Here is a 143,201-nt window from a genome sequence, read left to right on the forward strand (position 1 = left end):
AAAATTGCCATTGTAAAGTGAACAAACCTGCCCGAGTGCATTTTCAGGTGTTCCGTTTTACATCCCATTACCTTTACACTTTGCAACATATCAAGCTCGGCCATTGCGAGCAAGTAGGATGGTGTTACAAGTGAGATGTATTTGTGTCGTGTTTGTGATGAGGTTCAGGTGTGTGTGGTTAGTTTTCGGAGTCTGGTGTGCCTGTGACAGATCAGATCAGGGGGGGATCATGGTCTCATTGGCGGTTAAGTCGTGGGTGGGTGAAAACTGCCTGAAAAGAGCGTCTGGGATCTAGAGACCAGAGTTTGCCAGGCACAGGAAGCGGAGACCAAACCGGCAGGTGTGCCGCCTGGACGACTCTATGTGCCTCAAGCGGTCAGGAGCGACGTCATGGAGTGGGGCCACTCGTCACCCATCTCTGGACATCCTGGCACCAGGCACACCCTTCAGTTCGTCCAACGCGCCTTCTGGTGGCCCCCCATGACCCAGGACATCGAAGAGTTCGTTCAGGCGTGCCCAGTGTGCGCCAGGGCCAAGACCACCAACCAGCCGACGCCTGGAGAGCTCCAACCACTCCCGGTTCCTCGCCGGCCCTGGACACACATTGCTGTCGACTTCATCACGGGCCTGCCGTTCTTCAGAAGGAAAGACGACCATTATGACCATCGTGGATCGGTTCTACAAAGCTGTGCATCTGGTGGCTCTCTTCGGACTCAGCTAAAGACCGTCAGCTAAAGACACAGCTGAGCTGATTCTAGAGCACATAGTCCGCTTGCATGGGTTCCCAAAAGACATCGTCTTGGACCGGGGGCCCCAGTTCAATGCCCGGTTCTGGAAGGCCTTCTGCCGTCTGATCAATTCCACCTGCAGTCTGTCATCAGGATACCACCCTCAAACTAACGGTCAGACCGAGCGGATCAACCAACAACTGGAGCGCTATCTAAGATGTTTTGTCGCCGATCGTCAGCGCTCCTGGGCCCGCTATCTCTTATGGGCTGAGCTATCTCATAACCTTCATGTATCTTCCGCCACAAATCTCAGCCCATTCGAGGTATGCCACGGTTTCCAGCCTTCGATGTTTGAACATCAAGAACCGGAGGTTGACGTACCGTTCTCAGGTGTCGGCGGCTGTGGAGACAAGCCAATCAAGCCACCCGAAGGGCCAACCACCGCTGCGCTACCCAACATCGCCGCCGAATTTGCATCTCCACACAGAGTCAAAGAAATTATCACCCAGATTCATCGGTCCATACCGCATCACACTCCGCATCAAACCTTTCACCTACTGGCTCCAGCTGCCTGCGGCGCTTCGATTCCATCCGTTTTTCCACACGTCTCAGCTGAAACCCTTCACCAATTCTCCTATGGTTCCACCCTCCCCCCCGCTCCTCCTCCCCGAATCATTGACGGTGCTCCTGCTTACACCGTACGTCGGTTCCTCGATTCGTGCCCTAGGGGCCGGGGCACCCAATACCTGGTAGACTGGGAAGGCTACGGTCCCGAGGAGCGATCTTGGATTCTGGGCCGGTTTATTCTCGACCCAGAACTTATCAGGGACTACAGTCGTCGGGTATCCTCCACCCCAGTACCGTCGGGAGTCGGTCCTGGACAGGGGGGTACCGTCACACACACCCGCTTTGCGACCGGCACTAGGACCCGGAAGTAGTATGGTCGCAAAACAGGAAGCATAAAAGGAGACAAGATGGCGCTTCACATCACTCAGTCATTGAGTTGGCCCGATGTCGGTTCAGATCGCCTGTCTGCCATTTTGTGAGTACTCACTTTCTTGGGTCTACTTTCTGATTCAAGTGTGTGTTTATAGGACGCGGGTTAAATTTGTGTTTTTCCCTTGCTCCCCTTTCGTGAGAGTCCTTAGACTAAATCGCGTGGTTAATCCTGCCTACTCGCTTGCTTCCGCGTTTGGGTTTACCATCCACGCTACAAAGGGCTAACCGCTAAGTGCTAAGTCTTCTGATCATCCCGGTTAGTTCGTGACAAGCTCCAAGATTTGAAGAACTTGCACTTGGGCAATGCGCCATTCATTCCCGCCTTGATAATCAGCAGTATTTTCTTTTTATATTTAACTAAGAAAACCTACTACAGAGTCTCTAAGGGGAGTCACTAAGTCTCTACTTATAAGATAAATAATTTTCTAACGTATTGAGAAAATTCATTAGTTTGTGCATTCTATTTGAAGCTTCTGAACTGTCGGATGTTTTTTTTAGTGTGACAGGGCTTTAGATGGAGCATATCTATGCTAAAACAATTTAATGACTCGTCCTGAAGATATAAAGCTTTATTATTGGGTTTAAATAAAGCAGATTTACCACAGCAGAAAATAAAATATGCTATGTCATAACCGAAGCAAGCATCACGATTATGCCTCGTTTCGTTCTAGGTGTTGCTTGGCAACGGACTACGCACCTATTCGGGAATGTGGAAATGTGGAAGTAATGTGTGGCCACTCAATGAGAACTAAACCAAAGATTTCGGTACCTACACTGGGTGTAACATCTGCATAGTTACACTAAACAGCTGAACAACTTCACTTTTCCGTTCTTCATCTGAGAAAAAAAGCTGTATTTTGTTTAAAATAGAATTTTTATAACAGTACAAGAACATAACAGTTTGGTCTGTGCAGTTAGTGCCCTTGTAGAGAATAAATAAATGAATAACACATTCCAATCCCCTCTTAAAAGAGTGACATAGTCTATTGTTTGTTTTAATGATTTAGCTGAAACTAATTAACACTAACCTAAACCATTGATCATTTGAAACTAATTCTCTCTCTCTCTCTCTCTCTCTCTCTATATATATATATATATATACACTCAGCAAACAAACCCTTTTTCAGGACTGTAAAAATCCAAATAACTTTACAGATCTTCATTTTAATGGGTTTAAACAATGTTTTCCATGCATGTTCAATTAACCATAATCAATTAATTAACATGCACCTGTGGAATGGTCGTTAAGACACCTTAACAGCTTACAGAAAGTAGGCATTTAAGGTCACAGTTCTAAAAACGCAGGACACTAGAGACTTGTCTACCGACTGTGAAAAACACCCAAAGAAAGATGCCCAGGGTCCCTGCTCATCTGCGTGAACGTGCATTAGGCATGCTGCAGGGAGGCATGAGGACTGCTGATGTGGCTAGGGCAATAAATTGCCATGTCCGCACTGTGAGACGCCTAAGAAAGCACTACAGGGAGACAGAAAGGACAACTGATTTTCCTCGCAGTGGAAGACCACGTGTAACAACACCTGCACAGGATCGGTACATCCGAATATCACACCTGTGTGACAGGTACAGGGTGGCCACAACAACTGCCTGAGTCACACTAGGAACACACAATCCCTCCAGCAGTGCTCAAACTGTCCGCAATAGGCAGTCCATAAGGAGGAGATGCACTGCAGTACTTCAAGCAGCTGGTGGCCAGACCAGATACTTTTGATTTTGAGCCTCCCTTCATTCAGGAACACATTGTGAAACATTTTTAGTTTATTTCTTATGGTGTTGACTCTTTTATTGTTTATACAAATATTTACACATTAAGTTTTTACACAACAGTTGAAAGTCAGAGGATGTTTTTTTTTTGCTAAGTATATATATATATATATATATATATATATATATATATATACACAGTTTAGTTTAGCACACAAAAAACAGAAAAGTCCTTCCTGGTAAATCAACTGCATATGTAGTTCATTTACAGTAATTCATAAAAAATGAATATACATTGTATAGTACAAGGTAAACACGAGAAAGATTACAAAATGAAAAAAAAACAGTGTTTACTTTATAAACAGCTTAGTATACTGTGCCCCTGCTGCCTTTGCCGTTTTCTGGTGTGCACATAGCTCCTTTACCTCCTGCTTATGGTCACATTCATGCACTGTTTAAATATAATATGTGCAAATAACAAGCCTAGTTGTGATCACAACCCCCTCCTAACGACCGTGCCAGGTGGAGACGGAGTTTCAGGTAAATTTCAGGTAAAAAAGATCTTTCATGATAAGTGTGTTTGCACTTTAAATATACAGTAAACAATAAACACTGCCTTTTGCAAAGTAAAAGTGAGTGCCGTTGATCAAAAGGTTGATAAACGCGCAGATTTATCGATAAAACTGCAGACATACTCCCCATGAAATGCAACAAACAAATATATCTATTCGCTGAATACAACGCGACAACACGCTCCGAGCTGAATACCCGCAGACCCTCCAATTACTGTAATCCCTCTCTTCACCTTTCTTTCACGATTGGTGTAAAGTTATCAAACCGGTTTCGCTGATGGGGGTATTGGCTGTATTGGGGGTTTTAAAACAAAATAAGAAGACCGAGATGACGTCTCTATTTCGCCAGCAAAACATTAAATAAATTGAAAATAAAATGTTAGATGGTACCAATTAAATCAGGCTTTATAGTTGGATTTGATCATTTTAGTATAATTCATACATTTACTGAATATATTCAGATTTTGTAAAATAAAAATGCCTCCTTCCATTTATCCGCATCACCTTTCTTTCCTCATTTTAATCTGTGTATTTAAGTGAAATATAGTTTGCATAAAGGTCTTAATATTCATTTTTATTCATGGACAGGTGTATTATGTTTGATCTGCATTATTGCATTATGTTTCAAGACATGCTTTATTTACCTTAGTTAAATTTACACCTTACAGCGTAAACACACTGAAATCTAATGCCATGAAAAGAAAACAAATCATATGATCATATGATCAATGAAAAATAAAAGCTTAGAGATGACCATTTTGTCATCTTTTTGTGTTTATTGGATTAAATTAAATTATTTCTGATATGTACATATGTTACAATAATGGTCGTTAAGGAATTTTGTTTCTCCATTCGAACTATTTATTTATTTATTTATTTATTTACATACAGTAAAGGCGTTTAAAAATGACCAAGTTCAGTAAGCTTTATTCTCTAGACAACAGGACAATGAGGTCTGCTGGAAGTGCCAGTTGTTGACCTAAACCTTGCATGTGAACAGAGTGCTAAGCATGGGGGTGGTGCTAAGCAACAAGTTTGGTATCAAGTTCTGGGTGGCCGCTGATGTTGAAACAAAATACATGTTGAATGCAATTCCCTATCTAGGGAAAGACGACAGTAGTGCGGCTGGTCAGCGGTTATCAGACACCGTTGTAATGCGTATTGTGGAGCCTTTCCTGGGTAAAGGAAGAACTATAACGCTCACGATTTACCAGGCAAAACGAAAGAAAAATGTATGCTTTCTGAGCACAATGCATCAGGCAGTTTTAACTGATAATGGCTAAAAATAATGCCTGAAACAATTTCCTACTACACCAGCATTATAGTTGGCGTTGATGTTATAGATGAAATAGCGCATCTGTATTCAGTAAAGAGAGTAAAGAGAGGCACCCGGCGCTGGCCTGTGGCTGTGTTTTACAACCTCATAGACCTGGCGGCAATTAATGCACATATTGTATATAAGCAGAGACGTTTAAAGGGGCGTGTGCTCAAAGTTTAAAAAGATAAAACAGGCTAAATAGCAACAACTCACATTTAATCTAATATGGAATTGCATTATACTGTATGACTGTCATCAGGTGGGGACACATGCCTTACGAGGCATGTCTGAAATATTTGTTATATTATTAGTAATCATTTTTAAAAATCTATACACATAAACACACAAACATGCACATGCAGTGCTTATTAAATGTTAAAACTGTAAAATTAGCATTATATCTTATTTGAAATATAAATCTAATATCATCTGTTACTTAATATATTTTCTTTAAAAACTGTTTTTTAAAATATCATAAATATAATAATCCATAATTATGTGAATATCCATATTAGATCATTTTAAGTGAAATAATAGCCCTCCAGAAAAGTAGGGAAAAGTCCTGTAACTTACTTTAAAACAAAACATGTTTCCTAAAACAAGAAAAGGACACTTAAGGCATCCTGGAGGAAAGGGGCAGGTGCTCAAGGCTTCCATCTGGCTACTCTACTATATACAGTAGGCCTAAATGGTGGAGTGTTGCAGAGCTGTTCTTCTGGAAGGAAAACAGTTCAACCTAACAACACGCATTACATAACAATACACAGTCCAACCTAACAACATCTATTCTGTCTTGAAAATAATAAAAATGAGAATAAACAATGAAAAACATAAATAAATACTAATAAGCAATAACCAATAATCACCAGACCAGGCAGTAAGACCATAATGACCAGGCATTAAGCAAATTCCTGTTCTTGGCAAAAAAAAAAAAAACCAGGAACAGAATTTAAGCCTTTTTTTTCACTTTTTTTGTAATAAAGTTTTCAATCCAACTTTAATTGGAACATTGGGAATCTTGTTTGAAGTTGTTCATTTCTTCATAGGTTTTTAGTCAAGGATATTTCACAGCAATGTTTAAATTTGTGAGAGAGAATATTCCACTGTTATAGCACAATAGTCTAAATATTTTTTTTGTTTTTTATTTTGGGATTCTACTGTAATGCTATCATTACAGCTATTGCATCATACCTGTATTATACTGTGTCACCGTTCTACAGGCTATTTTATAAATATTGTAATCTTGAGTTTGTGTTAACACTATTGAAAATGTGTGTTCAAAGGAATTTATTTAAAAAATGTTAAGTATCAGGGTTTTTGTGTTATTGCTTTATTTGAAGGTGTTTGATCTTTAATTTAGGAAAAATCTGTTCTGTGTTTCCCTGCTAAATGTCTAATGTTTTTGCTTTATTAAAGGTGTTTAATTGTAATAATTTTGGAAAATGTAAATGTAAAATTGCTGCTACACGTCTAGTGCTGTTTTAATGAATGTGTTAAATCGTATCAATTTTGGGAAAAATCTGTAAAATAATGGTGTTTCATTGCTAAACATATAGTGCTGTTGCTCTATTGAAGGTCTTCAATCATATAAATTTAGCAAAAATCTGTAAAATAATAGTGTTTTACTGCTAAACATATAGTGCTGTTGCTTTATTGAAGGTCTTCAATCGTATAAATTTAGCAAAAATCTGTAAAATAATGGTGTTTCACTGCTAAACTTTTGCTGATCGTTTAATGAAGGTGTTTAATCATATAAATTTAGGAAAAATCTGTAAAATAACTGCTTTTCTCTTTAAAAGATTAAATAATTTTTGTAAATTTAATGTTTTTGAGCATAATATGAACTAGAGTATTTTACCTTAATTTTACGGTTTTTGTTTCGCAGCCATTGCTGCCAGTCATTTGACCGTTTTTTTTTTTTTAAGTTTTTTTTTTGTTTGTTTTTACTGCACTGTAAAAACAAACAAAAATAAAACGTAAAAAAAAAACGGTGAATTGTGAAAGCTGTTGTGTGCTGGTTTTCGGGCCGATAAGTAATATCTCTGTCTTGTCTGAATTTAGTAAAAACGTTATTGTGATCCAGTCTTTTATTTCCTGGACACACTCAGTTAATCTAGACAACTTGGGTATTTCGTCTTGTTTTGTTGAGGTATGTAATTGGGTATCATCAGCATAACAATGGAAACTAATCCCATGTCTTCTAATAATGTTACCCAAGAGAAGCATGTATATTGAGAACAGCAGAGGTCCTAAAACTGACCCTTGTGGGACCCCATATTTCACTGGCACTACACAAGACGGTTCTTCATTCAGATCTACAAAATGGTATCGATCAGACAGGTATGCTCTAAACCATTTTAATGCCTGCCCCTGAACACCTATATGATTTTGTAGGCGATCTATGAGAATATTATGATCTATAGTGTCAAATGCAGCACTAAGATCAAGTAAGACTAGCATTAAGATGCAGCCTTGGTCTGAAGCTAAAAACAAGTCGTTTGCAATCTTAACTAGTGCAGTTTTAATACTATGATGGGGCCTAAAACCTGGCGGAAATTCTTCAAGGATGTTGTTTTCCTGCAAGAATGTGCATATTTGAGCTGATACTACTTTTTCTAATATTTTTTATATAAACGAAAGGTTTGAAATCGGTCTGTAATTTGTTATTTCATTCGCCAAATTAGATTTTTTAAGAAGCGGATTAGATTTTTTTGGACACGAACGAGGAGCTTTTCAACTGGAAAAAACTGTTAGAAATAAGCTTACATTAATTTGCGCCTGTAAATTGTTTTTATTTAAATATAGTCGTTTTTGTTACTTTTGTGCAGTAGATAAATAATATAGTATTTGTTTTCAATAAATTAATTTTAAGATAATTCCATTTTGCGGGAGTCCTGCGATTAATTTTATTCTCCGGCAACCCGCAAATACATGAGGTTCTATCTTACCACCCGCACCCGCATTCACCCATCAAATCTTGTCCCGCGCCGCACTCCGTGCGCTGGGTCCCGCGTTACTTCTGCGGGGGTGCAAGTCTCAAATGACAAGTTCTGGGTTGACTTGAATGCTACTCATACATAAAAAATATAGGGTGCAAATTTAACACTACCCATGTTACTTCAACACTGGGGATTTTACTGTGTAGTTGTGAGTTGTTTTAAATTCTCCTGGATACGTCCGGATCGGGAAACTTAGATTCAATAAAACATGTTGCAAAACACCCATTTTATCTTGAGATGTCAAAAATGGAACTCAAGGCCAGGAAAGGGGAATGCAACCACGGGGGGCGCAATCCAGTGTCTTCTTGTGCCAGTCCCAAGTCTGGATAAATGCAGAGGGTTGTGTCCGACGTAAAACATTTGACAAATCAATGATGCGAATCACGAATATAATTGCCATACCGGATCGGTCGTGGCCCAGGTTAACAACGACTGCCACTGGTGTTGTTGACCTACAGGGTGCTGGTGGAAATTGGGCTACTGTTGGTCGAAGAAAGAAAGGATGAAGGCGTGTTCGAAAGCAGAGAGAGAAGAGGAAAGGCAAGAGTTTAGGAGTGATGGTAGGGACTTTGAATGTTGGGACCATGACAGGGAAGGGAAGAGAGTTAGTTGATATAATGCAGAGAAGGAAAGTGGATATACTGTGTGTCCAGGACACAGTGTGGAAAGGTAGCAAGGCTAGAAGCTTAGGATCAGGGTTCAAATTGTTTTACCATGGTGTGGATAGGAAAAGAAATGGAGTAGGAGTTATTCTGAAAGAGAAGTTTGTAAGGAATGTTCTAGAGGTGAAGAGAGTATCAGATAGGGTGATGAGTCTGAAGCTGGAAATTGACGGGATAATGTTCAATGTTGTTAGTGGTTATGCCCCACAGGTAGGATGTGAGTTAAAGGAGAAGGAGAAATTCTGGAGTGAGTTAGATGAAGTGATGCAGAGCATCCCCAGAGGTGAAAGAGTGGTGATTGGTGCAGACTTCAATGGACATGTTGGGGAAGGGAACAGAGGTGATGAAAATGTGATGGGCAGGTTTGGTCTTCAGGACAGGAATGTAGAATGACAGATGGTGGTGGACTTTGCAAAGAGGATGGAAATGGCAGTAGTAAATACTTTCTTCCAGAAGAGGCAGGAACATAGGGTTACATATAAGAGTGGAGGCAGAAGCACTCAGGTCGACTACATCTTGTGTCGACGTTGTAACCTGAAAGAGATCAGTGACTGCAAAGTGTTGGTAGGGGAGAGTGTAGCCAGACAACACAGAATGGTGGTGTGTAAAATAACCCTGGTGGTGAGGAAGGTGAAGAGGACGAAGGCAGAGCAGAGGACAAAGTTGTGGAAGCGATGGGAAGAGAGTAGGAAGGAGTACTTTAAGGAGTTGATGAATGAGGAAAACGAAAGAGAACAAAGAGTAGAAGAGGTGGCTGTTGTGGAACAGGAAGTAGCAAACAGAAGTGAGGTGAAAAGGGCGTTGAAGAGGATGAAGAGTGGAAAGGCTGTTGGTCCTGATGACATACCTGTGGAGGTATGGAAGTGCTTAAGAGAGGTGGCAGTAGAGTTCCTGAAAAGTTTGTTTAACAAGATCTTGGAGAGTGAGAGGATTCCAGAGGAATGGAGGAGAAGTGTATTGGTGCCAATTTTTAAGAACAAGGGAGATGTGCAAAGCTGTGGCAATTATAGAGGTATAAAGTTAATGAGCCAGACAATGAAGCTGTGGGAAAGAGTAGTGGCAGTATTTGCTTTGAGGATGCTGGCGGAGAAGTACAGAGAAGGTAACAGGGAGTTGCATTGTGTCTTTTTAGATTTAGAGAAAGCGTATGACGGTGGCAAGAGAGGAGCTGTGGTATTGTATGAGAAGGTCTGGAGTGGCAGAGAAGTATGTTAGAGTGGTGCAGGACATGTATGAGAGCTGTAAGACAGTGGTAAGATGTGCTGTAGGTGTGACAGAAGAGTTCAAGGTGGAGGTGGGTCTGCATCAAGGATCGGCTCTAAGCCACTTTTAGTTTGCTCTGGTGATGGACAGGATGACAGATGAGGTAAGACAGGAGTCCCCATGGACTATGATGTTTGCAGATGACATTGTGCTCTGTAGCGAGAGCAGGGAAAAGGTGGAGGAAAATTTGGAGAGGTGGAGGTATGCTCTGGAAAGAGGAATAAAGTTAGCCGCAGCAAGACGGAATACATGTGTATTCCAGGAGGATCGGTGAGGCTACAGGGAGCAGAGGTAAAGAAGTTGCAGGATTTTAAGTACGTAGGGTCAACGGTCCAGAGCAACGGAGAGTGTTCAAAGGAGGTGAAGAGGCGGGTACAGGCAGGTTGGAATGGGTGGAGAAAAGTGTCAGGTGTGTTGTGCGATAAAAGAGTATCAGCGAGAATGAAAGGAAAGGTGTACAGGACAGTGGTGAGACCAGCAATGCTCTACGGCTTAGAGACAGTGGCGCTGAAGAAAAGACAGGAAGCAGAGTTGGAGGTAGCAGAGCTGAAGATGTTGTGGTTCTCTTTGGGAGTGACAAGGATGGATAGGGTCAAGAATGAGTTGGACAACCCACGTTAGATGTTTTGAAGATAAAGTCAGAGAGGCCAGTTTGAGGTGGTTTGGACATGTTCAGAGGAGAGATTGTGAATATATCGGTAGAAGGATGCTGAGGTTGGAACTGCCAGGCAGGAGGTCTAGAGGAAGACCAAAGAGGAGATTTATGGATGCAGTGAGAGAGGACATGAAGTTAGTTGGTGTGAGAGAAGAGGATGCAGAGGATAGGGTTAGATGGAGGCAAATGATTCGCTGTGGCGACCCCTGAAAGAGAACAGCCAAAAGACAAAGAAGAAGGCCAGGAAAGGAGAAACAATCGAAGAAAAACACAATCAAGGTCATAAGCATCATGTGAGATTGAGTAAAGACACTTAAAAGGATCAAGTTGAAATTAAATAAATCTTAATTATGGTGTGTTTGTGTGTATATACAGCTAAGCCATCAGAGCAGACTAAGGCTCAAAGAAACACTTAAAGCAACTTATATTTTGCTCATAAGGACTGGGAAGCAATAATTACAACATCTAGATCTGACTGAATATATATTTTAATACCTATTTTATCATTTTTGTTTAAATGTCGTTAAAAATATAAATCTCACCCAAGGAAAATGTATAAAGGTAATTGCAAATGCTCATGACTTAGGATGTTAGCAAGAATGGTTATAAAGTTCGATAAATATTAATCTTTCATTAATTGTTTTTTTTTTCATCTTTAGGTGATGTCTGTGCCAATAATGGTGATTGTACTGTAATTTAATTAATAGAAATTAAGATTTTCAAACACCTTTTCTTTAGTTTTGTGTTTTATAATGTTTTTTTTCTATCTTAACATAGACATTCAGCTTTCAAACATTTATATACTATAAACATAATGCCTACAAAAAGCCGGAGAGAAGTCAACCCAGTTCACAAACACACATATTTGAATATTTTATATTCTTAGCATTTTGGTTTCATTCACATGATTTTCATTTTTTTTAACTCTAAGCAATAATATAAACAAGAATATTTTTTTCATTATGAAAAGAAAGTAGTTTACTTTAATGATTTATGAAAGCTACAGAAAAGTTAAATTTGCATAAAATGTCGACATTTAAAATAATGACTTCTTTTCACAAATGTCTTATATTAAAATGTGTACATGTTGTCTCACTATTTATTCAGTTTTACTTATTTATTATTTTATCATTTTAAAAGATATATCTTAGCATGCTCTGCGATGAATTGGCACCCTGTCCAGGGTGTAACCCGCCTCGTGCCCTAAGCCTCTTGAGACAGGTGCTCACATGGAATGTTTGATGTCTTTATGCTGTGTTTAACGTGGTAACCAACGTGGTTTAACGGTAATCAACAGGTATAACCCCTTTCTGTAGATAAAGGTATGTAAGAGTTTGCAAGATGTGGGATGTTTGGTATTAAATAAAAGCTTGTTGTATTCAAAGACTATTGATGTCTATGAAAAGTTCGTCATATAAACCAGACTCATGTTAGCCCTCTGAGGTCGTCTTTTTTTTGCTTATTAGTGCAAAAGACACTAAGAATATTCTATTAATTTTGGTCACACAAATAAGTGTTATACTTATATTTATTATAATTCACTGAGATATTGAATTAAAATATAGATGACCTTGAATTTTTTTATAGAAGGCAATCTACTGTATGTTTACCAGCGGTTCTGAAGCCTAGTTTTTTAAAACTTGCTTGTAATTTTAAGGAACATACATTCACGTTTAATGAAGTATGAGACAAATAACATTGAAACCTAGTGGGAAAAATAAAACTTTGACTGCAATCAGATACTTAAACCAAAGCAACTTTAACTTTAAAGTTACTTACATTCACGTGTCATAAATATTCAAAATACCTTTTAAGTGTTTGCCTGCAAATTGTCTTGTGAACCTAAACAGCTCCAACTTTCGTACATTAGTTATTTTGTTTAAAAATGCATTGAAAAACCGCTTTCATCCTCCTGGGTGGTCAGCCTTTCAGATGTGAAGTAGGCAGTCCTATCATGGCTCTGGTGTACTGCGAAAACTTTCTACTATCCCATCAGTGAATGCTGGGATACGTGTGTTAGTAAAAAATTGGGATTGTATAGAGAAATAAAGGGAGTTTTAGCTCTTCAGTTAGATAAATTTGGATATTATTATTATTATTATTATTATTATTATTATAAACTGCCTTCCAGTGTTAACAGAAAGGTTATATATAAAACCAATGACCTACTATCAATATTGCAAAATGGTGTCCAACAAAAAACAAACTGGTATAAAATGATATACGGTTGAAAAATATTATGTTCTGTAAATACATATTTAATTAAGAGCAATTTCTATACAAATATTTGTTCACATTTAAATAATGAGCAGAAGTTCTATTTGTAAAGTAACCGTGTTTTGGGTGCTACCTAGCTACATAATTACTATTCATGTGATGATTCATGGCGGCACAGCGGGATAGTAGTTGACCACAAGTTCTCAATGGGATTAAGGTCTGGAGAGATTTTTATAGCCATGGACCCAAAATTTTTGTTTTATTCCCCAAGCCACCATCATGCTGAAAAAGACATAGTTTGTCACCCAACTGTTCTTGGATGGCTTGGAGAAGTTGCTCTTGGAGGATGTAGCAGCAGCAAGATGCAAAGAAAACAAATATTGTTTTGGAAAGTGAGGAAAAAAGTTACACTACAGTATTCCATATAGCTATACTAAGTATATAATATGTTGTTCACATACCATCTAAATATCATAATGTCATATTGCAACATATAATTTAATGTTAAGCGACACATGACTGTATATCCGAATCTACAGTCCTGAGTACTATGCAAAAGCCTTGACCCACCCCTCTTTTTTATCCATTTATAATACCTTAAATGAAGTAGATTAGATTAAAGAAAAGGGGGAAAAATTATGACAAAAAGTGTAAAAAGTAAAAAGTGCCTAAAGATAAAATAAAAAAATTGGTTGTTTAACGTCATTTTTCCTCTCGTCTGTTCCGACCGCTCAGCATTCAGCATCACCGGTATCCTAATCACCAGACTGATCATCTGTCATTCTCTCTGGTTCATGCCTTACGTTAGAAGTTTTTTCTTTTCTTGAATGATTCAAAGGTTACTGTGTGGCTTAACAAACTAAAACATTTAGTACAAATAAAAGACTAGTCTTTGTTGGAAAAAAATGTTGTGTAGTTTTAGTTTTAACAAATAAGACAATATTTGCAGGCAAGTTGCCAGTCTACAGGTTTGGCAAAATGTATTTCTTTTTGTCACGGCATGTCAGTTCACGCCCATGCCTGAAGCAAAGCGATGATCACATTCACACTCCTGCTTCATATCCATCCCATCAGACCTGTTTTCAATCTCTAATCATCACAGCTCCCTATTTAACACGATTCCAGACAACAGGTTCTCCGCCAGATTATTCTGTGCTACTAATGCCCAGTATTCCAGCGTTCTTGTCTATTTTGACTTTCCAAATCTCAACCATTTAGAGTCACAGTAGTGCACGCTCTAGACGCACGCCAGCTCCACACTTCCGCATTCTCGCCGCGGAGCTCATTCAGAGTCACAGTAGCACTCGCTCTGCATTTGGATCCATCACCCCCACGTGCCCCCCTGACACTTTGACTCTTTTAAAATAACATTTATTATTATTATTATTTACACATGTAAAGCAGTTATGTTGGCAGATATTAAAAGTGGATGGTTTGAATTTCTTTGCTTGACATTTTCTGATAACTCAGTAAAATGTTTTACAGTGTCATTAAAAGAGCCCCATTCTGAATTAAATCTAAATAAAAATTTAAGATGGGTTTAACATGAGGAAACTTATCATGCAAAACTGTCACCAATGGAAAAATGTAAATGTCAATTAAACCTTAAAACTAGTTGTGTCGACTTTAACAGTAACATCTGGACATGACAGGAGATCAGTTATTTATATAGATCTGGTGGAATTTTGACCTGCTCTTCTTTGCTTTAATTCAGCCACAGTGGAAGTCAGGTTCTTGAATAGGCCACTCCACAACTTCCATTGTGAGCCTTTTAGAGGTTGACTTTGTCTTGTACTTTGGCTTGTTTTCTTTCTCAATAAACCAGCTGTGTTTCAGCAGAAACTCACAGACTGATTACTGTATATCAGAAAATAAAGAAAAAACATTAACACTTTTTTCATAGAATAACAGCTGAAATGTAGTTCAAAAGCAACTTAGTAGTAGTTTGCTTTGACACTGTGTATTTTAACCAGGGCTGGACTGGGACCAAAAAAACGCCCTGGCCACCATGATTATTTAAACAATATGCTGAGGCATATGACACATCAAAAGATATATGTGCTCACTGTTTTGTTTCAAACATTAAACCACAGTAACCTGCATGGAAGCGAATAACCTTGATAAAAAAAATATTCTTAATTATTATTATTGTTATTATACAGTCTTATATTAGCAATTCTCTCTCTTTCTCTTTCCCTCTGTCACTCTCTCTCTCTCTCTCTCACACACACACACACACACACACACATGTGAGTGACCTCCAACCTAGCAAGAATGAAGTTCGGCACAAAACTCATAGTCTACTATTAAATGTTATTAAGTCTGACTGCAATAATTTGAGCATTTGCACAGTGTTAGCCTACAAATCCTCCGGATAGCTTACTATTTAGTGAAGATGTAGGCTACACTTAACATTTTTTATTGTTAAAATCATTCTGCCTGTGTGTAGGCCTACGTGTGTCTACCTAGAAATCCGATAGTCAGCCATGTCATTTATATAGCTCTGGGGGTTTATTTGTTGTACTGCGGGAAGATTGACAACAATTTCGATCAATCAATACAGACGTAAGACCACTCGTTAATTTGATGTGGATGGCAATCAATTAGCCTAGCCTAATTCGAAGATGGTAGCAGCTAGGTAGGCTAGTGGTGCAGGTTTTGACAAACACTTAAATGCACAAGTGACACACACACACACACACACCACAAAAAGCCCTCTGTCTTCCCTACATAAATGTCTCTCCCTTCACTCTGCCAACATTTCGGCTACTTCTTACCGGACCCGTAGCTATTCTGAAGCCTTCCTCAATCTGTCCCTGCTGGGTCACGTCTCTCACCACCTCCTCTTCTGAATTAATTTTAATAGCTACTTCTTCTTCATCTGTTCAACTAACATTGACGTTACTCTGTTGTACACTCCCTTGTGCCGCTCTGGCAGCCTGAGCACTCTGGACTGCCTCTGCACTGTTGCTAGATGTTGATGGCCCTACACCAGCAGCTGTAATTGAATGTGTGGTGGTGGCAAACATTTCTGTGATTTTCGCACATTTTGCTGCCTCCACTTGTAGGCTTTTGCGTCTTTTCTCCTGCAGCTCCTCTGCACCTCGCTTGCTCTTTTCTCTCTTTTTCTGGTTTATCCATTGTTATAGACGGACTTATCTCAAACTCCGGTTGAACTCTAATTAGCAGATTTTGTCAAGGAGAGATGAGGGCTGGCCAGGAGGGAGGCAGGGCGTGGCCTGAGATTTCATAGGACTAGCTCAATGTCCTTTAAGACAGTCAACCAATGGGCCGCGATTCTTGTCTCAGATACTCTACCATCGCGGTAATAAATAAATTGGCCTAAACAACTTTGGCCTAAAAATTATGACTGACAGCCCCAGGCCAAAAATGTGCGTCGGCCCATCGGGCATTGCCCGGTATGCCCTATGGTCAGACCAGGCCTGATTTTAACCCACATAAAGAAGCATTAAGGGCTTGACATCTGTTAAAACTATTTGTCTATAAACTAAATCTATTGTTGGCACAGGATAAATGAAACTTTCTTCCCTTATATTTTATTTTCAACTGTGCTTTTTAGTAACTCTGTGCTTACTAGAAACCACAGAGTCCTGACAAAAAAGAAACAGAAGTAAAAAACCAGTGTGGTCCTCTTATGATGGTGTTTATCCACCCCAAGGTTTGATGTATTGTGTGTTCTGAGATGCCGCACCATTTGGAGTGATCAGCAGTTACAGAAATACTTACATCAGTTCATCTGGCACCACCAATCATGCCAAAGTTCAAATCAGTAGAATAAAAATCTTCCCCCATTATAATGGTTGATTTAAATGTTACCTGAAGCTGCTACTATCCATATTGCACTGCTGCCACATGATAGGCTGATTTAAATGAATTAATTGAAAGGGAGAAGTTCATAAAAAGTGTGTTAACATCTCCTTACAAAACATAGTTTAGTTCATACTGTAAATTCAGATTGTAGAACAGGACATGGTGAAAATAAATGGATGTAGCGAATAATTATTCACATACGTCATGGCTCCTAAACAAAGCAAAAATCAGTACTAGAGATGACAGCATCAAGGGGCAAAGATGCATTGTTTTGGAAATGAAAAGGAGTGTGAACTGTAGCCCAATGTTGTTTTGTTAAGTTTATTGAAAGTGCTCTGAAGATGCGGACTAAATAAATATGACCTCAGCTGAGGGTCCTCCTGCATCCAGAGTCTATCTTCATACCTTCTCATGCAGGGATTCTGCATTTATGTATACACTTTTGCTGCTGTGCCAAATACATTAACTGAATTACAGTACTGTATGTATTTATGTATAAGGTATCTTGTCAATGCAAATATAATACACAATACATTAATTATGGTCAAAACAGGAACATACAGGGACATGACGGGAAAGCAAGGCCAAAACTTACCTCTGCTGCAAAGAAGTTGTTTATTTAGAGTTACCAACTTTAAAAAAAACATCAATTAACAAACAGCACCTCAGATTTGAGCCATTATGAAGGCTTTAAATTATAATAAGGAGAATATCAGACGTATTCATCAAAGCAGAGGCATCTCAGTATCTGCTATATATATATCTCAGTATATATACAGTACAGTATATATCCGAATGTTATCTCATCTGACACAAAGCAGCATCTGTGACACTAAGAAGCAGGAATCTTAACTCAATCGGAGTGCACCTGGAGCCACACCAAGTCCAGTTAACCTCGACTACAAAGGTGTAAATCAGCAATCCATAAACAAAGTAGATAGTTTTACATCTTTGAGCTACCAAGCTACCCATTAATCTGCTCTCCAAAAACTCTCAACTCTTTAACGAAACTCAGTGCCAGAACTTCAAAGTCTTGCAGTGAAGAAACCTTCAGGAGAAGTTCCAAAATGCCGCCATTGGCACCAACCTGACCAAGCAACCAACACGTCACCAAAGGGCTTCCCCAAAAGAGTTATCCCAACAACAGCGCATTAACCAATCACCCGGATGAGAACGTAATGCAAGTAAACAAACAAAGCTTCATACTTTGCTGAAAATTGGTGCTCTCTTTAAAACTACCAGGATTTTTTTTTTTTTCATTTTGAATTATTCGCTGTATTACAAAACATTTTTTAAATTAAAATTAACACAGAGCTGCAAGCTGTTTAAATGTTGTCCTTGATTTTTGGGATTTAAATACAATAATAATTTTCATATCAGTATTGCAGCCTCCATTGCATGTGCTCATCATGAACATAAGCAAAACTGGCCTTTTAATCAAATTTTTTTTCTAAGCCAGAATGGTTATACAGCATACATCTTTATTAGAAAAATAAGAAAAATTTGGAGCACAATTTGTACTAATTAATAATTTTTTTTTATATTGGTATGATCTAAATTGCAGATACCGTGGAACCCTGGATTGTGAGTATAATTCGTTCTGGAAGTATGCTTGTATATTAAAACACTCATATATCAAAGCGAATTTCCCCCATAAAAAATAAGGAAACTTGTTTTTTCATTCTTATTATTTGCTCCACAACCCCCAAAAAAGTAAATATTCAAAAATAGTTTATTTAAAATATAAGTTGAAAATAAAACAAATTAACCTTACCTTTACCTTAGAAAAAAGTTAAAATTAATCCTGACAGATTAACGAAAGTGTTTCTATTAGTGTTTGTGCGTTGTGTATGTGTGTGCATGTGTGTGAGGCTAAAGTAAGACGAGAAAAGGAATGAAAGCATACTGGACCTGACACTTTAAAAAAATATACATGGCGATCTAAAAGCTACAAGCCTGAAATGTAAGCTGACTCTCTTCTCTTTATCACAATACACAATTTATTTCTATACTGGACTCAGTAGGAGTAAATCAGTGTGTAGTAGGACCCACTCATTTACTCCTACTGAGTCCAGTATGGACATAAATGCTCTGCGCAAAGGGGCTTCTGGATTCTCAAAATAAATATTAAAATCTCCAGCAATTAACAATTTGTCTACAGAAACAACTAGGTTTGAGAGGAAATCTGCAAATTTACAAAGAAATTCAGAATACGGCCCTGGCCCATTGTTCGTGTTCTTTTTTACATACTGTAACTTTACACTGCGTTCCAAATTATTATGCAAATTAGATGTAAGTGTCATAAACATTAAATGTTTGGTTTTTAAATTAAACTCATGGATGGTGTTGTGTCTCAGAGCTCTTTGGATCACTAAAATGAATCTCAGACACCTGTGATAATTAGTTTGCCAGATAAGCCCAATTAAAGGAAAAGTACTGAAGAAGGTTGTTCCACATTATTAAGCAGGCCACAGGTTTCAAGCAATATGGGAAAGAAAAAGGATCTCTCTGCTGCCGAAAAAGCGTCAAATATTGCAACACCTTGGACAAGGTATGAAAACATTTAATATTTCACGAAAACTCATCGTACTGTGAAGACATTTGTGGCTGATTCAGAGCACAGACGGGTTTGTGCAGATAAAGGCGGAATAAGGAAAGTTTCTGCCAGACAAATTCATCAGATTAAAAGAGCAGCTGCTAAAATGGCATTACAAAGCAGCAAACAGGTATTTGAAGGTGCTGTTGCCTCTGCAGTCCCATGAACCTCAAGGTGTAGGATCCTTCAGAGGCTTGCAGTTGTGCATAAACCTACTATTCGGCCACCCCTAATCAATGATCACAAGCAGAAACGGTTGCAGTGGGCCCAGACATACAGTCTTGTTTACTGATGAGTGTGGTGTCACCCTGTATGGTCCAGATAAATGGAGTGGTGGATGGTTGTGGATGGCCACCATGTCCCAACAAGGCTGCGACGTCAACAAGAAGGTGCCGGAGGTATGTTTTTGGCCAGAATCATGGGGAGAGAGCTGGTAGGCCCCTGTAGGGTCCCTGAAGGTGTGAAAATGCCCTCAGCAAAGTATACTGACCGACCACTTTCTTCCATGGTAAAAAAAAGAAGAACCGTGCCTTCTGTAGCAAAATCATCTTACGCATGACATGCACCATCTCGTGCTGCAAAGTATACCTCTGGGTCATTGGCTGCTATGGGCATAAAAGATAAGAAACTTATGGTGTGGCCACCATCCTCTACTGACCTCAACCCCATTAAGAACCTTTGGAGCATCCTCAAGCAAAAGATCTATGAGGGTGGGAAGCAGTTCACATCAAAACAGCAGCTCTGGGAGGCTATTGTGACATCCTGCAAAGAATTTTAAGCGGAAAAACTGTCCAAAAACTCAGAAGTTCAATGGATGCAAGAATTGTGAAGGTGGTATCAAAGAAGGGGTCCTATGTTAAGATGTAACATGCCCTGTTAGGATGTTTTTAAATTAAATAGTTTTGATTTCAGTAAATATGACCTCATAATGCTGCAAATTCAACAAAAGCAGTTCTTTACAACCTATAAAATGTTCTAACTCTGTTGTGCATAATAATTTGAAACAGTACGTTTTCAGTTTTTTATTTTTAAAATAAATATTGTTATCATTAGTAGGTTTGTTCAATAAAATTTAAATTATTCCGTAATGGTTGATGACTTGAAAATTATACTAACTGTCATTTGCATTGACTAATTATGAAAATCAGAGATCAGAGAAAGATATCATTTGCGTAATAATTTGTAACGCAGTGTAAACTGTACACAGTACTGTAACATCACAATGGTATTCCTTACTACCCATTTTTGTATGGTACAGTTACATACTCTAATACTGTATGATACAGAATCGTGTGACACATACAGTAATAAGAGTATAAACTTAAAGATATACCTGTTCTCCAGTCGGAATGTCCTTATTATCGATGCTACTGTGTACCGACTGAAGTTAGGTTGGACTCTTTGCCCAGCCTTTCTTATGTCCTCTTCCACGTCCGACTCCTCTCTCTCTCTTTGTCCTCCGCTCATTCTGACTCTTGTTGCCTCCATGTTTGGATAGTTCTCAAAATGTCTTACTAGGGCCTATTTGTGGTCCTAAAGCTTAACTGATTGGTGTTCTGTTTTTTGTAAAAGTGCTTTTAGGTGTGTATGTGAGTGACCACAATTGCCAGGTGAGCATTGCTTTGTGTGCAGCAGTGTTTTCCCAATGATAACAGGTAATTTTGGTATTAAACAAGGTGTCTAATGTAAGAAAAGGTGTGTAGTGTTTTGCAATGTTTTCTACAAATTTGTGAAAAAAAGTGCAAACTTGAAAATGTGTTTAAGCTATGGTTAACCTGTGTTTAACGCTGTGCTACAAGAAGTTTAAGCCTTTGGTCTAAGCATTCGTTTTTAGTGTGTAAGTGATTGGCAAAAAATTTAAAGTAATGTTTGTGTTTTAATTTTTGGGGTATTGTTTTTTTATTGAAAAACAATCAGTTGAACCAATTACATCAATGAGCTAAAATAGGAGACAGTAGATGTAAAATAGATGAAAAGTTAAACGCTTAAAGTCAAAGCTGAAGATAAAGTCGACGCTAGAGAAATATAATTGATTGAGCCCACAACCAATCCTATTTTAGCTGACTTAAATATTTGAATTACAAGTTGAGCCAACTTAAGATATTCAACTGGGTGCAACTAAAAAGCAATGTAAAATATTTAGTTTGGCCAGCAAACTACTCTAAAAGTTGAGTAAACTTAAAAAAGCTGTGCAACTTGTTACTAAACTTTTTCACATTGAGGTGGCTTTTTTTTTTTTTACAGTATACAGTAAACTATATATATAGTTATTAGGTTTAAATAAAGAAGTCCGAGCTGAGTTTTAAGCTAAGACAATAAGAGTTAATTCTTGTTGTTTCCGCCGCACGTTGATACACTTACAAATGTATTTCCGGTCCGATCGCTCAGAAAACCACACACACACAGGCATGATGTCTGAAGATCTCTGTTTATTCTCAGCAAAGAGAGCACATTTAAACAGTGCTATGTCCCGAACCTCAAAACAACCAGTCATTAACGTGTCAGTCATAGAGGAACCCGGAGACAGACAGGAGACAGGAAATACATTTGCATTCTCCTGATTAAACAAAAGGGTTCTAGCAGACAAGAGCTATTTGCACGTATACTCGTCTGGGTACAGAATATAGAAGGTGTTACCACAAAAGGCATAAGAAAGCACAGTGAGGTGTCTGGTCTCAAGGCACAGGAATCTTCTTATTGTCTTACAATATTATAAAACAGTACATGTACAATATCGAAATGGGAAAAAATTACACATTGATATGGGAAATGGCATGATTAATATTCTTTCACTCGAGAGGCTGATTGTGAGCCGTTAAAATATCTGCCCGATAAAAGTTTTATAACCTGTTACTTTGACTGCCGTTAACGGAGCAGGTGTAACGGGCGCTGTGGGTGGATGCTGCCCCGCCTCAACCTCCCGTCTGGTGAAAAGAAATCGAGACCATGTGACTCATATTTCCGGCGCCAAAATACGGAAAGGCCAAGCTGAATGTAAAACTCAGCTATTCATAATTCTACTCAGTAATTCTCTCCATGCCTGTTTAACATCATCCGAGTATTATCTTTCCGCGTAAGCGTCTTTTTCTTGTTTTATTTTTTAGCGGTTGGTCTTTAGGCGCATTACTGAACCTGGTTGAAATGAATCAGTATTACACGGTCAAGGATCAAGCTTTTAGGAGGATTGCTGCCACCTGCTGGACCAAATCGGCAACGCTGAAGAGTCAAGCTTTGCGAGATCTCGCAAACTTAAAAAAAAAAAAAAACATTTCAAACATTTTCAAACATTTAAAAAAAAAAAAATCCAAAAAAAGCTTTTTTTTTTTTATTATTGGCTGGCATTTTTTTTTCCTCCAAAGTTATTTTTTTTTCACCCATGTCCCTTTAGGGGCTCCGTAGTTTAGCGTTGTTTAGTCACGTTATTTTGGTTTAAGCTATTTCTTGTATTTTTAATCACACTTAAAATATAGATGGTTATATGCGCATGTAAGTATCATGAATTTTAATTGAATCTATCTCTGTATTTTTTCACAGCAGTTTGTGAGTGAAGTGTCCTGTCTGCATCTGACTTCAGGAGTTTCCTGACCAACCGCATCTAACAGTCATATTTAAAAGTCATAACGTACAGTTATAAAGTACAAAACACAGAGGCTAGGCTAGGGGACACTCAAAGGCTAAACACACAGGGAAACTAGGGAGGCTGATGACACAGAAATTAGAGACTAAAAGGGGCTATGGCTAGAAGCATGACAGGTAGCTCAACATGGGTTTTAGCTAACCAAGCTCCTAGACAAACACACACCTAGCTACTTACCTAACTAGCTAAACACACAAGGAAACAGGATGACACAAACAACAATACTTACAGACACATTAAACACACCACATTGACAAGACTGAGTCAGCTCCACAAACTTAGACACACACAGAACATTTACAGTTAACATTGCCAACATGAGAGCCAAACCCAACAAAACAAAAACAAACAAAAAGCCCACATACATGACAGTAGTCCAACTAACAATGCTCGACCCAGTTTCTTCTTCGACTGTGTTTATTGGCGTTTGGCAAACCAACTTATAGGTGCATTAACGCCACCGACTGGACTGGAGTGTGGACAGGATACATGCTTATAGGATTCATTACCAACACGAGCAGGAGCCCAAATAAATTGAATTGATATACCCATAAGCTTTATAAACAATTTATGGAAGATTTCATTAATTATATCCATCCTAAAAGATGATCTGCCAGATTTTATGCTTTCCAATGCTGAGTATACGGTGGCCCTGAAGTGCAAAACAAATTAACAAAACTGAAAACAAAATAACAAAACCCAAAACAAAATAACAAATTCAAAACCAAATTAACAAAACGGAAAACTAAATAACTAATATCTGACTGGCCGAGAAGTGCAATACAAATTAACAAAACAGAAAACAAATTAAAAACCAAATAGCAAAACCCAAAATAATTTTTTTTTTTTTTGGGGGGGGGGGGGGTTGTTTTTGGTTTTGTTAATTTGTTTTCCGTTTTGTTAATTTGTATTGCACTTCTCGGCCAATCCGATACAAACCGGAAAAGGTAGGTATAGATTGCGAATGAAATGCTTACCACTGATTGGACAAGACATCTGTCACTCAAGATATACAGGAAGTACTGTAGTAGCAGTAAATTTGTGTGTGTATGAATGTGCAAACGTTATTGTGGTTTCAAATATGGCGTACGTACGGTGGCCCTGAAGTCAGTTTTGTAAATTTTTTTGCACTTCACGACCATCATAGTTTAAAGTAAAGCAGAACACACAAGAAACAAAGATAAAGAAACAAGTTACTACTTCCTGTTTATCTGTATCAATATATATTAATATATATTATCAATATATATCAATATATATTATCAATATATATCAATATCAATATATATTGAACTATCAGATGCAATAACTACGTTATTCATTCGCTTTTCTTCTGTCCACTGCAGGGCCATTAAAATTGCCAATAGTTCTGTTGCATAACCTGATAAATGATCGGAAAGTCTTTTCTTAATGTAGGAATCATCCATTGAAATATACACGGCATATCCTGTGTTTGGGTCTTTTGATCCATCCGTAAATAGAAATACTGACTCTTGGAAATGCTTCTTAATATAATTCCGCACTATATATCATACTGGAAGTTGTTTGGATTGATTCTTTATTTCCTGTTGTATACTGAGGTGAACGGTTGGTAAAGGGAATAACCAGGGAGAGATGGTGGATATTAAGACTGTATTGCTGTACTGTACTTGATTTATTCCTATATTCCTCGCCTTTGCGTCACCTATCCACCCAAAACTCTTAAAATTTGCTACATTACTGTATGTTCCCAACAGTCTGTCAATACACTTTTGACAGGATGTGAAACACTTTGTCCCTGGATATTAACCCAATATGCCAACATTAACTTCATTCGTCTTATACCTAAAGGCATTTCTCCCATCTCCACCTGCATAGATGATACCGACGATGATTTACAGTTTTTTCTGATGGCTTAAATCCTAACTGTGATTCTTATAGCACAATTTCTAAAACTATTAATACTTATAGCAAAACCACTCACTGAGTTTGCAAAACTAAAAGCACAAACACTGCTTTGCACTTAGTTTGCAGATTTTGTAACACACACTTTGCAAAACCGTAGGCACAATTCACTGCACAACACTCTTTTTGCAGAACTTTAAACACAACTCACTGCTTACACTCAAATTACCAAATTTCCAACACACTCCTAGCAAAATTATACACATGTATGGCTATCATTAACACTATTTTGCCAACTGTCTGGCACACTTTCACATGTAAAAACTGTTTTAGATAATTAGTTTACTTTGCAATTAGCCTAAGCACTATAAATAAGCCACAGGTAAGCTGTCTATGTGGAGTACAATGGAAGGAGCAGTAAGAGTGAGAAGAGTGAGAATCAGAGGAGGCAGAGGAGGCTGAGGGAGAGGATGTGGAGGTAAAGAAGTTGGAGGAAGAGGACGTGGAGGTGAAGAAGCAAGAGGGTTAGAGGAAGTTAGAGGAAGAGGACAGGGAGGAGCAAGAAGAGGACGAGGAGGGGAAAGAGAAAGGGTAAGAAGAGTAAGAAATAGAATAACTGATGACATCAGAGCTACAATAGTGGACCATGTCATCAACCATTGGATGACCCTAAGGGAAGCTGGCCAACAGGTTCAGCCTAATTTGAGCCGCTACACTGTGGCAAGCATCATTAGGACATTTCGAAATAGGAATCGGTAAGTACTTTGTAGCACTTTTGCATGTATGGTACTGTTGTGTTTCTCATTAGAGAAAATACTGGAATTGTTACTTTACAGAATTGCTAGACGTCCAGATGTTGGGGGAAGAGGAAGAATGTTCACTCCAGAGCAAGAGATCCATATAGTGAACATGGTGATTGCCAATAATGCAATAAGACTGCGCAAAATACAGCAGCGCATATACACAGTGCAAGCATATACACAGTGCAAGCATTTCTGCACTAAGTCGTGTACTTGCACGCCACAGAATAAGAATGAAGTAAATTTACAGGGTTCCTTTCGAGAGAAACACAGAACGTGTAAAGCAACTGCGATATGACTATGTGCAGGTAGGCTATAGTGTCATTGGTTCTGAATTTGGAAGTGCATACTGTAGTGCTGTGCATGGGCCTAATGTGTTGCATTTGTTTTGTCTTGTCCAGAGAGTGATGGAACTAGAAGCAGATGCCATGGGACATGAGCTACTTTTTGTAGATGAGGCTGGTTTTAACCTCAGGAGATGTGGCAGAAACATTATTGGACACTGTGCCATCATCAATGTCCCAGGACAACGTAGTGGTAACATAACCATATTTGCAGCTATAGGCCAAAATGGTGTTGTTCACCATCATGCAACCATAGGCCCATACAACACTGCACACATTATTGCATTCCTGGACACCTTACATGACATGCTTACTGTTCAGAAACCAGAGCATACCCAATATGTCATCATATGGGACAATATTAGTTTCCATAGGGCTGCTTTGGTCCACAACTGGTTTACAGACCACCCATCCTTCATGGCACTCAACCGGAAACCGGCACGCTGGAAAGTATACGACCATCATCCTCATCAACAGGTAGCCCTTTTACAGGCAATGGAGGAGGCATGTGGAGATATTGACCAGGCATCATGTCAGGCCTGGATACGGCATTCAAGGAGATATTTTCCCCGGTGCCTTGGACTGGAGGATATCGCATGCGATGTGGACGAAATTTTGTGGCCGGACCCAGAAAGACGACATGATGTAGGCTGATTGTCTTTTCTTTTTTTTTTTTTCTTTTTTTTTGAGAAATTACTATTTTGTGTTCTGACTTTGTCCTGGTTTTGATGAGTGTGAATAAACACGATACTTGAAGTTTGGATCCTTGTATGTTTACATGACACTACGACAAAAGTATGACCTCAAATTGTAATCTGTACACGGAGAAAGCAAAAGCCAGATGTGTTTTGTATTCATACCATCAGTGTGCAGTTGGCGCATTATGTGCTTAGTAGATGATAGCTCGTGTGTACTGTTTGATACGAAAACACCATTTTTACGAAGGTGTGAAGAGTTAATCTAGCTGTGTTCACTTTTGCAAGAGAACTACAATGTTTTGATTATTGGGTGAATGGTTTTCTTATTTGTGTATAGAGTTTTGCAAAAATAGCCAATAGTTACAAAAAATGTGCTTAAGCAATCAGAAAAAAACTGTAAATGATCCACTGCAGATTCTTAGGGCTTGTGCTTGCAGTACATCTAATTGCTTGAGGTTTGTTTCTGCTGCAGACATATAGGCAATGCATCCATAATCGAAGACAGATCTCATGAGTGCCCAGTATATACTCTGTAGGGATGCCCTACTAGCTCCCCACTCCCGTCCTGATAAACATCGAAGAATATGAATAATTTTTTGCACTTGTCCTTGATTTTATCCAGATTAATTTTCCATGTAAGTTTTTCATCAAACCAAACTCCAAGAAACCTTATAATTTTAACTTGCTCCAGAGGATTCCCATATAATTTCAAAGAGAGGGGTATGCTTTTAAGCAGCCTTAAGAAGCAAATGACCTACGTCTTTGATACAGATAATTTAAACCCTAATTTATTAGCCACTTTTCAACTTCCTCTATTGCATTTAGCATTTTTTTTAATGAACATATGGTAAATTACGACCTCTAGTCCACAAAGCCCCATCATCTGCATATGAAGATTTTCCAATGTTATGTTCAACTTGTGAAAAGATGCCATTTATCATTATGTTGAATAATAATGGACTGCACACACTACCTTGTGGTGTTCCATTCTCCACTGTATGCATTTTAGAGTATTCTTCACCTACTTTAATTTGTATTTTTCTGTCAAATAAAAAATTCTGAACCCAGTTATATGCTCTACCACTAATTCCTAAAGACTTTAACTTGATTAATAATCCTTCTTTCCAGAGCATATCATATGCCTTTTCCACATCAAAGAAGATAGCTACCACTACTTCTTTATTTGTCTCTGCTTTCCTGATATAAATACAGACATAATACAGAGTCCATTGTATTCCGGCCCTTACGGAATCCACTCTGATAAGGAGACAACAGATTTTGACTCTTTAAAAAATGTTATTCTTTCTGTAATTATTCTTTCTATTGTTTTACATAATTAAGAAGTAAGTGCATTAGGCCTATAACTACAAGGATCTGATGGGTTTTTTCCAGGTTTAAGAATAGGTACTATTATTGCTTGTTTCCATACTGAAGGAAGTTGACCAGTTTCCCATACTAGCTTAAATAATTTTTTTTTTTAGCTTAAATAATTTTTTTTTTTTCCAGTGTATTATCTGTCATGTTTGCCAGCATTTTGTAACACTCTCCATCTCTTCCTGGAGTGGTCTGTCGAGCAGTTTTAATTGCTCTTTTTAACTCAAACATGTTTATAGGCAAATCTAATAAACTATCTGACATCTCATCATTCTTTACCAAATTAGGATAATTTATTGATGTGCTACTCCTTCACAATACTATCACAGTACTGTTTCCAAAAAATACGCTTTTGTGTTTTTATTGTTTTCCTTACTACTGCCTGGGCCCTTTTCTACTGAATCAAAGCCTTTATAGAATGCTGCTTTTTTAAGTTTTTTAAATGCTTTATTCCTTACTTTTACAGCTGCTTTATAAATATCATTCCACCAGGGTGCATTCTTTACACGCCTTATTCTTGTTGTTTTAGATATAGTTTGTTCAGCCGACTGAATCATTTCATTAACTACTTTACTATTAAATATATTTATGTCCATTTGGTTTTCTTTTTGCAGAGTCATACATCTTTTTTTCACAAATTACTCAAAAGACTTTCCAATCTACCTTCTCCAACTTCCATCTAGGACTTCTCTTTTCTTTTTTATGACATATTTTTGTACCAACCAAAGTCACTACCGGATAATGATCACTCCCTATTGTAGTACTTTTGTTTATATTCCATGTAGTGATCCCTGCAATAACAGAAGAGACAAATGTTAGGTCAAGTGCAGTTTCTGTATTTTGTATACTGTTATATCATGTTCCCTCTCCATTATTAATACACACCAAGTGATTATCATCAATGAATTCCTCAATTATTTGTCCATTCACATCAGTATTATTACTTCCCCATAATGTATTATAGGAATTAAAATCACTACACCACACTATTTTGTCATGTAAAGAACCTACAACAGTCTCTAAAATAAATTGACTTAATTTTTCACATGGATTATAATAATTAACAATATCTATGCTCCCTCTTTCAGTCCATATCTTAGTTATACAGTAATTGATTCATATTCTTTATTTATTTGTTTTACCTTATATTTTATCCCATTTTGTATAAATGTTGCTAATTCTCCTCCTCTACCAGATTCTCTATCTCGTCTAATTATACCCATTTATTATAAAATCCAACTGTGGTTTCCTGAATACATATATTACATTAGGTTTCACTGTTAGCATATCCATGTATTTCTTAAGCTATTGGCCATTTGCAATTAGACTCCTTGCATTTCACTGTAGTATGGTCAATAACCTTAAGAGGATCCAACCCATGCCTGAGAAGACTGTGTCTCTTCAGTAAGAGAGTCTCTTATGGTCTTCCATTGCAGCCCTTTAACATCTAAATATTTCTCTGCAGATTTAACAATTATTTTAATCCTTTCATTTTTGCTTTTTGTCTGTGCAAAACAATTTATTATTTCTGCCATGAACATTACAAAATCATTATTTTTTACTATCAAAGTTTCCTCTTTCAATTTATTACATCCTTGACATTTCTTTCCTTGATTCATTTCTTTTCTGATAGTTTCTGATTGCTTAACCACTGTCACATTCCCTGAAACCTTCTTTGCAGCTTCTGCATAACTGATTCCCTGGACAACCTTGATTCGTTGCACTTCAGCCTGCCTCTTCCTAACCTCACATCCTCTGTAAGCAGAACTGTGTTCCCCCCCACAATTACAACACTTCAGCTTTGTACCCTCCTGGCATTTTCCATACTCATGTTCTCCACTACATTTTCCACATGCTTTCCTATGCATACCACCACCACATGCCCATATCTCTGACATTTAAAGCATCTAATTGGCGGGGGAATATACAACCTTACGTCATAGCACATAAAGCCAATGTACACTTTTTCTGGAAGTTTTTGCTGATCAAAGTTGATCATGACCGACAGACTATCCTGCATATTTCCGTTTTTGTTCATTTTTAAACATCTGACTTCATTTACTCTAGCATTTGTTATGTTTCTCTTCACATCATCATCTGTTACGTTTACCGGAATCCCTGTAATGACTCCTTTTGTAAATTTCTTGTAATTCTTGGAACATTCCACTTTCTTTCCGTTGATTATGTTTAATTTTGATTGCTTTTCCTTGTTGTTTCTCATCTTTACACACAATCATCAGGGCTCTATTTCTTAGTACTTTAGCACTTTTTATTTCACCAATTTCTTGGTAATTTTGCAAAAATTACATACTCCTCCCTCTGCTTCTCCTCCGTAGTTAATCCCTTGTCTGAATCACTCTTATCGGTTTAATTTTTTTTCTTTTCTTTTCCTGCTTATTATTCCTAACCGACTCCAAGCTTTCATATATCCCGCCACCTACTTCCATCACTTCCTTCCACACGCTCCTGTCCAATCACAGTCCAGCTGTTGCCAATGGACCCAAAACGCGTCTCTCGACCCAGTTTCCCAGACTACAACAGTTATTTAAAGATGGTCTAGTGGGCTACCTCGGCTCAAGTGTGCACTTGCATCACTTGACTGAAATGCCTTCTGGGAAACTGAGTCAGCAAACTAAAACTACAAAAAACAGCGACCTCTAGTGGTGGTCCCTTACAATAGGAATAGGTAGACACATTTTTATTTTTGTTTTCTTGTGCACATTTGGATTTGCAGTTTCTATCTGCAATCCACTGAAACTTAATTTAGTAACCCTTCTTACAAAATGGTATGCTCCTGAACATTTTATACAGCAGTTAGTTCTGGTCCACTAAAGAGTGCTAAAATTTACTTTAACACAAATCATCCATTTTGCTATATGTTTTTTTTTTTTTTTTGTATTCTCCTTAAGTCCTACTGTAAGTCTCATTACTTCTCTTAAGCTCTGTGATTCAGTACAACTGCACCCTTTCTTGTGTGACATTTCTTAAAGATAATTAGTAAATGCACTGTACAGACAAAAAAAGTTCCCTGAGTTAGTTACATTTATTCATGGCCAATTCCTGTTTACCTTTTATCTCTCCCCTGTATTAAGCAATTGGTAGCTACTTAGTAGGGCGAACCCTATCACATTACATGCTTCCTCAGAGGCATGTAAAGCTAGATGACTTCATCCTTTTAAACTGTTGCTGCTGCAGTTTCAGGGGACATGTAAAACATGGAGAACACCTTTATCTGCCCTCTTTTACCTGTATTTGTACTTTTTTCAGCTCTTAGACACCCATGATTAGCTGGCAGCCAATGATATGGAAGAGCAAGTACACCATCCTTACCTCTAGGAGCACCACCCATTTTGATCCACTTTCAGAAAAAAGGTACACAGTGGTACAAATAATGTTCCTTGAAGAACAGTTTTGTATGTTTTCGAAAAATGTACCCTTAATGGTCTGAAAAAGACCTCTGATGATACAAGTTTTTACCTTTTAAGGCAAAACTCAATTGAAGGTACTGTACATAACTGTTTTGATATAAAGGGTACAGAATGGTGTGGAAAGTGGGAGGAGTTTAGCTGTTCCTTAGAAAACTTTAAGATTTGAACAGAGAACGGAGGTGGAGAATACAGCAAGCCGTTACCATGGGTAAGTTATTAAGTTTTAAATAATCCTTCTTCTGATAATATAAAACTTATATTATTTTATTTTTCTTCGTTTGGCTAGATTTGGCCAGCTTATATAAACCATTGTCTTTTAATGTCACTTACATACTTTAGGGTAGCATGTTCATAACACGGCTTATCATGCTAACATACTGCCTTTGTAGCTTAGTACAAACATGTTGCTCCTGGTGGCTAAGCTAATTCCTTATGTACTGTAGATTACAGATGTGTAAATGTGTAAATGTTCTAAAGTATTTTACTCGGTTTTGGATTGCTTTAGCTTACGGTAAATATTTGGTTTAGATTTTGGTTAGTCTTTGACACTGCTATCTATAATGTTATTTAGCATAAACACTTTAGCTCTAGGTGGCTAAATTATTGCCTTATGTAGCTTACAATTTTTTGTGATATTCAGTTATAAGTCATTTTGTATTACAAAAGCTTGTGTTGTATTCATACATGGTCATTAGTTATTAATAAAGATAATTATATACATTTGTTTATTTTATTGTGTTAGCATGCTAATGTTTTTTTTTATAAACAGTTGTGATAGTGAAAATGATCAGCCAACCATTTGATTGAAAGCAAATGCAAACAAGCAGGCAAGATACACACAGCCCATCACTGTTTTATGGAAAACACAGACTTATGATAACACTCTTTAATTCCTGCCTACCTGGACCACAACTGGGTTCTTGATTTGGGATGGATTTCTTCTATTTTTAAAGAGGATAGACACACAATACGTCTCTGTCTGCAGCTGTTACTGCTTACAACCAGCACATTGACTGACCTCAGGTGCCAGCAATGTTACAGTACCACTGCCTTAAGGGATTTGTTAAATTACCTATTTTAGCTTTTCATCCAAGATGAAAAAAGCCATTTGCACACATTTTAATTTTAAAGCAATTAATGACCGTAATATTAAGTATATTGCGCATTTAGCGTTTACTATCCGCTGCCTATAACTTAGCTGGGAACAGCAACAGTTCTGATTTGCCAAAGTTGCTGCAGTCATTTAAGAGTTTTCCAGATATGTATAGTCAACAGGTTTGTGCACATCTCTTTACAATGTTTTTGATGCTGTTTATTTCATTTCTGCTCAAAGAGAATGTTCGGTAAATGCAATTATTGTGAACACTGGATAAAAATGAATTTAAAAGCTTAAGATGTATTGTGAACAGATTGTGAAAAGTTATATTGTAGATGGAAAAGTGTATTTTATGAACGATACAAAGTGTTTAATTTAGTTTATATATTTGTTTATTGTAAACCTGAAAGATGTATTTTTACAAAAAATTCTTATACTCCAATCTAAGGCAGTGTTCAAACATATGCATTTGATACATTTTCATAGTCACTGATAAATTGATTGAATGTCTCATTCAATAGAAAAATTACTTACTAAATTACTTTTTTTTTTATAGTTCCCAAAGGAACATATCAGACACCATTAAGGTACAAAAGGGCTTGTCACTGGGGTGGTACCTTCAAGAACAAGATTTGTATCTTTGATTAAGGTACAATAATGTACCAGCAAGTTTACAAAACAAAAGATACATTTTGGTTGCCCAAGGTACAAATAATGTCCTTGATGGTACGAACAGAATTGGTACAAATTAGTTTTTCTATATTAAGGTACAACTCTGTGCCCTTGAAAGGTACTGCCCCAGTAACAATAGTTTGTACCTGCATTAGTACAAAACTTTACCTTTATTTTCAAGAGTGCCCCTAGACTTACATCAATGGATGGCTCTGACATCATTGGGACTTTACCTCACAATCTCTGGATAATAGGGTAAATGCTTTTGCATTTGTGCATTTGTCCATAATAATTAAAAGAACGTCTTAAAGGAAAATAATTATAATGTACTGCTGCGTAATGTACACCAGGAGCAAACACAGTGCACTGAGAATTATATAGACATTAATTTTCCCCCTTGTTACCTAACTGATACGCTACATGAGTTTATGGTACAGTTAAACTGTAGGTGCTCCACGTACTGTATACAATATGGCCCAAAATTTGTGGACACCTGAACTAACAACACAAAGTTGGAAGCACAAAATCTTTAGTTTTACTGAAACTGAATAGCCCAATGCTATTCCAGCATGACAATGCTCCAGTGCACAAAGCAAGCTCCGAGATATAGCTTGTCAAAGCTTCCGTGTGAAACTCCTGACCTCAAATTCACTGAACTGCACCCAAGGCCTCGACACCTGACATCAATACCTGATCTTACTAAATAGATCAGCAAACATGAATGTTCAAAAAAAATACATACATGTATAGATGTGGTGGTCAAATGTCCACCAACTTTTGGCCATAAAGTATACTTTAATTAGTGCACTCCCCTAGGTGCAGATGGATCACACCCTTGTTATGGAGGTTTAACAAGGCTTCAAACTCAGCTGGCATCGAATGCATTCCTTTGTGTACTGGTTGGTTATCATAATAATGGTTGCTGAGCTGCTGATATGTCTATGGGTGTAATCCAAAGAAGCCATACAAATGCACATTACTGCAGAGCTCTAGTGCCAAGCTGGCCATCATGATACCTGTGCTAAGGCTTTTCAGGTAATCTGGGTTAAAAAAGACAACCCGTGGGCTGCTGCTACTGTGGTCTTCCAGTGAGTAGAGGGCACGCAGGGATACAGCTGTGTTCATCCCAAATGAGAAAGCAGACAGGAAGATTAGAGCGTTTCCATACAACTGCACGTCCTCCACAAAAGGCCGTCGGCGCTCAGTTAGCGATTGGCACCTGCAGAGGATTAGATAAAAAAATATAAAGTTTTATGGTGGTTTAATGTGGTACTTCTTAATGAGCTGAGTTTTGAGGGTGTTGTTTTAGTTATGTCCATCAAATATTTTGTGCATAAACCTTTCCATAACTGACTATAGGAGACATTTTTGCAATGTAACACCTATTTTGTTAACCACCAGACATAAAGCAAAACAAAAATTGCATACAAATAATTATCTCCTTACTTTAAGGAATAGAACATTTTGTTACCTCCAAATGATGTTTTAAAATTTTGTTCAGTGGTCACAACAGTAATGTGCATCCATTGCCACCACTACAAGTTGGAATAATTTTCGACTTTTTGAAGAATAAATATATAAATATATCAATCATAAAGAAATATCTATAATTTCTATTTTAAATTTTTATTGTTTGAAGCAAGACATTTTTGGGGCACATATAAAATCAACAGCTAAAGTTAGCAACTTGAAATTTTTAGGGAAGCATGATTGTTTACTTCCATGTTGCATAAGCTTCAGAAGTAGCTTGTGTTGTTACACACATTTTCTGTATAATATGTATAACATTTAAAAAAACAATACTATATCGTCTGTTTATTTTTCTTTAATTGCTCTTGGACTTTCTGTTTTACGGATTTTCCTTTGAAAGACAAAACGCACTTTAGATTGGAGCTAATGGAAGTTTGACAGCAGTAATATTGGACATTACTATGATTAAAAATGCTCCATCAAAGGATTTATCAGTTTATTAGATCAAATTAGCATATTAAAGACTTGTATTCCTCCATGAGTACCATGTGAAAGATGAACCCCACAAAGCAAATAACAAATTAACCACAAGCACACATACAACTGCATTTACAACCCAGAGTCACCTTCTAAAGAAGAGGGTAGGGGTGGCTGTAACAAGGTTTGTTCATACCCATTGCTCACTGGAGGAAGATTACACCTAAAAAACTAAATAGAAATGAAATACAGTGAGACTGTGGGAAAGATTTAAATTTGCACTGTTGGTTAAAATGTTTGTTTTAGATTATTTTGTTTAATGATTTGCTGATTTTAGTAGTCTGTATATCCTTGGTATTTTTTTATTTACTTTTTTTACATAAAGTGTGATTTTGTTTTTTTTATTAGATTGTTACATGCAAATATTAGGCTCTGAGTGCTCTATGATTTGTTTTCATTCTGATGAAGGTGATGATGACGGATCTACAATAGAAGCTCAGCACAATTCAAATCACTGGTTTAAACGCAAAATGACTTGTATGGCAGGCATAATGAAAACTTAACATTAATTATATAATCAGATTAGATATGGTGAAGCTTCCAAAAAGAAGATATTTATTTATCATTTATAGAAGAATTTTTCAGTGTTAGCTCTTGTTTAACAACCTGTACATTTTCTTACAAGAGTCTTCAGGACTAAAGAAGAAACTGGTGAAGGTAAGAATGTTTATTGCTGATATAACATAAGTGATGATGTAATGTACGGACATTGATTTACAAATTAAAAATTTCTTCTCTTACTGCCTTTTGGCAGTAGACCCCTGACATAACAGCACTGCTCCAAACAATTATACTGCAATCACCAGGCTTATGATTTTGCTGCTAGAATGCAGTTTTGCTAGTTTTACTCTAAATATAACAGTGTGTACATTTACTAAGACATTAAAACATTGTGCATTCTTTTAGGAAGGAACAGCATTAGACCTGATGATATAAGTAGCAGAGTTGATTTGTTTTCCACAGCTGCTGTTGGCTAAGATGTCTCCATTGCCCACCACAGCACATGAGTGCCACAGTGCTCCTTTGAATGGGTTTTTCTAAACACATTTACATACACCTTCACACATTCTACAATCATATACTGTAATTTAAGTGTATAATATATTCCAATAATACCATACCTTGGAAAATAAATTGAACAGGTCTGGTGTCACCATCATTATTCTTTTTTGCTCTCCATCAAATGTAATATTTGTCCCAACAGGTGAGTTGTCCTGTGTAACCACTACATTGGAAAAAGCATTGCAGCTACTGCTGCCAAGCAATGACCTGGAGGAAATGCAATCATTAGTAATTGTTGTTGTTTTTTTAATGAGGAGTGTAAAAGAAATTGCTGAATTATTAAACTGGCATTCAGTATTAAAACTTAGTTGAGTGTTACTTAAAAAGAATACTTGTAATTTCATTTTATTAATCCTATTTTGTACTGCCAATAATTGGTATAACACTACAATGTTTTATTATTATTTAAAACATTTCTTATGATTTCACTTAAAAGCACCAATTCAGTTTCAATTTGACGAAAAGACGATTTGTCATTTATTATACTACAATATGGAGTTAATAGGCTATTTTTGTATGTCTTATGATGGGTTATTCACTGTTCTGCTGTTCTTAACTTGAGGATGGGCCCCAAACAAACACAGCATATGCAGAAAAAGAAGAGAACTATATATTTTATGTACTTTGAAAATTAAATCTACTTTGATTATTTGTAGGAAGCAGATTCCAAACTGAAAAAGCTTCAAAGTTGACTGGTTGTTTAGTAAAAATTTGTTTGTCGGAATGTGACGATCAGATCACCAGAGCTCACTGCATACAGTATGTAGTATACCAATGGTAAAAGCCATCTGTAATATCTTTAGATATTTTTCAGCAGCACTAGATCAAATTTTTGAGCCATACATAGAAGTAGCATTCATGATAGCGTTAGGATCATTGGCTCAACAGCTTTGCCCTTACTCATCACAAAAACAACCTAATTTCGATAATCAGGCCAATACAGTAAATGATCCAATTGTACTACTAATAATTTGACCTTTGTAACCTGTTCCACTAATATCCCTTCCATAAGTAATTTATATAAATTACTTTTGCATGTGTATATAACCTTTTTGTATATAATCCTTTCTGTGTACAGTTACATATGTATACAGTATACATATGCAAACTATTGATTATAGTATACAATATATTTACACTACATACATCGAAATCATTGTACTCTTTAAACATAAATCTTTCTCTGTATATGTTTACATGCACATTTTTATTTATCGTATACAATACCTTTCTATTCTACCCACTTACAGTAGAATTAAAATATAATTTGCTCATTTGCCCTCATTATGTTACCATTCTATCTGTATAATTTTACATATGCAAAAAAAAAATTATGATGGTTTACAATACTTTCCTTACTGTACCACCTTTAATCATTTGCTCAGTTGCACCCATTGTAATTAATCTACCTCACTATATACTATTTATATATGCAAATTATTCTGCACTGTGAAAATGCACTTCTGGTTGGATGCTAACTGTATTTCATTGCCTTGTACCTGCATGTGCAGTGACAATGAAGTTTAATCTAATCTAATCGAATACAATAAGTAATTTACAGTAACTTTAGCAAGAATATTTCTGCTACCAACTACAACATATTTAGTTTTGGCAGTGAGATAACTCTTTGATAAGACATCTTTGCATGAGCTGCTGAAATGGTAAAAAACCTTACCATTTAAACAACTAAAATGTAATGGTTACATCAAAAGCAGTGTTAATCTCCAAATGCACTGCTTCACCTAATGTCTTGTTTGTGTTTTGAACAATTCTTTGCACTTTCATTAATTTGTTCTCAGCACTTTCTGCACACGTGTTTGTCACATATTCACACATAGGTTTATCATTCTTGTTGCTATATGATGTGTTCTGTGTGTTTCTTACCTAAATGATTTAAATTGTCCTGCTTTACCCATGTTTGACTGTAACTTGCTAATAGTTTGTCAATAATGCCATGTTCTCTGAAAAACACACACACATATGGACACACACACACCCACACACATGAGCTTAGGCTTACTGTATATCAGCTTGTGTAATGTTTCTATGAATAGTGTGGCATTCTTACTTGCTGTTTACAGGATTTAGTTTAAGTTTTGATAAATCGATGGCAGCTTCATCACTGTGAGGAGACAAACAGAGAATCAATTAAAGGTATTACATATTGCCTAGTTAATTTTCACCCAACCTGTATATTACATTACATTTTGATTTAATCTGTGTTAGATGTTACCACACTTAAAAGTTTTCAAAACATTAATTTATGATGTAAAAGTCTTGGTTATCTCAAAATGGACTTATTTTTGTAAACTTAAGATTATGATTTTTTTTCTTTTTTACTGTTTGCCCTGCCCTCTAAGCTACTCACAACATGTGCAAAATGATATGCAATATACAGTTCTGTGGGAGTGTCAAAAAAAAAAAAAAGAAGTTAGAATTTTGGCTCAAAATTAAGTCATTTTTAAAAATGTCCTAAATTCATTAAACTTTTAAGAAATATTTCTCCATTCAGTTTATGCACCTTCCTAAGCTATCAAGTTTTAAAGAATTTAAATAAAACCAAAAACAGGTATTTAAAATGTGTTTGTATAATGTGTACTGGTTTCAAGTGTTTGCTAACTGTGTTCCTGTCATGACTTCCATAGGGAGGAGACGAACGCAGGTGCAGGTTAAGGAAAACTGAGATTTATTTGGATGGAATAACACAAAGCACAAAATAAAACTGAAACAAACAAAATGAACACTGGACGGCTCAGTAGCCGCTTTCCCAGGCTGGGTCTGCAGGGGGCCATCTAAAGTGCAACTGAGAATGCGTGTGCTCACTTCTTTCACTGGGGATGAACCACAAAGCTGAATGACTTTCCAAAAATAAGTATGACCTTAATGAAGGCCCCTTTTTCTACCACCACTTCTTGCAGACGCCATTCAGTCCTGGGAGAGAGAGACAGAGAGAGAAACACATAGAGGAGTGAGAGACAAGACAATGTGCATATCAGTGACCAGACTAGGTGGTATGGGTTCGGCTGGGTTAAATAGTGTGACACAGGAGGTAGACACAGGTGACTTCAGTTTAGTGTTTGATTAACTTAATGGGGAACAATACGGACATAGACACACTAGGGGGAGACAAAAGCCACAGCTCAGTAATCCGGTGAGCCCGATCTTACTCCCCAGGACTGAGGTGGCCCAGATGTGACAGTTCCACTCTCACCTTCTGCCTGAGGAAATTTGTTTAACATCAGATGGACCTCTGAAAGTTGCAAGGGGAGGAAAAAAAAACAGTCAAAATCTTTTTGATAATGAAACATAAAACAACAGCAGCCGTGCTTACAGGATACATAAAAGACTCATAATTACAATTACAGTTGATGCCAAATGTTTACATACATCTTGGCTAAAATACATCCACATTCAATGTTTTACTTCTTCAAATCAAATAAATAATTTTTTAGTGGCTGCTATAGCATGGATATACTGCATGGGTATAGGGATTATAATACCCATTACAACATCTGCCCATATCATAGCTATATATGTATATGCTTTTTAAACTCATATGTAACCCATATTAAATTGTGTTGATAAATTTTATGGTTGACCTAAACTAAAGTGCTCTTGCTTATCTGAAAATGGTACTCAATTCCTAAGAGCAGCTCTCTACAGTTCTTAAAGATAACTAACTCATAACTTGATGTTACATGCTACATGCATCATGACCACACAGACCAGCTACCACCTATTTCACAGTTACTGATAAGGAAAGAAATATAGAGTTTATGATCTGTTTATAAACATGATGAGCTACAACCTAAAACATTTTATTTGCTGCACTACCTATGACATTCGAGCACTTTGCTTATTTTATATCCATAGACAATTCTGCAATTCTGAAAATGTAAAAGTCGCTAAGGACTAATGACACCTATTACTGAACACTAATTGTATGTTATCCAGTGTCTATCATCTGCGCTTTAGATAAGAATGCACATTTGAATTATATCCTGGCTGCTGGGAAAGGGTGGACGAGTTGATGTCATGGCCCAGAATGAAGATCAAACCTTCCAAATCTCATAGCCTGTCACTCAGAAGGGGAATCAGAAACTACAACATCATCTTCACCGTCGAGGGAGAGAAAATCCCCCTTCTGGCTGAACAACCCATCAGAAGCCTGGGAAGGCAGTATACCGCAGATCTGTCAGACAAGCACATGGGGAGGTCCGTCATGAAACAGCTCATGGATGGCCTGCGAAAGATCGATCGCAGCCAACTCCCCGGGAAGTACAAGATTTGGTGCTATCAGTTCACACTCTTCAGGAGGGTGATGTGGCCCCTGAAAATGAGCGAGATCCCCTCATCTGCCATGAGTAAGATGGATGCAAAACATGGATGATGGAACATCAGTTGGTCGGATCTGTAGAGGATCCCACAGGCAAGGGTCAGTTTTCTGATTTGTGCAACTTACAACACGCTTCCCTATCCACGCAACCTCAACCAGTGGTTTGGAAATGAGGAAAGCTGCGCACTCTGCAACGCGCCCAACGCAAGTCTTCTTGTCACACATCCAACACATCTTCTCAGGCTGCAAGATCGCACTTTCCCAGGGGCGCTACACATGGCGCCATGATCAGGTCCTGAGGAAACTGGCTGAGGTGCTGGAGGGGCGTCGACAGGGCAGCACAGGACCACCACTATCAGAGGACTGCGGCAGCTTCATCACGGAAGGGGGGGGGGGGGGGTGGGGGAGTTACACCAGGCCAAGAGAGAGGTCAAGGCCTTTTTCCCCCGACCAAGAGGGGAACATGAGGGTTGACCTTAACAAACAGCTAAGGTTCCCCACGGAGATAGCAACTACATCTCTCCACCCTGATATTGTGGTGTGGTCCACCAAAGCAAGATCGGTGCACCTCATTGAGCTGACTGTCCCATCTGAAGGGGAGATCGAGGCCGCCTTCGAGCGCAAGAAGGCCAAGTACTCCGAGTTGGCTGAGGAGTGCAGGGAGGCTGGCTGGAAGACCACCATCTGCCCAGTGGAGGTGGGATGCCGAAGGTATGTGGGGCTGTCAACCACACGCCTCCTGAGAAACACAGGGGTGACTAGAAGGAACCTAAAAAGGGCCACTAAAGATCTGGCAGAAGAGGCAGAGAAAGGCAGCTTTTGGCTCTGGTTAAGGAGAAAGGACATGAGCTGGGGAAAGAACAAATAACCCCAATAACAGCTGCAGGGGGTGACAGGGAGACGTCCCTGTCACTGCTCCGCCACCAGGAGACGTTCTAGTGATTAAATGAGCGAAACGTTGGTGAATGGTGGTTCCTAGCTGAAGACCCTGCAGCTGACTCATGGGCACCGGAGGAGGTGCGACAGGCAGCAATGCCAAGCAGGTTATGCCACATACCTGTACATCGACTAGATAGTAAATTTAGTATGTATAGTAAATAGTATACACAAAATTTATTATACATAATATCTTACTATACAATATATAATGAGTTTAATAACTTTAAAACAACACACATTTATAATTATTAGGAAATCAGTTAATGTTTCATGTCAAGGAGACAGAATAGTTTAATTGTTAATCTGTTCTGCTAAGTTTTACTTACTATTAAGGCAAAGCATGCATTTAGAAGTTCTGAGAGAAAAAGGAAAAAAAGAAAAAGGAGGATTAGCCACTCACCTGTAAGTAAAGAAGTGCCAAAGCAGCATGCTGCTTACAGAGGCTAACAATAAGACAGATAGCAGACTAAATATATAAACCTTTATATCTGAAATGTGTTCTCTGTCAGTCTGTAGCTCAGCTATATTAATAAATATGCTTGTGTAAATTTGAATTAAAGTTGAATTATTGTTACGTGGTGCAGTATGAGAGCCGCACCACGAGATGTTATAAGGGTTTTAAGAGCCCTGATATAAGACTTTAGAGGGAAACAACGAAATACTGTAGGAGGCTGTGAGAGTGCTTGTGATATGCACGGGAAGACCTTCCCGTTTGGAGATAGCGTGGGATTATTAAATAAGGGAACTTAAAGGAAAAATGAAAACTAATAACACAAAATAAACAGAGCTCCGCCGTCTACAGAAGAACGGATGGGGCTCCGGAAAACAAAACAAAACCATATCCTCTCGGGGTGTTCGCCCTTACTGAGGATTTATGAGGAGAGAGGGGTTGTGTTTTATGCACATTTTATACCTCACCTGAGAGCGCACGCTACACGCTAAGTGCGTGATGCTCGCTCTCTCTCTCCCTCTCTCTCTCTCTCTCACCGGCGTCTTAAGGAGGCAGAGGCTGGGGCTTTGCCTATGTCTGTTTCTTCGCGCGCTTAGACGTGCTGCCAAGTGCGGCTCGTTTAGGCTGATTGCCTGACGGCGGCGTTGCCTGGCAGCCGTGTGCATAAATGTCCGCACCTTTGTCTGTTCAGAACTCTGCATGGTAGCAGCCTGCGGATCTGCCCGTTCTAAACAGTTTAAGCGCGACTCTGCCCTTGGCGCGAGCCGCATCATTACAATTATAGCTCTTTCTCTCTCTCTCTCTCTCTCTCTCTCTGTTTACTCCCCCACCCATCTTCTCGCACTTCTTTGCATCATGTACAATCCTTTTCTTCATTGCACACATTTGCTTTTGTTGTTGTTGTTTTAAACCCCTGGTCTTTACTTTCTGAGAATTACTTTAATCTTTCTCTTGGCCTATCATAATATTTTGTTCCACAAATATTATTAGTTGTTTTTTTTCCCCTGCATCTTAAGGTTATGTCTGTGCAGGTAATTGTGATTATACTGTAATTTAACTAATTGAAATTAAGGTTTGCAGTTTTGTGTTTCATATTTATTTTCTTTGTGTCTCAACATAAACATTCAGTTCTCAAACATCCACATAATATAAACCAAACACCTGCAAAAATCCAGTAAACTTTGGTTTCAGAAAATACTATATATGTACAGTTTAATGAAGAACACACTTTTTCAGACTGAATGACACAGTACATGAAAGCCAAGCCAACTAGGTGGGGCTTCAAGTTGTTTGTTGTTCTTGCTGATTCTTCAAATGGGTACACTATGGACCTTCCTGTGTACACTGGAAAGAACAACTTTCCCACAGGCCATGGCTTATCATATGATGCCGTGACATATCTTTTGGATTGTAAAGTTTTAGCCTCAGGGTAACATATGTACATGGCCAATTTCTACACAAGTCCAAAGCTCCTAAAAGACTTGCTTACCATGAAGTTTGTATTTAATAGTGATTTGTATTTATATTGCTTAAAATAATTGCATGTTCTCATTGCACTGAGGATTATCAACATGAAGCAACTACAGGGGTTGGACAATGGAACAAATTTAGTGTTGGAGGTTTCATCGCTAAATTTGACCAGCCTGGTGGCCAATCTTCATTGATTGCATATTCCACCAGTAAGAGCAGAGTGATATATATAATAGCAAAGTAATAGCACAGTTTTGCTTAAAATATTGCAATGCACACAACATTATGAGTGACATATCAGAGTTCAAAAGAGAACAAATTGTTGGTGGTTGGTAGATGCCAAGAAAGCAAGTCTTTGTGATGTACTGTATCAAGAGCTACGGTATCCAGGATAATGTCAGCATACCACCAAGAAGGACAAACCACATCCAACAGGAGTAACTGTGGACACAAAAGGAAGCTGCCTAAGGGATGTCTATGTATCCAAAAAACATAAAATGTTTCAGTGATGGTTTGGGCTGCAATATCATGGCATTCCCTAGGCCCAATACTTGTGCTAGATGGGCGCGTCACTGCCAAGGACTACCGAACCAGTCTGAAGGACCAAGTGCACCCAATGGTTCAAACATTATATCCTGAAGGCAGTGCCATATATCAGGATGATAATACACCAATACACACAGACTGGTGACAGAGTGATTTGATGAACATGAAAGTGAAGTTAAACATCTCCAATGGCCTGCACAGTCACCAGATCTAAATATTATTGAGCAAATTGAAAACAAACATTTTCCTCCACCAGCATCACATAGTCACCTGGCCACTATTCTGCAAGAAGAATGGTTCAAAATCACTCTGGCCACTGTTCAGGACTTCTATCGATCATTCCCAAGACGAATTGATGCTTTATTGCCTGCAAAAGGAGGCCCTACACCATACTAATGGATTATTGTGGTCTAAAACTAGGTGTTTCAGTTTCATTGTCCAACCCCTGTATGTCTTAAACACACATTTGTGCTATAAGTAACAAGATCGTCTCAGGTTACTTTGCTCTAACCCTGTTCCCTGAAAAAGCTTCAGGTGACGTCATCTGATAAGGTGCACCTGCAGGTTATAAATAGGACTGAACCAGAAACATCCTCAGGTCAATTTTGTCTGAAAGGATGTCCAGTCACGCCCGCAGTGCGGTATTGGACTGCAGCATCTCGTTCCCGCTTTTCGGGGGAACAGGGTTACAGCAAAGTAACCCGAGACAGTCCCTTTCAAAAGCTACATTCGATGCTGTGTGAAAACACTCTGGAAACGAGAATACCAATGCTGCCGCAATCCGCAATCATGAAGGGGCATCTGCAAAACAAGGCTGCAATCTTATCTGATTCGCGATCATAAAGCAGTGTCTGTAAGACGAAGCTGCAGGAAACCTCACAAGACATAAGACCAGATGCTTTGAAGTAAATGTAATGTTTGATGTCAATCTAAAGCTGGCTTTATTCAACGAATGTTGGTAAACATGGGAAATTGGTAGCATGAACCGAGATCATGCAAAAATCACTTTATAAAAGGTATTAAAAACTGCAACCGGATTGGTCCCTTGTGACAGCCGAAACACTAATGTATGGGCAAAAGGGGGAACCACGTGAGGCGTGGCTAAGCCCCGCAACCACATCCGATTGGACCAATCACCCGTGGGACGGACTGACCCCGAAGGGACAAAAACCCAAAGGAGTTAAAAGTTAACATCACTACTGCAACCTACAACATCTTCCAAGCAGCTTGGGCTTCCGCCCTTGCTGCACTATGTTGCTGCCGCTGCTGGCGTCATCCGCTCTTCAAGAACTCTCAACGAGGTGTTGTGCCAAAACTCCTTTGTCAGGGGGTCAGGGGTAGCTCAGTGGTTAAGGCATTGGACTACGGTTCGGAAGATTCCAGGTTTAAACCCCACAACCACCAAGTTGCCACTGTTGGGCTCTTGAGCAAGGCCCTCAACTGCTCAGATGTGTAATGAGATAAAAATGTAAGTCGCTCTGGATAAGAGCGTCTGCCAAATGACTAAATGTAAATGTAAACTCCAAAGTCTCGCAACAAAGAAACCCTCAGGAGATGTTTCAGAGCGCAGCCATCGGTAACCAGGCAACCAACGTCTCACTGAAGGGCTTTCCCGAAAGACATCATCTTTACAACAGCGCACCAACCAATCAGCAACGCCATGATTCTTTTCGCTGGAGGCAAACCAAAGGAGGAGAACGAAAAATAACGCATGTAATCAAATAAAGCTGCATACCTTGCTAAAGTTGGTGCTCATTTCATAACTAAACCATAAGATTAAACCCAAGACTCTGCTCTTGTGACTTTCGTTGATCTAGTAAACAGTACTAGAATAACTTCATTCATTTTTACCTTCCAAACTGTTTGTATGTGTGTCTGTTTGTATGTGTGTATGCATTTAAGTAGTGTAGTTTCATGTATCGTAGATTAGTCAAATAAATTCTCATTTCTTTATAAAGAAAGCCCAGGGGCAAAGTCTATGCAAGATGGGGAGGCTGACAAAGCCTGCAAATCTCCAATTCTCTTCAGAGAAGTAACGGCCATGAGAAAAACAATCTTAAAGGGTCAGAAGCCTGACAGGTGCTGACTCTAGTGGTTCAAAAGGGGTGTCAACCAACCGTTCTGGCACAATAGCTAGATCCCAAGAAGGGACTGTCGCTCTAGTGGGCGGCCTCATCTGTTTAGTTCCACGAATAAGCGGGCAACTAAAGGGTGCTTTCCACAGAAACCCCATCAGTCAGGACATGACAGGCCGAAATAGCGGCAACTTATGTTCTGAGAATACTAGGGCATAAGCCTGAGGTCAATTTTCTTGTAGAAACTCCAGCACTGAAACAATTTGGCAGTGGACTGGGTCTACATCTTTTACTATGCACCAATTTTCAATACACTCCATTTGAGGGCATACGTAAGTTGTAGTGGAGGGAGTCCTAGCACTTGGTATAGTTTTAATTACTTTGGCTGGAAGACCAGCCTCTCTTCACTGGTCCCCTCGGGGGCCAGATGTGAAGGTAGAAGAGCTCGGGCCAGGGATGGAATGTCGTCTCCTGCGCCGGAGACAGAAGCTCCCTCCTCACAGGAGAGATATTAGATGAACACCACACACTGGTTGGCCAACGCGGAGCTATCAATACCAGGCGCAAGCCTTGTTGAAGGACCTTCTCCAGAGTTTCCGAGAGCAGACTGGGCCATGTATGGGCCATCACGTTCAGACCCAGAGGAGCTGGAGGACTCGGAGAGTAACAAAGGGGACATTGTGCCTTCTCCCAGATTTGACTGACTACTTTGGGGTGGGGTTTCCAAACCCTGTGTGTCACAGCTTGTCTGGACAGCAAGTCCGCTTCCACATTTATATGCCCTGAAAGGTAAATCATCCTGAGGGACAGAAACTTGTCCTGTGCCCCAAAGCAGAATCTGGTGCACTAGCTTTACCCAGCGATGCAAGCCCAGGCAATTATTTACGAGGATACTGCAGTGTTTCCCATCCGAACTAGGACATAGTAGCCTCTCAGCTGCTGGAGGGAGTAGAAAGGGTACGAAGCTCTCGGCACAAAACCCATGGATGAAATCCCCTGGCTCTTAGCCACAACTGAAGTGATCTCATGTGCAGAAGGTCCAAGAGACCTAACACTCTCAGAAAGTAGTAAAAAGTTACTTTCTGGCCTACCTTGATCTCCTTTAGAGTATCGAGAATGGATTTGACACGCACAGGAGACAGCTTCTTGCGGTCGAATCCATGTGACACCCATAATATGTCGTACTTGAGCAGGAAAGAGAACACTTTTTGTGGCGTTGAATCTCAATCCTAAGAATCAAAGTGAGCTAGGATGACATCTCGAAGTCAGGATACGGATGCCCTGGGATCATAGAGCCAGGGCTGCATCCATACATTTTATACATGTGCAGGGTGACATGGCTAGGTCAAATGGATCCCGATGGGACTCGATACTAGTAGGCTTCGCCTCCAAAAGCGAACCTCAGGAACTTCCTGTGTTGTGGCAATATTTCTATATGAAAATATGCGTCCTTCAGGTCGATTGTCACAAACCAATCCTCTGGTTGGATTGAGAAACAATCATTTTGGCTGTCAACATTTTGATGTTCAGCCTACAAAATGTAAAATTGGACGCAACCCCCTGCCTCTCTTTGAAAATTAAGAAATACTTACTGTAATAGCCTGACTACAGTGCTTTGTACCTAAAGAGATATACTTGTTGCCTGATTGTTGTAATAGCCTGACTTTACTGCCAGCTTCTCAAAATAGGGCGGGTTATATAACCTGCACGTTCCCATAGCGTTTTCACACAGCATTCTTTGTAGCTTTTGAAAGGAAATTGGGCCTCTCTCACCTCAAATAAGGTCAGTGTTTGTGATTGCATTATTAATAAGAACAAAAAATAATGTATTTAATGTGCAAAAACTCTGCTCAGTGCTTGTCTCTTATACACCTAAACACCTTGATGAGTTTTAAGAACTTTGAGATAATGTTTTATGGATTTTTTTTTTTTTTTGACTTTTTGGGGAAAAAAAATAATTTCACAATATGAACAAACAGTCATACACTGCAGAGGTGCACACTTGTATTTGTGACTGACAGTCACATTTAGGTTGCTTAAAAAAAGACAAAAACAGACTTGACTCGCAACTAATTCTTTATTCAATTAAATTAATTTCAATTTTATTTGTATAGCGCTTTTAACAATTGACATTGTTGCAAAGCAGCTTTACACAATCAAAAGGATTATTTAAGTTTGCATGAAATGTAAATGTGTATGAATCAAAATGGTAAGATTTATGACTCATTTAACTAAATTCCAATTGTATTTGGCACATAAACAGTCATACACAGTGTAATATGCAAATAGACATGTGCAATGTGCAAAAGTGTGCAAAAATTCAATAAAAATGTCTGAGGTTTTTTGTCACAGCCTCCCTGTGTTGGCCTTCAGGGAGCGGAAGTGCTTACCTGACCGCAACAGAGAAAACAGTCCATTATTGGGGTGGCTGAGGCCCTTCACAATCTTGCTGTAGATTGAGTGCAGGTCAGGGAGTTTGGTGCAAATGGAGCGCTTTGCTGATTTCACCACCCTCTTTGTATTGAAGTCCACTATCAACTCCTTTGTCTTACCAGGCAGGAAATTGGAGATTTCCTCAGAGATGGGCCAAGTCCCAGGTGCCCCAGCTTGGTGGTGAGTGTGGAGGGAATTATACAAAGAGCTTTTTAAAGTAATTCCCTTTCCTAGTGTCCAGGTAAGTAAGAGATGTGTGAAGGAGGTGACAGATGGCATAAGCAAACTGTTAAGCAAACTGTAAAGGGTCAAGTGTGTCAGGTAGTAAAGAGATGATAAAGTCTCTGACCATCCACTCAAAGCATTACTAGGAAATGGTGTGTAAACATTTTAAATATTATAAAATTAAATAAGTTTTATTTGCATGTGTGCAGTGACTTTATTTCATTTATTTATGTTGAGCTACAATCAAGTGACACATCACAACATGTGTGTGCTAATGTATGCAGGAAAACAAACTAAAGGCTGATTATGTAAAAGTTCATAAGACATTAAAAAAAACACAGACAGGTCATCAAATATTAACATTTCTCAAGGCATATTTGTTTTATAATTATCAAATGTAGCTGGCCCTAGCCTGTATGTTTGGTGCCAAAACATTGACAGTAATCTTTTAGTCTAATTTAGTCTATTCTATATGCCCACTTTCACTTCTAATTTACAGAGGGAGAAATATGGAACCTTTTCAAATTCAAATTCAAATTTTATTTGTCACGTACACAGTCATACAGAGTATGATATGCAGTGAAATGTTTTTTTCGACTACCAGTGACCTTAAAATAAAAACTTAAACATAAGAATAAATATAAATAAAAGGTAATACGGTAGAAAATAAAGTTAACTGGTAAAATATACTGTACAAGTAAAAATAAAGACATATTGCAGTAAAAGAAATATTGCAGAAAAATTAAATTAACTAGTAAAAGTAAAAATATACTGTGCTACCTAAAATAAAATAAGAAAATAAAAATATACTGTACAAATAAGAACAAAATATATATATAATATAGAGATTACTTGATATAGCGAATTTCTCTGAGCCAATAATTAATAAAATGGTGAAGCTGAAATGTTATGCGAAAAGAAAAAAAAAACGGTTAAGAAGTAGATGCTGTGTCATGCCTTTGGCATGAAGGGAAGTTACAGTTCTGCAGGATCTGACACCTCTCCCCTTCTCTACCTGAGCCGTGTGAAAAGGATGGCAATCAAACTGAGTAGGTAAGTTGAAATAAAATCAGTAGCACCATTTGCTTTCGCTAGTAAACTAGTTACTCATTTAAATTATTAAGAAAGTCAATATTAAATCAAATTAATACTAAGAAACATTATTTTGAAATAATATTAACTAAAATAATAATCACTAGCACAAGCTAATGCTGCTACTGATTTTATTCTAGCTTACCTGTTCAGTTTAATTCACTTGGCTCGGGTAGAGAAGGGTAGAGGTGTTGGTCATCATTAGCTACTGGTTCTCATCACCAGGGTTGCCAGGTCCAATAAAAAATCTATTCCAGTGTAAATTAAAAATTACCCCAAAAGGGAATAAAAACTACCCAATTTTTTTCTTTTTTCCAATCATACTTGATAACTGCAGGATTTCAGTCAGGACTTAATAAACATTTACTGTTGCTTAAATGCACTTTAGAATAATTTCATTTGGATGGTTTTAGCTCTTCGCTTCATACTTTTCTGTAGTACAGTTTGTGCAGAGTGTAGTATGTATATTACATAGTGCACATGCTACATTTTAACAAAACTTAGCTTCCAAAATTTGGAAGCACTTTGCATGATGAATTCTTTGAAATCTGATATGTAAGTATATGTAACTATAAACAACGAATTGTCCCAGACATTCTGATCCTTTGTCAGAAGACCATTACATGCTATAAGGGAAGGATCAAAAAATATCAGGGACATGTTACATTTGAGACATTGTCTCCCATTCTTTGCAATGTTTTTTTTTACCATATTTTCCCCATCCACCAGCCATTACATCTACCATCCACATTTATCTCTACCAACACTCAACTTGACAATCTTCCTCCTGCTTGCTCGGTGCGGATAGTGGGCTTGGATAATCTCACCACCCTCTGTAGCGCTTGTCTGTCCTGCATTGTGCTGTTCCCGAACCAGGCCGTGATGTTTCCCGTCAGGATGTTCTCTATGGTGCAGAAACAAAAGTTCCTAAGCACCCTGGAGGACAGTCTAAAGTCTCTCAAGCATCTCTGATGTGGTAGAGATGCTGCCGGGCGTTTTTCACCACAACAGTTCTTGCGTGATGTAAACACAGTACCAGGTGCCGTAGCTTGGTGGTAAGTGTGGAGGGAACTATAGTATTCAATACTGAACTGTAGTCAACAAAGGGCAATTTAACATAAATTCTCTTTCTAGTGTCCAGGGGCCTCATGTATCAACGCTGCGTACACACAAAAACTTTGCTTACGCCAGTTTTCACGCTCACGGTTGGATTTACAGTGAAATTAACGTGAGAATGTGCGTTCTTCCACGCCAACTTCATGTCTTGTGTGTGTTTGTTTTACTTCCGTTGGCGACTCCTAGAGGCACTTATGTTCAATTGCACACTACAAAGTATCGCACCAACACATGTGAAAAATATTGCTATAAATTTATAATTGATAAAATGGGTTAATTGACACAATATTTTTCTACCAATTATTTGATTTAAAACATATAAAAGCATTTGCAAATGTATACAACCCTTAGTCTATGGCAATGGCAGTGTTGGCCTTATTAGAGGATAATAGCCGAATCCGAAGGGAACACGTTTTTAGGGATCACAGTGATTTTCTGGCCCACGATCATGACTGGCTTATTAGCTGTTTCAGATTTCCAAGAGCTATCCTCTTGGAGCTCTGTGCTGAGATATAGGACGGATCATCCGCATGTCTAGCAGGTATATAAGGTTTCCATACCATGCAGTTGACCAGCCAAACATTAAAGCGTAATTTGCAGTGATCGCCGGTTTTCCTAATGTAATCGGAGCGATCGACTGCACGCACATTGCTATAAAGGCGCCATCTGAAGACGAATTCGCATACGTGAATCGGAAACATTTCCAATTAATTAATGTGCAAATAATATGTGATGCTTAAATGCGCCTAACAAATATTGTGGCAAGGTGGCCTGGGTCAACCCATGATTCATTCATCCTCACAAACAGCATGGTTGGGATGAGGCTCCAAGGTGGCAGGGTGCGCGATGGGTGGCTTCTTAGTGAGTGATGTATTTAAAGATATTATTCCAGTTTTTTTTTTTTATTTTGTTATTAATTCTGGAGGACAAACTTGCAAATAACAGTTTTTCTCCGGTCTACCTCCAATAGAAGCACCTCCAATTCACATTTTGTGAAGTTTCTCTTCTTGCTTGCTTTTGCCATTGCTTTTTCTTTTGGTTTTGCCAAAGTGAAGTCATTAACATAGAGTCATTAATGAAGGAGGAGGCAGGGACGCAAGTCTTTGTACATGAGGCCCCAGGTGAGTAAGAGATGTGTGGAGGAGGCGAAAAATGGCATAGTCTGTAGAGCGGTTTGGACGGTAAGCAAACTGTAAAGTGTCAAGTGTGTCAGGTAGTGAAAAGATGATGAAGTCTCTGACCAGCTGCTCGAAACCCTTCATCACTACTGAAGTAAGGAATACAGGGCGATAATCGTTGAAGGAAGCAGGATGGGGTTTCTTGGGAACAGGAACAATGATGGACTCTTTAAAGCATGTGGGGATTACTGACTGGGATAAGGAAAGGGTTAAATATCTCTGTGAACACAGGTGCTAGCTGGTCTGCGCAGGCTCTGAGGAATCGACCCGCCGTCTGATTCTGCTAATTTCCAGGTGAATTTTACAGTTCATGAATAGAATAATATTCATGAGCAAAAACTAGACTGAATAAACAAGTTTTGTGATTGTCCAGGTGGCTATTCAAATATCGTACGTAAAGGCATTGGAAGCAATTTTTTTAGACTTATTGCTTTCTACTTTCTCTGAAAATTGCAACAAGTCTTGATCGAGCAGTTCTGGTTCCTCAAAGGCTGCAAAGGATGATCATCTTTAAATATTCTCTGGCTTAGTTGCCCAAAATATATGAGACATCACTTTGACTCTAAGCCCAAAACACGCTTCTTTCATAAACATTTTCAGAGCTACAGCTCATTATTTAAATCTAAATAAATATTTGTGCAGAATGTTATTGAAATTGCCATTCATGAAATATCTATTCACAGAACATACATTTTTATTCTAACTGATGCCATTTGCAGACCAATTTGTTTTTGTTGGACACCATTTTAAACCATTGCCATATTGGTAGTAGGTCATTTGTTTTATATATACCCTTTTTGTTATAATAATAATAATTATTATTATAATTATAATAATTATAATAATAATCATAATATCCAATCATGAGTTAAACTAATCACAGATCTGACCTTCGAAAGCTAAATGGTTCCTAACATGTTAAAACACATCAGGAACATGTAAATTTGTAAAATAACTGAACAAAATTATGAGAGTAAAAACTCTCTTTATTCCTCTATACAATCCACTGGTACACTAATGCACTTATCTCAGCATTCACCAGTGCTTGGTTACCATCAAGGTAGAAAGTTTTCTCAGTACATCAGAGTCATGATCATACTTTCTGCTTCACATCTGAAATGCTGCCCCCCAGGAACCCCTTTAATGGCCCAAACATGTGTAAATGGCTTGGAGTGAGTTTAGGAAGGTGGCGATAACTCCCCGTTCCTGTAATGTGTAGGTTGAGTTAGTGAATGATTGTGTGTACAGTTAACACTTGGGAAAGAGGAAGAACGCGTTTTTCCATGCATATCAAACAAAATCAAACAAGATAACAAATGTACGAAAGTTGGAGCTGCTTAGGATCACAAGACAATTTGCAGGCAAACGATGTCAATACTTTCGCACTAACTTGAAAAATATTTTGAATGTTTCTGACACTTAAATGTAAGTTAGAATTGCTTTGGTTTAAGTATCTGATTGCAGTCAAACAGTTGTATTTTTCCCACTAGGTTTTAATGTATTTTGTTTCATACTACATAAAACGTTCCTTTGAGACATGTTTAAAAAAGAAATCATTTGCTTATCACCAAACATTCCAGACCTTTGATATTAAATATAAATTAGATCCGGGCCTTTGAATATTAGGCTTGAGAACCGCTGGTAAACACACATTGCCTTCTGTAAAATGTCATGCCAACTCTATTTTATAACTACTCTATTATTTAATATCTTAGTGAACTATAATAAATAGTACTTTTTACCAGTTTTTGTTTAAAATTTTTATTGAATGATATTATAAAAAAAAATTAGAAAGGTAAGCAATACATAAGGATCTTCTGGTTTAATAATGCAGGTTCAAAAACATTTTTAAGTGAATCTGTGTTTACTGACCACTAGATGGCGCACTGTGCTCTGCAGTTTAGTTACATTTGTGAGAAAATCTTTTACTGTAATTAAATGAGATTTTGAGAAAGCTAGGTTACTAGCAAAATTGTTGTTTTTTTATTACAGAAAGCATTATATTTAATATTAATTTTATTTAATATTGATTTGTATTTAAATTGCTTGAAATAACTTGCCTTCACATTCTCATTTCACTAAGATTATCAATATGGAGCAACTATATCTAAAATATATACATTTGTAAAGCTATAAGTAGCAAGATCTTTGCATACCAGTGCCTTCCTTTTAGTCAGGGTGTTTTTTTATGACAATGAGCATGGGGAAGAATAGTTACAAGTTATTACAAGTATACCCTAAGTTATTTTTAATGATCAGACCATCCTTCACCATCTTTTGAATTGCTACCCTGAAAGAGGAGAAATATACTTTAAGATGTAACAACTTACAGCAATTAGCTTTGCTACCAATCCACTGACACACTAATTGGACTTATAAGTCTTCAGAAAGATTGACTAGCTTACTGAATGTTTCATTGGCAATTTCATTGGTCCCATTTGGGTCCACACTTTCTCTTTGCCAACTTCTTTTTAAACCTGAGCATACTGAAGAAAGAACAGTGAGAACCAGAATTATTTTTTTTATTTGAAATAAAGGATTTCTTCAAAATCATGCAGTAGGACTCACTGAAACCTGAAGCAGCAAGAGGTAGATGGCTGTTGATCTGCACAATAATAATACACAATTCTGTGAATATTCAAAAATATTTTATTATATTGAGCACTCTATAATAATCCTTCCCCACACATATATAAAGAGTATATGGTCTGTTCGCATGTCATAACGCAACAAATGTTTTTTTTTATTTTTTTTTTTATAAAATATAATTATTTTCTGTTCATTTTGGCATTTTATTTTACATTTTGGATTGTATTTTAGAGATTTTTTAGGCTCCTGGTTTACTTACATGGCTTTCTGGTTATGATTATATTGCCTGTTGCCAAAGTTTCGGGACTAATCTGCCCTTTTGGTGTGAATAAATGTACAGTAGATGGACTGTTGTCTCAAGCAGAATGGGATCCATGAGCAGGATTAAGTGCCCAATGATGATGAATGATATACAAATAAGCAGAAGTGGGGTAATCGTAATTTTTTGAGATGGGGCCAAAAATCAGTCTTGTGATTATGATTATTTGGTATGGCAATTTATGTATAGCCACACTGAATCCAAAATCTGTAATTTATATATTTTTGCATTTAAGATGGTGAAATTCCTTTACAATACTAAAGGTGGCACTTTAAACACTTCATACAATGGCAGATAGCACTGCATCCCATGTGGAAGGAGCAAATTATTTGGGATGTTTGTTTAGAACTGTAATGAAATCAAGGAGCCTTAAAAGTTTTGAACAGAGGACAGGGTTCGAGATCATTTACAAGAGGCTCTAACTTTATTAGACATTACGTTACAGGAAGGAACTCTATGCTGTTATTTTCTGTAACTAAAATTATTTTATCGCCACTTTATATTGTGTTAAAACAAACATATATAACATCACTGTACGTGCAAGCTCAGCTTTTTGTATATGACATTTATTACAGAAGTTTAATGTTAGTTATTGTTTAATATTTTGTATCTTCAGTGTCCATCTGTAGAAAACATTTAAGATTATTTATTTTATAATGTTGAGGATTTACGTAAACAATTCAGGGGAAAAACATCATGTGACAACTTGGGGTTTTAATTTTTGTTTAGAACTATGCAGTGACAGCTGATTTTATGACAAAGTAGCTAATTTACCTTTGCTCTGTTGTGTGTATAATGCTTTATAAAAGACTTTGTTCTTGTGTTAGTTATTATTGCAAATATTAACTAAAGAAGTCATCTTTAGTTAATGCCTGGTCACAATAGTGCTGGTTGAAATTAGGCTTCCAACTAAAATTGTTATGAAATATCACAGGGAGTTACACACAAAATAATGGGCTATTTGTTTTTTAAGATTTCCATGCATAACCAATCCATTTCACCAATCATTTCACCAATCCATTTCACCAATCATTTCACCAATCCATTTCACCAATCATGCAAAATTATGAATTAGAATGCTGTAGAGGTTGAGTAACACAGAAGCATTATTTATAGACAGTACTCACAGTTCAGTGTTTTAGCCAGAGGCATTATGAGATTAGGTGGCTTCCACACCAAGTGCAGTGTGATCTTTGGGGTGGTGAGCTGATAATTGCTTATCAAACATTGGTTTGGTTCTCTCCTATTAACCTTTATTTAAGTTCTTTACAAACAATTTTGTACAAAACATGCAGAAAACTTAAACTATTGATCAATGAATAGATGATTCTGAACATACAACAATGGTATTTTCACAAACTGTATAATACAGTAAATTATAAGAAATAGACAATGTATATAATGTATGTTTTAATAGCTTTTTTTAATCCTTATATTAACTTAACTGATGTTATTTATCTCAATTTCTTTGGAGAATTTTTACAAAATTTGGCCTTAGCCCATTTAAGCCCACTTCTTATTGTCAGTATCAATTTTTCCAAGTAAAATAACAAGCTGGATAAAGAAATAGACATCAGAATCCATAGATGCGCTTACAAAAATAAAAAAATCTATAAATAATAACAATAATAATAATAGGCAGGACGGTGGCATGTTGGTTAGCACTTTGCCCTTGTACGTCCAGGATTAATGGTTCAATCCCCGCCTTGGGTCTTGTGCGTGGAGTGTGTTTTTTCATGTGCTTTGCCGGTTTCCCCTTACAGTCCAAAAACATGCGGGTTAGGCTAATTGTCATTCCCAAATTGACCGTAGAGTCTAAATGAGCATGTGGGTGTATGTATGTGTCTGCCCTGTGATGGATTGGCAGCCCATCCAGGGTTTACTCTGCCTTATGCCCTAAGTCTTCTGGGATAGACTCCAGGCGCATCAAAGTGGTGCAGACCAATAGTCAGTGAGTTATATAAATGCATAAATTATAATAATAACAATCGGCGCCACGGTGGTGTAGTGGTTAGCACTGTTGCCTTGCACCTTCAAGGTTAAGGGTTCAATTCTCAGCTCGGCTCTGGGATCATGAAGTTTGCATGTTCACCCCATGCTTGGTGGATTTCCTCCCGCAGTCCAAAAATGCAGACAAATTGCCTATAGTGTACCCTGTAATGGATCTGCCTTGTGCCCAAGGTCTCCTGGGATAGGCTCCAGGCCATTGTGACCCTGTGCACAGGATAAATGGTATAAAGGGTGGATGAAAACTAGCCAGGCAATATTATTGGCTATAGAGCTTGCAGTATCACTGGTGCACCGCCCAATTTAGCTCTTACTGTGTGTGTGTGTGGTTAGACTAGCATTTTCCAGGACTTTGGCTGGGATGACGTGGACCTCAGGAATGGCCTAAAAGAAGTCCAGATCTCACTACATGTCATTTTTTTGTGTAGGACTACACAAAGAAAGAGGTGTACAGGACAAAGCCTCACACACTGGATGACTTGGAGGCACGGATTCACCAATATCCCAAATGACTTCCTTCAGAAGATTATACATTCCATCCATGGCTGTTTGAGGAAACTGGTTGACGCCACCGGTGCCTACGTTGAAATTTAAAGATTTAATTTTTTTAATAATAAAATATATTTTTTTAATAAAGTACATATACAGTACAATATGTTTCAATAAATTTCAATAAATTTGTTTTAGAAATATGGATTTTCTTTTACACATTTTTAATATCTAATTACTTTTTACCTGAAAAATTGCCCTGTAGAAGATTAATGAATGATTAATTAATGTTTTTTTTTTTTTACTGTTTTCTACATAAAATCCAATTTAAATCACAAAAAAAGAATTAGAATAACCTATATATATAAAATTGTTGTACAAAAAAATATCGAATGTATAAACTACTGGAGCAGCATCTTCTTAGTTCCCAGTGATGCTCTGTGTGAATGCGCTGGTTGACTGACAGGAGGAGAAAGGACGGGGCGTGGCCAGTCCGCCTAACGACGGAAGGCTCGAGCTCAAAGAGCCAGCGAGTGAGTATACCGACCGCGCGCAGGAACAGAGATACGGTTGCTATAGCTACCTAAGACGGTGTACTGGTTTAATCCTGAAACAAAAATGTTTTGACAATAAAAGAAAAGAAATACAGTAAATGAAACATTAGACACCGTTATTGAGGCTAAAATCAATGGTACAGAAGGGGATGTCCAGGACGCCTTCCACCTCGACACAGGAAATCCAGATGGACATGTTCGACCACCACGGCTCGCACGCGCAGGTAAGGAAGAAATAAAACGCGGAGAAAACACTTTCCACCTGCTGCGTGTACACAAACACTCCCTGGATGTGTTTTATACAGGATTAATACTGAGATAGTGGGTACATAGGTAATAGGAATATTGGTAGATGTTGGTAGACAGGCTAATCTTTGTTACTGTCGCCTATGTTTGTTTGTTTGCCTGCTTGCTTGTTTTTAGTAGAAAATAAACTACAGTGAGTTTTCATACTCAGTAGGCTATTAATAACCACTCTAGTGTGCATAAAGTGTCTGGTAAAATAATATAAAGACGGATTGGAAGTATTTTATAATCATGCTGTAGTTATGGATTTTTTTCTTCTCATTTCTCTTCAGGTTCCTGTTGCATAACCAGTTATATAAACGTTTTCATTTCTTTATAACTTTTATTACCTCTATCTATTTCCTTAAGTTTATTTTTTAGCTTTTGATAATATACGTTTATTACTAAATTCGGGATTATATTATAAACCTGTAAAAGGTTTAAATAAAAAAACGGAATAGGCTATTGTTATCTGAATCTTTGACTTTTTTCTCCCCACTTTTTCCTTTTAACATTGTCCTACTTGTTTATGCTGGAAATGTCATTTTAAAGATTCTGGTCGCGTTCTAGACAGAGGAATGATGTCATTCATTATTCCGGCTTCATTATAACCACGCCCACGTGCACCGGAAAACGTAGTTGTACACTTACACACACACACATACACACTTATACACACTGAAACCAGTAACTAAGCCTATTTTCTTACCTGGCTTGCTGAACTTTCTATCTCAGGCAAGCGACAATCCTACAGTACCACCTTATAAAATATAAACTACTTATATAGATGATGTGAAATCTTTATAATATTAGCCATATAGGCTATTTTAAAGACGGTGATACATACTAAGGCATAATAGCCTCGTAATATATATTTTTAGTATTTTCATGTCTATTGATACAGGCAATAGGTTGAGCGGATGATTTGGACTGATATGTCAATTATTGCCAATTAAAAATAACTACAAATCAATTACTATTAATAAAAGAACCTACATCTGGCATGTAAAAAATACCCCCGATTTTTACTCAATGTGTTCATAATTTCAAATGCTTGCAAGATGATTAGTCTGTAGCACGTAGCCTGGTCACATATTGATCAGAGGCTACTAAATCGAACATATTATCATAACAGAGTCATAGGTTTTATCAAATATTGAATTGCTGCCTAGAAAATCCGAATTGTATGGTGCCATGCGGCAGCCTGAGGTTTTACCCCTACGAGGCAGTAATCTAAACAGGAGCAGCTGAGGTTAGAATTTGTATTTATTTTTTACCCATGGTGTCACATTTTATTTTTTAGCGTTTCTCTGTCTTATAGGTTTTACATCTTTCTATCAATAAAAAAAAAAAAGAAAATTTCCTTCTGGTTCAATAAAGTATCTATCTATCTATCTATCTATCTATCTATCTATCTATCTATCTATCTACCTATCTATCTATCTATCTATCTATCTATCTCGTTGAAATGACTGGCAAGCTGGAACAACAAAAAAATTCTCATCTGTTACTAAGATTTTATTTAGATACATTAATGGCAAAGCTACAAAAACTTAGATGCATGTAAGTGCAACTAAATTTTTTTTAAAAAATCCAGCAGTCTGAAATTCACAACTTTAAAAGGTGACATATTTTTTTTATTCAAACGGTCAAATATAAATATGAACAAAATGTTGTTAAAGAATTTTGTTTTTTTTACAATTTTTTAATAGATATACAGTACTTCCATTTAAATTTTAATCCACACCAGCTGGGTGAGACACATGACTCAAAAAAAAACAAGACGGCATCCACCTTTTTGTTTACCGTGCATATTTTCTTGAACATGAGTGAATCATAACTCCATATACTGTAAATTCATTCAAATAACATAATCTTACTTCCACTATGTTTACTTAGTATTAAAATAAATAATAACTTTATAATCTGCAGTACAACTGTGCTTTGATTATGTGGCCCAAAAAAAACATTTACCAACTTGTGTCTCATGTCATACATTTTATTATTAGACTGCAATTTACATGAACCACGCAGATGCATAGTGTGTCACAAGCAAACACAAGCCTATGTAAAAATATGTTTGAGATTTATAGAAGATATTTTAATGGATCAAAGGATTTGTTTTCTTTTTTGCTCAGTAGTGTTGTACTTTCTGTACATTTTATATGATGTTTTCTGGGTAATGGCACATCAACAGTTTACAGTTAGGTTTGTTGGAATAAAATAGTTTAGCAAAAATAGTTTGGCCAGTAGTATTTAGAAATAAGTTGAGTAGTCTATTTAGGAATTTTATTCAGATGCGTCATGTTGTAAGCCAAGAGTTGTGTTTATACTAACAACAGTTTTGAACAATTGTAATACCCTGTAATAAACTAGACTCTAAAAGTCTAGTTTCTTGCCTATCTGACTGAAAAGTTGGCTAATTAACTGAAAAAGTAGTGAAAAACTGGCTTTTTGACAATGGTATTTAGCTTCTGGAGCCATGGCCTGGGTTCTCTCCAGATCTATGCAAAATAGGAAACTGTTTGAACAGTGGTGACGACAGCATTACCAGTTAAGAGACCGTCTTGTGTATGTGATCTTCAGGAAGCAATAAAGCAGGCATGAATTGAATAAGAGACACCAGATTACTACAGACGTCTTTTTAACTCTATGTCCAACCGGATACAACAGGTTTTGAAGACTAAAGAAGTTCATACTAAATATGAATTGTTGTATAGCAATTTCATTGCATCAAATATTATTTTTAGTCATATTATTACTTATTCTTATTATATTGATTGTTTAAAAAAAATGAAAATATTGAATTTAACTTTTGTTGTCAATAGTTTTGGCCAGTACTGCATGTGCAGGAGAAATTTACACTCACCTAAAGGATTATTAGGAACACCTGTTCAATTTCTCATTAATGCAATTATCTAATCAACCAATCACAAGGCAGTTGCTTTAATGCATTTAGGGGTGTGGTCCTGGTCAAGACAATCTCCTGAACTCTAAACTGAATGTCAGAATGGGAAAGAAAGGTGATTTAAGCAATTTTGAGCGTGGCATGGTTGTTGGTGCCAGACGGGCCGGTCTGAGTATTTCACAATCTGCTCAGTTACTGGAATTTTCACGCACAACCATTTCTAGGGTTTACAAAGAATGGTGTGAAAAGGGAAAAACATCCAGTATGCGGCAGTCCTGTGGGCGAAAATGCCTTGTTGATGCTAGAGGTCAGAGGAGAATGGGCCGACTGATTCAGGCTTATAGAAGAGCAACTTTGACTGAAATAACCACTCGTTACAACCGAGGTATGTAGCAAAGGCCCTTTTGTGAAGCCACAACACGCACAACCTTAAGGCGGATGGGCTACAACAGCAGAAGACCCCACCGGGTACCACTCATCTCCACTACAAATAGGAAATTGAGGCTACAATTTGCACGAGCTCACCAAAATTATACAGTTGAAGACTGGAAAAATGTTGCCTGGTCTGATGAGTCTCGATTTCTGTTCAGACATTCAAATGGTGGTAAACAGAATGAGAACATGGATCCATCATGCCTTGTTACCATTGTGCAGGCTGGTGGTGGTGGTGTAATGGTGTGGAGGATGTTTTCTTGGCACACTTTAGGCCCCTTAGTGCCAATTGGGCATCGTTTAAATGCCACAGGCTCCCTGAGCATTGTTTCTGACCAAGTCCATCCCTTTATGACCACCACGTACCCATCCTCTGATGGCTACAGCAGGATAATACACTATGTGACAAAGCTCGAATAATTTCAAATTGGTTTCTTGAACATGACAATGAGTTTACTGTACTAAAATGGCCCCCACAGTCACCGGATCTCAACCCAATAAAGCATCTTTGGGATGTGGTGGAACGGGAGCTTCGCGCCCTTGATGTGCATCCCACAAATCTCCATCAACTGCAAGATGCTATCCTATCAATATGGGCCAACATTTCTAAAGAATGCTTTCAGCACCTTGTTAAATCAATGCCACGTAGAATTAAGGCAGTTCTGAAGGCGAAAGGGGGTCAAACACCGTATTAGTATTGTGTTCCTAATAATACTTTAGGTAAGTGTATTTACAAAATTGTGTAACAGGCAGGGCACACAAACACCATTTAAATCTCAGAGCACAAAAGAGTAAAAAATTGTAAAATGGACAAGAAGTATTAGCCCTATGAGTGAGTGCACAAAGGACCTAAACATGTTATTATTAATCAGAACAGACCATTGGCAAGACTTTTTATTTTCTTATTGCATGTGGTAGATTAATGTAAGCCAAAACCAAGAAACCTATTCTGAAGTAGAGAGGTAGAGCTGTGCTGTTCTGGACCAAGAATCTGCAGTCAGGGGTGGGTTCTGGGCTGATGTGACAGATCAGATTAAAACACTGGCCCTATCATACCATACCACTTATTATTTGGACATGTACTGCTGTCAAGGATTGCTCACTTTCCATTATCCACTCATTGATGGTAGAAGCCCTGAATGTTTATCCAGTCACACTGGATAGGGGTGAGACCTGTAGAAAAATAAGTGAGTGAAAGTTGAACTCATTCCAGCTCCAGTCATGCTAGTTGAGTCTTCAGTACTTCTGGTTCAAGCATTCTACCTGACCATTTGTCTGTATGTGATAACCTTAGAAGAGGCTTTTATTGATGCTTTACTTTTGGCAGAAGGCTTTCCAGACATGCAAAGTACTCCCTATCTTAAAAATTGCACGAAAATCTAGCTGAAAATAGCTGCTCCTGTTTCCAGGGCCATAGGGAATTTGAAGAGGCATGAGATAACAAGCCTTCATAAAAGTGATGGTGATTAATATATGAATCAGAATCCTCTTGATACTTATATGTAGATTATTAATTAAACCCTTTAGAGTATGTGATTAAGGGAAGTGAGCTAGGGATAATGGCTATATATGTATAGATACAGTCAATTAGTGGGCAGATTCCAGGGTATTCTTGCTTGTGCACATTCTGTCTGGCATGCTGCATGACATTCTTGTTCACTGAGGATTTCCTGTATCCTATAAGTTCTCACATCGACCAATTATCAGTGCCTGCCACTGACTGGAATGTGCACGGAGGAATATACACCAACGCACTCAAACGTCTGAGTTTCGGTGACGATTAGCCTCTGCTATCTGCATTGATCTGGGACCAAATCAGATTTTAAAACTCCTTGGCAGCTTTTTAAATGCTGTACCTCCTATTGTGCCACTCCACCCTTGTTAGCGCAGATGCATTCATCAAGCCAGGGCTATGCCAGAAATTAGACTTGCACAGGCAAGAAAATCAAGCAACTTGTGCTCATACAAAATGTTCTTATCGCTTTGCTTTCTGCCTCTTAAGGACTGTTTCTCTGATTAGTTCTCTGGCTATAGTGTTCTCAAAGCTGAAATTTTAGTGATGTTCCTGATTGCTGGTTTATGACTCCAATGTTATATAATGCTGTGTTTGTTTTTGAGAAGTGCTCTATCTGAATCATTTCTATACATAGATATGAGGAGGAGGTGGTAGAAACTATAAAGCTGGTTGTGTTAATGTGTACATGATCCCGTGCGTGCCTTTGTATTAGTGTGTGTGTACTAAAGTAGGTTGAATCAGCTGTATGTGTGTGGTGTGTGATTGCCTGTATTAGAACACTGATGGGCTTGTGGTCATCAGAAAAAAAAACATGACTAGAAACATGATGATAGAATCATAAGTGCTTTTAAGAGTAGTAATATAAAAGAATAAAAAATGGGACACTGTGCATAGTTTTTCTGTGTCCCTTTGGCATCCTTACACCACATACAGAAATTTGTGAATTGTGATAATTGTGTGAATTTTTGTGTGGTTTCATAAAGAAACACATTTTACTGATACAGAATGTGCTTGCAGGATTCATCCTCTCCTTTCTTCCTCTTTCCTCTCCTTTCTGTTTTCTCATCCTTTTTATGTGTCCTTTTCTCTTTCATTGCTTCTTGTCTCCTTGTCCTCTTCTCCTCTGTCCTCTTGGGTCTTTACCTGTCTCTTCATCTTCTCTCCTCTCCCTTTGTCACCTATTCTAGTCTCTCATTTTTTCTCCCGCCTCCACTCTTTCTTTGACATCTCCATTGCTCTTCTTTTTGCTCCTTCTTCACTGACCTTCTTCCCCCTCTTCTCCTCTTATCTCTACTTCTGTTTTCTCTACTTTTCCCTCTTTTGTTCTTTCTTTTTCCTTTGTCTTCTGTCCTTAGATCCAGTCTGTTGTCAATCCTGTTGACTGCTATTGTCTTCTTTTCTCTCATCTCCTCCTCATGTCATCTCCAATCCGCTTCTTTAGTTTTCTGTTTTTTTTCCCTTCCCGTTCTTGTCTCGGCTTCTCTGCTTCTTACTGTGCAACTTTTACACAAGTTTCCCATACCTTCTTTTCCCCCCTTCCCAGTTATCCAATTAGTCCCAGTGGGTGTTTGTCAACAGGAAGTCTTGCACTGCCATAGTGTTAAATCCCTCCTCCTTCCCTTGACATTTGGTTGGCCTTTTCTCCCATCTGATCTTTATGTACATTTTCAAAACCCTTCTCTACTCATCATGCATTTGGAACACAGCACTCTACGCATCTCATAACAAATTTAGCTTCCCATTTAATGAGAGATGAGCACATGTTTAACTGTACATATGTAAGGATGTTTTGCTTCCAAGGTTTATCATTGGTTTTGCTGCTAAAATGAAAAAAAAGTCACATGGGAAATGTTTGAGCTTGTTTCATCTAATGTCTAAGAAGTGTGCTCATCATCTAGTATTTAATGTGTGGTTACAAGTGTTGGTGCATGTTAAGGATGATGAACTAGCACAAATACATTAGCAGGATATATATGAGCTTTTCATTTTAATTTAGTAAGTCCTTTTTTTAACCAGAATTTTTATGACTTTTTGATATCAGTTCTACGTGTCATTCATTTTGAGATGTGCAAAAGCGAGCCAGAAGGTGTGGGAGTGTGTCAGAAGGAAGGGAAAGAACAATGGTTTAATTGTTCTATTATGAACTGATTTGTTTGTGTGTGTATATGTGTGTGTGAGAGAGTGTTTGTGTGTATGTGTGCCTGTGCGTGAGACAGAGAGAGAGAGAGAGATGCTACAGTACTGTCTGTTCCATAAAGGTCTTTTATTGCCACCAAACCCAATTAGCCTTTCTCCGGTCTCCATGGTGACAGAGTCTAGCATTTGCAAATGCTGCACATGGCCTCATCTAGGGCCAGCAGGTCATTGGCCACAGTTCACGCCAATCAGATTAGAGGGTCCCACAGTGTACCAGCGGACATGAGTAGTTATGGGTAATCTTATCTGTATATAAAGACAGGACGTAGAGTACAGACAGTGTTTTTGCATGTTTTGGTGCGTTTCAGTGTTGAAGGATAATTTCTAATGTTCCCCATTTCTCTTTCTTTCTAACACTGTGTCTCTCAGGGGAAATACGCAAAGAGGAAGAGTCGCTTCAAGCGATCTGATGGCAGCACCTCGTCTGACACAACATCAAACAGCTTTGTTCGGCAGGTAAGTCTTCAAACTCTCCACACTAAATCTTGCACATGTGTGTGTTATTATACAATAACACATATTCACACTGTAGCAGCTTAGATAAACACACAAGCAATCTAGTCATAAAAGAATATGTAAAACAAATCTGATTTGTAAATTGCTGTACATGTGATTGTATACATGCTCTGCATATATCTGGGATTATTGGGACCCGATCCTAAAAAAAAACTTATCCCAGATGTACACTTCAAACATGTAATTAGAGGTTATTATAATTTCACTAATCTTTTAGCACTAATACTAGTTGGTACTGGAAAATCACAACGACTGTTTATCCCAAGGGCTTAATCACAAGATGCTCATACAGAAAATACATGCAATACACTTAGTAATTTTTTTTGTCTTTTTTTTTTTTTTTTACAGTAGAACAGTAAGGATTTATAATCCCATACTATGTAGTGACCCAAAAAAAGGATGGGTCCCTACTTGCTCCCCTCATGTCTTCTCAATGGGTTTTGCTGTACCACAGTTATTCTGGCTAATTCATTATTTATCTACACTCGCCATCCACTATTATTATTAGCGTACACCTGCAACTTTCTATTAAATTATCTAATCCATTTAGCCAATCTGTACCGTGTAATTGTCTGTCAATGTGTGCCAGAATGGCTGGTTTGAGGATTTTAGAAACTGTTGATCTCCTGAAATTGTCACACCCAACAGTCTATAGAGTTTACACACGGTGGTGTAAAAAAGCAAACAAGAATACATTATTTGAACATAGGGTCCTCAGGCTGAAACACCTTGTTTATGAGAGAGATCAGAGGGAAGATTAGGCTCACAGGACATCTATAGAGCTCTTGGGGTCACATGATCCAGAATCAAAACATTCGCCATTTTGTCTGGCAGTCAAGCCTGACGTAGATAATACCACCCAGCCAAATGATGATACGTTTCTGGCTAAATGTAACCACTACATATTTTACTGCACACATGATGTGAGACCAGGGAACGGTGTATATTGAGAAAATTCTGTTAGTAAATATTACCAATTTTTTTATCAAGCTCCAGCTGATAAATCACCATTATTGCCAGATTAACGATATGGTGATATTTACTCATCAGAAAAGATTTTGTTAAGGTCAACGTTTAGTAAAATTTCAACTTTTTTAATGCAGTATATCAATGTAGTTTACATTCTGGTATTGAACACATTAGGTTTTGACGTATTTTCACCCGTTCTTTGCTAATTATTTATAACTCTGTTCTCTTTGCATGTCTGATGAGTGACCAATCTCACAACCGTGTATTTTTATTCATTTAGTGTGAGCACAGGCGGTAGATGTGAGTTATAATTTATTTTAGCATTCGTTGCAAATCCAACAGCTGCTTTTCAGGCCACATTAATTTAACACACACATACACTTGGGATGCTGGGAGTGAACTTCTGTTTTTGGTTCTTTCACAAAAACAGCAATAAACAAACTTGATAACCAGCCATTATGTGTTACATGCAATAACCCTATGCTCGACCATAACCTTGCTGCTTTTTTTTTTTTTTGCAATTGAAAAAAGATTGAAAAAACAATCTACTTAATTTAGGATAAAAAAAAACAAAGATTGAACATTAAAAATATATTGCATACAATGTGGACCTCAGTAAAACTATAACAAAAAATAACAACAGCCCTGGCTCAATTTAACCAAACATTAATTTCATGATTATGCTACCTGAGAGAAAATAGTCACTATTATTACACAAGTGCCAGTGATCACGAACAAGAGTCATTGACCAGGTTTAACCTTGTTACCCTGCTGTATGGCTGATATCAATTATCTTTTCTTTTTGTCAGTAGAAAACTGAGATAAAAATAAAACTGTTTCTGGGCTTTTGACCCTGTATATTGGGGCATTCTCATGCTCAGCAACTGTCGGGCAGATTGGTGCATGGTTTGTGTTTACATCACGTCTGATGTCACACGCAAGAGCTCTATCGTAACTCAAATAAACAGGTTTGACAACCGGGGTGATCAGAAAAGCATCTTAGAATGCAAAAGATATTAAACCTTGAGGTGAATGGGCTACAACTGGAGGAGACCACTTTAAGTTTATATTCTGTCAACAGAGAACATGAATCTTAGTTAGCACATACTCAAACCCAACCTGAAGAGAAAAAGACCAGCTGATATTATTTTAATCTTCAATTGTCCAGTTTGAGTAATCATGTTCAAATGATAGCCCCCAAATTTATGTTAATTTCTCTTTCTAGAGAGTTACTTGTGTTAGATAAGTAACCAGTGTTTTAATTAATGTTTATTATAATAATAATAATAATAATAATTATAATAATTATAATTATTATTATTATTAGAGTGTGCACAGTTAAGTTTAATTGAGATAACCTAAAGCTTTTACCTGTAGTTTGTCTGTTTATGCAGCTAGATCTGGCTGCTTACAATGTCTGTTTGCTCCATTTACCTGAATAACAAATCCTTGATGCTCGGTTTCCGATTACATCGTGTTCTTTCACCTACACACTCAAACTGCACCTGTAGCTCAGCCCCTCACATTGACTTGACATTTTAAGAAAGGTTCCTGTGTCACGCTGAAATGCTTCCTCCCTTTCTATGTGTCCTGTTTTCCATGCTCCTGCTGCATGACATTTGCCCACCAGCAAGGGGTGTCAAACTGAGAATTCTCCCCCGTGCTCCAATACAGGAGACAACACAGGGAACATTACCTCCTTTATGTATGCACAAAGGGGCATCAACATCACATCGACATGCCAAGAAGCAGACTCTGACACCATGACTGTGCTAGCAGAAGCTGCATCCTTTTGATGCAGGAATAGAAGCAGAGAAGTCTTCCCTCAGTGCTCTATTCAGCTGAATTTATTGAAAAGATTATCAGAATTACAAATAATTAAAATCATATTTTGTAAATATTTTATCATTACAAGTTGTGATTTTCTTACCTTCAGTGTGCACGCATGTTTCCATGTTCTCTGAGATAAGTTACCTGCAATCCTACATAAAGCGGTATGGAATATGAATATATGAATAAATTAAGGAAAGAATAAATTAATTCATTAAATTGTGATTTATTTATATAGACAAACTTTGTATTAAATTGAATTTGTGTGTTTTTTTTTTTAGCATTTTATTACTTGCATTGCCAGTTACAGGCATTGCTTTCGTTGGCTAAAAAGAGCAGCAACATGCGTACATAAGTTGAGACACACACACATGATGGAGGGTCTCACTGTTCTCTAGTTTATTCACAGAAAAGAAGCTATTTAGGTCCTGAACCATTAACTCAGTGAAGTAAAAGTACATACATGCCACATTCATTTGTTACTGCTCAAAAAGCATGAGCCATTCACGTTCTATGAAAATCCAAGGTTTGAACCATAGGACCTATTGCCATGTAAAGAAGCATGAGAAAGACTAGGAAAAATTAACACAGTCTAAGAAAAATATCACAAAACAAACACTAACATTTATTTAATATTAACCTTATCACTATGCCCCCAAAAACCCTGCCAAAAAGTGGGCCAAGGCTCTGGGTTATTAATAAGAAAGCCAGCTTCACTAACCTGCCACCGTTTGGTCCTTTTGCAAGACCTTTAACCCTGTCTGCTATCATGGGTGATACTGCACTCTGACTCCCGTTTCCTAACAAGCTGGGATATGTGGAAAAAAATAATTTCACAGTGTAGTAATTTATATAAGACAAATAAAGAGTTCAACACTGAAAAAATTAAGTATAAATTCCAACACTGTCAGCATTGTCTGTGAATTGTGCCTTGATCTAACAGTTTCTTGACCTCAACACCTCATGAGAGTGCATAACCGCTCCATGTACTTGTCTGTGATATTTTTAACACAATTAAATGCTTTGATTTCCCAAACTATTAACATCCCAATAATTTATTTTAAGCCATCGTGAAAGAGTCAGGCAGTTACTTAAAGACCGCCACCTGTTCATGTAAATAAACTTTTGTGAGCTTCATGTTTAAGAAACTGTTTGCACCCACATGAAAGAAAACACCTCCTACTCGTGCAGTACAAGTTTGGATGCACACCTCTAGATTCAACCTGAGCTTCTACGAACATTCTTGAAAACAATAGCAAAAGTTTCTCTTTTTATCTCAAATTTTATCTGTGTTTGTAGGAGAGCATATTATCTGTTTTATAATGTGCTGATGTTCTATTGCATTCCTCACATCTAAATACAGTATAGGAGCCCATGTTAGCCCTTATAGCACTTTAGATATCAGGTGACCTGGTAACACTGCCTGAGATCTCTATCTAAAGCATCCTTACAAAAATATTGCTTATTCACAAAAACAGTTTTGCAACATGTGCACTGGTTTTCTATTAATATTAATTAGTGGTGGAGCTTATTTGGTTATATATGGGTGTTCCATTATGAAGGTTATGATGAATAGTCAATGGATAAAAACATGAAGGTAGGAAAATATGCTATTAAAAAGTGATTTGATTTTAACTTGAAGAAAAGTGATTTAAGTAACTATGATTGTGGCATGGTTGTTGGTACCAGACAGACTGTTCTGAACATTTCCGAAACTGTTTATGTACTTGGATTTTTAAACATAACCATATCTAAGGTGTACAGAGAATCATCTGAAAAAGAGAAAATATCCAGTGAGCACCAAGTTCTCTGGGTGAAAAATGTCTGGTTGATGCCATAGGTCAAAAGGGGAATTATCAGATGGGTACTAGCTGATAAGAAATGCAACAGTAACACAAATGAAGAAAATGTGAGTGGTGCTTGCCGTGGCGAAACACTGACCCTCCATATCTCTACGACAATGGGATCTTGATAGCAACATGCTAATACAGCTAGCATCAAGCTAGCACCATGCTAATCAGCTAAACATCATGCTAATTACACTAGCATGATGCTAGGACCATTCTATACATGTGATTAGCGAAAAGTTAGCATAATGCTAGCGACATGCTAATAGCGTTAGCATCATGCTAGCGATGTGCTGATGAAATTAGCATAAAGCTAGAAACATGCTAATTTTGTTAGCATCATGCTAGCAAAATGCTAATCGCGTTAGCATCATGCTAACAGCATGCTAATGAGGGTGCTAGGGGGCGTGGCTCATGAGCATGATGATAAATGCAAATGAGTGTCTCTACGACAGTCAGATCCACAGTTAAATCAATGTTAAGTCTGTAGGTGGTTAATTGCCCCCTGCGGGGCAATTAACCACCCACCCCTTAGAAAAGTCACAGCACCCCGTTCCCGAAGATGGGCCGCACGGTTTGACACCTCACTCATGGGACTCAGTCAAAGTTGGTCTCAATGTTAAGTCTGTGGGGGCAATTAACCACCCACCCCTTCAAACAGTCAGAGCACCCTACTCCCGAATAAGCCGCACGGTTTGACACCTCATTCATGGGTCCACGACGAACGGTGCAAGACTCAGTCAAAGTTGTTCTCAGTGTAAAGTCTGTGGGCGGTTAATTGCCCCCTGCGGGGGCAATTAACCACCCACCCCTCAGAAAAGTCACAGCACCCTGTTCCCGAAAATGGGCCGCACAGTTCGACACCTCACTCATGGTACTCGGTCAAAGTTGTTCTCAGTGTTAAGTCTGTGGGCGGTTAATTGCCCCCTGCGGGGGCAATTAACCACCCACCCCTCAGAAAAGTCACAGCACCCTGTTCCCGAAAATGGGCCGCACAGTTCGACACCTCACTCATGGTACTCGGTCAAAGTTGGTCTCAATGTTAAGTCTGTGGGTGGTTAATTGCCCCCTGCGGGGGCAATTAACCACCCACCCCTTCGAACAGTCAAAGCACCCTACTCCCGAATAAGCCGCACGGGTTGACACCTCATTCATGAGTCTACGACGAACGGTGCGGCACTAGTAATTTTTTAAAATTCCCATTATAAGTCAATGGGCAAAGTCGCCAAAATCCCCATTCAAATTCTATAGGCCAACTTTGGGGACCTCTCTTGCCCCGGGGGTCGAACTTATTCCCCTGTGCGGGGTATCATCTGACACAGGCTGCAATCCTCTTCAAATGTGGTAAATCTGACGTTTCTACAAATTTCACTCTCTGCGCTACAATCCGTCAAAGTTGGCTTCAATGTTAAGTCTATGGGATTTCACCCCTTATAAAAGTCATAGCACCCCATTCCCGTATAAGCCGCACGATTTGACACCTCACTCATGGGTCTATGACAAACGGTGCGGGACTAGTTACGCGCCAAACAATAGTGATGCTTTGCAAGCACCACTAACAAGATAACAATAGTGATGCTTTGCAAGCACCACTAATAACATCTCGTTATAACTGAGGTAGCCCAAAGAGCATCTCAGAACACACAACATGTCAAACCTTGAATAACAGGAAACTGAGTCTACAGTACTTATTGGCTCACCAAAATTTGATGATAAAACATCAGAAAAACATAGCCTGGTGTAATAAGCCTTGATTTCTGCTGCAGCATTCAGATGGTAGTTTTGAATTTAAATAACATGAAGACAAGGCCCCATCCTGCCTTGTATCAATGTTTTAGGCTGGGGGTGGTGGTGTAATAGTGTGAGGGTATTTTCTTGGAACACTTTGGGTTCCTTATTACCAGTTGAACATTGTTTAAATGCCACAGCCTACATGAGTATTGTTGCTGACCATGTCCATCTCTTTATGACCACAAGATAATGTGTGATCACTGTACTCAAATGGCCTTCAATGTCACCAGATCTCAATCCAATGGATCACCTTTGGAATGTGGTGGAATAGGATTTTCACATCATGGACGTGCAGCTGACAATTCTGCAGCAACCTTATGATGCTATCATGTCAGTATGGACCAAAATCTGTAAGGAATGTCAAGAACCTATGGAAGGAAGTAATAAGGCAGTTTTAATGGCAAAAAGGGTCCAATAGAGTACTAGCAAAGTGAACATAATGAAGTGGCTGGGGAGTGTATGCATCAATGGTGTGTTAAAATAACATGTTGTTATGACATAATGTCTAGTATGTGGCTAAAATGGTGTCTATCGTAGACTGTAACCTTGACTCATAGACTTATCGTTATGTGCAAGTCACTAACATCACCACCATATATCTACAGATTTCATAAGAAATTTCACAACGTCTGCCAGAGTGCCATAGATGATTCAGACTCAATGACCAAATGGAGAATTTCTGTAATATTTATAGAAAGGTTTTACATGTGGAACCACCTGTTATCGTGCATACAGTTATTTTTTAATCTGATTATACAGTATGTAGTATACTTGTATATACTATATACTTGTATATGTAGTATACTTGTAAATAAGATATTTACATTCTGTGATGGATAAAGATTTTTTGACATTTTGCGAAAACAGCATGATATATGATCTGTTTGGAATATATAACCCCTGAGGAACTGTGTGTATTCTATGTTTTTCTTATCAGGTTGAAAAATAGATTTAGAAATTATACATCTATATATCTAGAATGAAATCTAGTGAACTTTAGAGCTATGAGAAGGCCATTTTCTATGGAGATGTCAAGGTCTTCCTGCATAAGACCTGATAGGTGGTATTATGTCTTTAAACCGCTACAACGGATATTGATTTTCATGATCTGTGTGAGTGCATGTGTACTGTATGTACATGCGGCTCCCCCATCTTTGGCAGCAAACGACCTGGTAGAAACACTGTGTAGGCCCTGGTCTAATACACACCCACGTCTGTATACAGAGATGAACACACTCACAGTGGTGCTGCTATACTGGCCCAGGTTGCCATGGTGACAGGGCCTCCCCCATGCTGCTCTGTAGGAAGTGCCAAAGGGAAATGAAGCTGGTGTGTGTGTGTGTGTGTGTGTGTGTGTGTGTGTGTGTGTGCAATGAGCCATTAATATAACATGGAAGGCTCTGGGCAACCAAAACAGCCTGGGTTATACATCACAATTAAACACTCACAAACCCACATGCACACACACACACACACACACACACACACACATCTATTCAGTGGTACAGGTTTTTGTAAAGAAACAAATAAAGGACAGGCTGTTGAATAATTACAGCCTTTGACCAACAGCTGCACAACCAAATATCACGTCAGCATTCATGCCCCAGGCACAGGTAATACCAGATAATCACCTTCCAGTTCATGACCAGTGTGAGTGGTCAGAAAAAAAATGAAATTGCACAAAAGGATTTTTTTTTTTATGTATAATAATGAAAGGCAAAAATTCTTTAGATTTCTTTAAAGCAAGTAACATAATTCTAGGTTGTGGTCTATTAACAGAACTTTTTTATGTAACATACCACAACCCCATAGTGTCAACACACTTAGTTGACTATGAAGCCCCATCTAATACAAAGATTGTTTTTATGAAAGTGATATAACTAGGGGTGGGTGATACCGCAAAAACATTGTATTCTGTTGTTTGAGACACAAAATACAGTACATTATAATATTTTGTTTATCTTGATTTGTAACTTGGTTACCTTTGCATTTGTGGTGTTTGCCTTAAGTGTCGCTGGGGTTTCTGTCTTGTCTATGCTACTGCTAAATGCTATGCCTTGTTCATAGTCCTTATACAAAGTGCCAGGTTGTTTTTGTTTTTCCATGTCCATGTGTTTAATACATACAAACCTCTACCTGCATCCTTGGCTTGAATCATCCATGACAGGATGATGGTATACCTTTATGAACTTTGTAAAATTACTACAAGTATTTCAATATCTTGTAATTTAAGTCAAGTCAAGATGATGAGAGATTATAATTAACAGGATATATCAAGAGGAAATGTTATTGTTGTTAGGTTTTTGGCAAGTCCAGTCGAGGGATCGCCACAATGGACCAACCAATCCACACAAAACACAGGTTTTATACCAGATACCTACCCTGAAGCAACCCTCCCATTTTATCCAGGCTTGGGACTGTATTCAGTGGCTGCGGTTTGGGCAGGAATTGGGTTCAGGGATTCTGGCAGGCGAGAATTATGTAGCAAGAGGGGAAGTGATTTATTAATTGCTGTATTAGTTATTGCTGAAATATTTTTAAATCTACTCAGTAAAAGTATCACAGTGTAGAAATCCAACAATTTTTGACTGGCGAAATTACCCTTTTTTGTGTCATATTTCAATGACCATGTTGAATATCATTACTTACTGTATGTGGGAATATAATTAATATCCTGAAATACCATCATTCCAGCAGATCAAAACATCCCTATTTAATAATTATCCAGAATGCATACCCTTAACTATGGTGTAATATTTACTTCTTCAGCACATTTACACCCACCAGGAGGTGTCTCAGGCAACACGCTGGAGTCTTGAATGTTGAAAGAGATGGAAGTAAAACAGATGGATAGTCACAAACAGTTAGGCTAAAAGAGGAAAAAAGTACAACAAAAGTGAGACTACTCATTGATACATCTTTGCTCATGCCATCTGGGTTAAAACATGTCATACTTGTGTGATCACTCATTCGTTTTAAACATTGGCTTTGATTCTTGCAAAACTATGCTTGGGATTTTGCTCTGAAGGACATCACGCAATTAGTGGTCTATAATTGTTGAGGTCCAGAAGAAAGTAGGGAGTCAGATGCTTCGCTGTTTTAGCATTTATTGCTAGCCCTGATATGAAATCCCTCAGCTCTTTAAAAAAAAAAAAAAAAAAAAAAACATTAGGTTTGTGTGTTCAGACAGCTCTAAAAAATCAGACCTGTGACATATAAGGGTAAAAAGTCGGAAAAAGTGATTTGTTCACAATTAATGTGTTTTGTTTATCAAGCTAAAAATAAACAGATTAATTAGAAAATTGTTCAAAATAGCATTTGCACATAAATGTCTAAATTCAGAATTTTTTTATATTTTAGGAATGTTACTAAATGTTTCTAACATTTGGCATACCAAAAGTAACTATTGTTGTTCTTGGCTGATCATCTTAAAATGCATCGATCCATCCATCATCTACACCACTTTTCCTGTAGGGTCATGCGGGACTAAGGCATATCTTAGGGAACTTAGGCCACCTAGGATCAGAGATGAGATTTAAACTCTTAACCCCCCTTTTATACACAGATTACACTTTCAGGTTTAAATAGTTTATGTATTTCTTTTGCACACACAAATTTTAAACATTCTGTAAAACTATTATTATTATTATTATTATTATTATTATTATTATTATATTAATCCTCTTTTATATTAATAAAGTAAAGGATTATTAAATATAAAAAAGTAAGTTAAATTCATAAATTAAGACAGGTATGAGTTATGAGTCATTCAATTAAGAAGCAATGCTGCCATATAAAAAGAAGACAGGCTGTAATGGCTCAGCATATTAGGGAATTCCATTTGCCATGGCATCTTTTTTAAAGCCGGGCAAAGCATCATTAGCCCCACTGGTATGTGACCAATCTGGCTCAGTCTCAGACTGTAGTGTGACCGAGTATTTTCCGAAATACACTACCTCACGTCAAACCATGTTTTTTTACCTCTATTTATTCACAGATGTCACCTTCTCTGTAATTCGGCTCCACATTTTTGGCCTTTTAGCTGCTGTTATGATGTTATATGAAAGATTTTATGGACATAAATATATCATGATGAAATACTGCCAAAGTAACTTCCACTTCTTCCTCTGAGAAAGTTTTTGTTGTTGTTTTACTCATCACATCCGCTCTGTGGGCTTTGCCTTTCATTGTGAGAATCATGTTGTTGTGTGTGGTTGTGTGCGTGGTAAGTTACGCATGATTGACATCCCTCAATATACAGTATGTATGCAAGAAGGAAGATAATCAGTGTTTTCTGAAATCTTTATAAATCCTGAGGCAATGTTTAGCTTATGCAAATATTACACAGAATTTTACTAAAAGATGTCAGGCCCAATTGTTAAAACCATTTTAAAAAGCAATATCAACAGAAAATAATTTGATTAAAACTTTTAAATTAACTTTTATATTATTGGTTTAACTTTGATTTAAGTGACCAGTTAACAGGCTTATAAACATTTATCAACATAGCAGTGGTTGATGATGAACTACTGTATCATATTTGATTTGATATGATAAATTGACTGCTGCAGGTCCATAAGTATCATATTTTGGACAGGTTAAGTCCTTAAAAAAAGATATTTACATGTTTGTGTCTGTTTTTCAAAACAAAAAATAATAAAGACAGCTTAATTTAAAACAATAAAGTTTGTCCAACATAATTGTGAAAACTAGTTGGTCAGAGTTATGTTTTAGCAGCGTAGTAACGATTGTGGACCTATAGTCTGAAGAAAAGCTTTATTTTATGACCTTATGAATCAGTCCAGTGGGAGAACATTTGAGTAGGAGAGTTTGTGTTGGTCATAGAATAGTATACGTCACCAACAGATGTCAATTCGTCATAAGAGAGACTGAAAATGCATGTTCTCTCACTTCCTCCTTCTAATTCCCGACTTTACACACACGTACACATGCACCCTTCGGCTAAGCTGACGACTGCATTCCCAGTCACATTTTGTTACACACCACCTCATACCACTGCTAAATTTGTGAGAGCGGGAGAGAGAGGGAGTTCTGTCCCTGCTTGTGGCAGCTAAATTTAACCCTCAGTTTGCAAATGTAGCACAAGTCCTGCAATCTGACCCCCCCCTTAATCTTTATCCCTCAACTGACTTCAGGTTCCAGTTTTGAGTGCATGTGTGTGTGTGCGCGTGTGTGTGTGTGTGAGAGAGAGAGAGAGAGAGAGAGAAGTAAAAAGACAGAAGAGGAATGTTGGTTGGGGGCTTGAGGTTAACAGAGCTTTTGGCCCCACCGTCCAACACTCTTAGAACTTTTTGGACATACGCTCGCACACGTACCCTTGTGTGATACACATATCACATTTGGATTGGACTTGGACTTCTGGGCGTGATTCGGGGCTGCCGTGGCAAGGAAAGAGTGCCATGGAGACAAATGAACGGATTCACAGGCCCATAGTGGTAAGAAAGATCTGGAAATGATTCACTGAGAGTGTGTGGGTGTGAGCATATGGTTTTTAATAAGACTTGATATCATAGAAATGGCTTTAAAGAAGTAGCCAGGATTCACATTTGTAAATGTATTGTTGTTGAATTCCTCTTTCTCTTGGCCTCTCCCATTCTTTGGTGTGTGTGATTCCATTTTGGGCTGGGCAGCTGCATTGGTCCTGTGGGTTTAAATTAGACCTCCAGCTCTGCCCAGGGACTGTAAAGGCACCAGTTGCTGACACACACACATATAAGTAGACACCCAGTATACTCCAGGTTCTGTGCTGAAATTCTCAGATTTTCGGAACACTGCCTCCACATTTCTACAGTAATCTCATAGTAACTGGTAGCCTGTCGTTAATGTGCAATCCATATTAAGCACTTTGTTTTGAAAATGTTCGGCATCAATGTTGATTTGTATTATCTTTCATTTTTTTTGTCACAACATACTGTAGCTTTCAGTGCAATATTCAGTTACAAGTATTCATATTAACATCTTGTTTGGACATCTGTGATAGTTTTGATATGATTACAGTTTTAAGTATAGCAGTGACCGTGTAAAGTGTGTGAAGTTCAAATCTCCCATAATAATAATGACTTCATATTGAAAGATTGCTACCTATTTTGATGGCTTGGTATAATACTGTTTCTGAAAATTCCAGAGAAACTAGTGCAGAATGGCAAATGACTGACTGCCGTTGCAAATTCATTTCAGATGTAATAGATAATAAGTATAATCCTGTTTTGAAGGCTTGGCGGAATACTTTTTCTGGGAATTACACAGAAATGGGTGTAGAATGGCAAATGACTGTGCCGTCAAGAGTTTGTTTCAGATGTTTGTTTCAGATGATAGGTATAATCATACTGCGTTTTGGCACATATCTGTCATCCCTTGTCCTTTCTCACCTTGTTTCTGTTTCTGTTTAGCCTTTAGTCAACATGGTTCTCAGGCTTTGTTGGCAGATTTCTTCCTTTTGAAATATTTGTTTTGGAGTATTATCAAGCTGCTCAATTTAGGAGAAGTCTTAAAGATGATTAAAATCCTACTAAATAATTAGTGGTTTTTAGCCTTTGTATGGTATCTTGCTGGTTATGTTACAATGGAGTCCTTTACATTTATTATGTATCATTAGTTTGTGCATGTTTTATGAATTACCAGGCCTGAAAAGCTTTCGATAAAAACTTATTTAGAATTTTAATTCAGGTCACGTGTAAGAACTGCACCATAAATATTCAGATCGTGATTTGATTTACAATGCATTGATTGATTATGATTAACAGCTTTTCCTTTAAAAAGAAAGTGGTATGAAGAAGGGCAGTTGCTAGAAACTCATTTTCTCAAAATCCCATTGTATTCATGGTAGATGTGTTAATCTTTCAGTATAATATAAGTATTAATTATTTATTTAATGACAACTTTAAATTCCAAGCTGTTAAACCTTAGATTTTATTTTTTGTTCACATTCTGACTTCTACCCCCACTTTGATTTACCAGAATAGAAAGTCAGGTGTTCACTGGGGTTTTCCCATCGGGTGTGTGTGTATGTGTGTGTGTGCGCGCATGTGCATGTGTTTTAACTAATCTCTTGTCATTTTCCTTTTTTCATAGACTTTTTTTCACTCCTTTTTTCACTCTTCACATTGACTTTACTGGGTTCCTGCCAGGCTTGTGCTAGTGTAAAGAGTTGACAGTTGGTGAAGTGAAGTGCTAAATCTGCTATTTGTAGAGCCTGGATATATTTAAATACCAAGTATAAGGAGAAAACATGTAAATAAGAAAAAATACATGGTAGAATGGTACAGTGTTCATATGACATAATTATATAAAATACTAAAACACATAATAATCTTTATTGATATAAATAATCTTTATAAGAAAACCAAGCCATATTAATTGCAGTGATATAAAAATTTGCTGTGTTCTGAAACGAAAAGAAACCCCTGATGTACTAACAACCAGACATGGAACAGTTTGGCAAAGGTAAACAACAGAAGTTGATAACAGAGCTACTGTATGTAGAGAATCCCACAAACAGCAGTCAGTTACATCATTAACAACCTCACCTAAGCTGGGGAGCGGGTATCACAATCCACTGTTTAAAGAAAACTTTAGCAGAGAGCAGAGAAGCTATACAAAATGAAAAAGAAGTCATCAATATTAAGATTCGAAAGGTCAGATTGGAATTAGCAAATACAGCAAAACAGTTCTGAAACCAAGAGTAACCACTACCAGTGTGATGCACATGACCAAAGTATGGAGCAGGAAAGGATGTTACAAAACTTACAAACTCATTAATCAAGCACAGTAGAGGTAGTGTGGTGGCTTGGGCTTGCATGGCTACTCAATTAATGAGCTAGAACTAGCTCATTAATGTTAATTGATGATGTAAGTCAGCACAATGAATTCCAAAGTTTATTGAAACAGTCTGTCTGACACTTTACACACCATGAACACAACTTCCTGAAAAGACTGGCCAAATCAAACGACCAGACCTTAACCATACTGTGCTTCCAATTCAATCTTATTTAGCAGGAGACTGGAGGGAGAAACACGCCAAAACAAACAACTATTGATTATCATCATAATAGAAAGATAATTACTTCAATTAACTTCAAAACCTTCTGTTCCAAAGCTTTTGTTCTCACAAAAATTCTGTTGTCTGCCACCAAAATTCATTGTTCTTAGATGTTCAGCACATCTAAAGCACACCAGAAAAAGATCTGATCTTATCTGTCAACCCGTGAAACTCAAATGTCTCCATTGTATTACCAAAAAAATGTCTTTGCAGTTCCAAAACTTTCAGAAAGGACTGTACTTCTGTTCTAAAGCATAGTATTATACTTTACTTGGTTACCACTGCATTCTACTATGTTTAAAACAAAAACATTTTATTTATATTCTTTTTAATTTTATACATTTCTTTGAAGTTTAAAATATATTTTACGTAAATATTTCCACTGGAAATATATATATATTTTTTTTCTTAAAAAAAAAATATATATATATATATATATATATATATATATAAAATCCTGAAGATGAAGATTTTATATACAGTATATTTGTCATGATTGGGTGGTATTGGCTGTTGTTAATGCCATGGGCAGAAAAGGGCAGGCATGTGCGCAGAGGGGTGTTTTTGTACAAAAGAGTCTTTATTCAGGATATAACCAAAACAGGACTCCCGAAAAACAAAACAAACACTTAAATTATACAACCCATAACTGACCAATACCCAGGCTCGAGGACAAGACACAAGACATAAGCATTATACTGAAATACATGCTTAACTGACAAGACAAAGACTCTAATACACAAAATATAAGCACTATGTTAAGACACATGCTTAAGGACGAAACACAGGCAGTAATATCCGTTACACAAAATATAAGCACTATGTTGAGACACATGCTTAAGGACGAAACACAGGCAGTAATATCCGTTACATAAAATATAAGCACTATGTTGAGACACATGCTTACAGACGACACACAGACTCAAGCTAAGCGTGGAGCTGAAAACGGGGACAAGACGAGAGATTTGGAGAGACAGGACTAGAGGCACGAGACAGGACTAGAGCCAGGCCGAGATAAGAGACAAGACAAAACGAGACACTAGAGACAAGAGACAGGACTAAGGCTAAAGACATGGCAATCAGCTAAACATGGCTATTAGCTAAACATGGTCATTAGCTAACCATGGCAGTCAGCTACAAATACATCTAGCTAAGCATGTCTTTAGCCTAACATGCACATAGCTACACTTACCTTATAGCTAAACATACAACTAGCTACACTTACCAAATAGCTACCACAACACTCAGGGGCTAGGCTAAGGGACACTCAGGGGCTAGGCTAAGGGACACTCAGGGCTATATAAAACTACAAAGAGCAAAACAGTGCCCTCTAGTGGCGATTCCTTACAATATTATGCTGGCTACATGGCTATTATTATGTGCCACTGTCATTTGCTCATTGATAAGGCTCATACTGTAGGTATGCAGCCGACTCCATAACTTGCAGGGTGCACTACAGGTAACTCTGATGAAAGAAAAAAGCAATGCACAGTGAAAATAAGAAACACACTAAACTAATAAAGATTTATGCGCACATGATTTTGGACACATGACTTTGCAGTAGCTGATGGTAGTTTAGTGCTTGTGTGGCACTTCCCTGACAATCACCAGAAAGATGAGCTAAAGCTAAGAAAGTTGGAAAATTGTTTGTTTAAGTCCATTTTTTTAGGCCAATAATGGAAAACTAGTTTTAATTAACTTGCAATAATGCCTAATTGTTGGTGCATTGTGAGAATGTGTAAACCTTTTTCACTTTTTAGTCTTAAGTTTGTGTTGGGTACAATCATATGGGTGATGTTAGGTAATTGACCCATATGTTTTTTTTTTTGTTGGCAAATGAACAAATTCATATTTAACATTTTCAAATGGGAAAAAAAAAAATCATTGTTTGCTTTTGTAATTTTTCCTTGTCTCCTGTGTGTACCTGTGAGAGACTTGGACTTAAACTAATTTGGATTGAGAATTCTGACAGTTGACAGGGCTATAATATCTGAATTGTACTACCATTTTGTCCTATTTAATAAGTAGTGTGTGGTTCTCTTTTGCTATGAATAATTTATCATTTGACATATGCCATCATAGTGAATTCTCACCTCTATTTAAACCTCAACGCACTCGCACTCACTCACAGTCTTTGCAGCTATCTTCATGCCAGTCTGCACCTCCCACGGTTTAGAGTGTGCCTGACTCCTGACAACAGCAAGAGGAAAAAAAGGGGAAAAGAAGTTAACAGGGAAAAGAGAGGTGTGGGTGGCTTATATAAAGATAACCAATATGATCCGCACTGCTGCATTGAAGAAAAAAAAAACATATAGAACTAGCTCAACATTATGTACCTGTAAAGAAGAATGAGGACTAGAGAATAAGTACAAAGTAAAGTATGGCCTGTTTTTAATTTGCAAGTTTTAAGTCATGCAAATTATTTTGGAAAATTATTCTGTTTCTTGTTTGCTTTGGAGAAAATGAACAGAGAATCACAGTTACACAATTATTGTGCATGTGTGTGTGTGTGTGTGTGTGTGTGTGTGTGTGAGAGTGAAAGAGTGAAAGAAAGATGGGGGGGGGGGGGGGTTGAGTGCGCATGCAGCAGTTTTTAGAGTTGGCTTAGACTGTACACGCAATAAGTGTTTTTGTGCATAGAAATTACCTGAAGTGCTTTTCGCACTGATGTGAAAAGAGCAGCATGCACTTTATAACATTAAAATCTCTGTGTCTGAATTAGATCTGATTGAAGGTAATTTAACTACCTATCTATTAAAGGTTTATCTTAAGTAATAATTTGGATTTAAACTGACATTACAATCAATCCATCTTCTTTCTTTGAGTTATTTGATTTTCTATCTCCTTCCAAAACATTGTAGTAGGTGGTGAATATGTAAGTGTGTGTGTGTGTGTGTGTGTGTGTGTGTGTGCAGACATGCACGCATGACGCCCACACAATATTCCCACCTCACAACCTGTGTTCCGTGGTAAAGTACAACCCTGACCAAGAAGAAGTAATTACTGGAGATGGCTTTTAATTATTATGCTTTGAGGCAAAAAAATTAAAGTAGGAGTGTACTTGAGAGTTGAAGCAATGTTCTTTGATATACTCTCTAATTTTCTCACTGACGTTCTACCCTCCCATTCTTGTCTAGGTTGTTTCCGCTTGTGCCCTGTGTTGTAATCTGTATCGTCCCATTAAAAAAATTATCTATAAAAAAAAAAAAAGCTTAATGTAAGTCAGAGCTTCCCTGAAAATTTTAACTTCATTCAAGATTTGAAAGAAGTGCTTAACTCCAGGGAAAAAAAAAAAAAAAAAAACACTGCCAGCAACGCTTTATTAAAATACCCACATTCCTACCACCTTGCAGTTGGTTGAGAGGACTGAATGTAAACAAAAATGAGCTGGCAGTCAGTGGGAAATGAGCTGGCGGTCATCTGGGAAAAACTGCAAAACAATTGAATAGATAGCTAATTGAGAGAATATTATGATATTTTAAGAATCATTGTGGATACTCTAAGGTGTCATAATCTAAGGTTAGATTGTCAAGCTATGCAACATTGTTCTGACATAAAGACTCTAAAGTGCAATACTAAATGTACCTCTTCTGCCCTCCATCTCTTCTTTCTCCTTTTCTTACTCAGGGTTCAGCAGACTCCTACACTAGTCGTCCCTCAGACTCTGACGTGTCTCTGGAGGAGGATCCAGAGGCCCTGAGAAAAGAGGCAGACAGACAGGCTCTAGCAACCCTTGAGAAAGCCAAGGTGTGCGACTATATTTGTTTTCTTCTTTTTTTTAGATTCCTTTTGCCCATCCTGTTGTCCTTTTGTCTGTTTCAGCTTTCTTTCTCTCTACTCAATGTGCTTATATCTAATAGCAATCCCATGGGTCATCTAAATTGACGGATTTATCTGATACAGTTTTACTGCTTAATCATGTGAAGTGGACAAATCATGTGAAGTACAACCTTTATGATGGAAAAATGTTTGCTTTGTTCAGCTTTATTTTATCAGTAAATATCTACATTTAAAACAAACTATCATTTTTAAGGACTTATTTTACTTATCCTTGACATGACATTTATTTCTTCAGAAAGATTCCATTTTTCAGTTCATCAACTGTTTAGTAGTTCCAGACCCATTTTTTACTAATATCTACTTCATCGTTCAAAGTTTTATTTCCTTATTTTATTCTTTTCTAAAATAGTATTTTCTGACTTCCTGCTTTAGACTAAACCAGTGGCATTTGCTGTGAGGACTAATGTTGGTTATAACCCCGGTCCTAATGATGATGTTCCAGTGCAGGGCATGGCCATCTCATTTGAAGCCAAAGATTTCCTGCATATCAAAGAGGTCAGTTTCGATTCTCATCATTCTCAAGTATTTACAGAAGTCTGTTTTTTTATTATTCTAAATTATACCAAATATTTCTGGGGCAGCACAGTGGCTTAGTAGTTAGCTTGAGGATCCGGGTTGAGGATCCAGGTTAAATTCCTGGTCAGGTTTGATTTCCACCTATGGAGTTTGCATGTTCTTTCCATGCTTGGTGAGTTTACTCCGGGTTCTCTGGTTTCCTCCCAATGCCCAAAGACATGCAAATAAGTCTAACTGCCATTCACAAAGTGTCCGTAGTTTGTAAGTGTGTGTATGTGTGTGCTTTGTAATGGATTGGCACCCTATCCAGGGTGTCCTCTGCCTTGTACCCTAGGTCATCTGGGGTAGGCTTCAGGCCCCCTGTGATCCTGTATACAGGACAAAGCGGTATAGACAGCGTGTGAGTGAGTGAGTGAGTGAGTAAATATTTCTGATGCAGTTTTACTGTAATTGTAATTTATATCTCATTAATAAACTCGTTAATACATTAATGAACCATTTCTTAATAAACTCATTAATAAACCGTATAAATATTTTTAATATTTAATATTTTTTTTATATTGGCGTCCCCGGTATTGTTTTATTATTATTATTATTATTATTATTATTGGTCTTTAGGGTCTATTTTTAATAGCAAAAACAAGCCATATAACAAGCTTTGCTATTTTTATGGCAAAAACAAGCCATAATTCAAACACGTATTTTTATATCCCCCTGTCTATTGTAATCATGGTAATATAAATGTAGCACTAATGCAGATGGGTTTGGTTTGAGTAAATGCATTGTTAAGAGGTGTGATCAAAACAGTTCTTCTCTTTTTCTTTATGAACCAGTTATATGCAATGCAGCACATTAAAATACATTTGTAAATACACACCAGTTACAGATTGTTGTATACATTATATTGGACCTAGCTAACTGATGCAGTTCACACCACATATGTGTTTTCTGTCTTTCTTTTGCCCACTGAGATTTTTAAAAGTTAGCAGGCCAAAATCATACAAAATGATGTAAGCAGCTGGTAAGATAAGATGGTCAGATGGTGTTCAAAGAGAAAATGTGCCGAAGGTCAATGATGAATATGAATGACAGTGCACACCAGCTGTGCGCATCAAGTGGTCACACGCCCATTTTCCTCTTGGCGTGGTTTCCTGCTATGAACAGTACAAAATTCAATCTTGTGGTGTGTGCTATTAAAATAATGCATGAGTCATTGAGAGAAGAAATCTGACAATTTGTTTCTAAAATATGACATGAATGTGAGATTTTGGGTAAATATTTTTTATTAATATATGATTAAATTTAATGAATATATTATTTATTATTTTAAAAATATATATTATTATATAATAAATATATTATTTATTATATTGTTTAATTATATATACTGTATATATATATATATATATATATATATATATATATATATATATATATATATATAATTAAACAATATAATAAATAACATATATATATAAAGATAGAAGAGTAATGTACTATATATTTGTGTGTGTCTGTGTGTGTGTGTGTGTGTGTGTGTGTGTGTCTTTCTACTAACAGAAGTATAATAATAACTGGTGGATAGGACGTTTGGTGAAGGAAGGATGTGAGGTCGGTTTCATCCCCAGTCCTGTAAAACTGGAGAGCACTCGTCAGCTACAGGAGCAGAGGAGTAGACAAAATCGGTTAAGCTCCAGGTATCTGCCACAACAGCACTAGGGCATTTAACCCAGTCACAATACAAGACAATCAGGACGACTTTCATCTATACTGCATTTCAACAGTTCACGTACAGATCAAAGGCCCAGCACAGATGATCAGTTAATAAGTAGATGAAGTGTTCTTCAGCACTGCAGTTTGTTAAGAAAAAGTACAATATGTGTTTTTTTTTCTTATCAGTAAGTCTGGAGGGAGCTCCAGTCTGGATGTTGCCTCAGGAACTCGTAGGCCCACTCCACCTGGAACAGGTATGCTCAAACAGAAAATGGAAATGCAGATGGCAGTTGTCCACCAGGCTTGACCCTTTTTTTACCTGCAAGAATTTCAATTTACAAACAAATATTTAAGGCAATCCTGGGGTTCTAACTTAAATGTAGCCCGCTGTGTCCTACTATTTCCCCTTACCGTCTGTCTATTTCTCAACATACATACAAACTTTTTTTTTTATTTTTTCATTTCACACTTTTTGTTCCTATGCCTCTTTTAAATTGGAAAATTTTGTCATACCTTTTTATACAGTACTTTTACTGTTTTTTTTAGCCTTTGTCTCCTTTGTCTCTGTTATGTCTCTCTTTATGTTTTTTTAACTCAAAGTAGTGTACATTATGCTTATAGTGTACATTATGTTGCCGTTTTTCCTCCTACTGCCATCACTTTCATTCTTTGTTTCTCTGATATCTTTTCTGCCTTCCTTTTTTGCTTCTGTCTCTTTTTTGTCACCTGTTTACCAAATCCACCTTCGCCTTCCAATTGTTTCGGTCCCATGTATAGCTGATATATCAGCACTTTATGATGATACTTCGGATGTTGAGGAGGCGGAGCATGTTGATGCCCGGGATCGTAAGGGTGTGGCTGGCAGTGTCACTTCCCCTCAGGGCAATGTTCCTCGTCTGCCCTTCTTTAAGAAGGTAATCATAGTGATAGTTATCAAGCCAGAGTGCATCAGGAAATGCCTCTCACCATTTCAAGCTAATACCCTCAGTTCTAACCAAATAACTTCTTTGCAAGCTTTTCAAATTTCCTGTTTCTTATTACTTCCTGTATCTCATGCTCCTTTTTCCCCTCCCTGGGTTTGCACATGCTAGCATGATACAGGTTTCTAACAAATATCAAAATACCTGATCTTAGTTTTCTTAATGTATTAACAGCTTGTCAGTAGCATCACCTGCATTGTGCTTCTCTTTATTTCCTTGTTTGTATTTGCTCGCTCTCTCTTGGTGTGTATGGAATGCTAGGCGGCCCAGCCAAACAGAAACAGAAGTCGGTGAGTCATCACACCAATTAAGTTTAACATTGTAGACAATCCCATGTGCTTTATTCTCGTGTTATAGCAAAATTGTAATGTTTTGAAGCATTATCTATTTTACATGAACTTTTATCCTCTGTGATGTTTTCTTGAGATTTTTGCCAAAGCATCTCCAAAGAGCAGTTAGATTTCCTATATGAATAAACAGATTTCCAAACATTTTGGAACTTTTCTTACACTGGAAACAATTAATGAGTGATTCATCTTATTGATTCTCTCTCATTGATACATAGTAAAAGTAAATCAAAACCAATCTGGTTTACTATCCAGATTGTATGGGGACAAATAGTATATTAAGTATTAATAGTAGCATAATAGTATTTTGAGGAAACATGTAGCTATGAAAGGCTAGGTAAAAACCTGCTACATACCCTTGTCAACAATTTAGTTGACAGGATTCCTATGTCAAAGTTGTAAGTGGTTGTAACAGTGGTTGCAAGGTGTGATGAATTTGAGTCAAAATAATAACTTATATGCTAACATATTCTGTAAATAGTGCATATATGGTATGTTATAATGCCTTTAATGTGCTACTGTAAATACTTTATACTGTAATTTTACCCCTGTTGTGGCATGCTGCTTGGTCACAAGTTTGACAATGTTAAATAGCGTCATGTGCATTAGTATGCATTAAAATGTTTACCGTTTATATGCCTAAAACTGCTCTTAGAATTAAGCATATCTGAGCACTATTATAACAACCCTTATCAACTGGTAAACAACATTTCATTTGATTTCTTGTTTATGTGGGGAAAGGAAATAATCTAGAACAAAAATCGCATGGGAGTTTTGCCAGACATTTCCACAGAAGGTCATTTTCTTTTTCAGAATGTTAATCTTGAAAAACATAAACAAATTTAAAACCAGATTTTAATGTCTCTAAGTGGGAGTGGTTTATTATAATCACTGTGGGCGTATTTCAATGGCAAGAACAATGCTGTCCCTAGGATGAATATTACGGCCACATTACCTCATAAGAATGAACTAGGTGCCAATTGACAGAAAGTACAGGAAGTTATTTATAGACACCTGGTAATTGCTAGAAACTCCCTTACTAGAAATGAAAACATAATAGGCTTTTTTTCTATGTGATGTACCACATTCAATGAACAAGTAACTACTGAGTTGTTTCAGAAATTGCCTCTAATGCACTATATACAGAAAATGTTGAAAAAATAATACCCTGGTGCCCTTTTTTACCACAAAGAGCATAATAAATCATAAATGTTCTGTGTGTGTGTGTGTGTGTGTGTGTGTGTGTGTGTGTGTGTGTGTGTGTGTGCATGCATGCGTGGGCACATACTCCATCAGATGGAACATGTTCCTCCCTATGATGTGGTGCCTTCTATGAGACCCATCATCCTAGTTGGGCCATCACTCAAAGGCTATGAGGTAGGGACACACAGCATTCAGCCCACCAAAAGTGCTGTAGCTCATATAGCTCTATTATAAATTGATGGTTTTTGTCATTGTCATAAGCTTGTTTTAAAATGAACAGATAGCAGAATTTACTTTATACAAATAATCAGGCAACTAAGCAGCAATGGTTAGTGAAGTGATAAATGACATTAATATGAATAAAGTATAAAGGATAAACGGTTAAATGATTTCCTCCTGTCTGCTATTTTATTTAATTTTTTTATTGTGTAATAACTTTCAGGTAACTGATATGATGCAGAAAGCTCTGTTTGACTTCCTGAAACACAAATTTGAGGGCAGGTAAATGGCAAATCTTTAAATGGCATAAAAATTATGAGAGTCATGATATGCCTCTGAAATAACATATAATATTATATTAATGATTTGTGAAATATAAGTCTAAAAAATAATAATTATAAGTCTAAAAATAATTCCATTGGCTGCTGTGTATTTCAGAATATCCATCACACGGGTTACAGCAGATATCTCTCTTGCCAAGCGTTCTGTCCTGAACAATCCCAGCAAACACACCATCATTGAGCGTTCCAGCACCAGATCCAGTTTGGGTACAATAATCACACACACACACACACACACACACACACACACACACACACACACACACACACACACACATTAATGGCTATATCGTAATTCATCTGGTGCCACATATGTATGTTTTTACTTAAACCCTTTTCACGGTTTCCAGACTGTCTTGTGGTTGCTTCGTGGACATTCTATCAATGTCTCCTGAACATTCTCTGAAACATATCCCTGTGAGCTGTTTTCTCTGATTGGCTTTTTCTTTCTTTTTCATTCTGTCTTTCCAACTCTCTCCATGCACTTCTCTTTTTCCATCACACCCACTTCTTCTTCCCCTTCCTCCTTCCTTCTCTCTTCACCTCAGACGTACTGGGTACGTATCTTCTCATCTCTTTCATCTCTTTTCTGATCTCATCCTTCACCCATCCACATCACTTATGTTTTAATTTAGTTAGAGGCTTTGAAGTTTGTTGCATGTTTAACCTGAATTTTTTTTTTTTATTAAAGGGTCCATATTGTACAATATTTTGTGTTTCAATTTGTTCCCAGATGTTCCCCTTATAATGTTTGTAAGGTTTTACATAATAATTTTCAGAATGTGAAATTATTTATTGTATTTTAAGATGGATACAATCATGTCTTGTGCAAAAAATGTATAACATCCATTCATTCATCCATCCATTTTCTATACTGCTTATCCAGTATAGGGTTATGGGTTCCTGAAGCCTATCTCTAATTTAGAGTACGAGGTGGACTACACCCTGAATAGCATGCCAACCTATCTCAGAGCACAAGCACACTCACACAACCAATCACACACTACAGGCAATCTAAAAGCTCAATCACCCTACAATGCATGTCTTCAGATTAAGGCTCTAGATTGTTGCTTTGTGGATGTGAGTATCTGGGTTATCTGCATGCAGTGCTGGTCCCCAGCCTAGTGTAAAACCTGTGACGAAGTTGGTGCGGATTGGATGGTCCGCTGTGTTGACCCCTTGACGAAAGAACATTTTATTATTGTTTCCAGAATTATGAGAACATTTTGTTAATCAATTTCAGTTTAAGGATGTATTGCAACAAAAAGTATGTGAAAAGGGCTGGAACTGCTATGGGTGCACATAAACTGTCTGGCAAAACATGACACTTTGTTGATTTATGCTATTCTGACGTGCTGAAAAAGGAACATAAAATAACTTAAACCATACATGTATTCACAAAGATTATAATATCCATTTACTTTATTGTAAAAAGCTACTAAATATAAATATGTTTATAGTAGTGAACATCATTAAGTAATTAAAAGCAGTCTTCGAGTTTAGCTTTTATATATTAACTGTAGGGAAGGGAGATGGGAATGATAATTTTAATGAAGGCATGCTGTTCAGAATTCTACAATATGGGCCCTTTAAATTGAAAAAAATTGACTCTAAGAATGTGTTTGTGGTTCTTTGGATCTTTAGGAATATTTTATCTTTTCTTCTCATGAGTATTCAGTGGCTTGCCACTTTTGGTCAGTGTGGATTTCTGTTCTTAAACTATTCCTAAATAATAAATAAAATTTATTCTTAAATGGTAAAATTGACAACACAAACACATGTACACAGTTACCAACTGTAACAAACACAATTGAAAAATACCGGCTAAGTTGTATTGGATCTAAGAACAGTGCTGTGTGTCACTGACAACAGTATCTGGGACCTCTGTTTTAACAGACCATTACAACCTCCATGTGCATGACACTAACTTGGCACTACATTTGCATTTCTAAATGTATGGATGGTACAAAGTAGATATGTTATTCTGTGTGCAAAAACAGTGTTTTGTCCAATAGTGATGGCACTACTACTGTTTCCCACTAACGATTTCTGACCTTTAGTTTGATTAACTTTTTATCATATGGTGGGGCCTGTGTGTGTTGGGGGTGGTTGAGAGTGTGTGAGTATACATGCTTACAATGCTTCTTCTCTCTTAGCTGAGGTGCAAAGTGAAATCGAGAGAATCTTTGAGTTGGCTCGGACCTTGCAGCTGGTGGCTCTGGATGCCGACACCATTAACCATCCCTCTCAACTTGCCAAAACATCACTGGCACCCATAATAGTTTACATTAAGATTGCTTCTCCAAAGGTACAACTCTTCACTCAGCTACGTTCAAACACATTCAGAAACTATGTTGTATACAGTAATATATTTTATATTTTATTCACCTTACTCTCCTTATCTCTATGTACACCTCTTTTAAGGTATTGCAAAGGCTGATAAAGTCCAGAGGCAAATCTCAGGCCAAACATCTCAATGTTCAGATGGTGGCAGCAGACAAACTAGCACAGTGTCCCCCTGTAAGTTTTTTGTATCTATCTCTGTTTATATAATCTTATTAATTCTAGTGTACTTGTTTTTGGTTTTTGCTGCATGAATTACACATTTTTTTTTTTTTACTTCTCGCGGAAAAATATATATATTTTCCACCCAGGAGCTTTTTGACATAATATTAGATGAAAACCAGCTGGAGGATGCATGTGAACACCTGGCAGATTATTTGGAGGCGTACTGGAAGGCCACACATCCTCCAAGCAGCAACCCCCCCAACCCACTGCTGAATCGCACTATGGCCACGGCAGCGCTTGCAGCTTCACCTGAACCCGTCTCCAACCTGCAGGTACAGGTGCTCACCTCACTCCGCCGTAACCTGGAGCTCCTGGATGGCTCTAACCCTGAGAAGGAGGGCCAAGAGGAGGAACATGCCCTTTAACAAGTTTTGAGGGGCTGTAAAAAGTCGGGGAAGCATTCTCTTCCACAGTGGCATGAAGAAAAGTACACACTGATCAAAGTTTAAATAGCTGCTCAACAAATAGGAATCTTTAGGTGCAATTATAATTTCCTGTGCTTTCTTTGAAATACACAGGATATCACTAATACTGTATGTTGCTCAAACATGTAGCCCCTACCAAAAAGAAAAATTAACTACTATGTAGTCCTGCAATCAATATGCATTTATTGCCCATTCTGCACCAAAAATACATGTACATATACACACAACAATAAATTATCATCTCTCTGCCCCTTCTAAGCACTCTTTAGTGTTGTTTTGACACCTTAGTCACATAGATTTGATCCCAACCCCTTTCCAACTTGCCATAGCATTAGCCCTACAAAGCGCGCTGACCTGCTTATCTTATTAACGCCACGCTTTCAGTCTAATCTGCATGTGAATGCTAATGTAGCTTACCCAAGTTAAATTACTATGTGTGTTTTGACTGCAGTTTGAACAAAGCCCTATGCCCAGTCTCCACCTTAACAGTTGTCAAGGAGACAGGAGAGCTGTCGTCATGGCAGCAAGATATAAGTCTGAAAAAAGATGTTAGATATAATGATATACATCTAGCACCAACCCAGTACTTAAAAACACTATCTTGGTTCATATTAGAAAATTACACACATATACCTGGAGAGCACAAATGTACACTTTGGCAAGAGATGATGTAAATATGTAAAATCTGAGTCTTCCTCTTGGCATATAAAGATCATATAAAAAGAAAAACTGTAACTTTTAATTCTCCCAATTCTCAAGTTTCACAAATAACTGCCACTAGGGGACAGTAATGGCATGGCGTGTTGTCTGTTCCTTTGCATCTTTTTTACGTCTGAATCGCACTAGTAGGATGTAGATCCCTATTCATAAAATAGTGCACTATTTGATCTTAAAATAATGTTTACACCCTTTAAAGTCCAATATATAACTATAATAGAGAGTTTTTTTGTAAACATATAATTTGTAAACATGACAGCATTGAAGGTCCAATAATTTTTTTTATTATTCTTTAAATGAATACTTCTATTTTGTTTTCTAATATAAGGTTAGGAAAATCACATTTTCTCCTGCTTTTGTAATTAATTGTTGGGTATTCCAGTCATGTGAAGTGTATGAACAAATCATACTACTAATTTTTAACTAGCAGTTAAACTAAAATTCAGCCATTCGATATTTAACCAAAGCTATATGTTAGAGTACAGCAGTAGGGAGAGACTATTTCACCCACCTTTCCTCTCTTTACAGTAAATAATTTCACAACGCATGAAATGAAGGTTAAATATTACCTTTTGAAGGCAATGTCATTCAGCCTCTACAAACTAATTGATACCTGATGAAGCCAATGTTAAAGAGTAATTATCTTCATGAATCACACACATCCTCTGGCATCCAGTCTCTCATGATAAGGAGATTGTAATACATAGTACAAACTAACTAAAGGAGTCAGATTGTAGGTGCAATTATTTGTTTACAATAAGAAATAGCCAAGCATTTCACTGCATATCGTACTGTGTATGACTGTGTATGTGACAAATAAAATTTGAATTTGAATTTGATCATGCAAAGAGCCCCTTTACTGCACTTTGAGTACTTTGTTCATTCCTGCTTAAAAATACACACAAATTGGCCTTTTCAATTTCTCACAATTAACCTGTAAAATAAGACCATCTAAAGAATGTTGCTTAGGATGGTATGTTACATTTAACTGGGGACCTGAGGACAATATTATTTCTATTCTGTGGTCTGTAAATGGTTCTTTAGTGTCATTGGACTAAATCGCTTCAAAGAGTTTTAAAACATGCATGCTATTGTGGGAATATGACATTTTAGCTTTAAATTTGAAATTTGATTTTAAACTCTAACTCTTGTACTAACTACTAACTGCTTGCTCTCCTTTGTTTGTTTTTCTGCATGCTGATTGGCTGGACTGTGTGATTTGGGGGCGTTGCTTGGCACAGGGGCCATTTCTCGTGCACAGTGAGCCAAAGAGAGAGGGGTCGGTTGTGGAACGTCCCTGTCCCCAGGACTATCAGACCGAGCTGGGGAGCAAGCAGCCTCTGCGCACATCGCGCAGTCAGTTACAAGCCGGGGGGCGTGGCTTATCAAGACAGGACACATTTGATTCGGAGACACAGGGCAGCCGCGACTCAGCCTACACAGATGACATGGAAACAGATCCATATGAGGAGCCAGAATCCTGCCGCAGCCGGTTAAACCCTGTCCAACACACCCCACGACAGGCATCCTGGGAGGATGAGGGGGCAGAACCAGATCAGGAGAACCTCAACCTAGCACCACCAATGACCAATCAGCATCACCGTGGGCGGGGACACCTGAGAGAGCGCTACTGTCAAGATGTAGAGGCTGGTGAGACTACAGTAGGCCGCAACCAAAACCAGGAGGAGTGGAACAGAGACGTGTATATCCGCTAGAGCCCATACCCTAGAGAAGAGGACAGAGACGCTATGGAGAGTACATAAAGGATTTAGGGGAATAAAAATTTAGGGGGACAATTGTTGATGTCTGAAGCTGGATTTGTTTACAATCCATAGAAACCATCACAGGCAAATGCTGTACAGATTATACTTCTAACGTGTGCATTATGCCAAACAAGCTTACACTCATCTTTCATTTAGCTATCTTATTTCAGGGTGAGGGGGAAGCAAAGACATGTTTGTTTCCATTTTATCTTTGTTTCTATTTTTCCTTGTGTTGTCTTGCATGAACCCTTACCCCGGTATAAGGATAATTCCTATCTCCAATGGTAATAAAGTAAAACTAAGAAAATATTTAACCACAAACTTGTGTGTATGTATGTATGGATGTGAGAGTGAGTGTGTGTGCATGAGTGTATGTATTTTGTCTTCTGACTGTCTTAATCAGGGCCCCTTTATCCCCAATTAAAATATTCTGGGCCTCACAAATCTTTTTAGTTCCCCAGCCTGGATTCGTTACAACTTTAGTGTGAAATATCTAAATTAAAGATTCAAATGGATTTGTTACACAGTCAGCCTTCAGATATATACCATGTCAGTGGTACAGTGGATTCACCAGGTAATGGAGGCCAGTTTTTCCTAGGTCAATCTTCTCTACAAAGATCTCCCAATTTTCTTCATGTATATACTTTCTCTATTTCTTTAGATATTATTTATTATGCTTATAATGCTAGAAACTGTATTACATCATTTGCCTGATATAGCTTTATTGCTGCTATGTGTTTTTCCAGCCTGTACAGTAATCTGTTCTAAAACTCACATTTGTGGTATGAACAGTTTCAGTAAAGTGGCTGACACATTAATAAAGCTGACCAATGTTAACTTATTTGTGATAACAGGTATTATTATGCAAGAAAATCAAACCGCTTTATTACATGTGACATGATTTTTTTCCCCCCACCTTCAAATGAGCATGACCTTCAAAGGTCTAAGTTACTAACTAATGGTTCTCTGCTCTGGTCCAGGAGGCTTACTGCCCAACAAAAGTAAAAAATTTCCCTGCTTGCCTCTCTCTCAATCAGGTTTTGTAGGCAGTAGGGAAACATTGCAGAGGGATGTGTCTCCATGGCCTGAGTTTGGAATTCATTGTCTAAAGCACTTTGAGACCTCCATCAATGGCTACTACAGGAGACTATGATATTAACCATGTAGTGAATGTTTTTATGTGGCATTGTCCTGTCTCCTGTGTTCATAAATTTTTTTCTGCTGCACTACTGCTGTAGAAATGAAAAGCTGTCTCATATACAGTATGTGACAAATGACAAGTGCCAGAATATTTCATAAAGTTACACTCTCTACACCTTAGTGACTTGTCTTAACTCTGTGCCACACATGTTTTTGTTGTGTGGATGTGCTATAGCTGTGTCACCCCTACTTCTTACTCTTTGTCTACAAGGTATTTTTGTTGCTGTAAGGATCAGATTTTTTGATCACACTGATTTTACAAAGAAATGCACAGACTCATACACATATACAGGTGTGAACACACACAGTAAACCTTCTACTGCCTTTTTCTCTTGCTCCTGCCTTTTGTGTCACTATCTTTGTGGGCATTTTTAAACAAGGGTTATGTGTGTGTGTGTGTGTGTGTGTGTGTGTGTGTGTGTGTGTGTGTGTGTGTGTGTGTGTGTGTGTGTCTGTGTGTGTGTGTCTGTGTATGTGTAAGGGGGGACACTCAAGCAGCTTTTGATGTGCAGGAAGAGTGTCAGTGAATATCTTTGATGAGCCTGTTTTTACTCATATGTTGCAAAAGGACATCATGCTAATGATGAAATGCAGAAAATGTACACGAAAATAGCTTAATAATGAATGTTAATGTTGCATTACTGCAATTGTTAATATATGACAAAATAAAAATATGTAATCTTTGGTGCCTGATTGTAGCTCCATTTTGCTTTTTTGCCTTCTGTTTTTAATCTGTGGGTAAATCTGTATTTTAATTAAAATTTTAAATCAGAATAAATTTCTATGTTTGATATGTTTCTTTGGGTCTAATTTGTGAGGCAGAAACAGTAGATACGAGAATGGGGGGGGGGGAGAACAAGTTTAAAGGGCTCATACAGTAGACAGACAATTTTAAAGACAAAAAGATCATGTTACCAATGTTGTGAGAAAAAAAAGAGTGTAAAGTCCTGTAGAGAAGAACAAAAGTTAAACCATAGACTAGAGGTGTGAAATGGGAGAGAAAGGAACTCTTTGCATTCTAAAGTGCTGAAGGTGTGATATCACACAGTCATTCCTAAATTATATGGCCAGACTCTAGACCAGTGGTTCTCAAAAAAGGGTCTATAAAGCATTATTATTATTATTATTATTATTATCATCATCATCATTATTGTTGTTATTTACACAGAATGGTAAAAAAAAAGTAACACGTTATCAAACTTAAGAGATTCATTATTAAACCCCCTATTAGCTATTACCCTGTTTGTCTGCCCATTTAAATAAAATTAATTCAGAATAAAATTAAGAACAGCTAGCCTATTATAATGTATAAATAGCTTGGAGCTAATGTGTTCCGTCACTAAATAGGTCAAGAAAGCTCTATGACTGTAATAAACAACAACATTAGACTTATGTGAATAATAAGCCAAATATTCCGGCAATTGGGTTGTTCTTATAAATACAATACTGTGTATATACTCATTTCTTCATATGAAATAAAAAATTATGTATATTACATTTTTTTTATGTAATACATGTCTTTGGAAATGATTCATAGGGCACTATATGCTGTACACTTCCCGGATATTTCTAATTAAATTATATTTCATTTCCACAACTAAAACTTTTCTATATTTTTACAGCTAAATGTTTTTTATATTTTATATTTTGTTCTTATCCTCTATAGCTATATTTTCTATAGGTGAAGTTTTTCTATATTTTATTTCTTATTTGACTCCATAATTTATTTCTTATTAATAATCTTTTTTAAGCTCGCAAGTGAAATGTCGTATAAGCATTTCACTGCATATCGTACTGTGTATGACTGTGTAAGTAACAAATAAAATTTTAATTTATATTTAACTGGACTGATAATGGCAGCCAACACTTATACACCAAATATGAGAGCCAAAAACGTCCTCCAGTTTAGGAGAACTGGTCCTAAACTAAAACTATATTAAAAAAATACAAGAAAGTCTCAAGACTTTTGCACAGTACTTTTTTGCAAAGGATTCTTTTTAAAAGTTTCTGTGGCTACAACAAACTTATAAAACTCCTGCCAAAGATCCAGGCCTTGAAGGACATTTACAAGCAATTGTATATCCACTATATCTATATTTCTCCAAATCTGAATTTAAATCTAAATAGAGCTCTTTAGGACACTAAGTGTTCCATAGCAATACCAAGCTAAGATCAAATCGATTATAACACAACAATAATATTACTTAGCAGTAAAGGGAACATGACTCAGAGCGAATGGTAGTCACATGAGCGGATGTGGGTGATTAAACATGCTGAGGTTGGGATACTATCTGCATATCTCTGTCTCATAAATACATAACACTTTTAAAGTTCGAGTGGGCAAGAGTGATGTACATTTCTTATTGTGTTTTACCATGATGACTAAACATGAATGTTTTGACGTTTGCCTACGCAAAAAGGAAGAATATGTGCTGATTAGGCTTTCTGACACTATTTTATTTTCCACATACACACATGCACTTTAAAAGAAAAAAACAACAACATATAACGGAAGTTAAATGGCACACTTACATGCTAAACCTGTCCTTTTATTTAGGAAGTGCTACAAAACTGCAGTTGTCATTCAGACAAGTCAAAGTGTTAAAATTGTTTTTGAGGTGTTTTACCACACGCTTTAAAGGACTAAAAAAGGAACTGAAAATTCAAGCACAGAAAAAAGACCTCAAATAATTAGGGACCTCTTCCCAGACAACCTTTTGGCATTGTTCATCCAACTTCAAAGAACATTCAAATAACATTCCCCGGGGAGCACTTCAGTTTCAAACATTTTTATTATCTTTTAAAATATAACACACAATAAAGAAACAGTCATATATTGCAATACACTCATTCTTGATTATGGGTAACTGATTACCGTACTCATTTTTGAAAAAGAACTCTCTTCCCTTTTACACTGGGATGATGTGATTATGATGGGCTATGTTTGCTTTAAACATCAGAACATAAGCATTGTTTTTAAGGCTTTTTCATATAATTGGTATAATATTACTAAAAGTAGCAGGGCAAAACTGGACAGATGTTAAAAGAAAATTCCTCAAACAAGTTTTGAGACAAATTTCTTGAAAAAATCCTTATTTCTTCTAATTTTATTTTTTTTAAATAAAATGTTGTGTATGGCATATGTATCTATGCAGTATATATTTTTATGAAATTAATTTTAAAAGTATAAAAAGTAAATGTAAAAGATACATTTTATAACCCTGATTTGGTACTGCCAGGAAACGCAAGTGCTTTCACCTTACACCTTCAGGGTCTGGGATAGAGTCCCACCTCGGGGTGAGGAATTTGCTTGGTCCCACCACGGTCTTGAAATAGGAATAAACACAATAGTAATTAGTAAACTACTCGCCTCCACTGTCCCTAGTTGGACTACAGATGTTCCAGATGGATGGGAACAGTATAAACTACTTCCACTACTATTACTACTAATAATAATAACATGTTGCATTTTCTGCTAATAATGCAGGGCAGTACATTTTGGCTTGTGATTTGATATGAATATCTATATGCTTGGACTACACAGAATAAAATGGTCTTACAAGTGAATAACAAATTAACAATAAAAAAAAGGATGCAATTTTCTATACACTGTATAAACCTTATTCTAGCAGATCACTTATTCAAAAAATAGCCTATATATACTTTTTAAGACTGGATTGATGGTAGGTGAGTGAAAATATCTCATTTTCTTTACTTGACCCTACTATTTAGCTCAGTAAGTTGTTGACTGAGGACATGTAAACTCTTATAGCATTTTACAACAATGTTCATACGTTTATGATTAAATGTATCAAATGGTCTCTGTAAATATTTTTATAACGCATACTAAACTTTAGGTGGCATGCCCTATTGTCTGTGTGAATGAGGTGTGGTGGGTTTGAAAATGTTAAGGGAAAACACACATGCTGATATGTAGACTGTAAAAACGTGTATATTGTGCCATATTATATACATAATTACACAGTCCAGAGTGTATTCCTTCCTTCCTTGCATATAATGTTCTAAAGATGGGTGGGGTCTGTATTCTCTACAACCCTGTATAGCAGGGTTCTTTAGTTCAAGTCCTTGAAGGCAAGTGTTCCACACATTTTGGTGATTCTTCTGCCTTAACACAGCTGGTTCAACTAATCTTCTAATTACTAGTCTCAGTGGGTGTGATTAGGTGTTGGTGCTGGCCCTCCAGGCATGATGATGTAAAGAATTATGAGTATGAAGGTGACTAGAAAATTACATTATTTGTCCTGAATACTATACTAAACTTATTTTATATATATATATATATATATATATATATATATATATATATATATAACAATAACAATGGAAGCAGTAAGCTTAGATAGTGCATGGATGTATTTCATAAATGCCAGGGAATGTTTTAACCGTTAGTTGATTGACTTGTTCCTCTTTTTTTTTTACATAACAGTCCCGGGAACTCCGTGATATGTTTCTTTCTCTTTTGATTATTTCTAAACTTTCCGTTTCGCGGTAATTCCCACACAAGAAGGGGAAATAAAACTAGGCTCAACGTCAACATCCGGCGCTCCGCCCAAATACGGACGCAGTACTACAAAAAAAACACATCGCGTCATTACCATAGATGGCCAATCGGACGCAGTGTTTTTTTTAAGCACTTTGTGCGCTGCGTCACGTGCGTGCGTCAAATTTGACTCCGCCCACCGGGAATGGAAAGAACTCAACATGAATCAACAGAAAAGCAGTTTCGCGACATCAGAGGCAGGTAGAACATTTTGTTGCGCTTCCGAGCGTCGGAGGGAAATCATTCCGGAAAGCAGTAAGAAGAAGGATACCGTGACAGTGTTTCGGAGAGATCTCACAATTGAATTGTGATTAAGACTTTTTATACGAAAAATGGGACTGCTCTTCGCCAAACTCATGACAGTATTCGGGGATAGAGGTAAGGATTTAAAATCTTATTGTTTTTAGCTAGTGATACTCCATGAGCCAGGTGCTAATGTTTTATCTTACATTGCCTGAAGATTAATTCGCTGTAACCAAAGAGATCATTATAATTCTTGAGTATAATAATAACAATAATAATAAGTCTTTTTGACTAGTCGCATGAATTAAATGGGTTTAACCTAAACTCCAAAAGTTAGCTGAAAAAAAAACAAAACATGCCATGTCAACTTGGACCTTATAAATATTACTATGCACATTCAAATAATAAGACAGATATGTTCAGTTACAGTCCTCTGTTTGGTGTGCAAATGTGTTGTAAGTTTCACCTAACACACTCCAGTTGCCAGTTTAGGGCATAAAACAGAACTTACCTTGACAAAGTTGAACTGATTCTCCTTTACTCTGGCAGTAGACTTCAAGACGTCTTTGTTAGTCATCAGCATTCCGCATGTCCTAGCACACGCAATTATCAAGACAAGTTTATTTAGTTGTCTTGAACTATGTAACCCAGATAAGCAAGTCAATATCACAAGCTTTTTTATTCTTTCATAATGGTGCCACGTTGAAACTTCACAGGTGTTCATATGCCACTAGGTCATATAGGTTTTACATTTATGGTATGGTAGACATTCTTATCCAGATCTTTTATTTAGTTCACATATGCAATGTCCGACTATTTTCATGAGATAGGGAGGGATAAAAAAAAGAAATTAAAAGAAGGCTTCAAATTCTTTATCCGTCATGACTGATTATGTGATCGATAATGGCTTTTCAGAGGTTCGTTGTGTTTTCGTCTAATGAATACTTTTAATAACTTTGATTTTTTTTTTATGAATCAAGTGGAAGCAAGCACTGTGAAATCCTAACACATTGCAGACAATCAATGCTTATTATATTTTCTATATATTATCTTAATACAATTCTGCAACTTAATGAAATCCCAAGATTTTTTTTCTTTCTTTTTGTTTCTTTGTACTGATTCTCCTAAATGTTCATTGTTTTAAATATGGATTTAACCTTTGACCATAATGGCATTTGTGTGTCAAAACTCATTCCTGATAATTAAGACGTCATACACGTTCTTAAATTATCACCTATTGTATGCAGGCCTAGGTTCAACTTTCACAAACCATTTCTCAGTTTAGTTTCTGAAAACCATTAATCGTCAGGATACCTGATTTCATCTAATTGCTATATCTGTAATGCAAAGCGATTTTAATTCAGGATGTAAACGTTCTAGCCCTGGTTTGTGTACAGTATGTGTGTGCTGTCTGTTTTACTCATAATTTTCTCTTCTTTTCTTTCAGACCACAAGGTGATCATTGTGGGTTTGGATAATGCTGGGAAGACTACCATCCTGTACCAGTTGTAAGTGTTTTTAACAATGACTACTAAATATAAATAAATTATTTTCCTAACGTTTTCGTTTTTAGTTTTAAGTCCAAATGTCTCAAGTAGCTGTGTTTTTAATGATCCATTGTTTCAGGCGCAAGGCAAGTAACACGGACTTGTATATATGTTTCTCTCATATATTAGCTTAACTAAAGAAGCTGTACATACCACTCCTACTATTGGCAGCAACGTGGAGGAAATTTCTGTCAAAAAAACACGCTTCCTCGTTTGGGACATTGGGGGTCAGGAAGCCCTCCGAGCCAGCTGGAGCACCTATTTCTGCAATACAGAGGTGTGTGTGTGTGTGTCTAGCCAACAAACATGTGCAAATTATTCAAATTGGTTAATCATGGGTGCAATTGCTTACTGATTTCAAAGCAACACAAACAATGAACAAGTGTGGAAAGGTAAAGGCTGCAACGTGGAACCAATTTGTTGAATACGTGTGGCCGCTGCTAGAAGTTTTTTTATTTTTTAGTTAGACACAAAATGAAATACCAATCATTTAACCTTATTTCAAAACAGCAAACAACAGGAAATACTGACTGTGCCTTGCATAGAAACAACAGGAGTTTCACTGAGCAGTATTGTGATATTCAAAACACAGGTGCAACAATGAATTGAAAGTTTTGCTTAACAGATTAACCACATTTCCTGTGCAGTCTAGTGAGCTTATTGATGGTGCTTTGTGCAATGGTTAATTATACATGCCAAAAAATAAACCATCTAAACCACCTGTAAAAAAAAAAAACCTTCCAATACATTTAGACAAGATGTTTTCAATTATGTAATAGATCTGAAATTGAATTGCCGTAATAAGTTATCGATACATTCCTGTTGTTTTCCATTAAGGTCTTTCTGGTTATTATTAAATAACATTTGAACCAATTAGGGCGATATTTTATTAGACTGACAACAAATTTCTCTAGTTTATTTTTAATTCAGGGCTATATCAGTGTAAAACTAGAATAACAGCAATCATAGGAAATATACATGTGGTCAACACTTTTTACTAATTGGTCTTCACAGTGTGCTGATAAGTTTACTTTACTTTATGTGTGCATGCTCTGTGACAGTTGGTATACAGTTTGCCACATGTCATTTATACATCCATGGTGCTTTAGTGTATTAGTCCTTCACATGCTCGCCTAGCTAATTCCTATGTAAAAGAGTAACACTCTGTCTTCAAATTGCAGATTGTGATTCTGGTGGTAGATAGTACAGATCGGGAGCGTTTGACCCTTACAAAAGATGAGCTACATGCGATGCTTGCACATGAGGTGAGCTCATTTTCATCTGTACTGTTCCCTTCATGATGTTGATGTGATGGGGAAAACGGAATGATTGGTTACCAATATATAATTAATATCCAAGCTGTCCACTTTGTTTTTATCCAGGATCTGCAGAATGCTTCAGTGCTGGTGTTAGCCAATAAGCAGGATATGAAAAACAGCATGACAGCCGCAGAGATTTCCCAGAGTCTTACCCTCAGTTCTCTCACAGATCATTCCTGGCATGTCCAGGCCTGCTGTGCTCTTACTGGAGAGGGGTAAGTGTATAATAAGTTCTTTATACACTGTATATAATGTTTTTTGGGGGGGTTGTTAGGCTATGCATATGTTTTGACATTTATATACATGTATTTAATTAGTTTCATTGCTAGTAATTATGTTTCTCTTATAATGAGATCTCATATTTCCTTAATTTCTTTTCTCTCTTCCCCTTTCTAGTTTACCAGCAAGTCTGGACTGGATGCGTTCCCGGGTTGTAGCAAACTAGCCTTGCATTGGTGCATGGTAACTCTGCACAGCCAGAGTTTGTGTCCCATATGTGCCTACAGTCTCATCAAACTCTCAAAGTGGATGTTGGGGCTTATCAGAGCCCCACTTATACTGGAGACATCACATGCTGCGAGTGGATTAATCCCTGGATGTACAAAGTATAAATGTAACCACTGACAAGTACATGTTTTCATTTTATGTCTTCGTTTTAGAGGTCACATTGTTAACATTACGAATGATTGTGTTGACCAAGGTGGGAAAATTTGCACTGATTTTCTGAATTCTTGCTGAACTGTATATTCTGGCCTGTGGCACCAAAGGCCATACTACTTCTATACTACTTGACAGTATAAGGATCACTGCCCAAGCACAATGCATTAGTGTTTGGTGCCAAATTCATATGTATGTTGGTGCTAAATTTGTAAGCTTTAAGCTGGAAGCATTACTTTAAATATTTATTAAGATTTCTTGTCTCTGATGGATTCAAATGAAATTAAAGTATTTAAATTTTGAAATATTGAAAGATATGTGCTTATTCAGACTATAAGTTATTTCATTTGAATTAATTTTTTACAAATAAAGATGGCAAACATATGCTTTTTAAATAGTCCAATTCAAAGAAGAGTTTAATATAGCATTGTTAACTAAAGGGAGTAGTCGTGCAAATAGTTTCAGGTGTATTCAAATAATAAATTGTGGAATGTGCATTGCCTGGCCAAAATAAATAAATTAAGAAGTAAAAAGTAATGTCACCAGTGGATTTAAATCAGCAAGCAACAAAGAGACTTTGATTGGATAATTAATGTAGTGACAACTAGCTGATTCAGCTGGTAACAATTCTTTTAAGCCTATCCAATGCAGTAAGTAGCTTCTCATTTTTTGGCCTACTTTTGACATGGTAGTTTATTGTTTCAGGAGGGTGAAATTATTGACCTACATAAAGCAAGGAAAGCAACTAAGGAAATTGCTAAAGTTATTGGAATTAGGATAAGAAATGTCCAACACATAATTAAAATCTGAAGGATAGTGGTAAACTTTCTGGAAAAAAAACATGAATGTCGAGGAATCACAGTTCAGATGACGGGAACTAACCGAATGGAGACTAATTGTAAAATAATACTAATAATAAAAATAGCTTTATTTTGTTAGGCAGCAGAAGGATTGGCCTGTGGAGGGATGATTCCATGAATGATTGACCCTGTTCCATTACTGTGTGCACTGCAGTGTAAGAAGGGTAATGCATAAAGTAATTGACACATCACAGGGCTACAATCAGTGTATACAATAAAAACAGCTAACTAAGATTCAAGGTTCAAATCGTGAAAGACTAGTTTTTGGAGCACGAAGAATGAATAACCCTTTTTAAATATGCACTTAAGTCAAGTCTCTTATCGACACAACCAAAAAATATGACTGCGTAACAGTTCATTTAATAAAGAAGTAGCATGCTTACAAGAACTACATTCATTAGAAAACAAAGTGAAAGTTGTTTCGGTTCATAACGAAAGTACATTGCACTTATGTAACATCTTGATTGTTACAAACACAATCTAAAATGCTTCCCTTTACCTCTTTTCTTTGTGAAAAACAACTTAAGCTTAAGATAAGATTTGCTTAATCTGTGAGGGGTATTCAAATTAAACCTGGATTTGTGATAAATGAAGGACTAAAATCGACTGACATTTATAGAAGTCTCTTAGAATCTCTAATCCAGAGTAGGAGGCCATACAGTACGCCCGTGAATTACATTCCTGGCTGAGCTGGCTTGAAGCCCACTGCAGTTGCTCCTGTGAACATTCAGCAAGTAGAATGCCTGATCCTTAAAAAATCGATGGATAACTTGTTGCCAAGCTCTAGTGAAACACAGGGATAAGTGCATTAATGTAGCAGGGAAATAAATAGAAATAGAGAAATAAGGAGTTTTTGACTCTCAGAACTGTGTTCTGTTAGTCTGCACAATTATAAGTATACAAGTATATTTTTCCTTATTGTATATATCTTCCTCAATTCAGGAAATAATAAAATTAGTGAAATTTTGTTTCCTTATTGTAAAAGGAGAGTATTTTTAGTTGTTTATTTTGTAATGCAAATCTGGAAATTACTTGCCTTCCCATTTTTGTTTTCTTATTTCAAAACAAAGATCTGTTGGCCATCATGTACATGGACTGAATCTTACCATGCTCTTACTTGGCTTTATCCCCATGTAATTTACAGAAACCCCTAATAGTCACAGGTGTTTGAAACCATATATAATCATCCCAGTCTCTAGTGTCAGACTGGCTTAACGTCAGATAGTAAATCCACCAGGAAAAGGGTGCGAAACAGTTGCCTCAAAAACAGGAAAGTTCTCAAACTTCTGTCACAGCTTTCTCGCACCAGATCCCCTCTGTTGATCTCATATAACTCAAATCAAATATTTCCAAGGGGCCCTCAGGGGATATAACTGAGAGGAAGAGCACCTCTGGGTGACCAAGCACCTCATTAAGGACTTGCAGTGTCCGCTGGTACTGCTGACATACGATAACTTGACAGCTCCTTCCTCCAGCTGTGGGCACAGAATAGTAGTCACATATTTTTAGTCGTCATGTGCATTATATTTGTACATCATAACTGAACAAAGTTCAGTTTGACAATTCTGTTTGGCTTTATAAACATTATCCTGCTAATCTTTATCCTGCTACAGTATATGTGACTATAGAACAATCCCAGGATTCTACTTTCTCATGATGGTAATTTCTCAGGATAAACATTAGTACTGAGAGGAAGCGTGTTGAGAAGAAAGAATGCGGGGAAGTACTGGATAATGCAGACGAAAAGTTCAAGACCTAGACAAGATCAGGGAAGGATCCGTTAGACGTTTTAAGGAAGGCTGGTCTGGAAAATCCTTATAAAATAGCCCAGGAAGATGAGACAGAATGGCACCTACAGTTAGAGGTAAGGTAACCAACCTACTGGATTCCAGCCACTGTTAAACAACAGAGAAGAAGAAAAGGAAGGAAAACCATTAGCAGGTGAAATTTCTTTGTACAGAAACCATTAGAAGTAATAAAACTTAAAGCTGATAAGCACATAAGAAAATAACTGCTGATTATAAGCACTGAAAATAAGTAAAAGGTTAGAAATAATTGAAATTAAATATTGGAATATTTTGAGATACTGGATTTTTTACTTTTATGCCCAGTAACCCATAGTCATTAAAATAGGTTTGAAATATTTTCTTTATATGTAATAAATCAAGAATATACAAGATTTACTTTTTAAATTACAGCTTATTTCATGATATTCAATATTGGCTCAGTGGGTAGCACACTTGCCTTGCACCATCCTGGTTTGATTCCCCCCTCTGTGTGCATGGAGTTTGCATGTTCCATGCATGGTGGGTTTCCTTCAGGTTCCTCCCTGTGTAGATGGTAGATGTCCTGGCTAAAAGGTATAACACAGTAACTAAGTAAGTAATTTTGTAACTGGAAGTGTTGATTTTTTATGTTGATATTTTTCTTTCTATCGCACATAAGTGCTGACCAGAATGATTTTATTAGACATTTTATTATATATATCATTAATTACAGGGCAAGAGGTCTTATTATTAGTGACCAGTGTTGTGTGTAATGCGTTACAAAGTACAAAGTAACGTGTTAGAGTACTTGGATTACTTTTTTGATGTAAGGAGTAATCTAACGCATTAGGGCCGCCATTTAAGTACTCAATTGTTTGGTTACTTTTTCAAAAATGTAATCCATTATTTAGACAATTTTACAGTGGATAGGGAAAGTATTCAGACCCCCTTAATTTTTTAATTCTTTGTTATATTGTAGCTATTTGCTAAAATTATTTAAGTTCACTTTTTTCTTCATTAATGTACACACAGCACCCCATATTGACAGAATTTTTTTTTGGACATTTTTTCAGATTTATTAAAAAAGAAAAACTGAAATATCATATGGGCCTAAGTATTCAGACCCTTTGCTGTCACACTCATATATTTAACTTAGGTGCTGTCCATTTCTTCTGATCATCCTTGAGATGGTTTTACACCTTCATTTAAGTCCAGCTGTGTTTGATTATACTGATTGGACTTGATTAGGAAAGCCACACACCTGTCTATATAAGACCTTACAGCCCCCAATGCATGTCAGAGCAAATGAGAATCATGAGGTCAAAGGAACTGACTGAAAAGCTCAGAGACCAAATTGTGGCAAGGCACAGATCTAGCCAAGGTTACAAAAATGTTCTGCTGCACTTAAGGTTCCTAAGAGAATAGTGGCCTCCATAATCCTTAAATGGAAGAGGTTTGGGATGACCAGAACCCCTCCTAAAGCTGGCCATCCGGCCAAACTGAGTTATCGGGGAAGAAAAGCGTTGGTGAGAGAGGTAAAGAAGAACCCAAAGATTACTGTGGCTGAGCTCCAGAGATGCAGTCGGGAGATGGGAGAAAGTTGTAGAAAGTCAACCATCACTGCAGCCCTCCACTAGTCGGGGCTTTATGGCAGAGTGGCCCGATGGAAGCCTCTCCTCAGGGATATATACAGGGATATCCTGAATGAAATTCTCCTCCAGAGTGCTTAGGACCTCAGACTGGGCCGAAGGTTTACCTTCCAACAAGACAATGAACCTAAGCACACAGCTAAAATAATTAAGGAGTGGCTTCACACCAACTCTGTAACTGTTCTTAAATGGTCCAGCTAGAGCCCTGACTTAAACCCAATTGAGCATCTTTGAAGAGACCTAAAATTGACTGTCCACCAATATTTACCATTCAACCTGACATAACTGGAGAAGATCCCCAAATCCAGATGTGAAAAACTTGTCACATCTTTCCCAAAAAGACTTATGGCTGTATTACATCAAAAGGGTGCTTCTACTAAATACTGAGCAACGGGTCTAAATACTTAGGCCCATGTGATATTTCAGTTTTTCTTTTTTAATAAATCTGCAAAAATGTCAACAATTCTGTGTTTTTCTGTCAATATGAGGTGCTGTTTGTACATTAATAAGAAAAAATAGACTTAAATGATTTTAGCAAATGGCTGCAATATAACAGGGTGAAAAGTTTAAGTGGGTCTGAATACTTTCCTTACCCACTGTATGTAATCTGTAAGTCAGAAAGCAGTCATTCCCAATCCATTATTGTGTGTGAAAGTCATCCTACAAGCCCCACACCTTATACCCCCCCCCCCCCCCCCGTTATTCCTGCTGTTATATCCATATTTTACCTATGCGATTTGTCTATGTGAGGACCGACGCGCAGAAAGATTGAAACCTAATCACAGCACCAAAACTCGCCGTGAATCATAATAAACCGTATTTACAGCTACTGCGCTACTGTATTTACACCTATCTCACATATGCGGTTTGACTCGCAGTGAGATGTGTTGTTAGGCACCGTGAGCCGCCCGCAAATGCCCGCCGATGTTCCGTAAAAGTTCTGCAAGGTCCACGAGCTTCCACGGGGACCGCCAAAAAAATTAAACATGTTTGATTTCTAATAAACATTAGTTTTTTTTCTTTCATTGTTTTAAGCGTGGCCTTAGTCAATTTCATTGTGTTTAGTCAATGTAGCATATCCCCACCTACAACATTTTCTACCAGCTGCCACTGCTATAAATACATAACTAAGAGAAGATTTACTATTTATATATAAATAAGATACACATAATAAGATGTACTAGGAGAATAAAATATGTGTTTTATGTTAATAATAGAGTATGAGATACTATGAAGAAAGCGCGTACCACTCTGAAAAGTGACGGCACGTCAGTTCGCCATAGTGACAGTAATTATGCATCATGTTTATTTTCCAATCGCATTTTCAAAGAATATTGCTATAGCTGTCAGTTGCCGTTTAGTTATTTCCATGAAGCTATTAACAGAATAGAGTGTAATTTTGTAAAATGACTGGAAAATATTCCTGACAGGTGACACCGAGATTTGGACCTCTTGATCTTCAATGAGAACGCTCTACCACTGAGCTATATCCCGAAGATGTGATACAGCTGGAGCGAGTCTGATAGTTTTGTTGTTTTTGTCCTTAGTTTTGAAAACTTGAGCAAACTGCTGCTAAATGCACTACCACTGAACTACACCTTCAGGACATGACTTAGATTATTGTTGTAAGGTTGAATTGGGGTGGTTTTCAGAGAATAGCAACATATGTTTCACTGGGCCTTACGACAACAGCCTTTTGGTTATTTCCCTGACTCTATTAACAGAGCACAACTCTGTAAGCTTAAAGCAAACCAACCCTGCCAGGGGGCAGCAGGATTTAAACCAGGGACCTCTTGATCTGCAGTCAAATGCTCTAGCACTGAGCTATACCCCCAAGACATGTCTCAGTTCATTTCTGCAAAGTTTGTAGAGCATAATACTATAGCTTACACTGGGCATTATGACAACATTTTGGTTATTTCCCTGACTCTATTATAAGAGAATAGTTCGGTAAGCTTAAAGCAAACTAACCCTGCCAGGGGCACCCGGATTTGAACAGGGGACGACTTGATCTGCAGTCAAATGCTCTGTTTTTTTCCTTATTTATACCATACTAAAAAAAACTGCTGTCAAATCGTCTACCAATGACCTATACTGGTAGGGTATTTCTCAGGTTATTGTTGCAAAGTTTATTTTGGGTGGTTTGCAGTGCGTAATACCATAGCTTTTCCTGGGCTTTAGGACAACAGCCTTTTGTTTATTTCCCTCAATCTATTAACAGAGTACAACTTGGTAAGCTTCAAGCAAACAAACCTGGCAGGGGGCACCCAGATTTGAACCGGGGACCTCTTGATCTGGGGTGAAACACTCTACCACTGAGCTATACCCTCGAAAGATGACTGAGTTTCTTGTTGGGGTGGTTTGCAGAGCATGATACCATAGTTTTCAATGGGCTTTACAACAATAGCTTTTTGGTTATTTCCCTGACTCTATTACCAGAGCACAACTCTGTGTAGAGTTTTAACATAATAATGACAATGAATGGCTACCGGCATTCTTCATCATTAATTTGTAGGGTTTACATAATAATGACATCGAATGACGGTTGCATTGTCCACCAATAAATGTAGACATTTTAATGTGGACACAATGCCAACGCATCCTTCACCATTAATAAGTAATGTTTAGCTCTGGGTCAGAGTTCGGGTTCGGGTTCGGGTTAATTTGATTAACTGAATCAAAATTATAATGTAAACTTTATCGACTACCCGTCCAGTGTTTAGCACAATTTAGTGTATCTTACCAGTTCTGGTTATCACATGGCCAACGGCTATAACACACAATCTAGTACTTAGCAATTATGAGCAAGGTAACAAGATCTGGGCAAATGTTTAGACTTCAAAATACATGACCAAGACAACAGTTCTTTATAAAGAAACGAGAATTTATTTGACTAATCTACGATACATGAAACTACGCTACTTAAACGCACGCACATACACATACACATACATACATACAAACAGTTTGGCAAGTGAAAATGAATGAAATTATTTTAGTACTGTTTACTAGATCAACGAAAGTCACAAGAGCAGAGTCTTGGGTTTAATCTTACGGTTTAGTTATAAAACGAGCACCACTTCAGCAAGGTATGCAGCATTGTTTGTTTACTTGCGTTATGTTTCGTTCTCATCCGTGGGTCCAGCGAAGGGAATCACGGCGTTGCTGATTGGTTGGTGCGCTGTTGTAGAGATGACGTCAGTCGGGAAAGCCCTTCGGTGTGGCGTTGGTTGCCTGGTTACCAATGGCTGCGCTCTGGAACTACTCCTGAGGTTTCCTTCGTTGCGGGACTTTGGAGTTCTGTCACGAAGTCTCGTTGAGAGTTCTTAAAGAGCAGATGATGCCAGCAGCGGGGGCATACCGCCGGAAGGGCGGAAGCCCGAGCTGCTTGGAAGATGTTGTAGGTTGCAGTTGTGATGTTAACTTCTCCACTTTTCCCTTTGTAGACTTCCTTAGGGTTTTTGTCCCTGCGGGGTCAGTCCGTCCCACAGGTGATTGGTCCAATCAGATGTGGTTGCGGGGCTTCCTCCTGTTGTGCATAAATTAGCCCGGTGTTTCGGCTGTCACGTGTGATTCGTCCGGTTGGAGTTTTTAATACTTTATAAAAAGTAATTTTGCATGATCTCAGTTCATGCTACCAATTTCTCGTGTTCACCAACATTCTTGGAATAAAGCCAGCTTGAGATTGACACCAAACATTACATATCTTACCCATTAATTCCTTCCTTTATCTAATAAAAGGGTTTGTAAATGCTGATTACCCCTTTTAAAGTTATGCAGAATAATCAAACATATACATAGGAATAAAAGGGACTGAGTAAATATATGTGAATACGTTTTGCCCTACTGGCACACTTTAAAGATGTTTAAAATAGTGTCCATGCCGTATCCCTTTGTTCATGGAAAGGCATGTCTTCCGAGGTCAAGAGAGTGTCCAGGCGTGATAGGTTCTCCCCGTCACTGACAACGATTTACTTACACTTTGGGTGAAAAGAGTCAACCTAATTTTTGGGAGCTGTACTTAAGCTTGGTTAGGATAATTCCCTGATCAAAGAAAGAAAAAACGCAGGGAAAAAAAAGACTAACACAAAAGAGAAAGGGCCACAAGGACACAAATAGGTTGAGGCAACTAAACTAGTGTCGCATGTGTGGAGCAACTCCTCTTTACTAGACATTGGGCCTAGCAGTGCAGACAGATGAGGGTGATTAGGGGTTTGTGTTCACAAAAATAAATTAAAGACTGTGTATACCTTCCTAGAAGGAATGAACTATGTTGGTGTGGTGAAAGGTATAGGACAGTTGATCTGTGTCAGTGTTCTGTTCTTCCCCCTTTTCCTATCAGTTTGGGACAACTCTTCAATCATCCTTCTCATCAGTTCTTGAAAGTCTTGATGTTGGTGATGTCTTCAGCTTATTTGTGGCTTGGTCTGGATTAGCTTAGACTTTTGATGAGTTTCTTTGTCGAATCATTGTTCTGATTCAGGGTCAGCAAATTCTTTGATGAGAGCTTCCTAAAGCAGATGGTAGTCAGTCTTCGGTGAGTTGTTTAAGGTCTGCGCCGTGCGATGCTCTGTGGCTGGAGGGAGCAGGTTCCCGGTGTTCTGCCATGAGGTAGGGTTCTTTGGAGGGAGCTGGGGGACGGATCATGGCACCATTTACAGGCGGGCTTGAGTTCCTCTGTGACGCTGTAGGACTCTTCTTTGCTATGGTCCAGCTGTCGCATGAGGTAGCTGATCTCGTTCCTTGCTTGTCCAGGTGAGTTTTGAGGACTTTAATTCTGCCATTTTTCTCCCTGGGGTTAGACTCTGCCTTTTCTAGTAGTTCTTCTGCATACTGCAGCCTGTCGGGGAGATCAGCGTAGTTTGCCTTGCCTTGTTCACTTTCACTTGTAGTAGTTGCCAGAATTTCTGGCAGCACGGTGACTTCCACTTTGTCCTCTTCTACCTCGTCACCCCCTTTCCATCGATCCTGAGCTTCCAGTTCCAGTTGCTTGATGCGATGTTGCGCACGCCAGCTCCTGCTGTAGACAGCGTGCCTGTCGCTCAGCTTGAGGGCGACGATGAGTGTGTGCCGTAAGGAGCCGGTAATGTTGGACAGTTCATTGGGACTGTAGCACTAACTTGGGTCTTGTCTCATACGGCTTGTTAAGTTGTCGTCTAGCTGGTCCGGCGTCTGGTACTTTAGTGTTTCGGCAACCTTATGTAGGAGGCTGTCGGTTGCCACACTTGGCCATGTCTTCAGATCTTTTCAGCGACTGACAGGTCTGTGGTGCGAGACATGTTTTGATGGGGTCCTAAAACCACGACTGACAGATGTGAGAGAAAGAAACAAAACAGAAAAAAGAACAGAGAAAAAAAACTCTCATACTCTGGTGGGCTTGCTACTAACTGGGAGTTTCTGTGGCAAGAGCTAGTGAACACGCGGTTAGCACGGCTAAAGAACAGATGCAGAAAAGAAGAACACCACAGAGCAAGGGATAGTGTAGCAATGGTAATTGTCTACTTTCCTATAAGAGGAGGTTCCTTTTTTGTGTAAGGAGAGGTTAGAGCTAATGTTAAGCTGAGGAAAAACAAACAAAATCCGCATTTCTGTGGCGGAATAAGTTCAATGCCAAATTTTGTTTTTCCCTCCCCCTTTTGTTTTTATTAAGTTTAATTTGGAAGGGTGGTCCTAAGTAAAGTGGTTTCAAGATGTGGATTTCTCAGTATGTGATTGTTGTTTAAGATTTTCTCTAGGCGAAAGAAACAATAACAATGACGATATTGGTTAACTCAGCATTAGGATTGACAACCGTACACAAATTGAAACGCTTTTAAACGCGTCTTCAAAATTTTATGGACAGTTTCCTAGTTGACCTGCTTAAACCTTGGCTAGGTATGATTCCAGCACAAAAAGGGAAGGTACGGTGAGAGTTGGGCGCCTTTGAACCTAAGAATTCACGCTTTAACAATATGTAACGTTTCTACGGGCCTCTGCTTTTGTGACTTTCACAGGTACAAACCCAGAACAGTAACGCTAATCAAACCAGAAGAGGAAACTGAGAAAGAGAGAAAAAGAAAGTGTGGGGTTTTCCCCTAATGTTAGGACACTTAACAGGGTTGACCAAGTTAGTTAAAATTGGGTGACAAAAGACCTGGTGGATAATAAGAAAACTTTCAAATTTGAATTAGAAATTATGAATTATAGCTAATTATTGAGCATTAATTAGCACTAAAATTGGTAGGAGCAATTTGTTATTAACTCCATTGATCGTCTATCACCGGCGCCATCTTGGATTCCAAGATGGCGCCGGTGAGGTCGGCTGCCGTCACGACTGCTCCGACCACCTTTTCTTTGTTTTTGTTCTTTAAGTTAGTTTACAGCGTTTTAAAACCGGCAAAATTACCACCATAGCGTACATTAGTTATGATAGAGACACTCTTGCTTCTATTGGTATACAATGTACTCACAATTCAACATTTTTAACTCCGGATCCGAGCTGGCCGAGTGAGATCCTGAGGGACAACAAAGGACGCGACGCGAAGCGGCGGCCCAGAGGGAAACGAGCCGGCGTCAGGAACAGGCTGAGAGCCCGTGCACACCGCACACCTCTGCCTAGCATCCTGCTCGCCAACGTCCAGTCACTGGAAAACAAGCTCGATGACCTCAGGGCCAGGATAAAGTTCCAGAGAGACATTCGGGACTGCAATCTCCTCTGCTTCACCGAGACATGGCTGAACCCAGCGGTGCCGGACCATGCCATCCAGCCGGCCGAGTTCTTCTCGGTTCACCGCATGGACAGGACGCGGGACTCGGGGAAGTCAAGGGGAGGCGGCGTGTGTTTAATGGTGAACAGCAGCTGGTGCAACAGCGCGAGCGTTGTGACTCTTACACACTCCTGCACACCAAACCTGGAACTACTGTTCATCATGTGTCGTCCTTGTTACCTTCCTCGGGAGTTTACATCGGTCATAATCAGCGCCGTTTATATTCCACCACAAGCGGACACGGACACTGCCTTATGCGAGCTGCATGAGGCACTCACACAGCACCAAACACAACACCGGGACGGCTACAAGGCACAATCTTGTCCACCGTTTGGTAAATCTGACCACGCCGCCATCTTCCTCATGCCAAAATACAAACAAAGGCTGAAACAGGAAGTTCCGGTTCAGAGGGAGGTCGCGCGCTGGACGGACCAATCGGTGGCCGCGTTACAGGACGCACTCGATGATGCAGACTGGGACATGTTCAGAAACAGCTCCGATGGTGACGTCAGCGTGTTTACGGAAGCGGTTGTGGGATTCATCGGGAAACTAGCGAACGATACCGTAGAAAAAAAGACTATTAAAACGTTTCCCAACCAGAAGCCGTGGGTGGATAAAACCATCCGCAACGCTCTGAAATCTCGCACCGCTGCCTACAACACGGGACTCGCGTCGGGGGACATGGAACCATACAAGGCTGCGTCATACAGCGTCCGGAAGACGGTGAAAGAGGCGAAGCAGCGCTACGGGAGGAAACTAGAGTCACAACTCCAACAGAGTGACTCTAGGAGCCTGTGGCAGGGATTAAGGACAATAACGGATTATAAAGCACCAACATCCGGTATGTTAAACGCAGACGTGACTCTGGCAGATGAGCTGAACACTTTCTATGCTCGCTTCGAGGCTGCAGCTAAGGACGCTAGCGATGCTAATGCTAGCGGCGCTAACGGCTGCAGACAGGAAGTCACTGCCAGCACCGGAAGCGCGTTCATCATCACCGAGCATGACGTGAGGAGAGCCTTCAAGAGAGTGAACACCAGGAAAGCAGCAGGACCAGACGGCATCTCAGGCCGTATCCTCAGATCCTGCGCAGACCAGCTAGCACCTGTGTTCACTGAGATATTCAACATCTCTTTATCTCAGTCGGTGATCCCCACATGCTTCAAAGAGTCCATTATTGTTCCTGTCCCAAAGAAACCTCATCCTGCTTCCCTCAATGATTATCGCCCTGTAGCCCTCACTTCAGTAGTGATGAAGTGCTTTGAACGCCTGGTCAGAGACTTCATCATCTCTTCACTACCAGACACACTCGACCCACTACAGTTCGCTTATCGTCCAAACCGTTCCACGGACGATGCAATCTCTCATCTCCTCCATACATCTCTCACTCACCTGGACACTCGGAGGGGGAATTATGTGAAAATGCTCTTCATCGACTACAGTTCTGCATTTAATACCATAATTCCCTCCACACTTACCACCAAGCTGGAGCACCTGGGACTCAGCTCATCTATGTGTCAGTGGATCTCCAACTTCCTAACTGGCAGACCACAGGCAGTAAGGATGGGCGGACATGTCTCAGCCTCCCTCACTCTCAGCACTGGAGCCCCCCAGGGTTGTGTTCTGAGCCCCCTGCTGTACTCTCTGTACACCCACGACTGCGTGGCCACTACCAGCTCCACCACCATCATCAAGTTTGCTGACGACACTGTTGTGGTGGGCCTGATCACGAACAACGATGAGACGGCCTACCTGGAGGAGGTTGGAAATCTGGAGAACTGGTGCCAGAGAAACAATCTCCTCCTGAACGTCAGTAAGACAAAGGAGCTGATAGTGGACTTTAGTACAAAGCAGGTGAGGAACTACCAGACCCCCGTCATCAACAGGAGCCCAGTGGAGAGAGTGGACAGCTTCAGATACCTCGGTGTTCACATCACGCAGGACCTGGCATGGTCCTGTCACATCAACACTGTGGTAAAAAAGGCCCGGCAGCGTCTCTACCACCTCAGACGCTTGAGAGACTTTAGACTGCCCTCCAAGGTGCTCAGGAATTTCTACTCCTGCACCATAGAGAGCATCCTGACGGGAAATATCACGACCTGGTTCGGGAACAGCACCATGCAGGACAGACGAGCTCTACAGAGGGTGGTGCGATCAGCTGAGCGCATCATCCGCATCGAGCTCCCTCACCTGCAATCGATTTACAGCAAGCGGTGCTTGACCAAGGCCAGAAAGATCGTGAAGGACCTCAGCCACCCCAATAAAGGACTGTTTACTCTGTTGCGGTCTGGGAAGCGATTCCGCTCCTTGAAGGCCAACACAGAGAGACTGAGGAGGAGCTTCTTCCCGCAGGCGATAAGGTCTCTCAACCACAACCACACCACTATGCAGAACTAACACAATCTTTTCATAATTGGTCAAATCTATCAATCTTCTTACATCCATGAACACTATGGACAATTACACGCTCACCTTCCTTTATATATACACTACATGTCGTACGTTACATCCTGGACCATTGCACAAAGACACTTTAATAACTTTGCACACCTACCTTCACAACTACACTACATTTTACAGTTTTACGTTTACATCCTGGACCAGTGCACAAAGACACTTTAATAACCTCTGCACTAAGACACTTTGTTCTATGCATATTTGCACACACCGTACAGTATATTTCAATGTGCACAGTATATTTCTATTTTGTACATCATTTTTCTATTTTTATTTTTAGTTCTATTTTTTCCTAGCACATTTCTATTTTTATTTTTAGTTCTATTTTTCCTAGTTTAATTTAATTTTTTTATTTAATTTCTATCGTATTTCTTTTATTCATATTTATTTCTTATTTGTAAAATTTAATTCTCTTTTAGGGTCAATGGCAGTCTTATAAGCATTTCACTACATTTCGTACTGTGTATGTTTGTGTATGTGACAAATAAAATTTGAATTTGAATTTGAATTTCATTAAATTAGAGACCCAACTTCTAATTTATTACTTAATGAATTTTAGAGAATTTCAAACTAATAATGATAGGCGATGATCGATTTTGAAAGATGTTTATCATCAAAATCATTTAAGTAGTTACAGTTACAGTGTACGATGAACACCCAAACTGTAATAATTTATAAAATTGAATTCAAGTTTTAATTTAAAACAATTAGACAATGATCAACATTCCAGGATGTCATCAAAATCAATGAAAGTAGTTTTGCTTAATCCATTAAGTATAGGTAAAGTAATCAAGAGGGGGTCAAAAGAGAAAAAGGAAAAAGACCCACTGGTGTGAGGTAAAGTTGGATGTGGAGAGGTTAGGTCACTAACAACTTTTAAACAGTACATTCACAACTGAAAGATGCTATGTGCTAACCGCTAGCCTTCAATGCTACTAGCACAGATGCTACATGCACACAGGCTACAATGTAAACGCGCTAGGTTAGCTCATGCTAGGCTTTGTTTACAATTAGTATTAGATAGTATTAGATAGAGGCAAACTGCGCTTGCGCACTTAAAAGTTATCTTGGAAGAGGTTGTTTAGAGTTTCCGGGTCAGAGTTGTCGCTATGGTTACCTACACTTAAACGAGCGTGCTAGTTCAGCAGTTATGGGTGGTTAGTGAAAATGGCAGCGCATTTAACAATTAACAACCCGAACAACACTACTTAGCTCTTTATAGCTGAACGACGTCAACTCCACTTGTTAAAGTAGGGCACACAAATTAGTTGTTACTACATTTAACACAACAACGTTGCTGAGGTCTCGGCAGATCTCAGCCCTTTGTCAGACAAACATACCGACATTAAACACAAAAACAAACGTGGCTTTTAACCGCACATTTTCCTTATGTAAATTTGCAAGTGGAACATCGCACAGGCAGGTTCACTATCGAGACAAATCAGCTGCACAAAGTTGTGTGTGGCAGGGTTTCTTCGCCGCCTACACACTAAGAATTACTAACAGGGTTTCTACGCTGTTTGTTACACACTAATTTGACTTTGGGAATTGTGCAAATTCGCTGCACAAAGATGCGTGGCAGGGTTTCTTTTCTGCCTACACACTTACAATTAAAAACAACAACTCGAAACTCCAAAGTCCCGCACTCCCGCACAAACCTGTCAGAGGGCACCCGGATTTGACCCGGGGATGACTTGATCTGCAGTCGGATGCTCTGTTTTGTTTTTTTCCTTATTTATAACATAGCAAAAACTGCAGTCCAATGCTCTACCACTGAACTATACCCCCAAAACATGACTCAGTTACTTGTTGCAAAGTTTAATTTGACTGGTTTGCAGAGCATGATAACCATCTTTCACTGGGCATTATGACAACAACATTTTGGTTATTTCCCTGACTTTATTAACAGAAAACAATTCGGCGACCTTAAAGGAAACTCACGCTACGAGGGGGCACCTGGATTTAATCCGGGGACCTCTTGATCTGCAGTCAAATGCTCTACCACTGAGCTATACCCCAAGACATGGCTCAGTTTCTTGTTGCAAAGTTTAATTGGGGTGGTTTGCAGAGCATGATAAACTATCTTTCACTGGTCGTTATGACAACAACATTTTGATTATTTCCCTGACTCTTTTAACAGAGCACAACGCTGTAAGATTAAAGCAAATCAACACTGCCAGGGGGCACCCGGATTTGAACCGGGGACCTCTTAATCTGCAGTCAAATGCTCTACCACTGAACTATACCCCCAAAACATGCCTCGGCTCATTGTTGCAAAGTTTAATTGGGGTGGTTTGAAAAAGCATATTAGTATAGCTTTGACTGGACATTGTGACAACAGACTTTACATTATTTGCCTGACTCTATTAACAGAGCACAGCTCTGTAAGATTAAAGCAAACCAAACCTGACAGGGGCACCCGCATTTGAACCGGGGACCTCTTGATCTGCAGTCAAATGCTCTACCACTGAGCTATAACCCCAAAACATGCCTAGGCTTATTGTTGCAAAGTTTAATTGGGGTGGTTTGCAGAGCATATTAGTATAGCTTTTACTGGACATTACAACAACAGACTTTTGTTTATTTCCCTGACTCTATTAACAGAGCACAACTCTGTAAGATTGTTTTTTCCTTATTCATAAAAACTGAAAAGACTGCAGTTAAATGCTCTACCACTGAGCTATACCTTGAAGACACGACTCAGTCTCTTGTTGCAACGTATACAGTAATTGGGGTGGTTTGCAGAGCATGATAACCATCTTTCACTGGTCGTTATGACAACAACATTTTGGTTATTTCCCTGACTCTATTAACAGAGCACAAGTCTGTAAGATTAAAGCAGAACAACCCTGACAAGGGGCAGCCGGATTTGAACAAGGGACCTCTTGATCTGCAGTCAAATGCTCTACCACTGAGCTATACCCCCAAAACATGCCTCAACTCATTGTTGCAAAGTTTAATTGGGGTGGTTTGAAAAATCATATTAGTATAGCTTTGACTGGACATTGATAAAACAGACTTTTAATTTTTTCCCTGATTTTATTTACAGAAAACATTTCGGTGAACTTAAAGCAAACTCACCCTTGCCAGGAGGCACATGGCTTTCACTGGACATTGTGACAACAGACTTTTCATTATTTGCCGGACTCTATTAAGAGAGCACAACTCTGTAAGATTAAAGCAAACTAAACCTGGCAGGGGGCATCCGGATTTGAACTGGGGACCTCTTGATCTGCAGTCAAATGCTCTACCACTGGGCTATACCCCCAAAACACGCTTAGGCTTAATCTTAAAAAGTTAATTGGGGTGGTTTGCAGAGCATATTAGTATAGCTTTCACTGGACATTACAACAACAGACTTTTGTTTATTTCCCTGACTCTATTAACAGAGCACAACTCTGTAAGATTAAAGCAAAGCAAACCAACCCTGACAGGGGGCACCCGGATTTGAACCAGGGACCTCGTAATCTGCAGTCAAATGCTCTACCACTGAGCTATACCCTGAAGACAGTCTCTTGCTGCAACGTATAATTGGGGTGGTTTGCAGAGCATGATAACCTATCTTTCACTGGTGGTTATGACAATAACATTTTGGTGATTTCCCTGACTCTATTAAGAGAAAACAATTCAGTGAACTTAAAGCAAACTCACCCTGCCAGGGGGCACCCGGATTTGAACAGGGGAACTCTTCTTCTGCAGTAAAATGCTCTACCACTGAGCTATAAGGCTTGACCCTTAGTAGTGCTTGGATGGGAGACTACCTGACCGTGTAAGCTTTTCAGTTTTATTCCTCATATAGTTTTTTTTTTTTTTTTAATAAATTAAAAACAAATCATTTTAATTGGTCAAATAGGCCTTCCTTCAACCCAGTTTCCACTTCCAGTTGTACTGGTATGAGAGTGGCAGATCAAGCCTGATTTAGGAAGCTAAGCAGGCTTGACCCTGGGTAGTGCTTGGATGGGAGACCACCTGACCCTGAAAGCTTTTCAGTTTTATTCCTCATTTGTTTTTTTTTTTGTTTTTTTTTAATAAATTAAAAACAAATCATTTTAATTGGTCAAATAGGCCTTCCTTCAACCCAGTTTCCACTTCCAGTTGTTCTGGTATGAGAGTGGCAGATCAAGCCTGATATAGAAAGCTAAGCAGGCTTGACCCTGGGTAGTGCTTGGATGGGAGACCACCTGACCCTGTAAGCTTTTCAGTTTTATTCCTTATATAGTTTTTTTTTTTAATATAAATTAAAACAAATCATTTTAATTGGTCAAATAGGCCTTCCTTCAACCTAGTTTCCACTTCCAGTTGTACTGGTATGAGAGTGGCAGATCAAGCCTGATTTAGAAAGCTGAGCAGGCTTGACCCTGGGTAGTGCTTGGATGGCAGACCACCTGACCCTGTAAGCTTTTCAGTTATATTCTTCATTTTTTTTTTTTTTTTTTTTAAAGAAATTAAAAACAAATCATTTTAATTGGTCAAATAGGCCTTCCTTCAACCCATTTTCCACTTCCAGTTGTACTGGTATGAGAGTGGCAGATCAAGCCTGATTTAGAAAGCTGAGCAGGCTTGACCCTGGGTAGTGCTTGGATGGGAGACCACCTGACCCTGTAAGCTTTTCAGTTTTATTCCTTATATAGTTTTTTTTTTTTTTATATGAATTAAAACAAATCATTTTAATTGGTCAAATAGGCCTTCCTTCAACCTAGTTTCCACTTCCAGTTGTACTGGTATGAGAGTGGCAGATCAAGCCTGATTTAGAAAGCTGAGCAGGCTTGACCCTGGGTAGTGCTTGGATGGGAGACCACCTGACCCTGTAAGCTTTTCAGTTATATTCTTCATTTGTTTTTTTTGTTTTTTTTTAATAAATTAAAAACAAATCATTTTAATTGGTCAAATAGGCCTTCCTTCAACCCAGTTTCCACTTCCAGTTGTACTGGTATGAGAGTGGCAGATCAAGCCTGATTTAGAAAGCTAAGCAGGCTTGACCCTGGGTAGTGCTTGGATGGGAGACCACCTGACCCTGTAAGCTTTTCAGTTTTATTCCCTATATAGTTTTTTTTTTTTTATATGAATTAAAACAAATCATTTTAATTGGTCAAATAGGCCTTCCTTCAACCTAGTTTCCACTTCCAGTTGTACTGGTATGAGAGTGGCCGATCAAGCCTGATTTAGAAAGCTGAGCAGGCTTGACCCTGGGTAGTGCTTGGATGGGAGACCACCTGACCCTGTAAGCTTTTCAGTTTTATTCCTCATATAGTTTTTTTTTTTTAAATATAAATTAAAACAAATCATTTTAATTGGTCAAATAGGCCTTCCTTCAACCTAGTTTCCACTTCCAGTTGTACTGGTATGAGAGTGGCCGATCAAGCCTGATTTAGAAAGCTGAGCCGGCTTGACCCTGGGTAGCGCTTGGATGGGAGACCACCTGACCCTGTAAGCTTTTCAGTTATATTGCTCATTTGCTTTTTTTTTTTTTTTTTTTTTTTTTTAATAAATTAAAAACAACTCATTTTAATTGGTCAAATAGGCCTTCCTTCAACCCAGTTTCCACTTCCAGTTGTACTGGTATGAGAGTGGCAGATCAAGCCTGATTTAGAAAGCTAAGCAGGCTTGACCCTGGGTAGTGCTTGGATGGGAGACCACCTGACCCTGTAAGCTTTTCAGTTTTATTCCTCATTTGTTTTTGTTTTTTTTGTTTTTTTTTAAATTAAAAACAAATCATTTTAATTGGTCAAATAGGCCTTCCTTCAACCCAGTTTCCACTTCCAGTTGTACTGGTATGAGAGTGGCAGATCAAGCCTGATATAGAAAGCTAAGCAGGCTTGACCCTGGGTAGTGCTTGGTAGGGAGACCACCTGACCCTGTAAGCTTTTCAGTTTTATTCCTCATTTGTTTTTTGTTTTTTTTTTGTTTGTTTTTAAAAAAATAAAATAAAAACAACTGATTTTAATTGGTCAAATAGGCCTTCCTTCAACCCAGTTTCTACTTCCAGTTGTACTGGTATGAGAGTGGCAGATCAAGCCTGATATAGAAAGCTAAGCAGGCTTGACCCTGGGTAGTGCTTGGATGGGAGACCACCTGACCCTGTAAGCTTTTCAGTTTTATTCCTTATATAGTTTTTTTTTTAAATATAAATTAAAACAAATCATTTTAATTGGTCAAATAGGCCTTCCTTCAACCTAGTTTCCACTTCCAGTTGTACTGGTATGAGAGTGGCAGATCAAGCCTGATTTAGAAAGCTGAGCAGGCTTGACCCTGGGTAGTGCTTGGATGGGAGACCACCTGACCCTGTAAGCTTTTCAGTTTTATTCCTCATTTGTTTTTTTTTTTTTGTTTTTTTTTTTAAATTAAAAACAAATCATTTTAATTGGTCAAATAGGCCTTCCTTCAACCCAGTTTCCATTTCCAGTTGTACTGGTATGAGAGTGGCAGATCAAGCCTGATATAGAAAGCTAAGCAGGCTTGACCTTGGGTAGTGCTTGGATGGGAGACCACCTGACCCTGTAAGCTTTTCAGTTTTATTCCTTAGATAGTTTTTTTTTTTAAATAAAAATTAAAACAAATCATTTTAATTGGTCAAATAGGCCTTCCTTCAACCTAGTTTCCACTTCCAGTTGTACTGGTATGAGAGTGGCAGATCAAGCCTGATTTAGAAAGCTGAGCAGGCTTGACCCTGGGTAGTGCTTGGATGGGAGACCACCTGACCCTGTAAGCTTTTCAGTTATATTCTTCATTTGTTTTTTTTTTTTTGTTTTTTTAAATAAATTAAAAACAAATCATTTTAATTGGTCAAATAGGCCTTCCTTCAACCCAGTTTCCACTTCCAGTTGTACTGGTATGAGAGTGGCAGATCAAGCCTGATTTAGAAAGCTGAGCAGGCTTGACCCTGGGTAGTGCTTGGATGGGAGACCACCTGACCCTGTAAGCTTTTCAGTTTTATTCCTCATATAGTTTTTTTTTTTTTTTAAATATAAATTAAAACAAATCATTTTAATTGGTCAAATAGGCCTTCCTTCAACTTAGTTTCCACTTCCAGTTGTACTGGTATGAGAGTGGCCGATCAAGCCTGATTTAGAAAGCTGAGCAGGCTTGACCCTGGGTAGTGCTTGGATGGGAGACCACCTGACCCTGTAAGCTTTTCAGTTTTATTCCTCATTTGTTTTTTGTTTTTTTTTGTTTGTTTTTTAAAAAAAAAATTAAAAACAAATCATTTTAATTGGTCAAATAGGCCTTCCTTCAACCCAGTTTTCACTTCCAGTTGTACTGGTATGAGAGTGGCAGATCAAGCTTGATTTAGGAAGCTAAGCAGGCTTGACCCTGGGTAGCGCTTGGATGGGAGACCACCTGACCCTGTAAGCTTTTCAGTTATATTCTTCATTTGTTTTTTTTTTTGTTTTTTTAAATAAATTAAAAACAAATCATTTTAATTGGTCAAATAGGCCTTCCTTCAATCCAGTTTTCACTTCCAGTTGTACTGGTATGAGAGTGGCAGATCAAGCCTGATTTAGAAAGCTGAGCAGGCTTGACCCTGGGTAGTGCTTGGATGGGAGACCACCTGACCCTGTAAGCTTTTCAGTTTTATTCCTTATATATTTTTTATTTTTTATATGAATTAAAACAAATCATTTTAATTGGTCAAATAGGCCTTCCTTCAAACCAGTTTCCACTTCCAGTTGTCCTGGTATGAGAGTGGCAGATCAAGCCTGATTTAGAAAGCTAAGCAGGCTTGACCCTGGGTAGTGCTTGGATGGGAGACCACCTGACCCTGTAAACTTTTCAGTTATATTCCTAATTTTTTTTTTTTTTTTTTTTTAATAAATTAAAAACAAATCATTTTAATTGGTCAAATAGGCCTTCCATCTACCCAGTTTCCACTTCCAGTTGTTCTGGTATGAGAGTGGGAGATCAAGCCTGATTTAGAAAGCTGAGCAGGCTTGACCCTGGGTAGTGCTTGGATGGGACACCACCTGACCCTGTAAGCTTTTCAGTTATATTCTTCATTTGTTTTTTGTTTTTTTTTAAATAAATTAAAAACAAATCATTTTAATTGGTCAATTAGGCCTTCCTTCAACCCAGTTTCCACTTCCAGTTGTACTGGTATGAGAGTGGCAGATCAAGCCTGATTTAGAAAGCTAAGCAGGCTTGACCCTGGGTAGTGCTTGGATGGGAGACCACCTGACCCTGTAAGCTTTTCAGTTTTATTCCTCATTTGTTTTTTTTTTTTTGTTTTTTTTTTTAAATTAAAAACAAATCAAGTTCAAGTTCAAGTAGGCTTTATTGTCATTACAACCATATACAGTTAGTACACAGTGAAACGAAACAACGTTCCTCGAGGACCAAGGTGCTACATGCAACATAAATTTACAACATAAATTAACAGAGACACTAAACTAGCTAACCAAGAGGCCTAGTTAACTGGCTAGCAGAGACAGGACAGAGAGACCTAACATAAATTACAACATAAATTAACAATAACTAACTAGCTAAGTAACATTTTTATAGACAACATAAAGTGCACGTGCAAATGTGCAAACAAGAGCAACAACAAAGTGACAGTGCGCAACCACGACATAACAGAACATAAAATATGGTGTTGAGGTAGTGGGTAAACATAAACATTCCTTAAAACAGCAGCAAGATTTGAGGAATTAGTGCAAAAATGTAGTCCAGTAATGATCATTGTGCAAAAAGATTGTTAAAAACAGTGAAGCATTTACAGGTTGGTGTGTACGATAATTTGGTGGTGTAGGTCAGTGTGTCTGCACTTGTGTTGATTATTCAGTTTAGTCTCAATATTTTGAGGTAGTTGAGTTAAGCTGTGTGATAATGTTTGTGTTTGTGTGTGTGTGAGTGTGTTTGTGTTTATCAGTCCAGTCCCTTTTTGTTGAGGAGACGGATGGCTTGTGGAAAAAAGCTGTTGCACAGTCTGGATGTGTGTGCCCGAATGCTTCGGTACCTTTTTCCAGATGGCAGGAGTGTGAAGTGTATGTGAGAGGGGTGTGTCCGATCAGCCACAATGCTGGTGGCTTTGCGGATGCAGCGTGTGGTGTAGATGTCTTCAATAGAGGGGAGAGAGGCCCCGATGATCTTCTCCGCTGTCCTCACTATCCGTTGTAGGGTTTTGCGATCCGATATGGCACAATTCCCAAACCAGACAGTGATGCAGCCGCTCAGGATGCTCTCAATAGTTCCTCTATAGAAGGTGGTCAGGATCGGTGGTGGAAGCTGGGCCTTCCTCAGTCTTCTCAGAAAGAAGAGACGCTGCTGGGCTTTCTTCTGTAGGGAGCTGGTGTTGAGGGACCAGCTGAGGTCCTTCTCTAGGTGGACACCCAGAAATTTGGTGCTTTCGACGATTCCCACAGAGGAGCTGTTGATGCTCAGCGGAGAATGGTCGCCTCGTGTCCTCCTAAAGTCAACAACCATCTCCTTTGTCTTGTCAACATTTAGAGACAGGTTGTTGTCTTTACACCAGTCTGTTAGCCTCTGCACTTCCTCTCTGTACGCTGACTCGTCGTTCTTGCTAATGAGACCCACCACGGTTGTGTCATCAGCGAACTTAATGATGTGGTTCGAACTGTGTGTTGCTACACAGTCGTGAGTCAGCAGTGTGAACAGCAGGGGACTGAGCACACAGCCTTGTGGGGCCCCAGTGCTCAGTGTGGTGGTGCTGGAGGTGCAGTTCCCGATCCGTACTGACTGAGGCCTACCGGTCAGAAAGTCCAGGATCCAGTTGCAGAGGGAGGTGTTCAGGCCCAACAGGTTCAGCTTCCCAATCAGTTGTTGGGGGATGATAGTGTTGAATGCTGAGCTGAAATCTATGTACAGCATTCGAACATATGTGTCCTTCTTGTCAAGGTGTGTGAGGGCAAGATGGAGTGTAGTGGAGATGGCGTCGTCCGTTGAGCGGTTAGGACGGTACGCAAATTGCAGTGGGTCCAGTGAGGAGGGCAGCAGGGTCTTTATGTGTCTCATGACGAGCCGCTCGAAGCACTTCATGATGGTGGGTGTGAGTGCAACGGGACGGTAGTCATTGAGACAGGACACAGTAGACTTCTTGGGCACGGGGACGATGGTGGTGGCCTTGAAGCACGTGGGAACGACGGCGCTGCTCAGAGAGATGTTAAAGATGTCGGTGAGAACATCTGCCAGCTGTTCAGCACATTCTCTGAGCACTCTGCCTGGGATGTTGTCTGGTCCAGCAGCTTTACGTGGGTTGAGTCTGCGTAGAGTTTTCCTCACCTCAGCTGTAGTGAGACACAGCACCTGGTCGTTCGGAGGAGGGGTGGTCTTCCTCGCCGCTACGTTGTTCTGCCTGTCAAACCGAGCATAAAAGTTGTTCAGCGCATCTGGGAGGGAGCCGTCACTGTCACAGGCAGGTGATGTCATTTTAATCATTTTAATTGGTCAAATAGGCCTTCCTTCAACCCAGTTTCCACTTCCAGTTGTACTGGTATGAGAGTGGCAGATCAAGCCTGATATAAAAGGCTAAGCAGGCTTGACCCTGGGTAGTGCTTGGATGGGAGACCACCTGGCCCTGTAAGCTTTTCAGTTTTATTCCTTATATAGTTTTTTTTTTTATTATATGAATTAAAACAAATCATTTTAATTGGTCAAATAGGCCTTCCTTCAACCTAGTTTCCACTTCCAGTTGTACTGGTATGAGAGTGGCAGATCAAGCCTGATTTAGAAAGCTGAGCAGGCTTGACCCTGGGTAGTGCTTGGATGGGAGACCACCTGACCCTGTAAGCTTTTCAGTTATATTCTTCATTTGTTTTTTTTGTTTTTTTTAATAAATTAAAAAAAAATCATTTTAATTGGTCAAATAGGCCTTCCTTCAACCCAGTTTCCACTTCCAGTTGTACTGGTATGAGAGTGGCAGATCAAGCCTGATTTAGAAAGCTGAGCAGGCTTGACCCTGGGTAGTGCTTGGATGGCAGACCACCTGACCCTGTAAGCTTTTCAGTTATATTCTTCATTTGTTTTTTTTTGTTTGTTTTTTTAAATAAATTAAAAACAAATCATTTTAATTGGTCAAATAGGCCTTCCTTCAACCCAGTTTCCACTTCCAGTTGTACTGGTATGAGAGTGGCAGATCAAGCCTGATTTAGAAAGCTGAGCAGGCTTGACCCAGGGTAGTGCTTGGATGGGAGACCACCTGACCCTGTAAGCTTTTCAGTTTTATTCCTTATATAGTTTTTTTTTTTTTATATGAATTAAAACAAATCATTTTAATTGGTCAAATAGGCCTTCCTTCAACCTAGTTTCCACTTCCAGTTGTACTGGTATGAGAGTGGCAGATCAAGCCTGATTTAGAAAGCTGAGCAGGCTTGACCCTGGGTAGTGCTTGGATGGGAGACCACCTGACCCTGTAAGCTTTTCAGTTATATTCTTCATTTGTTTTTTTTGTTTTTTTTAATGAATTAAAAACAAATCATTTTAATTGGTCAAATAGGCCTTCCTTCAACCCAGTTTCCACTTCCAGTTGTACTGGTATGAGAGTGGCAGATCAAGCCTGATTTAGAAAGCTAAGCAGGCTTGACCCTGGGTAGTGCTTGGATGGGAGACCACCTGACCCTGTAAGCTTTTCAGTTTTATTCCTTATATAGTTTTTTTTTTTATTATGAATTAAAACAAATCATTTAAATTGGTCAAATAGGCCTTCCTTCAACCCAGTTTCCACTTCCAGTTGTACTGGTATGAGAGTGGCAGATCAAGCCTAATTTAGAAAGCTGAGCAGGCTTGACCCTGGGTAGTGCTTGGATGGGAGACCACCTGACCCTGTAAGCTTTTCAGTTTTATTCCTTATATAGTTTTTTTTTTTTTTTATATGAATTAAAACAAATCATTTTAATTGGTCAAATAGGCCTTCCTTCAACCTAGTTTCCACTTCCAGTTGTACTGGTATGAGAGTGGCAGATCAAGCCTGATTTAGAAAGCTGAGCAGGCTTGACCCTGGGTAGTGCTTGGATGGGAGACCACCTGACCCTGTAAGCTTTTCAGTTATATTCTTCATTTGTTTTTTTTTTGTTTTTTTTAATAAATTAAAAACAAATCATTTTAATTGGTCAAATAGGCCTTCCTTCAACCCAGTTTCCACTTCCAGTTGTACTGGTATGAGAGTGGCAGATCAAGCCTGATTTAGAAAGCTAAGCAGGCTTGACCCTGGGTAGTGCTTGGATGGGAGACCACCTGACCCTGTAAGCTTTTCAGTTATATTGCTCATTTGCTTTTCTTTTTTTATTTTTTTTTTTAATAAATTAAAAACAACTCATTTTAATTGGTCAAATAGGCCTTCCTTCAACCCAATTTCCACTTCCAGTTGTCCTGGTAAGAGAGTGGCAGATCAAGCCTGATTTAGAAAGCTAAGCAGGCTTGACCCTGGGTAGTGCTTGGATGGGAGACCACCTGACCCTGTAAACTTTTCAGTTATATTCCTAATTTTTTTTTTTTTTTTTTTTTTTAATAAATTAAAAACAAATCATTTTAATTGGTCAAATAGGCCTTCCATCTACCCAGTTTCCACTTCCAGTTGTTCTGGTATGAGAGTGGGAGATCAAGCCTGATTTAGGAAGCTGAGCAGGCTTGACCCTGGGTAGTGCTTGGATGGGAGACCACCTGACCCTGTAAGCTTTTCAGTTATATTCTTCATTTGTTTTTTGTTTTTTTTTAAATAAATTAAAAACAAATCATTTTAATTGGTCAATTAGGCCTTCCTTCAACCCAGTTTCCACTTCCAGTTGTACTGGTATGAGAGTGGCAGATCAAGCCTGATTTAGAAAGCTAAGCAGGCTTGACCCTGGGTAGTGCTTGGATGGGAGACCACCTGACCCTGTAAGGTTTTCAGTTTTATTCCTCGTATAGTTTTTTTTTTTTTTTTTTTTTTTTTTTTTAAATAAATTAAAAACAAATCATTTTAATTGGTCAAATAGGCCTTCCTTCAACCCAGTTTTCACTTCCAGTTGTACTGGTATGAGAGTGGCAGATCAAGCCTGATTTAGAAAGCTAAGCAGGCTTGACCCTGGGTAGTGCTTGGATGGGAGACCACCTGACCCTGTAAGCTTTTCAGTTTTATTCCTCATATAGTTTTTTTTTTTTTTTAATAGAAATTAAAACAAATCATTTTAATTGGTCAAATAGGCCTTCCTTCAACCTAGTCTCCACTTACAGTTGTACTGGTATGAGAGTGGCAGATCAAGCCTGATTTAGAAAGCTAAGCAGGCTTGACCCTGGGTAGTGCTTGGATGGGAGACCACCTGACCCTGTAAGCTTTTCAGTTTTATTCCTCATTTGTTTTGTTTTTTTGTTTTTTTGTTATAAAAAAAAAATTAAAAACAAATTATTTTAATTGGTCAAATAGGCCTTCCTTCAACCCAGTTTCCACTTCCAGTTGTTCTGGTATGAGAGTCGCAGATCAAGCCTGATTTAAAAAGCTAAGCAGGCTTGACCCTGGGTAGTGCTTGGATGGGAGACCACCTGACCCTGTAAGCTTTTCAGTTTTATTCCTCATATAGTTTTTTTTTTTTTTTAAATAGAAATTAAAACAAATCATTTTAATTGGTCAAATAGGCCTTCCTTCAACCTAGTCTCCACTTACAGTTGTACTGGTATGAGAGTGGCAGATCAAGCCTGATTTAGAAAGCTGAGCAGGCTTGACCCTGGGTAGTGCTTGGATGGGAGACCACCTGACCCTGTAAGCTTTTCAGTTATATTCTTCATTTGTTTTTTTTGTTTTTTTTAATAAATTAAAAACAATTCATTTTAATTGGTCAAATAGGCCTTCCTTCAACCCAGTTTCCACTTCCAGTTGTACTGGTATGAGAGTGGCAGATCAAGCCTTATTTAGAATGCTAAGCAGGCTTGACCCTGGGTAGTGCTTGGATGGGAGACAACCTGACCCTGTAAGGTTTTCAGTTTTATTCCTCATATAGTTTTTTTTTTTTTTTTTTAAATAAATTAAAAACAAATCATTTTAATTGGTCAAATAGGCCTTCCTTCAACCCAGTTTCCACTTCCAGTTGTACTGGTATGAGAGTGGCAGATCAAGCCTTATTTAGAAAGCTAAGCAGGCTTGACCCTGGGTAGTGCTTGGATGGGAGACCACCTGACCTTGTAAGCTTTTCAGTTTTATTCCTCATTTTTTGTTTTTTTTTGTTTTTTTGTTATAAAAAAAAAAATTAAAAACAAATCATTTTAATTGGTCAAATAGGCCTTCCTTCAACCCAGTTTCCACTTCCAGTTGTTCTGGTATGAGAGTCGCAGATCAAGCCTGATTTAAAAAGCTAAGCAGGCTTGACCCTGGGTAGTGCTTGGATGGGAGACCACCTGACCCTGTAAGGTTTTCAGTTTTATTCCTCGTATAGTTTTTTTTTTTTTTTTTTTTTTTTTTAATAAATTAAAAACAAATCATTTTAATTGGTCAAATAGGCCTTCCTTCAACCCAGTTTTCACTTCCAGTTGTACTTGTATGGGAGTGGCAGATCAAGCCTGATTTAGAAAGCTAAGCAGGCTTGACCCTGGGTAGTGCTTGGATGGGAGACCACCTGACCCTGTAAGCTTTTCAGTTTTATTCCTCGTATAGTTTTTTTTTTATTTTTTTTTTTTTTTTATAATAAATTAAAAACAAATCATTTTAATTGGTCAAATAGGCCTTCCTTCAACCCAGTTTTCACTTCCAGTTGTACTTGTATGGGAGTGGCAGATCAAGCCTGATTTAGAAAGCTAAGCAGGCTTGACCCTGGGTAGTGCTTGGATGGGAGACCACCTGACCTTGTAAGCTTTTCAGTTTTATTCCTCTTTTTTTTTTTTTTTTTTTTTTTTGTTATAAAAAAAAAATTAAAAACAAATCATTTTAATTGGTCAAATAGGCCTTCCTTCAACCCAGTTTCCACTTCCAGTTGTTCTGGTATGAGAGTCGCAGATCAAGCCTGATTTAAAAAGCTAAGCAGGCTTGACCCTGGGTAGTGCTTGGATGGGAGACCACCTGACCCTGTAAGGTTTTCAGTTTTATTCCTCGCATAGTTTTTTTTTTTTTTTTTTTTTTTTTAATAAATTAAAAACAAATCATTTTAATTGGTCAAATAGGCCTTCCTTCAACCCAGTTTTCACTTCCAGTTGTACTTGTGTGAGAGTGGCAGATCAAGCCTTATTTAGAAAGCTAAGCAGGCTTGACCCTGGGTAGTGCTTGGATGGGAGACCACCTGATCCTGTAAGCTTTTCAGTTTTATTCTTCATTTGTTTTTTTTTATTTTTTTTTAATAAATTAAAAACAAATCATTTTAATTGGTCAAATAGGCCTTCCTTCAACCCAGTTTTCACTTCCAGTTGTACTTGTATGGGAGTGGCAGATCAAGCCTGATTTAGAAAGCTAAGCAGGCTTGACCCTGGGTAGTGCTTGGATGGGAGACCACCTGACCCTGTAAGGTTTTCAGTTTTATTCCTCGTATAGTTTTTTTTTTTTTTTTTTTTTTTTTTTAATAAATTAAAAACAAATCATTTTAATTGGTCAAATAGGCCTTCCTTCAACCCAGTTTTCACTTCCAGTTGTACTTGTATGAGAGTGGCAGATCAAGCCTTATTTAGAAAGCTAAGCAGGCTTGACCCTGGGTAGTGCTTGGATGGGAGACCACCTGACCCTGTAAGCTTTTCAGTTTTATTCCTCATATAGTTTTTTTTTTTTTTTAATAGAAATTAAAACAAATCATTTTAATTGGTCAAATAGGCCTTCCTTCAACCTAGTCTCCACTTACAGTTGTACTGGTATGAGAGTGGCAGATCAAGCCTGATTTAGAAAGCTGAGCAGGCTTGACCCTGGGTAGTGCTTGGATGGGAAACCACCTGACACTGTAAGCTTTTCAGTTATATTCTTCATTTGGTTTTTTTTTTTTTTTTTTTATAAATTAAAAACAAATCATTTTAATTGGTCAAATAGGCCTTCCTTCAACCCAGTTTTCACTTCCAGTTGTACTTGTATGAGAGTGGCAGATCAAGCCTTATTTAGAAAGCTAAGCAGGCTTGACCCTGGGTAGTGCTTGGATGGGAGACCACCTGATCCTGTAAGCTTTTCAGTTTTATTCTTCATTTGTTTTTTTTTATTTTTTTTTAATAAATTAAAAACAACTCATTTTAATTGGTCAAATAGGCCTTCCTTCAACCCAGTTTCCACTTCCAGTTGTACTTGTATGAGAGTGGCAGATCAAGCCTGATATAGAAAGCTGAGCAGGCTTGACCCTGGGTAGTGCTTGGATGGGAGACCACCTGACACTGTAAGGTTTTCAGTTTTATTCCTCGTATAGTTTTTTTTTTTTTTTTTTTTTAATAAATTAAAAACAAATCATTTTAATTGGTCAAATAGGCCTTCCTTCAACCCAGTTTTCACTTCCAGTTGTACTTGTATGGGAGTGGCAGATCAAACCTGATTTAGAAAGCTAAGCAGGCTTGACCCTGGGTAGTGCTTGGATGGGAGACCACCTGACCCTGTAAGCTTTTCAGTTTTATTCCTCATTTGTTTTTTTTTTTGTTTTTTTGTTATAAAAAAAAATTAAAAACAAATCATTTTAATTGGTCAAATAGGCCTTCCTTCAATCCAGTTTTCACTCCAAGTTGTACTGGTATGAGAGTGGCAGATCAAGCCTGATTTAGAAAGCTGAGCAGGCTTGACCCTGGGTAGTGCTTGGATGGGAGACCACCTGACCCTGTAAGCTTTTCAGTTATATTCTTCATTTGTTTTTTTTTGTTTTTTTAATAAATTAAAAACAAATCATTTTAATTGGTCAAATAGGCCTTACTTCAACCCAGTTTCCACTTCCAGTTGTACTGGTATGAGAGTGGCAGATCAAGCCTGATTTAAAAAGCTAAGCAGGCTTGACCCTGGGTAGTGCTTGGATGGGAGACCACCTGACACTGTAAGGTTTTCAGTTTTATTCCTCGTATAGTTTTTTTTTTTTTTTTTTTTTTTTTAAATAAATTAAAAACAAATCATTTTAATTGGTCAAATAGGCCTTCCTTCAACCCAGTTTTCACCTCCAGTTGTACTTGTATGGGAGTGGCAGATCAAGCCTGATTTAGAAAGCTAAGCAGGCTTGACCCTGGGTAGTGCTTGGATGGGAGACCACCTGACCCTGTAAGCTTTTCAGTTTTATTCCTCATTTTTTTTTTTTTTTTTTTTTTTTTTTTTTTAAATAGAAATTAAAACAAATCATTTTAATTGGTCAAATAGGCCTTCCTTCAACCTAGTCTCCACTTACAGTTGTACTGGTATGAGAGTGGCAGATCAAGCCTGATTTAGAAAGCTGAGCAGGCTTGACCCTGGGTAGTGCTTGGATGGGAGACCACCTGACCCTGTAAGCTTTTCAGTTATATTCTTCATTTGTTTTTTTTGTTTTTTTTTAATAAATTAAAAACAAATCATTTTAATTGGTCAAATAGGCCTTCCTTCAACCCAGTTTTCACTTCCAGTTGTACTTGTATGGGAGTGGCAGATCAAACCTGATTTAGAAAGCTAAGCAGGCTTGACCCTGGGTAGTGCTTGGATGGGAGACCACCTGACCCTGTAAGCTTTTCAGTTATATTCTTCATTTTTTTTTTTTTTTTTTTTTTTTTTTAAATTAAAAACAAATCATTTTAATTGGTCAAATAGGCCTTCCTTCAACCCAGTTTCCACTTCCAGTTGTACTGGTATGAGAGTGGCAGATCAAGCCTGATTTAAAAAGCTAAGCAGGCTTGACCCTGGGTAGTGCTTGGATGGGAGACCACCTGACACTGTAAGGTTTTCAGTTTTATTCCTCGTATAGTTTTTTTTTTTTTTTTTTTTTTAAATAAATTAAAAACAAATCATTTTAATTGGTCAAATAGGCCTTCCTTCAACCCAGTTTTCACTTCCAGTTGTACTTGTATGGGAGTGGCAGATCAAGCCTGATTTAGAAAGCTAAGCAGGCTTGACCCTGGGTAGTGCTTGGATGGGAGACCACCTGACCCTGTAAGCTTTTCAGTTATATTCTTCATTTGTTTTTTTTTGTTTTTTTAATAAATTAAAAACAAATCATTTTAATTGGTCAAATAGGCCTTACTTCAACCCAGTTTCCACTTCCAGTTGTACTGGTATGAGAGTGGCAGATCAAGCCTGATTTAAAAAGCTAAGCAGGCTTGACCCTGGGTAGTGCTTGGATGGGAGACCACCTGACACTGTAAGGTTTTCAGTTTTATTCCTCGTATAGTTTTTTTTTTTTTTTTTTTTTTTTTAAATAAATTAAAAACAAATCATTTTAATTGGTCAAATAGGCCTTCCTTCAACCCAGTTTTCACCTCCAGTTGTACTTGTATGGGAGTGGCAGATCAAGCCTGATTTAGAAAGCTAAGCAGGCTTGACCCTGGGTAGTGCTTGGATGGGAGACCACCTGACCCTGTAAGCTTTTCAGTTTTATTCCTCATTTTTTTTTTTTTTTTTTTTTTTTTTAAATAGAAATTAAAACAAATCATTTTAATTGGTCAAATAGGCCTTCCTTCAACCTAGTCTCCACTTACAGTTGTACTGGTATGAGAGTGGCAGATCAAGCCTGATTTAGAAAGCTGAGCAGGCTTGACCCTGGGTAGTGCTTGGATGGGAGACCACCTGACCCTGTAAGCTTTTCAGTTATATTCTTCATTTGTTTTTTTTGTTTTTTTTTAATAAATTAAAAACAAATCATTTTAATTGGTCAAATAGGCCTTCCTTCAACCCAGTTTTCACTTCCAGTTGTACTTGTATGGGAGTGGCAGATCAAACCTGATTTAGAAAGCTAAGCAGGCTTGACCCTGGGTAGTGCTTGGATGGGAGACCACCTGACCCTGTAAGCTTTTCAGTTATATTCTTCATTTTTTTTTTTTTTTTTTTTTTTTTTAAAATTAAAAACAAATCATTTTAATTGGTCAAATAGGCCTTTCTTCAACCCAGTTTCCACTTCCAGTTGTACTGGTATGAGAGTGGCAGATCAAGCCTGATTTAAAAAGCTAAGCAGGCTTGACCCTGGGTAGTGCTTGGATGGGAGACCACCTGACACTGTAAGGTTTTCAGTTTTATTCCTCGTATAGTTTTTTTTTTTTTTTTTTTTTTAAATAAATTAAAAACAAATCATTTTAATTGGTCAAATAGGCCTTCCTTCAACCCAGTTTTCACTTCCAGTTGTACTGGTATGAGAGTGGCAGATGAAGCCTGATTTAGAAAGCTAAGCAGGCTTGACCCTGGGTAGTGCTTGGATGGGAGACTACCTGACCCTGTAAGCTTTTCAGTTTTATTCCTCATATTGTTTTTTTTTTTTTTTTTTTTTTTTTTTTTTTTTTTAAATAGAAATTAAAACAAATCATTTTAATTGGTCAAATAGGCCTTCCTTCAACCTAGTTTCCACTTCCAGTTGTACTGGTATGAGAGTGGCAGATCAAGCCTGATTTAGAAAGCTGAGCAGGCTTGACCCTGGGTAGTGCTTGGATGGGAGACCACCTGACCCTGTAAGCTTTTCAGTTATATTCTTCATTTGTTTTTTTTTGTTTTTTTAATAAATTAAAAACAAATCATTTTAATTGGTCAAATAGGCCTTCCTTCAAACCAGTTTCCACTTCCAGTTGTACTGGTATGAGAGTGGCAGATCAAGCCTGATTTAGAAAGCTAAGCAGGCTTGACCCTGGGTAGTGCTTGGATGGGAGACCACCTGACCCTGTAAGCTTTTCAGTTATATTGCTCATTTGCTTTTTTTTTTTTTTATTTTTTTTTTTAATAAATTAAAAACAACTCATTTTAATTGGTCAAATAGGCCTTCCTTCAACCCAATTTCCACTTCCAGTTGTCCTGGTAAGAGAGTGGCAGATCAAGCCTGATTTAGAAAGCTAAGCAGGCTTGACCCTGGGTAGTGCTTGGATGGGAGACCACCTGACCCTGTAAACTTTTCAGTTATATTCCTAATTTTTTTTTTTTTTTTTTTTTTTAATAAATTAAAAACAAATCATTTTAATTGGTCAAATAGGCCTTCCATCTACCCAGTTTCCACTTCCAGTTGTTCTGGTATGAGAGTGGGAGATCAAGCCTGATTTAGAAAGCTGAGCAGGCTTGACCCTGGGTAGTGCTTGGATGGGAGACCACCTGACCCTGTAAGCTTTTCAGTTATATTCTTCATTTGTTTTTTGTTTTTTTTTTAAATAAATTAAAAACAAATCATTTTAATTGGTCAATTAGGCCTTCCTTCAACCCAGTTTCCACTTCCAGTTGTACTGGTATGAGAGTGGCAGATCAAGCCTGATTTAGAAAGCTAAGCAGGCTTGACCCTGGGTAGTGCTTGGATGGGAGACCACCTGACCCTGTAAGCTTTTCAGTTTTATTCCTCATTTGTTTTTTTTTTTTGTTTTTTTATTATAAAAAAAAAAATTAAAAACAAATCATTTTAATTGGTCAAATAGGCCTTCCTTCAACCCAGTTTTCACTTCCAGTTGTACTGGTATGAGAGTGGCAGATCAAGCCTGATTTAGAAAGCTAAGCAGGCTTGACCCTGGGTAGTGCTTGGATGGGAGACTACCTGACCCTGTAAGCTTTTCAGTTTTATTCCTCATATAGTTTTTTTTTTTTTTAAATAGAAATTAAAACAAATCATTTTAATTGGTCAAATAGGCCTTCCTTCAACCTAGTCTCCACTTACAGTTGTACTGGTATGAGAGTGGCAGATCAAGCCTGATTTAGAAAGCTGAGCAGGCTTGACCCTGGGTAGTGCTTGGATGGGAGACCACCTGACCCTGTAAGCTTTTCAGTTATATTCTTCTATGGTTTTTTTTTTTTTTTTAATAAATTAAAAACAAATCATTTTAATTGGTCAAATAGGCCTTCCTTCAACCCAGTTTCCATTTCCAGTTGTTCTGGTATGAGAGTGGCAGATCAAGCCTGATTTAAAAAGCTAAGCAGGCTTGACCCTGGGTAGTGCTTAGATGGGAGACCACCTGACACTGTAAGGTTTTCAGTTTTATTCCTCGTATAGTTTTTTTTTTATTTTTTTTAAATAAATTAAAAACAAATCATTTTAATTGGTCAAATAGGCCTTCCTTCAACCCAGTTTTCACTTCCAGTTGTACTTGTATGGGAGTGGCAGATCAAGCCTGATTTAGAAAGCTAAGCAGGCTTGACCCTGGGTAGTGCTTGGATGGGAGACTACCTGACCCTGTAAGCTTTTCAGTTTTATTCCTCATATAGTTTTTTTTTTTATATTTTTTTTTTATTTTTTTTTTTTTTAAAAATAGAAATTAAAACAAATAATTTTAATTGGTCAAATAGGCCTTCCTTCAACCTAGTCTCCACTTCCAGTTGTACTGGTATGGGAGTGGCAGATCAAGCCTGATTTAGAAAGCTGAGCAGGCTTGACCCTGGGTAGTGCTTGGATGGGAGACCACCTGACCCTGTAAGCTTTTCAGTTATATTCTTCATTTGTTTTTTTTTTGTTTTTTTTAATAAATTAAAAACAAATCATTTTAATTGGTCAAATAGGCCTTCCTTCAACCCAGTTTTCACTTCCAGTTGTACTTGTATGGGAGTGGCAGATCAAGCCTGATTTAGAAAGCTAAGCAGGCTTGACCCTGGGTAGTGCTTGGATGGGAGACTACCTGACCCTGTAAGCTTTTCAGTTTTATTCCTCATATAGTTTTTTTTTTTTTTTTTTTTTTTAAATAGAAATTAAAACAAATCATTTTAATTGGTCAAATAGGCCTTCCTTCAACCTAGTCTCCACTTACAGTTGTACTGGTATGAGAGTGGCAGATCAAGCCTGATTTAGAAAGCTGAGCAGGCTTGACCCTGGGTAGTGCTTGGATGGGAGACCACCTGACCCTGTAAGCTTTTCAGTTATATTCTTCATTTGGTTTTTTTTTTTTTTTTTTAATAAATTAAAAACAAATCATTTTAATTGGTCAAATAGGCCTTCCTTCAACCCAGTTTTCACTTCCAGTTGTACTTGTATGGGAGTGGCAGATCAAGCCTGATTTAGAAAGCTAAGCAGGCTTGACCCTGGGTAGTGCTTGGATGCGAGACCACCTGACCCTGTAAGCTTTTCAGTTTTATTCCTCATTTGTTTTTTTTTTTTGTTTTTTTGTTATAAAAAAAAAATTAAAAACAAATCATTTTAATTGGTCAAATAGGCCTTCCTTCAACCCAGTTTTCACTTCCAGTTGTACTTGTATGAGAGTGGCAGATCAAGCCTGATTTAGAAAGCTAAGCAGGCTTGACCCTGGGTAGTGCTTGGATGGGAGACTACCTGACCCTGTAAGCTTTTCAGTTTTATTCCTCATATAGTTTTTTTTTTTTTTTTTTTTTTTTTTTTTTTTTTTTTTTTTAAATAGAAATTAAAACAAATCATTTTAATTGGTCAAATAGGCCTTCCTTCAACCTAGTCTCCACTTACAGTTGTACTGGTATGAGAGTGGCAGATCAAGCCTGATTTAGAAAGCTGAGCAGGCTTGACCCTGGGTAGTGCTTGGATGGGAGACCACCTGACCCTGTAAGCTTTTCAGTTATATTCTTCATTTGGTTTTTTTTTTTTTTTTAATAAATTAAAAACAAATCATTTTAATTGGTCAAATAGGCCTTCCTTCAACCCAGTTTTCACTTCCAGTTGTACTTGTATGGGAGTGGCAGATCAAACCTGATTTAGAAAGCTAAGCAGGCTTGACCCTGGGTAGTGCTTGGATGGGAGACCACCTGACCCTGTAAGCTTTTCAGTTTTATTCCTCATTTGTTTTTTTGTTTTGTTTTCTTGTTATAAAAAAAAAATTAAAAACAAATCATTTTAATTGGTCAAATAGGCCTTCCTTCAACCCAGTTTTCACTTCCAGTTGTACTGGTATGAGAGTGGCAGATCAAGCCTGATTTAGAAAGCTAAGCAGGCTTGACCCTGGGTAGTGCTTGGATGGGAGACTACCTGACCCTGTAAGCTTTTCAGTTTTATTCCTCATATAGTTGTTTTTTTTTTTTTTATTTATTTTTTTTTAAATAGAAATTAAAACAAATCATTTTAATTGGTCAAATAGGCCTTCCTTCAACCTAGTCTCCACTTACAGTTGTACTGGTATGAGAGTGGCAGATCAAGCCTGATTTAGAAAGCTGAGCAGGCTTGACCCTGGGTAGTGCTTGGATGGGAGACCACCTGACCCTGTAAGCTTTTCAGTTATATTCTTCTATGGTTTTTTTTTTTTTTTAATAAATTAAAAACAAATCATTTTAATTGGTCAAATAGGCCTTCCTTCAACCCAGTTTCCATTTCCAGTTGTTCTGGTATGAGAGTGGCAGATCAAGCCTGATTTAAAAAGCTAAGCAGGCTTGACCCTGGGTAGTGCTTAGATGGGAGACCACCTGACACTGTAAGGTTTTCAGTTTTATTCCTCGTATAGTTTTTTTTTTTATTTTTTTTAAATAAATTAAAAACAAATCATTTTAATTGGTCAAATAGGCCTTCCTTCAACCCAGTTTTCACTTCCAGTTGTACTTGTATGGGAGTGGCAGATCAAGCCTGATTTAGAAAGCTAAGCAGGCTTGACCCTGGGTAGTGCTTGGATGGGAGACCACCTGACCCTGTAAGCTTTTCAGTTTTATTCCTTATTTGTTTTTTTTTTTTGTTTTTTTGTTATAAAAAAAATTTTAAAAACAAATCATTTTAATTGGTCAAATAGGCCTTCCTTCAACCAAGTTTTCACTTCCAGTTGTACTGGTATGAGAGTGGCAGATCAAGCCTGATTTAGAAAGCTAAGCAGGCTTGACCCTGGGTAGTGCTTGGATGGGAGACTACCTGACCCTGTAAGCTTTTCAGTTTTATTCCTCATATAGTTTTTTTTTTTTTTAAATAGAAATTAAAACAAATCATTTTAATTGGTCAAATAGGCCTTCCTTCAACCTAGTCTCCACTTACAGTTGTACTTGTATGAGAGTGGCAGATCAAGCCTGATTTAGAAAGCTGAGCAGGCTTGACCCTGGGTAGTGCTTGGATGGGAGACCACCTGACCCTGTAAGCTTTTCAGTTATATTCTTCATTTGGTTTTTTTTTTTTTTTTTTAATAAATTAAAAACAAATCATTTTAATTGGTCAAATAGGCCTTCCTTCAACCCAGTTTTCACTTCCAGTTGTACTTGTATGGGAGTGGCAGATCAAGCCTGATTTAGAAAGCTAAGCAGGCTTGACCCTGGGTAGTGCTTGGATGGGAGACCACCTGACCCTGTAAGCTTTTCAGTTTTATTCCTCATTTGTTTTTTTTTTTTGTTTTTTTGTCATGAAAAAAAAATTAAAAACAAATCATTTTAATTGGTCAAATAGGCCTTCCTTCAACCCAGTTTTCACTTCCAGTTGTACTGGTATGAGAGTGGCAGATCAAGCCTGATTTAGAAAGCTAAGCAGACTTGACCCTGGGTAGTGCTTGGATGGGAGACTACCTGACCCTGTAAGCTTTTCAGTTTTATTCCTCATATAGTTTTTTTTTTTTTTTTTTTTTTTTTTTTTTTTTTTTTTTTTTTTAAAATAGAAATTAAAACAAATCATTTTAATTGGTCAAATAGGCCTTCCTTCAACCTAGTCTCCACTTACAGTTGTACTGGTATGAGAGTGGCAGATCAAGCCTGATTTAGAAAGCTGAGCAGGCTTGACCCTGGGTAGTGCTTGGATGGGAGACCACCTGACCCTGTAAGCTTTTCAGTTATATTCTTCATTTGGTTTTTTTTTTTTTTTTTTAATAAATTAAAAACAAATCATTTTAATTGGTCAAATAGGCCTTCCTTCAACCCAGTTTTCACTTCCAGTTGTACTTGTATGGGAGTGGCAGATCAAGCCTGATTTAGAAAGCTAAGCAGGCT

At 38.0% G+C, this 143,201-nt stretch overlaps 2 protein-coding genes and 2 pseudogenes across 5 annotated transcripts; 2 read left to right on the plus strand and 2 right to left on the minus strand.

Annotated features, from left to right (window-relative positions):
* Positions 1-34,290: 34,290 nt before the first annotated feature.
* On the minus strand, positions 34,291-39,198 carry LOC128544957 (alpha-2,8-sialyltransferase 8F-like; annotated as a pseudogene).
* Positions 39,199-58,365: 19,167 nt separating this feature from the next.
* Positions 58,366-97,324, plus strand: cacnb1 (calcium channel, voltage-dependent, beta 1 subunit). 4 transcript variants are annotated; one of them, XM_053514699.1, is made up of 14 exons: positions 58,366-58,607; positions 66,090-66,176; positions 84,360-84,479; positions 84,945-85,067; positions 86,649-86,785; positions 86,988-87,055; positions 87,579-87,715; positions 89,425-89,505; positions 89,774-89,832; positions 89,989-90,098; positions 92,048-92,199; positions 92,316-92,411; positions 92,546-92,731; positions 94,843-97,324. In XM_053514699.1, exons 1-14 carry the CDS (start codon positions 58,518-58,520, stop codon positions 95,314-95,316), a joined length of 1,920 nt encoding a protein of 639 aa, XP_053370674.1. In that variant the 5' UTR covers positions 58,366-58,517; the 3' UTR covers positions 95,317-97,324. The 4 variants fall into 4 exon arrangements, with proteins under 4 accessions (XP_053370674.1, XP_053370675.1, XP_053370677.1 ...); XM_053514700.1 differs by lacking the exon at positions 87,579-87,715 and adding an exon at positions 88,043-88,071; XM_053514702.1 differs by having other exon boundaries at positions 92,546-94,983.
* Positions 97,325-101,281: 3,957 nt separating this feature from the next.
* Positions 101,282-105,204, plus strand: arl5c (ADP-ribosylation factor-like 5C). Its single transcript, XM_053514066.1, has 6 exons — positions 101,282-101,503; positions 102,816-102,876; positions 103,045-103,192; positions 104,097-104,180; positions 104,298-104,449; positions 104,631-105,204. The coding sequence occupies exons 1-6, from the start codon at positions 101,458-101,460 to the stop codon at positions 104,677-104,679; spliced, it is 540 nt and encodes a 179-aa protein (XP_053370041.1). The 5' UTR covers positions 101,282-101,457; the 3' UTR covers positions 104,680-105,204.
* Positions 105,205-113,712: 8,508 nt separating this feature from the next.
* On the minus strand, positions 113,713-121,484 carry LOC128544958 (uncharacterized; annotated as a pseudogene).
* Positions 121,485-143,201: the final 21,717 nt, after the last annotated feature.

This window comes from Clarias gariepinus, chromosome 16, assembly GCF_024256425.1.
Source record: "Clarias gariepinus isolate MV-2021 ecotype Netherlands chromosome 16, CGAR_prim_01v2, whole genome shotgun sequence".
NCBI lineage: Eukaryota > Metazoa > Chordata > Actinopteri > Siluriformes > Clariidae > Clarias > Clarias gariepinus.

What these genes read in the sequence shown, in the direction of transcription:
- cacnb1 (XM_053514699.1), top strand. Translation starts at nt 58,518, where the DNA reads ATGGTACAGAAGGGGATGTCCAGGACGCCTTCCACCTCGACACAGGAA. An exon ending in CAAAATCGGTTAAGCTCCAG is followed by an intron (nt 86,786 to 86,987) that starts GTATCTGCCACA and finishes TTTTCTTATCAG; the next exon opens with TAAGTCTGGAGGGAGCTCCA. An exon ending in TTAAGATTGCTTCTCCAAAG is followed by an intron (nt 92,200 to 92,315) that starts GTACAACTCTTC and finishes ACCTCTTTTAAG; the next exon opens with GTATTGCAAAGGCTGATAAA.
- arl5c (XM_053514066.1), top strand. Translation starts at nt 101,458, where the DNA reads ATGGGACTGCTCTTCGCCAAACTCATGACAGTATTCGGGGATAGAG. An exon ending in CCTATTTCTGCAATACAGAG is followed by an intron (nt 103,193 to 104,096) that starts GTGTGTGTGTGT and finishes TTCAAATTGCAG; the next exon opens with ATTGTGATTCTGGTGGTAGA. An exon ending in ATGCGATGCTTGCACATGAG is followed by an intron (nt 104,181 to 104,297) that starts GTGAGCTCATTT and finishes GTTTTTATCCAG; the next exon opens with GATCTGCAGAATGCTTCAGT.